This window comes from Lathyrus oleraceus, chromosome 5 (genome assembly GCF_024323335.1).
Source record: "Lathyrus oleraceus cultivar Zhongwan6 chromosome 5, CAAS_Psat_ZW6_1.0, whole genome shotgun sequence".
Classification (NCBI taxonomy): Eukaryota; Viridiplantae; Streptophyta; class Magnoliopsida; order Fabales; family Fabaceae; genus Lathyrus; species Lathyrus oleraceus.
The window spans coordinates 225,692,259-225,836,437 of record NC_066583.1 but is presented as its reverse complement, the minus strand read 5'-3'; the positions used below and the strand labels follow the sequence as shown (position 1 = coordinate 225,836,437).

The 144,179-nt window shown below is 32.5% G+C and overlaps 7 protein-coding genes and 5 pseudogenes across 7 annotated transcripts in view; 9 read left to right on the top strand and 3 right to left on the bottom strand.

The window, feature by feature from the left end:
* Positions 1-2,331, top strand: part of LOC127079877 (uncharacterized) — a 10,565-nt gene extending 8,234 nt beyond the window's left edge. Inside the window, exons 2-3 of the mRNA XM_051020231.1 lie at positions 1,957-2,039; positions 2,278-2,331. Coding sequence (XP_050876188.1) covers positions 1,957-2,039; positions 2,278-2,331 — 137 coding nt within the window. The remainder of the gene's footprint in view (positions 1-1,956; positions 2,040-2,277) is intronic.
* A 5,248-nt stretch (positions 2,332-7,579) lies between these two features.
* Positions 7,580-8,499, top strand: LOC127079876 (uncharacterized; annotated as a pseudogene).
* Positions 8,500-13,400: 4,901 nt separating this feature from the next.
* On the top strand, positions 13,401-14,772 carry LOC127087959 (F-box protein At5g49610-like). The gene has a single exon (XM_051028871.1). It carries the CDS (start codon positions 13,477-13,479, stop codon positions 14,641-14,643), a length of 1,167 nt encoding a protein of 388 aa, XP_050884828.1. The 5' UTR covers positions 13,401-13,476; the 3' UTR covers positions 14,644-14,772.
* Positions 14,773-45,645: 30,873 nt separating this feature from the next.
* LOC127079875 (uncharacterized) lies at positions 45,646-46,565 on the top strand (annotated as a pseudogene).
* Positions 46,566-51,473: 4,908 nt separating this feature from the next.
* Positions 51,474-52,845, top strand: LOC127087958 (F-box protein At5g49610-like). Its single transcript, XM_051028870.1, has one exon. The coding sequence runs from the start codon at positions 51,550-51,552 to the stop codon at positions 52,714-52,716; it is 1,167 nt and encodes a 388-aa protein (XP_050884827.1). The 5' UTR covers positions 51,474-51,549; the 3' UTR covers positions 52,717-52,845.
* A 21,128-nt stretch (positions 52,846-73,973) lies between these two features.
* On the top strand, positions 73,974-74,952 carry LOC127079873 (uncharacterized; annotated as a pseudogene).
* A 2,849-nt stretch (positions 74,953-77,801) lies between these two features.
* On the bottom strand, positions 77,802-80,600 carry LOC127079871 (uncharacterized). Its single transcript, XM_051020228.1, has 5 exons — positions 80,428-80,600; positions 80,152-80,278; positions 79,771-80,049; positions 79,563-79,664; positions 77,802-78,293 (listed from the first exon to the last, which is right to left on the bottom strand). Exons 1-5 carry the CDS (start codon positions 80,598-80,600, stop codon positions 77,802-77,804), a joined length of 1,173 nt encoding a protein of 390 aa, XP_050876185.1.
* An 11-nt stretch (positions 80,601-80,611) lies between these two features.
* On the bottom strand, positions 80,612-88,167 carry LOC127079870 (uncharacterized). The gene is made up of 4 exons (XM_051020227.1): positions 88,108-88,167; positions 87,968-88,019; positions 87,760-87,876; positions 80,612-81,115 (listed from the first exon to the last, which is right to left on the bottom strand). The coding sequence occupies exon 4, from the start codon at positions 81,113-81,115 to the stop codon at positions 80,612-80,614; it is 504 nt and encodes a 167-aa protein (XP_050876184.1). The 5' UTR covers positions 87,760-87,876; positions 87,968-88,019; positions 88,108-88,167.
* On the bottom strand, positions 81,780-85,285 carry LOC127079869 (uncharacterized). Its single transcript, XM_051020226.1, has 4 exons — positions 84,223-85,285; positions 82,989-83,976; positions 82,599-82,910; positions 81,780-82,512 (listed from the first exon to the last, which is right to left on the bottom strand). Exons 1-4 carry the CDS (start codon positions 85,283-85,285, stop codon positions 81,780-81,782), a joined length of 3,096 nt encoding a protein of 1,031 aa, XP_050876183.1.
* A 1,850-nt stretch (positions 88,168-90,017) lies between the features above and the next one.
* On the top strand, positions 90,018-92,740 carry LOC127079868 (F-box protein At5g49610-like). The gene is made up of 2 exons (XM_051020225.1): positions 90,018-90,057; positions 91,446-92,740. The coding sequence occupies exons 1-2, from the start codon at positions 90,018-90,020 to the stop codon at positions 92,609-92,611; spliced, it is 1,206 nt and encodes a 401-aa protein (XP_050876182.1). The 3' UTR covers positions 92,612-92,740.
* Positions 92,741-110,283: 17,543 nt separating this feature from the next.
* Positions 110,284-111,572, top strand: LOC127083159 (F-box protein At5g49610-like; annotated as a pseudogene).
* Positions 111,573-142,073: 30,501 nt separating this feature from the next.
* Positions 142,074-143,362, top strand: LOC127083157 (F-box protein At5g49610-like; annotated as a pseudogene).
* Positions 143,363-144,179: the final 817 nt, after the last annotated feature.

The window sequence follows — 144,179 nt, the reverse complement described above, 5'->3', positions numbered from 1 at the left end:
TCTCTCTCTCTCTCCCCCCTCCCCTTCTTATAACCACTTTCATAATAAACTTTGACTTAGGTCATTGTTTTCCCTTTTATTTCTTAATTAAATGATTCAAAACACTTAAGCATATTCAAAGATCTTTTCATAAGAACTAAAAAACATAAACTTAATTCAAACCCTTTTGCCACTTTGGCTTTTCCATGTTTAAAACCTTTTCATAAAAGGATTAGACATGAGTCAAACCTAGTTGAGATTTAAATCTCCTATCCCATAACATTGTTGAGATTGATATTGATTTTTTTTCCATTTGGAAGAGGTATGTAGCATACTTGTTGATTTTATATCCAAGTGAGAGCCCTTCTTTCAATTTGATGCAAAGATCTATCTTCCACATGTTTTTGGTGGTTTAAAAGTGAGTTTTCTCCTTAAGATGACAATTTGTATCTTTCTTATAAAATCAACCCCAACAAACCCCTTCTTACTTTTGAACCCGAACTACGAGGTTTTGATCCTTCACGGGTACATAAGCATAAGACTCAATGTCTTTCTAAATCATCAAACAATAAAAATATGTTCTTTTTATCATCTCCCCAATCAAATAGAAAACAATTTTAAACCAAACACATATATTTAAAAGGTTCCTGTAGAGTATTACATATGATTAGGGTTTAGGGAAGGTAACATTCTGAGGTTGTTTTGCTTTCTGGCTCTGAAACTTGAAGCATTCTGAAGTAAGGAAGTTTTCATGAATCAAAAAAGTTATGATTATAAGCAATCTTATCGATTTTTATTCCTGATTCTGAATAGTTTCTGCATTTAATGGTTGTCTTGTCGTTTGATTTCGTGTGGTTCTTAGTGGAGACAATTGTCCCACTTTCTGAGCATGCATGATTAAAGCGTGACACATTGGGTTTAAAAAATCTTGGAATTAGGTCTAAAACTTTACACTTCCCCCCATGACTGCACACACCTTTTTGTCATCATTGCAAAAATTATCTATTTAAACTCACATCACTCACATTTTCACACTACACGCACATTTATCCTACACTTTCAAGTTTTTCAAACCTCAAACTCTCTCTCTCCCTCTCAAATGTTATTAATCTTCATCCTCTCTCACTCAAATGGATGAATAAAAATCTTCAATGTCTTAACAATCTTCAAAGGCTTCAAAGAAAACTGAACAACAACTCTCTCAAAGTAGATCAAAGACTGCTCAACAACAACTGATTCAACAACAGTTTCAACAACTGCAACTATATCATAATAGATCTCATCCTAGATTTGTATCTATTAAAGGAACTCCCTAAGTCAAGGAAGAAATAAACGGAAGTACTACTTAGGTGGAGAACTATCATATCTTCACAAAGATTGATCCTCCTGAAGTTTTGGCATACTACATGAACATCTGTCATGAAGATGGTGTTGATCCTTTGGTAGATCCCCTAAATCTCCCAAATAACTACCCAGTTGTTCTGCCGCCTACTCCTTCTTCCCCAAAGCCTTGTTTTTTCTAAAAAATGTCTTAGCACTTGTATTTATATATAAGTGTGTATGTATGTCTTTTATGTTTTTCTTGTTGTATTTCGTTTGTAGTTCTTGTTAAGTTCTTTGTTATTCTATTTTGATGTTTTTAAATTGTACTTTGCACTACCTTTTTGGCATGTTCTTAAATCAATGAAGTTGTTTTATTTATGTTGTCTTCTATCTTTTTGATTGATGACAAAGGGGGAGAAAACATAACATTCTAAAGGGGAAGAATTAAGAGTTTATTTTGATGTCTAAATTCCAAAATAAAAAACCCAAACATTTTTTAAATGTTTCTGTTAACAAATACTTCGAGAAAAGTTTGTTAAGTGTTTTTGCAGGGTTAACTCTTAAGATTCAGAATGGTGTGTTAAGCTTATTTCTCAAGAATCAAAATGATTCTCAAAGAAGTTCTAGAAGAAAGTTTGTTAAGTGTTTTTGCAGGGTTAACTCTCAAGATTCAGAATGGTGTGTTAAGCTTCTTTCTCAAGAATCAGAATGATTCTCAAAGAAGTTTCGGAAAAAAGGTACTCAAAGAAGTTTTTGAAGAAAGGTCCTCAAAGAAGTTTTTGAAGAAAGGTCCTCAAAGAAGTTTCTGAAAAAAGTTTTTATGAAGGTCTATCAAAAGGATGATGTTATCAACCAGTGTTCTGGACAACATCAATCAACTTTTGAAGTTAAACTAGATTTTGACTAATTATTCATTCTGGTACTTCTAAAGGTAAATCAGGAAAGTGTTCTTTAATTCTGAGTTTATCTTTATAGGACTATACATCTCAAGGGGAGCTTTTTGCTTCTATAAGACGTATTCTTCTGTGATTACCTTGTACAAAACTGTTCATCAAAATACATGTTTTGTCATCATCAAAAAGGGGGAGATTGTTAGAATAAGATTTGGTTCTACATCTATACCTTGAGTTTTGATGATAACAATGTTGTATTTGTGTGTGAACAATTTTGTTACCCTAATGGTTTGTTATTGTGTAGCTTTAACAAACAGTTTTGATTCTATTCATATGATGTGCAACATCATTAGTTTCTGAACTTTGCGTTCCAAATTCGCTTATGCGTTGCAATTAGAAGTTCTGAAAGACGTCAATATTGTAGTTGCAATGTTCTTTATGCTTTTGTGTTACCTCACCCATCAGAGCTTCTGAGGAAACTTTATATTGTTGTTGCAATGTTCTCTCAATTTCTGCTTCTGGACGTGACTCTGACCAATAAGCTTATGAAGAATGGCAAGCTTCTAAAGTTGTGTTATGTAACTGAAGATTCTGAAGATCTCAAGACAGATGATTGAAGTTATCAAGGTTCTGACTGAAGATTCTGAAGATCTCAAGACAGATGATTGAAGTTATCAAGGTTCTGACTGAAGATTCTGAAGACATTGAAGAACTCAAGCCAGACTACTGATGATGTCAAGTTTCTGACCCAAGGTTATAAAGTTTCTGAATCCAGCTCTCTACTTCTTCACTTCATGCTTCAATCATCTTTTATCATAAGCCAATGAGTCTGAAGATAAGATCAAATGAGAATGTGATCAAATAGTACATATTACAAATCGAACAACCATTCCATTACTTGATTTCGTGGGCAAGGACTGTAATATTCATCACACCTGCCATTGAATATTTGGGCTAAAGCACAATACGTGGTACCATTCCTTTCTCATCCAACAGTGGACAAGTGCTTAAGGAGCTTTCCCCATTTTTCCCTCCAACGATCACATGCTTAGACTATATAAGCATGCATTGGAGACTTGAAGAAATTATTGATATACACAAGTATTTTGATAAGATAATTTTCTTTGTGAAAAGCTATCATCTTTTGTATACATTGTGCTCTTTAAGTATTTATTATTCATTTTGTGTAAATCTGATTTTGAAGAAGCATCTTGTAACACAAAAACTTTTATTCAAACTATTTGTTTGATTCCTTAAGGAGGTTATCCTTGAGAAGACAAAGAAGGTTGTTCTTTGTGAGTCCTTAAGGAGACTTAGGTTAGTTGGATCCTTAAGAAGACAAAGAAAAATATTCTTTGTGTTTATTATAATTTGTTGATTATAGTGGATTAAGTCCTTCTGTATAAGGAAAATCACCTTGGCGGGTGGATTGAATTAACTTTGAGTTTCAAGCGAACCAGGATAAAAATATTTGTGTTTTTATCTCTTCATTATTTAACTTGTTAGTGATATTTTTTTTTGGAAAAAGCTTTTGCTTGTAAAACCCAATTCACCCTACTTCTTGTGTTTTTCACACCTTCATTACTCTGTTGCATGTTTGTGGTTATTACTTTGATGCACTACTGCAAAATAAATTTGTTTGCCGCTTTTTTTTTGTATTTATTAAAAAGTATTTCACAACGGTCATAGGTACCAACCATGATGAAAAGTGGCGTTTGATCATGCTTTCGAATCTTAGCACCTAAAATTTTGTTTTTCATTTATTTTTATGCCAATTTTCACCACGGTTGGAAAAGTGGCGCCTGGTCATGAGTTCGAATCCTAGCACCTGAAGTTTTATTTTTATTTATTTATTAAAAAACATACAACAACGATTGTTTAAAGTAACTGTTATGATATGTTGAGACATACAACAACAACTGTTTAAAGTACCAATTGTGATAGGTTAGATTCTACAATTTTGTTTTAATTTATTTTTAAGCTACTTTTCGCCGCGGTTGGAGCTTCCACCGTGGTGAAAAGTCACTCAGGGTCATGGGGAAATATAAACCTGTTTATTGAGTTTCTTCACCATTCTTAAACAAATATTTGTCGTCTATTTAGTAAGTATCAACGCTTAAGCCACTACCATTAGTGATCCCCGTGAAACCTAAAACTTAGATGAACTTCTAACTTAGACGGACTTCATCTTCTACGTCCAAATATCTTCTTCAATTTACGAAACTCTATTTCTTCACTAAGCCAAGCTTGAAAACATGATTTCTTCAATAAATAAAACTCGAAAACATCATTTCTTTCATTAACAAATTTCATAACTCCATCACCTCTTCTCCAACTTGAATGAGACAAAGAAAACATGGATTCAAGTTAGCAATGTTAGTTGTTGTTGTTGTTGTTGTTCTTGTTCTTGTTGTGATTCTTGTTGTTCTTTTTATTGTTGTTGTTCTTTTTGTTGTTGTTGATCTTGTTGTTATTCTTGTTGTTCTTTTTGTTGCTCTTATTGTTGTTCTTGTTGTTCTTCTTCTTGTTTATTGTTGTTATTTTTGTTGTCATTCCTGTTCCTGTTGTTCTTGTTGTTCTTGTTTTTGCTCTCTTTGTTGTTGTTATTGTTGTTCTACTACTGCATTTTCTATATTTTATTAAAAGACATACAACAATAGTTGTTTAAAACAACTGTTGTGATAGGTTGAGACATACAATAACGGTTATTTAAAGTAACCATTGTGGTAGGTAGCGCGCTACTTGACTTATAATCATGTTCGCACGAACGTAGTGGAAAGCATCATACATAGAATCACACCTTACCTCATAATGGTTGGTCCATCATGGTGGTATCCCTTTTCCAACCGTTATGATAGGTGTTTTTCGTAGTAGTGATGAAGGGTGCACGTGTAACACCTATATTTTAGAAATTATATATGTATCTTTTATATATAAAGAGTCGGGGTTTTAGGGTGTTACAACAAGCGATGTACAATGATATTTATAAAGGGTTAGATGACTAGTTCACGTGAGGTGAAAGGCTTTGTCTATAAGCATGATGCTTTTTGGTAAGAATATCTAATGTGTGATCTTTCTGAGTTAAGATCTATCCATTCATCCTGTTTGACGAGAAGTATTTATAGAGGCCTTAGAATCAATGTTTTCTTGGGAAAGGTCACCGCCCACTCAGTCATTGATGGACCTCTTTGTTGATCAATATTTCTCAAAAACATTCCCTCTAGGAATTTATCTTATATACTATGTTCTAATTAATGTACTTTCTCCGTCCTAAAATAAGTGTCATACTTGACACTTTTACACGTATTAAGAAAATGTAATAAATGAAAGAGAAAATAATGATTTTATCAAATTATCCTTATTAGCTATTGGTGTATTCGAATTAACATTAATGTAAAATTAGAAAATAATAAATTAAGAGTATTAATTAGATTGTACAATTAGAAGATAAAAATTAAATTTGCTAAATGACAAATATTTTGGAATAAATAATTTTTTTAAATACGACATTTATTTTGGAACGCATGAAGCAATCTATATTACTTTAACATAATTGATATTGTATTATTTTAAAAAAAATGGCACTTTACTTAAATAAAATATCTAATCACTTTCTCAAATATCCTTCACACAATTTTGGTTTAACGAAAAAAGAGAGAAAAATAATTAACTTAGAGGAGAGATAATCTACTCGGATAAATTGTTACATATTCTAAAAGAGATTAATTATTATGCACCGTCAGTGTAAAAAAATTTACACGGTCAATACATCACAATCATCCGTTTGTGTTACTTTACATGTGATTATAATAAAAGTCAAACTTCTTTAACAAATCAATGGTTGTAATTAACTGATAGTGTAAAATATCTTTACACTGTCAGTGCATTTCAATTAAATCCATTCTAAAATATATGTATATTTACATAAATGAGACATTGCCTCTGGTAATTATATAGGAAAAAGATTATGGTCACATGAATTTTTTATATTAATTGTTGGTCTAGTATCAACAGGAAATTGTTGCCTCAATCCTCTATGATTTTTGTATCATCTCTTAAAAAAAATTAAAATTGTTCATCAAAATATGATTGTTTTCCATAATAAAAAAACTGAGAAATTGTTAAACTAAAGATAATTTAAAGAATGCTTAAACAATCAATTGGTCCCTGTAAGTTGTCGTGTTTTTTTATTTGGTCCCTGGATCTTTTTTGTTTGGATTGCATCCTGATATGTTCCAATCTTGTTGTTTTAAGTCCCTGACATCAAACTGGTGTTAGAAAAATACTTATGTGTCTAACGGAGCTAAGCTGGATTTATGTTTTTAATTTTATGTTAATTCTCAATAATATCACGTGGAATATATATTGGATAATATATAGAAGGAGGGGGCAAAATAGAAATTACAAATATTGTATCTTCTTCTTCCCTTCTGGTAGTCCATTATGTGTTGTTTTCTTTTTCATCTTCACATTAACCCATGGCTACATCCTCCGTTGGTAACATAACCTCGTCTCAAATCCCGGTATGTGATTGCAATAGATCTATGAAGATGTTCGTTTCAAATTCAGCTCAAAAACCTAAAAGGAGATATTAGAAATTTCAAAATTCAGGAGTTACGTCTAGTTGCAAGCTGTTCATATGGGATGATGAACTTGAATGTAACATATCTATTGAATTCATACATTCAAGTGGTTGCAATTCCTCAGAGGTTGTGAATAATTCAGGTTGTATTATTAAAGTCATTGAGGCTAGGAGAAAAGAAAAAATGAAGATGAAGTTGGAAAACGAAAGGAAAAAAAGTCAATTTGTATAAGATGTTGTTGATTTTGTCTACGTGTTTGTTCATTGCCTGCAATAAATGGTTGTGATTATAGTGAATTGTGTGTGTAACTCTTTATTAATGAATGCAGTTTTGAATATATGACAATTTTCATCGCTATATGTTTATGAGTTTTTTGATTTTAGTCCCTTTAAGTTTCTGTGTTTTTGATAGTTGTCCCTATATGTTTTTGTGGTTTTGATAGTCGTCCCTAGCTATTTAATATATTTCATCCATGTTTATGAATGACCTATATTGCATTTGAATATTGTCAATAGGAAAAAAAGTTTGCACAAACAGATAATGTATTATATATATTCTTAAAGGTCTTGGCCAAATTAAATAAAGCCAGAATCTAAGAAACACATAAAGCCACAATGGTATAACGGTCTTGAAATATAGGTATTAAAATACATGATAAAATAGAAACACGTCTTGGACATAAAGGTCTTAAAATGCATCATAAAACATAAATATGTCTTGGCCATAAACGTCTCAAAATACATGATAAATACATGCATCACAATACATCATAAAGGTTTCAAATATCATAACACAAAAAATATGTCTTGGCAATCACTTCCTTATTCTATAACTTCTCCTCAGTTTTGGACTAAGTGCCTCAACAACAGATTCAGTAATTGTTTGCTTCTTTGTTATACCATTAATGATGATCCTGTTGAATTGTTTATTCGCAATCCAATTACAAAGTCTTTCTTTTTCATTTCTAGTTTGGAGTCACTTAGAAAAAACCATATATTTTCTAATATAAATCTCATTTAATCTCATGGCTCTTCAGATGACTATTTGATATTTCATTTTGAAAACACAGCGGATTGGTCACCAAGTAGTTATATATGCAATATTTATCATGGAAAACAAGGTGTGTGGAAAACCATGGAAAACAATTTTTTATGTGGTGGTAGAAATATGAAATTTGAGATGATGTTTCACAATTGAGCACTTCATTTCATTTCAAATTGCTCTAATTACTTTACGGGATTGAGTCCTTTTTATAAGCCATACATAATGGCTTATGATTTTGTTAAAGGAACTTCAACTATTATTAAGTTGCCAAGGGAAGCTATAAAAGGTTTTCACACGGATGTAACATGGACATATTTGATTGGGGCAAAGTGACAAGTTCCAACCGTTCTAATTGCTTAGTGAAATCAAGAAAGTCTGTTTTTACTATTTGGTTTTTAAAAGATTACAAGTCATGTTTATGGCAAAAGATTTTGAAGGTGAGAGTGAATGCATTGGGGTTAGAAGAGAAAGATACTTATGTTACCGGATTTGTTGTCTTGAACGACAATATTTTAGTTTTTTCTACGGATCAAATGATTTATAATTGTGGTTTCGATGGAGAAACATTTATGATGGTGGAAGAAATAGGCTCACACCGTTGTGGATCAAAACCTCAATTTATTTCCTACTCAAACACTCTTCGTTCGTGTGGGACTAATGTTCAAACAATACCTTGATAGAATCAAATGATGTATGAAGGCAAGTTTAATAGATTATTAGGGTTTTTGATAAGTTGTAATATCTATATTTAATTTAATATAATTGAAGGGATTATTTATTAATTTGAATTTATTAAAGTTGATACCAATTCTCTTGATAATGATTATACAACTTGTGAATGCAAGAGAGTACACTGTTCAAATAAAAAATATTGATATGAGTAAGCATTTCTAAAAGGATAGTGAGGAGTGTGCTCTTTGGGGTCACACTATTATAAATAATATAACCAAACTTTCACCTCACCCTATCAAAAATCGAGATAAAAGGTTAAGGCGCGTCATATTTTATATTATTTTTTAAATTGATGCCTTTCTTTTTATTTTATTTTTAACTTTTAAGTTAATGATCTATTCCTTTGGTTATATTTAATAATCAGGGGATTAAATTATCATATTTTACTATAAAAATACTCGTTAATCATATTTTACTATAAACCTAACTTATATATAGTCGCTCCAAAGTCTTACGCATCATTCTCTTAGATGGATTGCAAGACATAAAAATCTTCAATGTTCTTCAATATTGAACAAAACAACTTTCCTACCATTACAATCTATATCACATAATGATGTTGATGTTGTTGTTGTTGTATTTTTCTAATAACACTCCTATGTTGTCAATCAAAGAAAACATTGAGAAATTTATTGTTTTTCTCGGTAGACAATATTGAGAAATTTATTCATTAAAATAATCATTCATTTATCTTTCACGTTCTCTTTCATGTGAAAAATTTTATTTGCCATGATAACATTTGCTCAATATAATGAAATCTCTCTGACATGGATTGCAAGTACAAAAAAAATTATCTTATTTGGAAAAAATAACTTATCAGAAATTTAAAAAGATATGTTGTTCTCCAAGAATCCATTGTCAAACTTTTTATTTGTTTAAACAATTTATTTTAATATTATGTGAAAACAATGTAAATATATAAAAAAAAGTTTTCCCTCGATTTTTAACATAGACAGAGATGTATATGGCATTTGGGTTGAAAAATATAAGTGTGTTTATTCACACTACTAGAAAATAAATATTTCTTCACACTAAACTACAACAGTTTCACTGTTAACTGTGATAATACCTCATTTTTGGACGCACTTTGTTTATTTATATTTACGAAAATACATTGCACTATGGTCAAACTAATAAACCACGATTATACATTTATGGAGTGACAGAGTTCGAATCTCAACTCCAACAATTTTCTACTTTTTCGTTACAATTAATGTTATCCTGATAATTATAATATATAAATTAAAATTAAAAGACCTATCACCACGATTATTAATGTGAACCGTTGTGAAAGTCATTAAATTTCTCATGATTTTTTTATAAAACCGTGGTGAAATTGTTTACTCATATATAATATAAACGAATTAGTTCTTCCTTCTTGACAGTATCGCCGTATCTATCACAGCAAAATCCGAATACACATTTTCCCGCTTCTTCTTCCTCATTAGCTGTAGCTTCATACATAAATGTTTTTTTCTTCTTCTTCTTTGTTCTTTCTTTTTCTTGTATGTTGTTTTTATGTTTCACATGATTTTCACATGATTTTTTTCACATGATTTGTTGTATGTTGTTGTTTGATGTTGTTGTTTTCTTATTCCGATTTCAGATCCTTCTCTTAATATTAATAGTGGGAGCAACAAACTTATCCACGAGATTTAGGTTACAAATGAGGTTATTGATATGGTGGAGTTATGATTTAACAAAGCCAAAGAAGCTGAATTTGTTAGGGATCCCATTACAGTTGTTAAGCCGTCTGATGGAACAAAAGAAGATTATTTTCAAGAATCTTAACACTAAAAAGATGAAGAAGGTATAAGCTATAATGACTGACCTAATAAATCTGGATGTAACTGATTATGAATAAAATGAAGACCTTGAGAGCTCCACGAATTCAACTAGGTATGAAGATTAAAGGTCTTTGTTACGTTTTACATGATATTTTATTGGTTGTTGTTGTTGTTGCATGTCATGTTAACAATGTATTGCTGGTTGTTGTTGGTTGTTATGTTACAATGTTAATACTAGTTATGTTGTGGTTGTTGTTGCTTGTTATGTTACAGTGTACTGCTTATTTATGTTATAATGTACTGGTATTTGGGTTAACAATATATTGCTGGTTGTTATTGCTTGTTATGTTACAATGTTAAATCTAGTTTATATTTTCAAAACAGATTAACATTCTGAAAGTTGTTTATATTTTGAAATTTGGTTCAAGAGAATTCATATTATGGGTGTAGTTCATAAATGGTTTGTTTTTCTATGGAGAAACAATACAAGAAGTAATAAGAAATTTTGGAAGCTTCATTCGCCTTGTACTTTTTCTTCATGGCAACAGAAAGTAGATCAACTTCATATCATTTCACGAATCTTTTCAATAAAAGGTATGTTTTTGTCATTTTATTGATGTATGTTGTTGTTGAGTTTATTATAAGGTATATAGATGGTTTGGTTCACTCATCCTTCATTGAACATGTATTCATTTAAAGTGATTTAGAAAATAATAATTCAAAAATTAAGTTATATTTGAAATGCAACTTAGATCAAACATATTTTTCAAATTGCATTCATCTCGTAATTCATCTATGTCGCTCTTTAACACGTAAAAATTGGTTTATTGCCCCAGGTTCTTCAAAGCAATGATTCGTTCCCTATTAATTTATATTGCAAAACATCAAATTTGTTGAGAAATTGGATCATCTTCACCATTGTCATCATAATAATCTTCATTATTGATTAAAATAATAATGATGATAGCGGTGATAATGATCATAAATTAGTCAACATATCGATGCTTTGAAAAATAAAATAGGAATGAACTGTTGCTTTGAAGAAATTGGGACATTGAATCAAATACTACGTGTTAAGAAGCAAGAGATGAATTACGGTATGAACGCAATTTGAAAAACAGTGGTTCGTTTAAGTTTTTCAAGAATAATTAAAATTTTCAAATTACTATCTTCTACATCAATTTTAATGGTTGTATATGTTTAGTGAGGTGTTAGGAAAAACAAGCGATTTACATATTTTATAATAACCTCAGGTACTTTTCACCACGATTATCTTCTATAACTGTGGCAAAATGTTAATTATATTTCAAATAAATATGTTGCTGCTGCTGGGTTTCGAACACATGACCTACATATATATATATATATATATATATATATATATATATATATATATATATATATATATATATATATATATATATATATATATATATATATATATATATATATATATATATATATATATATATATATATATATATATCACAACCGTTGTTTAATTTAACCGTTATGATAGGTAGTGCCTTACCTAGCTTATAACCATGGTCACACACCCGTTGTGGAAACCACCATGCATACAATCACACGCTACCTAACAACAGACGTTCAACTGTCATTAACTGTGTTTCACAACCATCATTATATGTGTTTTTCGTAGTAATGTTAGTTTCTTCACCATCCTTAAACAAATCTTTGTTGTCCATTAATGAGTATCAATGCTCAAGATATTGTCACTAGTGATCCCCGTGAAACCTAAAATCTTCATTATAAAAACATTATGAATATTAAAGTTTGATAGTAGTGAATCCACAAGAAACTCAAATATTATTGTGAAACCCTCTATGTTTAATCGGAGCGTCATGAGATTTTACAAAGTAAAAGTATCAATGTGATAGATTACAAGAGAAGAAAAAATTTAGATTATTTAATACGTGGTTGGTGAGAGTTTATTTACTTTGCTAAAGATTTATGTGATGGATTGCAAGTGCATAAAAAAATTGATTCAAGATTTATATTCTAAAAGAATCTCTTAACTGAATATTTCTTTTTATCTAATCTTTTTTTTAATGACAATTTCAAAAGTAACAAATTTTTAAGAATAATTGAATATTACCGTAGACAAAAATAAAATGTAAATATAAATAAATTGATATTGAAAATATAGATTATAAAGAACTCAAATTTAGCAATATTGTAAGGGATTTTATTTGGCATTATAATTTTAATAATTTGAATTTGATGATTTTTTTCTTTATGCATTTATTATACATTCAAGAGTGTTTTCATAAAAATAGTTCACATCTCTACCTGGATTAGAAACTATGAATTTAAATTTAGCTTTATATATTCAAAAGTATTAAAAAATTTGAAGAAGAATTTTAACATCAGTTGTATTTTAAATTTTAATCAAACATAGATGATATCTAGTTGATAAAGAAATGTATTTAACCTATTCCAAATAGAATTTAATTATGAAAAAATATTTAATCAATTAGTAATGTAAGTCTTCAACCAACAATAAATTTTATATTTCTACTTATAATATTTTATTAACTTTTTTCTATTTACAGTTAGTATATTACATTTCTTTTTATAATTATTTTTCAATAAACATTTAACAATAACATATATAAATTCAATTATATTCTTATAAGAAAAAGGATACATGTGACGTTGTCACTTTAATCTTAATTGAATATAAATATAGAAAAAAATACATTATTAACATACAAATCTAATTCCTATCATTATATAAAATGAAATATGATTAACATATATTAAGTAAATCAATCACATATCATATTCATCACCCTAACACACGTTTTTCAACAAATCAAGAAAATTATTCAATCAATAAATCAGAAGAATTAAAAGCTATTTAATTTAATTTACTTACTTTCCAAGTTTGTTGCCATTAATACTTTTGAATATAAACAACCAAATCTTTGGCCCCAAGACACTCATACCTCTCTTAATATCTGTATTTTCAGTAGCACTATTATATATATGTCAATTAACACAACTCTTACTATCATACACATCTTGCATTTGTTTGTTTGTCCTATGTTACTTTTTCTATTTTTCTAATCTTCATCAATTTTTCATCCTTCAATTTTTGCATTCTTATTTAAAATGGAAGTGTCTCAAGAAGACATTGCTTATGAGATATTTTCTTGGTTACCTGCAAAAACCATTTTTAAATTTAAGTTAACTTGTAGTTCATTCTCCAAATTTCAAGAAGAATCTCATTTCAAAACAAAACAGTTTTGTAATATGTTAGTGAAGAGTGATACATGTTTCTTCCTCCAACATGATCAAATAAGTCAAAGGTATCAAAAAAGGATCGAGTTGCACCATTTACCTAAAGAGCAACAATTTTCTTGTGTTCCTAACAATATTCTGACATTTCTATCTAATTCAGCTATTGTTGTAGCTTCTAGTAATGGTTTGCTTCTTTGTTATACTATTAATGATGATCCTGTTGAATTGTTTATTTGCAATCCAATTACAAAGTCTTTCTTTTCTATTCCTAGTCCGGAGTCACTTAGAAAAAATCACAGGTTTTCTAACATAAATCTCATGTTAAATTGCTCGGATGACTCTTCAGATGATTACTTGATATTTCTTTTTGAAAACACACTGGATTGGTCGCCAAATAGTTATGTATGCAATATTTATCATGGAAAAGAAGGTGTGTGGAGAACCATGGAAAACAACTTTTTATGTGGTGGTAGAAATATGAAATTTGAGATGTCGGTGTTTCACAATGGAGCACTTCATTTCATTTCAGATTGCTCTAATTACTTTACTAGATTTAGTCCTTTTTATAAGCCATACATAATGGCTTATGATTTTGTGAAAGGAACTTCAACTATTATTAAGTTGCCAAGGGAAGCTATAAAAGGTTTTCACGCGGAGTGTAACATGGGCATATTTAATTGGGGCAAAGTGACAAGTTCCAACCGTTCTATTTGCTTAGTGAAATCAACAAGGTCTGTTTTCACTATTTGGTTTTTAAAAGATTACAAGTCATGTTTATGGCAAAAGATTTTGAAGGTGAGAGTGAATGCATTGGGGTTAAAAGAGAAAGATGCTCATGTTACCGGATTTACTATCATGAATGGCAAGGATTTGGTTTTTTCTACGGAACAAAAAATTTACAGTTGTGGTTTAGATGGAGAAACATTTATGATGGCGGAAGAAATAGGCTCACACAGTTGTGGATCTAATCCTTACTTTATGTCCTACTCAAACACTCTTCGTCCATGTGGGACTAATGTTCAAACAATGCCTTGCTAGGAGATGTAAGCTGCCAAGTTTAATAGATTCTTAGAGTTTTGAGAAATTGTAATATTTATATTTGATATTATTCAAGGCTTTAGTTATTAATTTTGAATAAATTATATATAGCTACTGTGTTTGAATTTATTATAGTTATTAATTTTAGAAGCATCGCTAATAGAGAATCTATAAGTGAACCTAGTAACAAATATTTATGTTTCGTCCTATCTGCTGCTAATATTCCACACCTAAATATTTCCATGCCTCTTTGATAATTTGGTTCCATGCCCATTTGTTAGACCAAAACGCAATTAATATTGTCTGCAAACGAATCTTTGTTCAAAGCAGAATTATAGAATCACCTTTCCTACCCTATAAGCCTCCATTACTCATCATAGATAAATCGGGATTATGATACCTAGATTTATGATTGCTGCCCAAATAGAATTCTTTTCCTGCATCCAATTTTCCCATTCCTCCTCAAACATCAACCTATCAAATAGATATTGATAGATACCTCGGCTAACTCCAACTCACACAATCCTAAGCAATTTCAAAATCTATTTTCATAACAATGCAATCCTTCTTTGATCTTTTAGCAAAATCTAAAATATCATAAACCTTCAAAACCCCATAAAAAATACTTCTTCACGACACAAAAGCTACTCGGCGGAAATAATCTTACCAATGAACCTCTTCAATCTACCAGCCAAGACTTTTGCTAAGCTCTTCTTAAATAATGTGACAAGACAAATCGTTAACCAATTAGGTTTCCAATAATTGAATTCAATTATTTTTTTAGCTATTGATAACAGCAAAATAATTAATAGTAAAGTAAATGCATAATTTTATATATAATAACAGCAACCGATGCACACTTTTAGGCATAAGATGTGCATATATTTTATTAGCTCAATATCCTCCCTCAAGCTGAAGCATTATAGATGTCTATCATGCCAAGTTTGGATATAAATGAGTTGAAATTTGGAGGGGCAAAGCCTTTGTGAGAAAATCTGCCAACTGCTCTTGTGATGAAATTGATAAAAGTCTAAGAGTACCATCTTGAACCTTTTTCCTTTGCTAGATGACAATCTATTTCAAGATGCTTTGTTCTCTCATGAAACACGGGATTGAAAGTAATATGAAGAGCATTTTGGCTATCACAATATAGCACAGGTAGTCGTGTGGAGATAACATGTAAATCTTTGAATAAGTGAAGCAACCATTGTAGTTCACATGTTGCTGCAGAAAGAGCTTTGTATTCAGCTTTAGAAGAAGACCTAGATACAATTTGCTGTTTCTTAGCACACCAAGATATCAAGGAAGAACCAATAAAAAATAATATCCTGAAATTGATTTTCTAGAATCAATGCAACCAGCTCAATCAGAGTCTGAGTACCCCAAAATCTGCACCTCAGAATTTCTAGGAAATAAAAGGCCTCTTCCAGGATTATGCTTCAAGTACCTCACAACTCTACAAGCAGCATTATAATGTGTCATGGTTGGAGCATGAAGAAATTGACTTAGTTGTTGAGTTGAAAATGTGATATTTGGCCGAGTAGTATTCAAATATAACAATCTACCAATTAATCTCCTATATGCAACAATATCCTCATAAGGCTTGCCATCATCTTGATGTAATTTAATGGAAGGATTAAGAGGGCTACCGGCTGATTTGGATCCCAATAAACCTGAATCATTCAATAAATCCAAACACTATTTCCTTTGTGAAATAGTGATCCCAATTTTGGAATGAGCCACTTCGAGGCCTAGGAAATATTTAAGAATTCCTAGGTCCTTTATCTTGAAGTTACAATCGAGAATATGTTTGATCCTTTTAAATTCATCGAGTGAAGTTCCTTCTAAGATCACATCATCAACATAAACCAGCAAGGCAGTAAATTCATGACCATTTTTCAACGTGAAAAGTGAGTAATCAGATGTAGATTGTTGATATCCTTCATTCACTAACAAATATGTCAATTTTTCATACCATTTCCTGCTTGCTTGTTTGAGACAATAGAGAATTTTAAGAAGTTTACACACTTGATTAGGTTTGGTACATGAAACACCGTCTGGAATAGTCATATAATCCACCATTACTCATCATAGATAAATCGGGATTATGATACCTAGATTTATGATTCCTGCCCAAATAGAAATCTTTTCTTGCATCCAATTTTCCCATTCCTCCTCAAACATCAACCTATCAAATAGATATTGATAGATACCTCGGGTAACTCCAACTCACACAATCCTAAGCAATTTCAAAATCTATTTTCATAACAATGCAATCCTTCTTTGATCTTTTTGCAAAATCTAAAATATCATAAACCTTCAAAACCCCATAAAAAATACTTCTTCACGACACAAAAGCTACTCGGCGGAAATAATCTTACCAATGAACCTCTTCAATCTACCAGCCAAGACTTTTGCTAAGCTCTTCTTAAATAATGTGACAAGACAAATCGTTTTGTACTCGTTCAAAGTATGAAAATAAATAAAAGATGAAAAAGGATAACCAATTAGGTTTCCAATAATTGAATTCAATTATTATTTTTAGCTACTAATAACAGCAAAATAATTAGTAGTAAAGTCAATGCATAATTTTAGGCATAATAACAGCAATCGATGCACACTTTTAGGCATAAGATGTGCATATATTTTATTAGCTCAATATCCTCCCTCAAACTGAAGCATTATAGATGTCTATCATGCCAAGTTTAGATATAAATGAGTTGAAACAAGTTCAGTTGTTTGAGCATTGAGAACAAGTGTGCTTTGGCCAATAGGATTAGGTTCATTTTGAGTACTAGGGATGTAACATTATTGATATTTGACCGAGATTGTGTTGCCTCAGAGGCTGCTGCAAAATTTGCTGCAAGCATTTCAAATTCAGGATCATCATCAAAGTGAGATTCCATTTCTTGTGGATTTTCCTGAGCTGCATGTCCAACATCAATGTTGCGAGATTTTTTTTTGGTTTTTCTTGCACATGACATAAACATCTCTCTCTCTCATTCAATACTGACCATGTAGTAAAGGCTTCTTTAAATTCTTCAAGTGATCCAAATTCCAATCTCACATTGAACATGTAATTCTTGTTCAATTCATCCATCTTAAACCTTGGATATTTTGGTTCATTTTTATTATCAAAAGCATTAGGGTTTTCACACAGAGTGTATCATGGGCATATTTAGTTGGGGCAAAGTGACAAGTTCCAACCGTTTTATTTTCTTAGTGAAATCAAGAAAGTCTGTTTTTACCATTTGGTTTTTAAAAGATTACAAGTCATGTTTATGGCAAAAGATTTGAAGGTGAGAGTGAATGCATTGGGGTTAGAAGAGAAAGATGCTCATGTTACCGGATTTACTGTCATGAACGACAATGTTTTAGTTTTTTCTACGGAACAAAAGATTTATAGTTGTGGTTTGGATGGAGAAACATTTACGATGGTGGAAGAAATAGGCTCACGCCATTGTGGATCCAATCCTTAATTTATGTCCTACTCAAACACTTTTCGTTCGTGTGGGACTAATGTTCAAACAATGCCTTGCTAGAAACAAATGATATATGAAGACAAATTTAGTAAATTATTAGGGTTTTTGAGAAGTTGTAATATCTATATTTAATTTAATATAATTGAAGGCATTTGTTATTAATTTGAATTTATTAAAGTTGATACAAGAGATAATAATTATACAACTTGTGAATGCAAGAGAGTACACAGGTCAAATAAAAAATATTGATATGGGTAAGCATTTCTAAAAGTGAGGAGTGCAATTGGAAGAATATTATCATAACTCCGTAGTTATCTGACTCTGCAAGTGTATGTACATTTATAGTTTGGTCATTATTTCCAATAATCATGTCATCCCCTTCTAGCATAGAAGTTCAACAGAGAATTTATACAAAATAAATAACCGAAAAATAATTATATAGTGCAATATATTTCATGCAGCTATGCTATCGCTCTCCATCAATTTATTTTTATCACTACAACAAATAGTAGCTTAGGAATTTAATTTGCAACCATTTACAATGTATTTTTGTATTCATCTTATAAATATTTGATTCATGTTGTATCTTTTACGGTACTTTTTGGTCTAATTCATTATTTTGATACACCTAGCTTTCTATCTGTTAAATTATTTTTATTCATATATAGCTTAATGATGGATTGACTTTCGCTCTCATAAATCAAATTTTTCATTTTCTCCGAGGGAACTATGAGTTGATCATAGATGTTGGCACGAATAAAATATCTACTTTGCATGATTTCAGACACAACAATACTACTCAACATTAGGTAATCGGTCGAGTATTGTTTAACCACTATTATATTATATTAGTGATATTGATGTATATATATTATTGCAGGGGCTGTTGGAGCTTTATATGGGAGGTGACTAAAATTTGGTAATAAAGTTTTATAGCTCTTTTATTTATTGAATTTCTCTTTGGGGTCACACTACTACAAATAACACTACGCCAAAAACTGGAATAGACAGCGCACCTTAGAGGGCGCTTTCTTAAAGAAGCGCACTCTAAAGTGAAGAGAAAAATAAGGAGGAATAGACAGCGCACTTTAGAGGGCGCTTTTGCAACAAAGCGCCCTCTAAAGTGAAACGAAAAAATAATGAGGAAATGGAGGGACACCAATAGAGGGCGCGTTTATGAAAGCGCCCTCTAAGGGTACCCTTAGAGGGCGCTTTTAAAAAAGCGCTCTCTAAGTCCATGTACATTTCAGTTTATAAGGCGCTTTTGGAAAGCCTTAGAGAGCGCTTTTTTAAATAAGCGCACTCTAAAGTGAAGAGAAAAATAAGGAGGAATAGACAGCGCACTTTAGAGGGCGCTTTTGTAACAAAGTGCCCTCTAAAGTGAAGCGAAAAAATAATGAGGAAATGGAGGGACACCAATAGAGGGCGCGTTTATGAAAGCGCCCTCTAAGGGTACCCTTAGAGGGCGCTTTTAAAAAAGCGCTCTCTAAGTCCATGTACAATTTCCAGTTTATAAGGCGCTTTTGGAAAGCCTTAGAGAGCGCTTTTAGAAGCGCCCTCTTAGGCCCCCTTTAGAGGGCGCTTTTTTGACACAAGCGCCCTCTAAGGTCAAACATTAAAATTATAACATATACTGCATGTCTCTTTATTTTCCCTCTCTATATGCTATTTCGTTTACGTAACTGGGTTTTCTCTCTACTGCGATTACTCTCTACTACGATTACTCTCGTCCTCCGTTCGTTCTCCCTCCCTCACCGTCGTCGTCGCCGTCGCCTGTTTCTGCTGCTGCGTTCACGTTCACTGAGTTATCTGCGTCTACCGTCGCTGTTCACTTTCTTCTCCATCGTTACCGTCACCTTGAAGGTATTTCTCTTCTCCATCGTTACCGTTCACTTTCTTCAGATATTTGATTAGGGCATTTTCTAAACTGAGTTTTACATTTTGTGCATTATGTTGATTAATGTTGTTTAGGGCAAATGAGCACTATATGGTGTTCATGAGCACCTTGTTGTAAGGTTTTTTATTTCTGATTGAAAACTGATGTCATTTGGAGTGTGTTTGAGCTTGTGCTTGGAAGTTTGATGATTATGGATGCAAGTTTGTTCATGTTCCAAACACCATAAGTTTGCATTGGTCTTTTGTATGCAGTAGGTGTGTGTGAGTTTGTATTCAATAATGATGAAAAAAAAAGAGAGTTTAGATTGTTGTAACATGAGAGAAATGGAAGGTATATGAATGTGTTTTTTGTGTAGCTTCACGAATATGGTCATTGTCTTACTTGGGTCTTATTGAATCATTTCTATATTACAGATAAAATGGCTAACCAAGACGATACCCATGACGCGAGTGGATCACGTAACAATGTTGAAAAAGAAATCAAACGAGGATTGACTGTTATGAAGTCAATCATTCGTGCAAGAGACAAGGGTGAAAAATTCGAAGTACATTGGAGTGCTGAAGACCAACTAATTGAGCCTAACGGTTCAATGTTGGCAAGTTACATTGGTTCCCTTGTTCGATAACATATTCCGATTACATGTGATAATTGGAGAAGTCCGGAATTGAAGGTTGACAAAGAAAAAATATGGTCCGAGATACAGGTACTTACCATATATTATTATATGTTTTTTTTGTTGACTATTTGTTGACCATATATTGTTATAATATTACTTATAATAACATACTCCATTTGTATGTTTTTTAGAGATCCTTTTACATCGATGAAAGCCGGCAAAAATATTGTATTCAATTGGCCGGAAAAAGACTCCGAGGATTTCGATCCTTTTTGTCCAACAAATTTCTCAAGGATGAGGAAGGAAACTTTGTTGAAGCAGAATGGCCAATGAAGTATGCGGAGATTATTTCAGCCGAAGAATGGGATAACTTTGTCGCCAAACGAAGAAACGAAAAATTCCATGTAATGTCTATTAATTATGGTATTATACAATTGTTAAGTTACTTGGTTCTAATATGCCTTAAACTTTTTTATCCAGGAAGTAAGCGACAAAAATCGGAAAAGGGCATCAAAACCCGTGTATCCGTACAAAAAAGGGCGTACGGGATATGCACGGTTACAACAAAGAATTGTGAGTATATTCAAATGTTATGAGCTTATACATTGTCACAATATGTTATAATTGATGATCTTATAATCTGATTCAATTTTTTGTAGCGAACCGAGGAGAAAAGTGACGCAACATCTCTTCCGGAGCACGTATTGTGGAAGGCTGCTCGGGTTGGGAAGGATGGGGCTGTCGTTGAAGCGGTTCAAAATGTTTATGACGAATGTGTAAGTATATGAAACATTATTTCTTTAATTATATCGAAAATTTTGTTAGACATATAATTCATTTTTAATCTCCTCTAATAATAATTCAGGAGACTTTATCCCAAACCTTACCTTCAACCGAGGTCCAGGATTGCAGGAGCGTACTTAGTCGAGTACTAAATGTTCCTGAGTATTCCGGTCGTGTGAGGGGTAAGGGTTTTGGTGTGACTCCGTCGTCATTTTATAAAAAACAAAAAACAAAAAATCCTACCAACAAAGAGGTGATGGACACCTTGGCGGAGTTAAGGGCACAAGTACTCGAACTGCAAAAGGAGAATGCAAGGTATAGAGAGGAAAGGTGCGGCTCCGAGGCAAAAGATACTAGTGACCGAGCTAGTATCAATTGTCAACCGAAATTTCCCGAGGTAATTATATATGTTATTATGAAATTAAAATAGCACTTTTTTACTTGACACATATATACGTTAACAATAACATTTATTATTGGTTTAGGGCATTACACCTTGTCAGCTGTATCTATCGTCACCAACTTATCGCATGGTTGGCAAGGGAAAAGTGCACAACACTTCGGGTGAATTACTTCACCATAATCCCCTCCCGGTGGGATATATGAAAGTTTCGGTTGACCTTGTATTAGATACCGACGCGCTTCTACCATTACCTGACGTTGTTTCAGAGACAACGTTGATGCGAGAAGCAGTCGGATCCTTTGTTGGATGGCCGTCAGATCTAATTTTCCCAGATGCCGAGGTATATATGTTCTAAATGATTATGAATATTTAGTATTCACATTTCAATTCAGCTACAATTATGATATTTAATCAATCCTTATTACATGATAATGTTAGACTCCTACAAGACCCACACATAAATATTCTATGAAAATAATGCAAATATATAAAAAAAAAACATTTTCCCTCAATTTTTAACATACACAAAAAGATATGTGGCGTTTGGGTTGTAATATATTTTATTGTTTTTATTTTATTTTAAAAGAAAACCATTTTACCTTAGTTTTGAGTAATATTGAGGTAAAATATAAGTGAGTTTATTCACATTACTAGAAAATAGACTTTTCTTCGCACTAAACTACAGCGGTGTGACTGTTAACCGTGATAATACCTCATTTTTGGACGCATTTTGTTTAATTATATTTACAAAAATACATTTCACTGCGGTCAAAATAATAAACCACGATTATACATTTATGGAGTGACAGGGTTCAAATCTCAACTCCAACAATTTTCTATTTTTTCGTTACAATTAATGTTGTCCTTATAATTATAATATATAAATTAAAATTAAAATACCTATCACCACGATTATTAATGTGAGCCGTTGTGAAAGTCATTACATTTCTCATGGTTTTTTGATAAAACCGTGGTGAAATTGTTTACTCATATATAATATAAACGAATTAGCTCTTCCTTCTTGACAGTATCGCCGTATCTATCACAGCAAAATCCTAATACACATTTTCCCGCTTCTTCTTCGTCATTAGCTGTAGCTTCATACATAAATGTTTTCTTCTTCTTCCTCGTTCTTTTTTTCTTGTATGTTGTTTTCATGTTTCACATGATTTTCTTCATGTTTGAGAGTTTATGGTTTTTTGTTGTTGTATGTTGTTGTTGTTGTTTTATGTTTTTATATGTTGTCGTTTTCTTGTCTCGATTTCAGATCTTTCTATCAATATTAATAGTGGGAGCAAGATTCAGGTTACAAAGGAGGTTATTGATATGGTGGAGTTATGGTTTAACAAGGCCAAGGAAGTTGAATCTGTTATGGATCACATTACAGTTGTTGAACCGTCTGATGGAACAAGTTATAAGAAGATTTTTTTCAAGAATCTTAACATTGAAAAGATGAAGAAGGTAAAAGCTATATTGAATGACCTAATGAATCTAGATGTAACAGATTATGAATCAGATGAAGACCTTGAGAACTAAGAAGACCTTGAGACCTCCACGAATTCAACTAAGTATGAAGATGAAAGACCTTTGTTATGTTTTACATGATATTTTATTGGCTATTGTTGTTGTTGTTGTTGTTGCTGCTTGTCATGTTAACAATGTAGTGTTGGTTGTTGAAGGTTATTATGTTACAATGTTAATACTAGTTATGTTGTGGTTGTTGTTGCTTGTTATGTTACAGTGTACTGATATTTGGGTTAACAATATACTGATTGTTGTTGTTTCTTGTTATGTTACAATGTTAATTCTAGTTTATATTTTTAATACAGATTAACAATCTGAAAGTTGTTTATATTTTAAAATTTGGTTCAAGAGAACTCATATTATCGATGTAGTTTATAAATGGTTTGTTTTTCTATGGAGAAACACGGCAAGAAGTAAGAAACAATTTTGGAAGTTTCATTCTCCTTGTACTTTTTCTTCATGGCAACACAAAGTAGATCAACTTCATATCATTCCACAAATCTTTTCAATAAAAGGTATGTTATTGTCGTTTTGTTGATGTATGTTATTGTTGAGTTTATTATAGGGTATATAGATTGTTTGTTTCACTCACCCTTCATTGAACATGCATTCATTTAAAGTGATTTAGAAAATAATAATTCAAAAATTAAGTTATATTTGAAATGTAACTTAGATCAAACATGTTTTTCGAATTGCATTCATCTCGTAATTCATATATATCGATCTTTAACACATAGACCTTGGTTTATTGCCCCAGATTCTTCAAAGCAACGATTCGTTATCTAATTAATTTATATTACAAAACATCAAATTTATTGAAAAATTGGATCATCTTCATCGCTGTCATCATAATAATATTCATAATTGATTAAAATGATAATGATGATAGCGTTGATGATGATCCTAAATTAGTCAACATATCGATGCTTTGTAAAATAAAATAGGAATGAACCGTTGCTTTGAAGAAATTGGGACATTGAATCAAATAATAAATATGTTTTTTTTTCTATTTATTAAAACGAATTTCACAACGGTCATAGGTACCAACCGTGATGAAAAGTGGCGTATGATCATGCTTTCGAATCTTAGCACCTAAAATTTTGTTTTTCATTTATTTTTATATCAGTTTTCACCACGGTTGGAACTCCCAACTGTGGTGAAAAGTGGCGCCTGATCATGAGTTCGAATCCTAGCACCTGAAGTTTTGTTTTTATTTATTTATTAAAAGACATATAACAACGATTGTTTAAAGTAACTATTATAATATGTTGAAACATACAACAACAGTTGTTTAAAGTACCCGTTGTGATAGGTTAGAATCTACAGTTTTGTTTTAATTTATTTTTAAGCTACTTTTCACCGCGGTTGAAACTTCCAACCGTGGTGAAAAGCCACTCAGGGTCATGGGGAAATATAAACCTGTTTATTGAGTTTCTTCACCATTCTTAAACAAATATTTGTCGTCTATTTAGTAAGTATCAACGCTCAAGACACTACCATTAGTGATTCCCGTGAAACCTAAAACTTAGATGAACTTCTAACTTAGACGAACTTCATCTTCTACATCCAAACATCTTCTTCCATTTACGAAACTCTATTTCTTCACTAAACCAAGCTTGAAAACATGATTTATTCAATAAATAAAACTCGAAAACATCATTTCTTTCATTAACAAATTTCATAACTCCATCACCTCTTCTCCAACTTGAATGAGACAAAGAAAACATGGATTCAAGTTAGCAATGTTAGTTGTTGTTGTTCTTGTTATTGTTCTTGCTGTGATTCTTGTTGTTTTTTTGTTGTTGTTGTTCTTTTTGTTGTTGTTGGGAAAGGTCACCGCCCACTCAGTCATTGATGGACCGTTGAATCCCTATTTTTAAGGCAGCACGAATTAGTTACTGACCCTGACTTCTCTCTGCCCCAAAAACGTCTCATCTCACATTTCTCATGACTGGGCGATAGGAGAGCATTAGGGCGAGACAGTACCTCCATGAGGGAGACATATGGTCGTCACCCTCCCTAAGGGCGGCATAGCTCCCGCCCTCACCATATCTTTTAAAAATATAACACAATATATATATATATATATATATATATATATATATATATATATATATATATATATATATATATATATAACTTAATAATCTCAAATGTTGAAAAACTTATTTGGAAACTATATTATATGTTTTGTTGGAGACATAACCTTCATCATCGAATATAAGCACCTTTAATTAAGTACGTGAAGTAAAAACATATAATTGGTCGTGTGAAAATATAGATTCTGGAAGATATATACCAACATTTATAAGACATTGGCCTTGACACTTATCTATACTGATTGCAAATGAGACAACAATCCGAAATTGTTTACATTGAAATACTGTATAAAATTTTAGGGTCAAATGGATCGAAAAACAATTTTGGGATTTAACCCTTTTATCCGATACTAATTTGTGATATGACATTTTCCTAAAACATATAATTTTTTATTTGTGTAATTATAATCCAACTATCATTACATAAACCTCTTTGTTGATCAATATTTCTCAAAAACATTCCCTCTAGGAATTTATCTTATATACTATGTTCTAATTAATGTACTTTCTCCGTCCTAAAATAAGTGTCATACTTGACACTTTTACACGTATTAAGAAAATGTAATAAATGAAAGAGAAAATAATGATTTTATCAAATTATCCTTATTAGCTATTGGTGTATTCGAATTAACATTAATGTAAAATTAGAAAATAATAAATTAAGAGTATTAATTAGATTGTACAATTAGAAGATAAAAATTAAATTTGCTAAATGACAAATATTTTGGAATAAATAATTTTTTTAAATACGACATTTATTTTGGAACGCATGAAGTAATTTATATTAGTTTAACATAATTGATATTGTATTATTTTAAAAAAAATGGCACTTTACTTAAATAAAATATCTAATCAATTTCTCAAATATCCTTCACACATTTTTGGTTTAACGACAAAAGAGAGAAAAATAATTACTTAGAGGAGAGATAATCTACTCGGATAAATTGTTACATATTCTAAAAGAGATTAATTGTTATGTACTGTCAGTGTAAAAAAATTTACACTGTCAATATATCACAATCATCCGTTTGTGTTACTTTACATGTGATTATAATAAAAGTCAAACTCATTTAACAAATCAATGGTTGTAATTAATTGATAGTGTAAAACATCTTTACACTGCCAGTGCATTTCAATTAAATCCATTCTAAAATATATGTATATTTACATAAATGAGACATTGCCTCTGGTAATTATATGGGAAAAAGATTATGGTCACATGATTTTTTTATATTAATTGTTGGTCTAGTATCAACATGAACTTGTTGCCTCAATCCTCTATGATTTTTGTATCATCTCTTAAAAAAAATTAAAATTGTTCATCAAAATATGATTGTTTTCCATAATAAAAAAACTGAGAAATTGTTAAACTAAAGATAATTTAAAGAATGCTTAAACAATCAATTGGTCCCTGTAAGTTGTCGTGTTTTTTTATTTGGTCCCTGGATCTTTTTTGTTTGGATTGCATCCTGATATGTTCCAATCTTGTTGTTTTAAGTCCCTGACATTAAACTGGTGTTAAAAAAATACTTATGTGTCTAACGGAGCTAAGCTGGATTTATGTTTTTAATTTTATGTTAATTCTCAATAATATCACGTGGAATATATATTGGATAATATATAGAAGGAGGGAGCAAAATAGAAGTTACAAATATTGTATCTTCTTCTTCCCTTCTTGTAGTCCATTATGTGTTGTTTTCTTTTTCATCTTCACATTAACCCATGGCTACATCCTCCGTTGGTAACATAACCTCGTCTCAAATCCCGGTATGTGATTGCAATAGATCTATGAAGATGTTCGTTTCAAATTCAGCTCAAAAACCTAAAAGGAGATATTAGAAATTTCAAAATTCAGGAGTTACGTCTAGTTGCAAGCTGTTCAGATGGGATGATGAACTTGAATGTAACATATCTATTGAATTCATACATTCAAGTGGTTGCAATTCCTCAGAGGTTGTGAATAATTAAGGTTGTATTATTAAAGTCATTGAGGCTAGGAGAAAAGAAAAGATGAAGATGAAGTTGGAAAACGAAAGGAAAAAAAGTCAATTTGTATAAGATGTTGTTGATTTTGTCTAGGTGTTTGTTCATTGTCTGCAATAAATGGTTGTGATTATAGTGAATTGTGTCTGTAACTCTTTATTAATGAATGCAGTTTTGAATATATGACAATTTTCATCGCTATATGTTTATGAGTTTTTTGATTTTAGTCCCTTTAATTATTTGTGTTTTTGATAGTTGTCCCTGTATGTTTTTGTGGTTTTCATAGTCGTCCCTAGCTATTTAATATATTTCATCCATGTTTATGAATGACCTATAATGCATTTGAATATTGTCAACAGGAAAAAAAGTTTGCACAAACTGATAATGTATTATATATATTCTTAAAGGTCTTTGCCAAATTAAATAAAGTCAGAATCTAAGAAATACATAAAGCCACAATGGCATAACTGTCTTGAAATATAGGTATTAAAATACATGATAAAATAGAAACACGTCTTGGCCATAAAGGTCTTAAAATGAATCATAAAACATAAATATATCTTGGCCATAAACGTCTCAAAATACATGATAAATACATACATCACAATACATCGTAAAGGTTTCAATAAAAATATCATAACAGAGAAAATATGTCTTGGCTATCACCTCCTTATTCTATAACTTCTTCTCAGTTTTGGACTAAGTGCCTCAGCAACAGATTCAGTAATTGGAATAGCTGGTGCAAACAAAATATAATTAGTTTGAGACTTAGTTATAATAGGTTCAGTTGTTTGAGCATTGAGAACAAGTGTGCTTTGGCCAATAGGATTAGGTGCATTTTGAGTACTTGGGATGTAACATCATTGATATTTGGCTGAGGTTGTGTTGCCTAGAGATTGCTGTAAGATTTGTTGCAAGCATTTCAAATTAAGGATCATCATCAAAGTGAGATTCCATTTCTTGTGGATTTTCTTGAGCAACATCAGTGTTACAAGCTTTTTTTTTTGGTTTTTTCTGCACATGACATAAACATCTCTCTCTCATTCAATACTGACCATGCAGTAATGGTTTCTTTAAATTCTTCAAGTGATCCAAATTACAATCCCACCTGGAACTTGTAATTCTTGTTCAACTCATCCATCTTAAACATTGAATACTTTGGTTCATTTTCATTATCAAAAGCATTAGGGTCACTGCTAGCAAGCTCATCACTGCAACAGTTAGTTTCTATTTCATGGTCTACACCACAAGATTATGTTATCAACATCAAACGTTAGTTTTCTTGGAGTATCCTTGTGTTTCCTAACCATACTTTTTGACCGCCCTCTTTTACCATCAATCTTGCCTTGTTCATTAAAACCATCACCCAACCTAAGAATCCTTTCATCCTCACTATCATCAAATGATAAATTATAACCCTCAAAGTCACTACCATCATCATTCCAAGTTCATCTTTAGTTTTGATGATATTGTAATGATTATTTTATTGTTTAACATTTTTTTATTTGTGTAAAAAAATTAAATAGACTTATGGAAATTTATCATCGAAAAAAGTAAGAAAGTTCTACAACACAATCCTTTAGGCTTAAGATGAACTTGGAATATATAACCTGACACAATAATCATGAATCATCTACAAATATATGAAACTTGGCCATTAGTTGTGACTTCGTATAAATATTTGCATTTTTTAAGAACTACTAAATTAATGAAAATATAAGAAAGATTATAGTTACTCGTATTTGTTCACTAGTTTTGACATATGAGAAAGATTCGATCCACTTGAATTTGAATTTCACTAATTCAACTAACCATTTATTAACTTTAATTTGGCCTTTTTGAGTAACAAGTTAAAGTAATTTTAGGTGCAAACATAATAATAATAATTATAATAATAATAATAATAATAATAATAATAATAATAATAATAATAAAAATAATAATAATAATAATAATAATAATAATAATAATAATAATAATAATAATAATAAGGATGGTAAATTATGATTTTGATTTTGATTTTCTTAAAAAGTACTTCCAAATTTAGAATTTAGTATTTAAATTTTTTTGGTAAATATAAAACTAAGGAGTGAATGATAATTTCAAAAGTAACAAATGTTTTAGAGTAATTGTATATTACAGTAGACATAAATAAAATATAAATATAAATAAATTGATATTGAAAATTTAGATTGTCAAGAACTCAAATTTAGCAATATTTTAAGGGCATTTTATTTGGCTTTATAATTTTAATTATTTAAATTTTATGGTTTTTGCTTTATGCATTTAATATACATTTAAGAGTGTTTTCATAAAAATAGCTCACATCTCTGTCTGGACTAGAAACTATAAATTTAAATTTAGCTTCACATGTTGAAAAGTATTAAAAAATTTGAAGAAGAATTTTAACATCAATTGTATTTTAAATTTTAATCAAACATAGAGGATATCTAGTTGATAAAAAAATGTATATAACCTAGTACAAATAGAAGTTAATAATGAAGAAATATTTAATCAACTAGTAAGGTAAGTCTTCAGCCAACAATAAATTTTATATTTCTACTTTGATTACCTTTTTTGTATTTACAGTTAGTATATACATTTCTTTTCATGATGATTGCAAATAATCTTATAAAAAAAGATACGTGTTAATTGAATGTAAATATAGAAAAATTACATTATTAACATCTAAATTTAATTCCTATTATTATATTGACCTAATTACAACATGGCGGAATACGAAGCCCGCGTCATGGGTCTAGAAGAAGCCATTGACCTTAGAATAAAAAATCTCGATGTTTATGGAGACTCAGCTCTAGTTGTCAATCAAATTAAAGGAGAATGGGAAACTCGTCAACCCGACCTAATCCCATACAAAGACTATGTAAGGAGGTTATCTACTTTCTTTAACAAGATTGAATTTCATCACATCCCTCGTAAGGAAAATCAAATGGCAGATGCCTTGGCAACTTTGGCTTCCATGATCATTGTGAATCATTGGAATGATATGCCTAAGATTTATGTTATGCATCTTGATAGACCCGCTCATGTATTTGCAATGGAAGAAGTCTCTGATTATAAGCCATGGTACCGCGACATCAAGTGTTATCTCCAGAGTCAAGAATACCCACCTGTGGCATCAAACAAAGATAAGAAGACCTTGAGAAGACTGGATAGTAACTTCTTTATAAATGAAGACGTGTTATACAAGAAAAACTTTGACATGGTTCTGCTCAGATGCGTGGATAGACATGAAGCAGGCATGTTGATGCAAGAAGTTCACGAAGGTTCTTTTGGTACTCATTCTAACAGACATGCAATGGCTACAAAAATGTTAAGAGCGGGTTACTATTGGCTGACAATGGAAGTTGACTGTTGCAAGTATGTGAAGAAGTGTCACAAATGCCAGATTTATTCTGACAAGATACATGTACCTCCGACTCTTCTCAACGTTCTCTCCTCTCCATGGCCTTTCTCTTTGTGGGGCATCGACATGATTGGTATGATTGAGCCCAAAGCTTCCAACAAATATCATTTTATTTTGGTGGCTATTGATTATTTCACAAAGTGGGTTGAAGCGCCTCATACGCCAATGTGACCAAGCAGGTGGTAGTCAGATTTATCAAGAATCAACTTATTTGCCGTTATGGTGTGCCAAGTAGAACCATCACTGATAATGGTTCAAACCTTAATAATAAAATGATGAAGGAAATTGTGAAGAGTTCAAGATTGAACATCATAATTCCTCTCCCTACATACCTAAGATGAACGGTGTTGTTCAAGTTGCCAACAAGATCATCAAGAAGATCATTCATAAGATGGTAGTGACTTATAAGGACTGACATGAGATGCTCCCTTTTGCTCTGTATTGATATCGTACATCCGTCCGCACTTCAACAGGGGCAACCCCCTTTTCTCTTGTCTATGACATGAAAGCAATGCTCCCAATAGAAGTAGAGATCCCGTCAATGCGTGTCTTGATGGAAGCTAAGTTATCCGAAGCTGAATGGTGTCAAAGCAGGTATGACCAACTGAATTTGATTGAAGAAAAGAGGATGACGACTTTATGTAGCGGCCAATTATATCAGCAAAGAATGAAGAAAGCATTCGACAAGAAGGTTCGACCTCGCGTATTCAGAGAAGGTGACCTTGTGCTTAAAAATATTCAATCTTTCATATCATATTCTAGGGGCAAGTGGACTCCTAATTATGATGGCCCATATGTTGTCAAGAAAGCCTTCTTCGTGGGGGCCTTACTTCTTACAAATATGGATGGTGAGGAGCTCCCACGTCCTGTGAATACTAACACAGTCAAGAAACACTCCGCCTAGAAAAATAAAAGAACAACTCGCTAAGTCAAAAACCCGAAAAGACAGCTTAGGAAAAAATGAGCGTTTGATACACTGAAAACCCGAAAGGGAAGTCCAGGACAAAAATTAGGGACATAAACAAAAAATGATATCCTGGTAGATTGAAAACCTGAAAAGGCAATCTAGGCAAAAACAAAGGATTATGGCAAGTAACTACATCAGATCAGATTGGGTCCCTTGAAGCCATGCCTGCCTGTCAAAGCTCTCAACTGGCTCTTATTAGAAGCCCAAATACATCTGGAATTCAAATTTGTTAGGGAGAATAGTTTCATTGTATTTTAATGTAGCCTTTTCCCATATTACCATTTTTCTAACTTATTAAAAATCCATGGGATCACGCCATTTACGGAACACCATTCTATCAATAAAATTCGAGACTTATCCATTTGTTGGTAATCCTTATTTTATTTCTGCTCCGCAAAAAATATCATTTTTACTTTGATAACGATTCTTGAAACAAATATTTGAAAAAATTGTTTTCTTTTGATTTGTGAATGCAAAAAAGAACGTCCACAGTTAAATCCCCAAGCGCGCGGGTAAGCTATGAAGTGTTGGATGTTGGAACTCCATGTTCCCCAACAAAGTGCTAAAACTGTATTTTCTATCAAGCTTTAAAATAAACAATCAAGCTTTTTCAACGATCTTAATTATCCCCGATGGAAGCTGTAAATTTTGATGATGTCCCCGGAAGAATCATTTTGAAGGTTTTTCTGACCAATCTACACTCATCCTTGGTAGAGTCTACATGTTTTTTGATTTCCTAAGTGAAGTCTTCTTCTCCAGAGAAATTGGAACCCTGCAACAAGATCTTTTCTCCATCAAAGATTCACATTTCCTCCCCAGACGAAGCATCTTCCTCTCCCCGGAGAGAATTGGACCTCGTGATGAGACTTTTCTCCTTTGGTGACCTTTAACTCATCTCTAGTGATGTTTTCCACCTTCATGAGACTAGCCAAACTCTTGTTGAGCTATGAAACATATTATGTCCCCAACGTGTCTGTTTTTGTCAGCATAAACATAACGTGCATACATGCATATGCACATACATGCATATATATGATGAATAACCAAATTCACATCCATTTTGCATTCCTTGATGAAATTTGCCTCAATTTCTTTGACTATGTTCATCCTTGGGTGTTATGTTTGCTTCCCCATAGGAGTCGTCAACCTTAAGGAGAGAGTTTATATCCTTTCTAATTCCCCACTGAGTTTATTCCTCGTGGAAGATGGTTGCTTTAGTTGTCCTTTTCCATCTTTGGATAGGATAAAATCCCAATTGAGCTCCATTCTCCATTGGGAGAGTCTTGCTTGATTGTTTTCTCTCCAGTTGTTCCTGGAGTGAGCCAAATATTTGTAAGTTAATGGTGAATCTCTCTAGGTTCTTAAACCTAGATCGAGAGTGCATTTATTTTGCACTGTTTCCCTAGGAGAATCATCTTTATTATCTCCAGTAAAGACATATCCTTTTCCCCAGTATGGACACAAGTGGTTATCTCTTTTGAGAAGCTTGTTTATCCCGAAGGAATTATCAACATAGAAGTTTTCTTCCATCAGATGGTTTTCTCTCCAGAGAAGTTTGATGAAGACTTCCAACAGGTAGTTGTCTCTTTATTTGAGAAGCCTGTTTCATGATCTCTGATCCCTAATAAGTAGTTGTCTTTTCCCGAGAAACTTATTCTATTTCTGGATGCCCACTTTGGATAGCAGATGGAAATCTCTTTTTGAGAAGTTTATTTATCCCCAAAGAAGTTATCAACATATCAAACGTTCTTTCCAACAAATGGTCATCCCCCAAGAAAATTTCGTCAGAGAAGTTTATTGAAGACTACTACAAGCACCTTTCTTTTATCACAGGACTTTATATCCCCGGTGAGGTGTTCCGTTACAAGAACTTATATCACCAGTGAGGTGTTAATCACAACCAATGGTACTTTTCCCTGTAAATCACAGTGGAAGTCTGTTGAAGATCCTTACGGTGATTTTCTCTTTATTTGAGAATTCTAGTTTTTTATAAGATTAACTGACCCGCATCCTTCGAAGATCCTCGGTGAAGTTACTTCTCTTTCCCTAACAAGTGGTCACCTTTTTAGGAGCTTGTTCATTGATCCTTTCCGAGAGAAAAACTTGTTTAAAGAAGAAACCAAGGCCGTTCGCTGACTTATGACCCGAATTGTGGATAAGTTTATTTTGCCTTTTCTAAGTGGAATACTTAAGTAAAGAAGAAGCTGGATTATGTTTTGATCATGTAAGCTTATTTGGACTCGTTATTTGAACATGCGGTCATCTCTACCTTTGAGAAACCTGTTGCGAAATCCATAACTCGTCATTTGAACAGGCGGTCATCTCTACCTTTGAGAAACCCGTTGCGAAGATATTTCCTCAGTGAAGCGTACTTTTGTTTGGACTCGTTATTTGAACAGGCGGTCATCTATACCTTTGAGAAACCTATTTCGATCCAATATATTTATAATAAGATGATTACCTTTGCTTAGGCTACCACATGTTTGGTAGTAGGTAATATACCTCCCTTCTTGAGCTACCCTATTGTTTAAGTTTCCCCATGATTGGTAGTCGGTAGTCTCATTCCCTAGTAGGGTTGAGAATCTCATCCCCTCGAAGAAATCACCCCTTTCTCAATTGAAGTCATGATCCTTTGGAATGATCTATTCCCTAGGAAGCCCTGATCCATTGGAATTTGCAAATCTTCTTCCTTAGTTGAAGTTATAATCTTTTCCTTAGTGGAATTTCCTTTTGTCTGTCCCCATAGTGTTGTTCCTTTATCCCTATGTGTTTTCTCAACTAATATTACTCCCTTGTGACATTGCTTATCACAAAATTCTAGAGTCCCGCATGCATATCATATCATAAACACTTGGTGGCCTCTTAGGGCCAAAAATTGTGCATGTTTGTATTTAAGTCTCTCCAATCACGTCGAGATGAAAATTCCAATATTCATATCTCTGGATTGAAGAAACTTAAATAGGGGTATCTGTCATACCCTAATATTCAATCCTAACATGCCATCATTATTTGTATCATTTTCATGACATCTAGCATCTTTGCATTACTAACCTATTGAAAATACAAAAAGATTTTCTACTTTGTTTGTCTTAAGCTAGGATTTTACACCAAGAGCTTTCAAAGATTGATCAATCAAGACTTGGCATGAGTTTCAACATTTAAACCTCCTCATCCTTTCTAAGTGATCAAGTGACTTCCATCAACAAGAATCAATTTCAAGATCATTCTATCTCATATTCATCAAGGCCAGAGTTCATTTGATACCCTAAACTAGGGTTTTGACCCAAAGTCAAATGGTTGACTTTTTATCCATGACATGATCCCAAAGCTTGAAGTATGGTTCAAATACTTCAAATAGATCATAAGTAATCCATTCACATCATCGAATGTACCCAAGAGATCCCATTCATTAAAGATTGCAAGAATTTGATCCATTTGATACAAAGTCAACTAAGGCAAAGTCAAACTTTGACTTTTGACATTTTTGGTCAACCATGGACTTCTCAACCCAAGGATCATTAAAATATGGTTTATGGATGCATTTGATCAAGAGAAAACAATAAATTGGAGGTTACTTGCAAAAAGGGCAAGATCTGGTTTTGTAAATTTTTCAAAGTGATGAAAAAATACATGTTCAAGTACCCATCTTTCCAAGGCCATAACTTGTGATCCAGGTCACCATTTTCTTTGATCCAATGATAATATTAAAGGTATTACTTCATAATTCAACTTTGTCCTTGATGATTGATTCCCAAAAAATGCAAGGATTTCAAGTTATGAAGCCATGAAGTTGGTACCATAAAATTGAAACACTTAGAAACAGTTTCAACCAAATCTGCCTTCAAAAAGTGGCTTACTTGATCATCATTTTTAACCATGATCCATATTGATTAAAGGAACACTCCCAACATCAAAGTTGTAGAGGATGGTCTTAGATTTCCAAAAATTCCAAGAGCATGAAATTATCATATTTGATTTAGAGGAGTTTCGAAGAGACGAAGTTGACTCTCCAAATCTAAAATTTGGGTTATTTTCATGATAAGTTCATCATGCAACCTTGAGTTAAAGCTATATAATCTTAATTTGCAGACTATCTTGCTTCTAAATCTCACCTTAATCATAAGATTACACAAACCCTTGGTGCATTATACAAGGGATTGAGCCATTGACCAAGTCTTAATGCCATTTTTGGAAGGTTTTGCAAAAAGCTTCATATCCATTTTGATAAAGGCCAACTTTTCCAACCACTCTTGCATTGAGCTTCCAACTTGTTTCTTCTGATCACACTTAACCTCTAAACTAGAAATCAACATCCTAAACCTCAAGAAAAGTACCTCTAAACTCCTCCTTTCACTCCACCTTTTCATCATGATCCATTATGCATTTTTGTGCAAAATGAAACCAAGTCACCAAACTAGCATTCCAATTGAACCAAGATTGGTTTCTGCAAGTTACATGAACCATATGGAGCCTCTATAAATAGAGAGATAAGCCTCATAACTCAACACACCAGAATTGGCACAAAAACTCCATTGTATCAAATTCTCCAAACCTCAAACTTCCAAATTCCATTGGGCTTGTGTTTTCTCTAAACCAACACTTCGAACAACTTCTAAACATCCATTAGAAGGTGTCTAAACACTTGAACAACTTTTATAACAGGCCTACCATCATCTTCTAAATCACATTTTCATAGCTTGCAACTTGATTTAGAAAGGAAAAACCACGCACTCTCAACTAAATCCAGGCATTTAAACACCTTCCTTGAGGTGTAAGGAAGTTGTTCAGATCATAAAATCACATATGGAACACCCCTATTTGAAAACACGATTTTCATTTTTGAGGTATGTATTCATTTATGAAATTTATGATTTAAGGCACCATTTTGCATCATTCTTTTTATCATTTCACTTGCCAAGATGTGAGGAACAAAACCCCCATGACAATTGGTCTTAATAGGTGATGCTTCGAATTTATTTTTAAATTCAATTTTTAGGGTTCATATGCATTTTTTATTTATTTCTGGAGATTTATGAAAAATAAATGAAATTGGTTAATACCATTAGATTCCTTGCGAAATTTTAAGTAATTTTGGTCTTTACAACTTTTGATTTCGTTAAGAATTGAGAGAGTTGGAGTTTTGAGAAGTTGTGAAAATGGTGGAAATAATGGATTACGGGATGAATGAGGAAGATGAAGTTTAGAGCCATTTTTAAATTTTAAAAGTGACTTTAATATATATTTTAATTGATGTAACTTAATATATGAATTGACATTGCGCACCAGTGGTAAAACACTGGTTTGTTAAGAATCTTGATGTGGTTTCAAACCTGGTTAGTGTAATGTTTATTTTTTTTCTCACTTGTTAAATGTTCTTTTTTATTCATAACTTCAAATATCCATAACTTCATAATCCCTTAGCATTTTTGACCCATTCTTTTTGCCATGTGTTCATGAGAATGTCTATTTTATGATGACATAAAAAAATCCCAAAAATGTTATTTATTTCACCACTTTTGATTGGATGGAAAACATGTGCTTTAAGTGTTTTTTTTAGGCTCCTAATTAATTCTTTTGGCTTATGTCTTGTTTGTTCTTGATGTTGAAAGCTTGTATGATTAAAGCGCACTCTTTTAAATGTTGATTGTTATACTTAACATGTTTGAACTAGATTATCTTCATACAATGTATCAATTGATTCACCTTGAAAACATTTTTGAATGAATGGTTAGGAGGTGATTAAGTTTACCACTTAAGCTTGGTCTTATCATGAACTTTGATTTACGTTTAATTTTTATTTTGTGAAGACTTATAATGTGATGCATGTTTGACCTAAATTAATTCATGTTGTGTTTACCATGTACCAATGAATTCTTTTACCATGTCAAATATGATTTTGTCGTCGCCATCAATGTGTTGTGTCTTGTGATATTATGTGAAACTTCGTCATGTCTTGTTTATGTTTATCTCAATGCCTAAAAACCATGATAAATATTGTAATTCACACCTCACTCACCTTGCTATTACCATTGTATTTATCCATATTTTGTGCCTTAATGTTAATGCATGTTCAACCTTGTTATTATTTATATCCAAGGGAAATGAATCATGACATTTTTGTCATTTAGCATGTGTGTGTTCATCTGTATTCTATACAACTTTACTTCCCCTTAATCCAAAAGTTTTAGATACAATCTTAGGTTCCCCTGAATGTAAAACTTAGGATTCTCTCTCTCTCTCTCTCTCTCTCTCTCTCTCCCCCCTCCCCTTCTTATAACCACTTTCATAATAAACTTTGACTTAGGTCATTGTTTTCCCTTTTATTTCTTAATTAAATGATTCAAAACACTTAAGCATATTCAAAGATCTTTTCATAAGAACTAAAAAACATAAACTTAATTCAAACCCTTTTGCCACTTTGGCTTTTCCATGTTTAAAACCTTTTCATAAAAGGATTAGACATGAGTCAAACCTAGTTGAGATTTAAATCTCCTATCCCATAACATTGTTGAGATTGATATTGATTTTTTTTCCATTTGGAAGAGGTATGTAGCATACTTGTTGATTTTATATCCAAGTGAGAGCCCTTCTTTCAATTTGATGCAAAGATCTATCTTCCACATGTTTTTGGTGGTTTAAAAGTGAGTTTTCTCCTTAAGATGACAATTTGTATCTTTCTTATAAAATCAACCCCAACAAACCCCTTCTTACTTTTGAACCCGAACTACGAGGTTTTGATCCTTCACGGGTACATAAGCATAAGACTCAATGTCTTTCTAAATCATCAAACAATAAAAATATGTTCTTTTTATCATCTCCCCAATCAAATAGAAAACAATTTTAAACCAAACACATATATTTAAAAGGTTCCTGTAGAGTATTACATATGATTAGGGTTTAGGGAAGGTAACATTCTGAGGTTGTTTTGCTTTCTGGCTCTGAAACTTGAAGCATTCTGAAGTAAGGAAGTTTTCATGAATCAAAAAAGTTATGATTATAAGCAATCTTATCGATTTTTATTCCTGATTCTGAATAGTTTCTGCATTTAATGGTTGTCTTGTCGTTTGATTTCGTGTGGTTCTTAGTGGAGACAATTGTCCCACTTTCTGAGCATGCATGATTAAAGCGTGACACATTGGGTTTAAAAAATCTTGGAATTAGGTCTAAAACTTTACACTTCCCCCCATGACTGCACACACCTTTTTGTCATCATTGCAAAAATTATCTATTTAAACTCACATCACTCACATTTTCACACTACACGCACATTTATCCTACACTTTCAAGTTTTTCAAACCTCAAACTCTCTCTCTCCCTCTCAAATGTTATTAATCTTCATCCTCTCTCACTCAAATGGATGAATAAAAATCTTCAATGTCTTAACAATCTTCAAAGGCTTCAAAGAAAACTGAACAACAACTCTCTCAAAGTAGATCAAAGACTGCTCAACAACAACTGATTCAACACAGTTTCAACAACTGCAACTATATCATAATAGATCTCATCCTAGATTTGTATCTATTAAAGGAACTCCCTAAGTCAAGGAAGAAATAAACGGAAGTACTACTTAGGTGGAGAACTATCATATCTTCACAAAGATTGATCCTCCTGAAGTTTTGGCATACTACATGAACATCTGTCATGAAGATGGTGTTGATCCTTTGGTAGATCCCCTAAATCTCCCAAATAACTACCCAGTTGTTCTGCCGCCTACTCCTTCTTCCCCAAAGCCTTGTTTTTTCTAAAAAATGTCTTAGCACTTGTATTTATATATAAGTGTGTATGTATGTCTTTTATGTTTTTCTTGTTGTATTTCGTTTGTAGTTCTTGTTAAGTTCTTTGTTATTCTATTTTGATGTTTTTAAATTGTACTTTGCACTACCTTTTTGGCATGTTCTTAAATCAATGAAGTTGTTTTATTTATGTTGTCTTCTATCTTTTTGATTGATGACAAAGGGGGAGAAAACATAACATTCTAAAGGGGAAGAATTAAGAGTTTATTTTGATGTCTAAATTCCAAAATAAAAAACCCAAACATTTTTTAAATGTTTCTGTTAACAAATACTTCGAGAAAAGTTTGTTAAGTGTTTTTGCAGGGTTAACTCTTAAGATTCAGAATGGTGTGTTAAGCTTATTTCTCAAGAATCAAAATGATTCTCAAAGAAGTTCTAGAAGAAAGTTTGTTAAGTGTTTTTGCAGGGTTAACTCTCAAGATTCAGAATGGTGTGTTAAGCTTCTTTCTCAAGAATCAGAATGATTCTCAAAGAAGTTTCGGAAAAAAGGTACTCAAAGAAGTTTTTGAAGAAAGGTCCTCAAAGAAGTTTTTGAAGAAAGGTCCTCAAAGAAGTTTCTGAAAAAAGTTTTTATGAAGGTCTATCAAAAGGATGATGTTATCAACCAGTGTTCTGGACAACATCAATCAACTTTTGAAGTTAAACTAGATTTTGACTAATTATTCATTCTGGTACTTCTAAAGGTAAATCAGGAAAGTGTTCTTTAATTCTGAGTTTATCTTTATAGGACTATACATCTCAAGGGGAGCTTTTTGCTTCTATAAGACGTATTCTTCTGTGATTACCTTGTACAAAACTGTTCATCAAAATACATGTTTTGTCATCATCAAAAAGGGGGAGATTGTTAGAATAAGATTTGGTTCTACATCTATACCTTGAGTTTTGATGATAACAATGTTGTATTTGTGTGTGAACAATTTTGTTACCCTAATGGTTTGTTATTGTGTAGCTTTAACAAACAGTTTTGATTCTATTCATATGATGTGCAACATCATTAGTTTCTGAACTTTGCGTTCCAAATTCGCTTATGCGTTGCAATTAGAAGTTCTGAAAGACGTCAATATTGTAGTTGCAATGTTCTTTATGCTTCTGTGTTACCTCACCCATCAGAGCTTCTGAGGAAACTTTATATTGTTGTTGCAATGTTCTCTCAATTTCTGCTTCTGGACGTGACTCTGACCAATAAGCTTATGAAGAATGGCAAGCTTCTAAAGTTGTGTTATGTAACTGAAGATTCTGAAGATCTCAAGACAGATGATTGAAGTTATCAAGGTTCTGACTGAAGATTCTGAAGATCTCAAGACAGATGATTGAAGTTATCAAGGTTCTGACTGAAGATTCTGAAGACATTGAAGAACTCAAGCCAGACTACTGATGATGTCAAGTTTCTGACCCAAGGTTATAAAGTTTCTGAATCCAGCTCTCTACTTCTTCACTTCATGCTTCAATCATCTTTTATCATAAGCCAATGAGTCTGAAGATAAGATCAAATGAGAATGTGATCAAATAGTACATATTACAAATCGAACAACCATTCCATTACTTGATTTCGTGGGCAAGGACTGTAATATTCATCACACCTGCCATTGAATATTTGGGCTAAAGCACAATACGTGGTACCATTCCTTTCTCATCCAACAGTGGACAAGTGCTTAAGGAGCTTTCCCCATTTTTCCCTCCAACGATCACATGCTTAGACTATATAAGCATGCATTGGAGACTTGAAGAAATTATTGATATACACAAGTATTTTGATAAGATAATTTTCTTTGTGAAAAGCTATCATCTTTTGTATACATTGTGCTCTTTAAGTATTTATTATTCATTTTGTGTAAATCTGATTTTGAAGAAGCATCTTGTAACACAAAAACTTTTATTCAAACTATTTGTTTGATTCCTTAAGGAGGTTATCCTTGAGAAGACAAAGAAGGTTGTTCTTTGTGAGTCCTTAAGGAGACTTAGGTTAGTTGGATCCTTAAGAAGACAAAGAAAAATATTCTTTGTGTTTATTATAATTTGTTGATTATAGTGGATTAAGTCCTTCTGTATAAGGAAAATCACCTTGGCGGGTGGATTGAATTAACTTTGAGTTTCAAGCGAACCAGGATAAAAATATTTGTGTTTTTATCTCTTCATTATTTAACTTGTTAGTGATATTTTTTTTTGGAAAAAGCTTTTGCTTGTAAAACCCAATTCACCCTACTTCTTGTGTTTTTCACACCTTCATTACTCTGTTGCATGTTTGTGGTTATTACTTTGATGCACTACTGCAAAATAAATTTGTTTGCCGCTTTTTTTTTGTATTTATTAAAAAGTATTTCACAACGGTCATAGGTACCAACCATGATGAAAAGTGGCGTTTGATCATGCTTTCGAATCTTAGCACCTAAAATTTTGTTTTTCATTTATTTTTATGCCAATTTTCACCACGGTTGGAAAAGTGGCGCCTGGTCATGAGTTCGAATCCTAGCACCTGAAGTTTTATTTTTATTTATTTATTAAAAAACATACAACAACGATTGTTTAAAGTAACTGTTATGATATGTTGAGACATACAACAACAACTGTTTAAAGTACCAATTGTGATAGGTTAGATTCTACAATTTTGTTTTAATTTATTTTTAAGCTACTTTTCGCCGCGGTTGGAGCTTCCACCGTGGTGAAAAGTCACTCAGGGTCATGGGGAAATATAAACCTGTTTATTGAGTTTCTTCACCATTCTTAAACAAATATTTGTCGTCTATTTAGTAAGTATCAACGCTTAAGCCACTACCATTAGTGATCCCCGTGAAACCTAAAACTTAGATGAACTTCTAACTTAGACGGACTTCATCTTCTACGTCCAAATATCTTCTTCAATTTACGAAACTCTATTTCTTCACTAAGCCAAGCTTGAAAACATGATTTCTTCAATAAATAAAACTCGAAAACATCATTTCTTTCATTAACAAATTTCATAACTCCATCACCTCTTCTCCAACTTGAATGAGACAAAGAAAACATGGATTCAAGTTAGCAATGTTAGTTGTTGTTGTTGTTGTTGTTCTTGTTCTTGTTGTGATTCTTGTTGTTCTTTTTATTGTTGTTGTTCTTTTTGTTGTTGTTGATCTTGTTGTTATTCTTGTTGTTCTTTTTGTTGCTCTTATTGTTGTTCTTGTTGTTCTTCTTCTTGTTTATTGTTGTTATTTTTGTTGTCATTCCTGTTCCTGTTGTTCTTGTTGTTCTTGTTTTTGCTCTCTTTGTTGTTGTTATTGTTGTTCTACTACTGCATTTTCTATATTTTATTAAAAGACATACAACAATAGTTGTTTAAAACAACTGTTGTGATAGGTTGAGACATACAATAACGGTTATTTAAAGTAACCATTGTGGTAGGTAGCGCGCTACTTGACTTATAATCATGTTCGCACGAACGTAGTGGAAAGCATCATACATAGAATCACACCTTACCTCATAATGGTTGGTCCATCATGGTGGTATCCCTTTTCCAACCGTTATGATAGGTGTTTTTCGTAGTAGTGATGAAGGGTGCACGTGTAACACCTATATTTTAGAAATTATATATGTATCTTTTATATATAAAGAGTCGGGGTTTTAGGGTGTTACAACAAGCGATGTACAATGATATTTATAAAGGGTTAGATGACTAGTTCACGTGAGGTGAAAGGCTTTGTCTATAAGCATGATGCTTTTTGGTAAGAATATCTAATGTGTGATCTTTCTGAGTTAAGATCTATCCATTCATCCTGTTTGACGAGAAGTATTTATAGAGGCCTTAGAATCAATGTTTTCTTGGGAAAGGTCACCGCCCACTCAGTCATTGATGGACCTCTTTGTTGATCAATATTTCTCAAAAACATTCCCTCTAGGAATTTATCTTATATACTATGTTCTAATTAATGTACTTTCTCCGTCCTAAAATAAGTGTCATACTTGACACTTTTACACGTATTAAGAAAATGTAATAAATGAAAGAGAAAATAATGATTTTATCAAATTATCCTTATTAGCTATTGGTGTATTCGAATTAACATTAATGTAAAATTAGAAAATAATAAATTAAGAGTATTAATTAGATTGTACAATTAGAAGATAAAAATTAAATTTGCTAAATGACAAATATTTTGGAATAAATAATTTTTTTAAATACGACATTTATTTTGGAACGCATGAAGCAATCTATATTACTTTAACATAATTGATATTGTATTATTTTAAAAAAAATGGCACTTTACTTAAATAAAATATCTAATCACTTTCTCAAATATCCTTCACACAATTTTGGTTTAACGAAAAAAGAGAGAAAAATAATTAACTTAGAGGAGAGATAATCTACTCGGATAAATTGTTACATATTCTAAAAGAGATTAATTATTATGCACCGTCAGTGTAAAAAAATTTACACGGTCAATACATCACAATCATCCGTTTGTGTTACTTTACATGTGATTATAATAAAAGTCAAACTTCTTTAACAAATCAATGGTTGTAATTAACTGATAGTGTAAAATATCTTTACACTGTCAGTGCATTTCAATTAAATCCATTCTAAAATATATGTATATTTACATAAATGAGACATTGCCTCTGGTAATTATATAGGAAAAAGATTATGGTCACATGAATTTTTTATATTAATTGTTGGTCTAGTATCAACAGGAAATTGTTGCCTCAATCCTCTATGATTTTTGTATCATCTCTTAAAAAAAATTAAAATTGTTCATCAAAATATGATTGTTTTCCATAATAAAAAAACTGAGAAATTGTTAAACTAAAGATAATTTAAAGAATGCTTAAACAATCAATTGGTCCCTGTAAGTTGTCGTGTTTTTTTATTTGGTCCCTGGATCTTTTTTGTTTGGATTGCATCCTGATATGTTCCAATCTTGTTGTTTTAAGTCCCTGACATCAAACTGGTGTTAAAAAATACTTATGTGTCTAACGGAGCTAAGCTGGATTTATGTTTTTAATTTTATGTTAATTCTCAATAATATCACGTGGAATATATATTGGATAATATATAGAAGGAGGGGGCAAAATAGAAATTACAAATATTGTATCTTCTTCTTCCCTTCTGGTAGTCCATTATGTGTTGTTTTCTTTTTCATCTTCACATTAACCCATGGCTACATCCTCCGTTGGTAACATAACCTCGTCTCAAATCCCGGTATGTGATTGCAATAGATCTATGAAGATGTTCGTTTCAAATTCAGCTCAAAAACCTAAAAGGAGATATTAGAAATTTCAAAATTCAGGAGTTACGTCTAGTTGCAAGCTGTTCATATGGGATGATGAACTTGAATGTAACATATCTATTGAATTCATACATTCAAGTGGTTGCAATTCCTCAGAGGTTGTGAATAATTCAGGTTGTATTATTAAAGTCATTGAGGCTAGGAGAAAAGAAAAAATGAAGATGAAGTTGGAAAACGAAAGGAAAAAAAGTCAATTTGTATAAGATGTTGTTGATTTTGTCTACGTGTTTGTTCATTGCCTGCAATAAATGGTTGTGATTATAGTGAATTGTGTGTGTAACTCTTTATTAATGAATGCAGTTTTGAATATATGACAATTTTCATCGCTATATGTTTATGAGTTTTTTGATTTTAGTCCCTTTAAGTTTCTGTGTTTTTGATAGTTGTCCCTATATGTTTTTGTGGTTTTGATAGTCGTCCCTAGCTATTTAATATATTTCATCCATGTTTATGAATGACCTATATTGCATTTGAATATTGTCAATAGGAAAAAAAGTTTGCACAAACAGATAATGTATTATATATATTCTTAAAGGTCTTGGCCAAATTAAATAAAGCCAGAATCTAAGAAACACATAAAGCCACAATGGTATAACGGTCTTGAAATATAGGTATTAAAATACATGATAAAATAGAAACACGTCTTGGACATAAAGGTCTTAAAATGCATCATAAAACATAAATATGTCTTGGCCATAAACGTCTCAAAATACATGATAAATACATGCATCACAATACATCATAAAGGTTTCAAATATCATAACACAAAAAATATGTCTTGGCAATCACTTCCTTATTCTATAACTTCTCCTCAGTTTTGGACTAAGTGCCTCAACAACAGATTCAGTAATTGTTTGCTTCTTTGTTATACCATTAATGATGATCCTGTTGAATTGTTTATTCGCAATCCAATTACAAAGTCTTTCTATTTCATTTCTAGTTTGGAGTCACTTAGAAAAAACCATATATTTTCTAATATAAATCTCATTTAATCTCATGGCTCTTCAGATGACTATTTGATATTTCATTTTGAAAACACAGCGGATTGGTCACCAAGTAGTTATATATGCAATATTTATCATGGAAAACAAGGTGTGTGGAAAACCATGGAAAACAATTTTTTATGTGGTGGTAGAAATATGAAATTTGAGATGATGTTTCACAATTGAGCACTTCATTTCATTTCAAATTGCTCTAATTACTTTACGGGATTGAGTCCTTTTTATAAGCCATACATAATGGCTTATGATTTTGTTAAAGGAACTTCAACTATTATTAAGTTGCCAAGGGAAGCTATAAAAGGTTTTCACACGGATGTAACATGGACATATTTGATTGGGGCAAAGTGACAAGTTCCAACCGTTCTAATTGCTTAGTGAAATCAAGAAAGTCTGTTTTTACTATTTGGTTTTTAAAAGATTACAAGTCATGTTTATGGCAAAAGATTTTGAAGGTGAGAGTGAATGCATTGGGGTTAGAAGAGAAAGATACTTATGTTACCGGATTTGTTGTCTTGAACGACAATATTTTAGTTTTTTCTACGGATCAAATGATTTATAATTGTGGTTTCGATGGAGAAACATTTATGATGGTGGAAGAAATAGGCTCACACCGTTGTGGATCAAAACCTCAATTTATTTCCTACTCAAACACTCTTCGTTCGTGTGGGACTAATGTTCAAACAATACCTTGATAGAATCAAATGATGTATGAAGGCAAGTTTAATAGATTATTAGGGTTTTTGATAAGTTGTAATATCTATATTTAATTTAATATAATTGAAGGGATTATTTATTAATTTGAATTTATTAAAGTTGATACCAATTCTCTTGATAATGATTATACAACTTGTGAATGCAAGAGAGTACACTGTTCAAATAAAAAATATTGATATGAGTAAGCATTTCTAAAAGGATAGTGAGGAGTGTGCTCTTTGGGGTCACACTATTATAAATAATATAACCAAACTTTCACCTCACCCTATCAAAAATCGAGATAAAAGGTTAAGGCGCGTCATATTTTATATTATTTTTTAAAATTGATGCCTTTCTTTTTATTTTATTTTTAACTTTTAAGTTAATGATCTATTCCTTTGGTTATATTTAATAATCAGGGGATTAAATTATCATATTTTACTATAAAAATACTCGTTAATCATATTTTACTATAAACCTAACTTATATATAGTCGCTCCAAAGTCTTACGCATCATTCTCTTAGATGGATTGCAAGACATAAAAATCTTCAATGTTCTTCAATATTGAACAAAACAACTTTCCTACCATTACAATCTATATCACATAATGATGTTGATGTTGTTGTTGTTGTATTTTTCTAATAACACTCCTATGTTGTCAATCAAAGAAAACATTGAGAAATTTATTGTTTTTCTCGGTAGACAATATTGAGAAATTTATTCATTAAAATAATCATTCATTTATCTTTCACGTTCTCTTTCATGTGAAAAATTTTATTTGCCATGATAACATTTGCTCAATATAATGAAATCTCTCTGACATGGATTGCAAGTACAAAAAAAATTATCTTATTTGGAAAAAATAACTTATCAGAAATTTAAAAAGATATGTTGTTCTCCAAGAATCCATTGTCAAACTTTTTATTTGTTTAAACAATTTATTTTAATATTATGTGAAAACAATGTAAATATATAAAAAAAAGTTTTCCCTCGATTTTTAACATAGACAGAGATGTATATGGCATTTGGGTTGAAAAATATAAGTGTGTTTATTGACACTACTAGAAAATAAATATTTCTTCACACTAAACTACAACAGTTTCACTGTTAACTGTGATAATACCTCATTTTTGGACGCACTTTGTTTATTTATATTTACGAAAATACATTGCACTATGGTCAAACTAATAAACCACGATTATACATTTATGGAGTGACAGAGTTCGAATCTCAACTCCAACAATTTTCTACTTTTTCGTTACAATTAATGTTATCCTGATAATTATAATATATAAATTAAAATTAAAAGACCTATCACCACGATTATTAATGTGAACCGTTGTGAAAGTCATTAAATTTCTCATGATTTTTTTATAAAACCGTGGTGAAATTGTTTACTCATATATAATATAAACGAATTAGTTCTTCCTTCTTGACAGTATCGCCGTATCTATCACAGCAAAATCCGAATACACATTTTCCCGCTTCTTCTTCCTCATTAGCTGTAGCTTCATACATAAATGTTTTTTTCTTCTTCTTCTTTGTTCTTTCTTTTTCTTGTATGTTGTTTTTATGTTTCACATGATTTTCACATGATTTTTTTCACATGATTTGTTGTATGTTGTTGTTTGATGTTGTTGTTTTCTTATTCCGATTTCAGATCCTTCTCTTAATATTAATAGTGGGAGCAACAAACTTATCCACGAGATTTAGGTTACAAATGAGGTTATTGATATGGTGGAGTTATGATTTAACAAAGCCAAAGAAGCTGAATTTGTTAGGGATCCCATTACAGTTGTTAAGCCGTCTGATGGAACAAAAGAAGATTATTTTCAAGAATCTTAACACTAAAAAGATGAAGAAGGTATAAGCTATAATGACTGACCTAATAAATCTGGATGTAACTGATTATGAATAAAATGAAGACCTTGAGAGCTCCACGAATTCAACTAGGTATGAAGATTAAAGGTCTTTGTTACGTTTTACATGATATTTTATTGGTTGTTGTTGTTGTTGCATGTCATGTTAACAATGTATTGCTGGTTGTTGTTGGTTGTTATGTTACAATGTTAATACTAGTTATGTTGTGGTTGTTGTTGCTTGTTATGTTACAGTGTACTGCTTATTTATGTTATAATGTACTGGTATTTGGGTTAACAATATATTGCTGGTTGTTATTGCTTGTTATGTTACAATGTTAAATCTAGTTTATATTTTCAAAACAGATTAACATTCTGAAAGTTGTTTATATTTTGAAATTTGGTTCAAGAGAATTCATATTATGGGTGTAGTTCATAAATGGTTTGTTTTTCTATGGAGAAACAATACAAGAAGTAATAAGAAATTTTGGAAGCTTCATTCGCCTTGTACTTTTTCTTCATGGCAACAGAAAGTAGATCAACTTCATATCATTTCACGAATCTTTTCAATAAAAGGTATGTTTTTGTCATTTTATTGATGTATGTTGTTGTTGAGTTTATTATAAGGTATATAGATGGTTTGGTTCACTCATCCTTCATTGAACATGTATTCATTTAAAGTGATTTAGAAAATAATAATTCAAAAATTAAGTTATATTTGAAATGCAACTTAGATCAAACATATTTTTCAAATTGCATTCATCTCGTAATTCATCTATGTCGCTCTTTAACACGTAAAAATTGGTTTATTGCCCCAGGTTCTTCAAAGCAATGATTCGTTCCCTATTAATTTATATTGCAAAACATCAAATTTGTTGAGAAATTGGATCATCTTCACCATTGTCATCATAATAATCTTCATTATTGATTAAAATAATAATGATGATAGCGGTGATAATGATCATAAATTAGTCAACATATCGATGCTTTGAAAAATAAAATAGGAATGAACTGTTGCTTTGAAGAAATTGGGACATTGAATCAAATACTACGTGTTAAGAAGCAAGAGATGAATTACGGTATGAACGCAATTTGAAAAACAGTGGTTCGTTTAAGTTTTTCAAGAATAATTAAAATTTTCAAATTACTATCTTCTACATCAATTTTAATGGTTGTATATGTTTAGTGAGGTGTTAGGAAAAACAAGCGATTTACATATTTTATAATAACCTCAGGTACTTTTCACCACGATTATCTTCTATAACTGTGGCAAAATGTTAATTATATTTCAAATAAATATGTTGCTGCTGCTGGGTTTCGAACACATGACCTACATATATATATATATATATATATATATATATATATATATATATATATATATATATATATATATATATATATATATATATATATATATATATATATATATATATATATATATATATATATATATATATATATATATATATATCACAACCGTTGTTTAATTTAACCGTTATGATAGGTAGTGCCTTACCTAGCTTATAACCATGGTCACACACCCGTTGTGGAAACCACCATGCATACAATCACACGCTACCTAACAACAGACGTTCAACTGTCATTAACTGTGTTTCACAACCATCATTATATGTGTTTTTCGTAGTAATGTTAGTTTCTTCACCATCCTTAAACAAATCTTTGTTGTCCATTAATGAGTATCAATGCTCAAGATATTGTCACTAGTGATCCCCGTGAAACCTAAAATCTTCATTATAAAAACATTATGAATATTAAAGTTTGATAGTAGTGAATCCACAAGAAACTCAAATATTATTGTGAAACCCTCTATGTTTAATCGGAGCGTCATGAGATTTTACAAAGTAAAAGTATCAATGTGATAGATTACAAGAGAAGAAAAAATTTAGATTATTTAATACGTGGTTGGTGAGAGTTTATTTACTTTGCTAAAGATTTATGTGATGGATTGCAAGTGCATAAAAAAATTGATTCAAGATTTATATTCTAAAAGAATCTCTTAACTGAATATTTCTTTTTATCTAATCTTTTTTTTAATGACAATTTCAAAAGTAACAAATTTTTAAGAATAATTGAATATTACCGTAGACAAAAATAAAATGTAAATATAAATAAATTGATATTGAAAATATAGATTATAAAGAACTCAAATTTAGCAATATTGTAAGGGATTTTATTTGGCATTATAATTTTAATAATTTGAATTTGATGATTTTTTTCTTTATGCATTTATTATACATTCAAGAGTGTTTTCATAAAAATAGTTCACATCTCTACCTGGATTAGAAACTATGAATTTAAATTTAGCTTTATATATTCAAAAGTATTAAAAAATTTGAAGAAGAATTTTAACATCAGTTGTATTTTAAATTTTAATCAAACATAGATGATATCTAGTTGATAAAGAAATGTATTTAACCTATTCCAAATAGAATTTAATTATGAAAAAATATTTAATCAATTAGTAATGTAAGTCTTCAACCAACAATAAATTTTATATTTCTACTTATAATATTTTATTAACTTTTTTCTATTTACAGTTAGTATATTACATTTCTTTTTATAATTATTTTTCAATAAACATTTAACAATAACATATATAAATTCAATTATATTCTTATAAGAAAAAGGATACATGTGACGTTGTCACTTTAATCTTAATTGAATATAAATATAGAAAAAAATACATTATTAACATACAAATCTAATTCCTATCATTATATAAAATGAAATATGATTAACATATATTAAGTAAATCAATCACATATCATATTCATCACCCTAACACACGTTTTTCAACAAATCAAGAAAATTATTCAATCAATAAATCAGAAGAATTAAAAGCTATTTAATTTAATTTACTTACTTTCCAAGTTTGTTGCCATTAATACTTTTGAATATAAACAACCAAATCTTTGGCCCCAAGACACTCATACCTCTCTTAATATCTGTATTTTCAGTAGCACTATTATATATATGTCAATTAACACAACTCTTACTATCATACACATCTTGCATTTGTTTGTTTGTCCTATGTTACTTTTTCTATTTTTCTAATCTTCATCAATTTTTCATCCTTCAATTTTTGCATTCTTATTTAAAATGGAAGTGTCTCAAGAAGACATTGCTTATGAGATATTTTCTTGGTTACCTGCAAAAACCATTTTTAAATTTAAGTTAACTTGTAGTTCATTCTCCAAATTTCAAGAAGAATCTCATTTCAAAACAAAACAGTTTTGTAATATGTTAGTGAAGAGTGATACATGTTTCTTCCTCCAACATGATCAAATAAGTCAAAGGTATCAAAAAAGGATCGAGTTGCACCATTTACCTAAAGAGCAACAATTTTCTTGTGTTCCTAACAATATTCTGACATTTCTATCTAATTCAGCTATTGTTGTAGCTTCTAGTAATGGTTTGCTTCTTTGTTATACTATTAATGATGATCCTGTTGAATTGTTTATTTGCAATCCAATTACAAAGTCTTTCTTTTCTATTCCTAGTCCGGAGTCACTTAGAAAAAATCACAGGTTTTCTAACATAAATCTCATGTTAAATTGCTCGGATGACTCTTCAGATGATTACTTGATATTTCTTTTTGAAAACACACTGGATTGGTCGCCAAATAGTTATGTATGCAATATTTATCATGGAAAAGAAGGTGTGTGGAGAACCATGGAAAACAACTTTTTATGTGGTGGTAGAAATATGAAATTTGAGATGTCGGTGTTTCACAATGGAGCACTTCATTTCATTTCAGATTGCTCTAATTACTTTACTAGATTTAGTCCTTTTTATAAGCCATACATAATGGCTTATGATTTTGTGAAAGGAACTTCAACTATTATTAAGTTGCCAAGGGAAGCTATAAAAGGTTTTCACGCGGAGTGTAACATGGGCATATTTAATTGGGGCAAAGTGACAAGTTCCAACCGTTCTATTTGCTTAGTGAAATCAACAAGGTCTGTTTTCACTATTTGGTTTTTAAAAGATTACAAGTCATGTTTATGGCAAAAGATTTTGAAGGTGAGAGTGAATGCATTGGGGTTAAAAGAGAAAGATGCTCATGTTACCGGATTTACTATCATGAATGGCAAGGATTTGGTTTTTTCTACGGAACAAAAAATTTACAGTTGTGGTTTAGATGGAGAAACATTTATGATGGCGGAAGAAATAGGCTCACACAGTTGTGGATCTAATCCTTACTTTATGTCCTACTCAAACACTCTTCGTCCATGTGGGACTAATGTTCAAACAATGCCTTGCTAGGAGATGTAAGCTGCCAAGTTTAATAGATTCTTAGAGTTTTGAGAAATTGTAATATTTATATTTGATATTATTCAAGGCTTTAGTTATTAATTTTGAATAAATTATATATAGCTACTGTGTTTGAATTTATTATAGTTATTAATTTTAGAAGCATCGCTAATAGAGAATCTATAAGTGAACCTAGTAACAAATATTTATGTTTCGTCCTATCTGCTGCTAATATTCCACACCTAAATATTTCCATGCCTCTTTGATAATTTGGTTCCATGCCCATTTGTTAGACCAAAACGCAATTAATATTGTCTGCAAACGAATCTTTGTTCAAAGCAGAATTATAGAATCACCTTTCCTACCCTATAAGCCTCCATTACTCATCATAGATAAATCGGGATTATGATACCTAGATTTATGATTGCTGCCCAAATAGAATTCTTTTCCTGCATCCAATTTTCCCATTCCTCCTCAAACATCAACCTATCAAATAGATATTGATAGATACCTCGGGTAACTCCAACTCACACAATCCTAAGCAATTTCAAAATCTATTTTCATAACAATGCAATCCTTCTTTGATCTTTTAGCAAAATCTAAAATATCATAAACCTTCAAAACCCCATAAAAAATACTTCTTCACGACACAAAAGCTACTCGGTGGAAATAATCTTACCAATGAACCTCTTCAATCTACCAGCCAAGACTTTTGCTAAGCTCTTCTTAAAGAATGTTACAAGACAAATCGTTTTGTACTCGTTCAAAGTATGAAAATAAATAAAAGTTTTCTTCCAGTAAAGACATATCCTTTTCCCCAGTATGGACACAAGTGGTTATCTCTTTTGAGAAGCTTGTTTATCTCGAAGGAATTATCAACATAGAAGTTTTCTTCCATCAGATGGTTTTCTCTCCAGAGAAGTTTGATGAAGACTTCCAACAGGTAGTTGTGTCTTTATTTGAGAAGCCTGTTTCATGATCTCTGATCCCTAATAAGTAGTTGTCTTTTCCCGAGAAGCTTATTCTATTTCTGGATGCCCACTTTGGATAGCAGATGGAAATCTCTTTTTGAGAAGTTTATTTATCCCCAAAGAAGTTATCAACATATCAAACGTTCTTTCCAACAAATGGTCATCCCCCAAGAAAATTTCGTCAGAGAAGTTTGTTGAAGACTACTACAAGCACCTTTCTTTTATCACAGGACTTTATATCCCCGGTGAGGTGTTCCGTTACAAGAACTTATATCACCAGTGAGGTGTTAATCACAACCAATGGTACTTTCCCCTGTAAATCACAGTGGAAGTCTGTTGAAGATCCTTACGGTGATTTTCTCTTTATTTGAGAATTCTAGTTTTTTATAAGATTAACTGACCCGCATCCTTCGAAGATCCCGGGTGAAGTTACTTCTCTTTCCCTAACAAGTGGTCACCTTTTTAGGAGCTTGTTCGTTGATCCTTTCCGAGAGAAAAACTTGTTTAAAGAAGAAACCAAGGCCGTTCGCTGACTTATGACCCGAATTGTGGATAAGTTTATTTTGCCTTTTCTAAGTGGAATACTTAAGTAAAGAAGAAGCTGGATTATGTTTTGATCATGTAAGCTTATTTGGACTCGTTATTTGAACATGCGGTCATCTCTACCTTTGAGAAACCTGTTGTGAAATCCATAACTCGTCATTTACACAGGCAATCATCTCTACCTTTGAGAAACCCGTTGCGAAGATATTTCCTCAGTGAAGCGTACTTTTGTTTGGACTCGTTATTTGAACAGGCGGTCATCTATACCTTTGAGAAACCTATTTCGATCCAATATATTTATAATAAGATGATTACCTTTGCTTAGGCTACCACATGTTTGGCAGTAGGTAATATACCTCCCTTCTTGAGCTACCCTATTGTTTAAGTTTCCCCATGATTGGTAGTCGGTAGTCTCATTCCCTAGTAGGGTTGAGAATCTCATCCCCTCGGAGAAATCACCCCTTCCTCAATTGAAGTCATGATCCTTTGGAATGATCTATTCCCTAGGAAGCCCTGATCCATTAGAATTTGCAAATCTTCTTCCTTAGTTGAAGTTATAATCTTTTCCTTATTGGAATTTCCTTTTGTCTGTCCCCATAGTGTTGTTCCTTTATCCCTATGTGTTTTCTCAACTAATATTACTCCCTTGTGACATTGCTTATCACAAAATTCCAGAGTCCCGCATGCATATCATATCATAAACACTTGGTGGCCTCTTAGGGCCAAAAATTGTGCATGTTTGTATTTAAGTCTCTCCAATCACGTCGAGATGAAAATTCCAATATTCATATCTCTGGATTGAAGAAACTTAAATAGGAGTATCTGTCATACCCTAATATTCAATCCTAACATGCCATCATTATTTGTATCATTTTCATGACATCTAGCATCTTTGCATTACTAACCTATTGAAAATACAAAAAGATTTTCTACTTTGTTTGTCTTAAGCTAGGATTTTACACCAAGAGCTTTCAAAGATTGATCAATCAAGACTTGGCATGAGTTTCAACATTTAAACCTCCTCATCCTTTCTAAGTGATTAAGTGACTTCCATCAACAAGAATCAATTTCAAGATCATTCCATCTCATATTCATCAAGGCCAGAGTTCATTTGATACCCTAAACTAGGGTTTTGATCCAAAGTCAAATGGTTGACTTTTTATCCATGACATGATCCCAAAGCTTGAAGTATGGTTCAAATACTTCAAATACATCATAAGTAATCCATTCACATCATCGAATGTACCCAAGAGATCCCATTCATTAAAGATTGCAAGAATTTGATCCATCTGATACAAAGTCAACTAAGGCAAAGTTAAACTTTGACTTTTGACATTTTTGGTCAACCATGGACTTCTCAACCCAAGGATCATTAAAATATGGTTTATGGATGCATTTGATCAAGAGAAAACAATATATTGGAGGTTACTTGCAAAAAGGGCAAGATCTGGTTTTGTAAATTTTTCAAAGTTATGAAAAAATACATGTTCAAGTACCCATCTTTCCAAGGCCATAACTTGTGATCCAGGTCACCATTTTCTTTGATCCAATGATAATATTAAAGGTATTACTTCATAATTCAACTTTGTCCTTGATGATTGATTCCCAAAAAATGCAAGGATTTCAAGTTATGAAGCCATGAAGTTGGTACCATAAAATTGAAACACTTAGAAACAGTTTCAACCAAATCTGCCTTCAAAAAGTGGCTTACTTGATCATCATTTTTAACCATGATCCATATTGATTAAAGGAACACTCCCAACATCAAATTTGTAGAGGATGGTCTTAGATTTCCAAAAATTCCAAGAGCATGAAATTATCATATTTGAGTTAGAGGAGTTTCGAAGAGACGAAGTTGACTCTCCAAATCTAAAATTTGGGTTATTTTCATGATAAGTTCATCATGCAACCTTGAGTCAAAGCTATATAATCTTAATTTGCAGACTATCTTGATTCTAAATCTCACCTTAATCATAAGATTACACAAACCCTTGGTGCATTATATAAGGGATTGAGCCATTGACCAAGTCTTCATGCCATTTTTGGAAGGTTTTGCAAAAAGCTTCATATCCATTTTGATAAAGGCCAACTTTTCCAACCACTCTTGCATTGAGCTTCCAACTTGTTTCTTCTGATCACACTTAACCTCTAAACTAGAAATCAACATCCTAAACCTCAAGAAAAGTACCTTTAAACTCCTCCTTTCACTCCACCTTTTCATCATGATCCATTATGCATTTTTGTGCAAAATGAAACCAAGTCACCAAACTAGCATTCCAATTGAACCAAGATTGGTTTCTGCAAGTTACATGAACCATATGGAGCCTCTATAAATAGAGAGATAAGCCTCATAACTCAACACACCAGAATTGGCACAAAAACTCCATTGTATCAAATTCTCCAAACCTCAAACTTCCAAATTCCATTGGGCTTGTGTTTTCTCTAAACCAACACTTCGAACAACTTCTAAACATCCATTAGAAGGTGTCTAAACACTTGAACAACTTTTATAACAGGCCTACCATCATCTTCTAAATCACATTTTCATAGCTTGCAACTTAATTTAGAAAGGAAAAACCACGCACTCTCAACTAAATCCAGGCATTTAAACACCTTCCTTGAGGTGTAAGGAAGTTGTTCAGATCATAAAATCACATATGGAACACCCCTATTTGAAAACACGATTTTCATTTTTGAGGTATGTATTCATTTATGAAATTTATGATTTAAGGCACCATTTTGCATCATTCTTTTTACCATTTCACTTGCCAAGATGTGAGGAACAAAACCCCCATGACAATTGGTCTTAATAGGTGATGCTTCGAATTTATTTTTAAATTCAATTTTTAGGGTTCATATGCATTTTTTATTTATTTCTGGAGATTTATGAAAAATAAATGAAATTGGTTAATACCATTAGATTCCTTGCGAAATTTTAAGTAATTTTGGTCTTTACAACTTTTGATTTCGTTAAGAATTGAGAGAGTTGGAGTTTTGAGAAGTTGTGAAAATGGTGGAAATAATGGATTACGGGATGAATGAGGAAGATGAAGTTTAGAGCCATTTTTAAATTTTAAAAGTGACTTTAATATATATTTTAATTGATGTAACTTAATATATGAATTGACATTGCGCACCAGTGGTAAAACACTGGTTTGTTAAGAATCTTGATGTGGTTTCAAACCTGGTTAGTGTAATGTTTATTTTTTTTCTCACTTGTTAAATGTTCTTTTTTATTCATAACTTCAAATATCCATAACTTCATAATCCCTTAAATTTTTTGACCCAATCTTTTTGCCATGTGTTCATGAGAATGTCTATTTTATGATGACACAAAAAAATCCCAAAAATGTTATTTATTTTACCACTTTTGATTAGATAGAAAACATGTGCTTTAAGTGTTTTTTTTAAGGCTCCTAATTAATTCTTTTGGCTTATGTCTTGTTTGTTCTTGATGTTGAAAGCTTGTATGATTAAAGCGCACTCTTTTAAATGTTGATTGTTATCCTTAACATGTTTGAACTTGATTATCTTCATACAATGTATCAATTGATTCACCTTGAAAACATTTTTGAATGAATGGTTAGGAGGTGATTAAGTTTACCACTTAAGCTTGGTCTTATCATGAACTTTGATTTACGTTTAATGTTTATTTTGTGAAGACTTATAATGTGATGCATGTTTGACCTAAATTAATTCATGTTGTGTTTACCATGTACCAATGAATTCTTTTACCATGTCAAATATGATTTTGTCGTCACCATCAATGTGTTGTGTCTTGTGATATTATGTGAAACTTCGTCATGTCTTGTTTATGTTTATCTCAATGCCTAAAAACCATGATAAATATTGTAATTCACACCTCACTCACCTTGCTATTACCATTGTATTTATCCATATTTTGTGCCTTAATGTTAATGCATGTTCAACCTTGTTATTATTTATATCCAAGGGAAATGAATCATGACATTTTTGTCATTTAGCATGTGTGTGTTCATCTGTATTCTATACAACTTTACTTCCCCTTAATCCAAAAGTTTTAGATACAATCTTAGGTTCCCCTGAATGTAAAACTTAGGATTCTCTCTCTCTCTCTCTCTCTCTCTCTCTCTCTCTCTCTCTCTCTCTCTCTCCCCCTCCCCTTCTTATAACCACTTTCATAATAAACTTTGACTTAGGTCATTGTTTTCCCTTTTATTTCTTAATTAAATGATTCAAAACACTTAAGCATATTCAAAGATCTTTTCATAAGAACTAAAAAACATAAACTTAATTCAAACCCTTTTGCCACTTTGGCTTTTCCATGTTTAAAACCTTTTCATAAAAGGATTAGACATGAGTCACACCTAGTTGAGATTTAAATCTCCTATCCCATAACATTGTTGAGATTGATATTGATTTTTTTTCCATTTGGAAGAGGTATGTAGCATACTTGTTGATTTTATATCCAAGTGAGAGCCCTTCTTTCAATTTGATGCAAAGATCTATCTTCCACATGTTTTTGGTGGTTTAAAAGTGAGTTTTCTCCTTAAGATGACAATTTGTATCTTTCTTATAAAATCAACCCCAACAAACCCCTTCTTACTTTTGAACCCGAACTACGAGGTTTTGATAACGGGTACGTAGGCATAAGACTCAATGTCTTTCTAAATCATCAAACAATAAAAATATGTTCTTTTTATCATCTCCCCAATCAAATAGAAAACAATTTTAAACCAAACACATATATTTAAAAGGTTCCTGTAGAGTACTACATATGATTAGGGTTTAGGGAAGGTAACATTCTGAGATTGTTTTGCTTTCTGACTCTGAAACTTGAAGCATTCTGAAGTAAGGAAGTTTTCATGAATCAAAAAGGTTATGATTATAAGCAATCTTATCGATTTTTATTCCTGATTCTGAATAGTTTCTGCATTTAATGGTTGTCTTGTCGTTTGATTTCGTGTGGTTCTTAGTGGAGACAATTGTCCCACTTTCTGAGCATGCATGATTAAAGCGTGACACATTGGGTTTAAAAAATCTTGGAATTAGGTCTAGTATGATGCCTCGAGACATCTAGTATGATGCCTCGAGATCTTCCTTGGACCACCCTTCGCATTACTGTGATGCCTCTTCGAATTTCTTCTTCCGCGGATACTTTACTAACTTCCTCATGTTGGTTATCAGCCATGTCTAACCTGTAATAAACCAAGGAAACCATCAAATATCAAATATAACTTATAATCAAAGCAATTGAAAACAAAAAAATAAAGAAATCATGCATTATCAGATATAACTTATAATCAAAGCAATTGAAAACAAAAATATAATGAAATCATGCATTATCACATATAACTTATAATCAAAGCAAATGAAAAAAATAAATAAAGAAACCATGGATAATTTACCTAAGTCACTAACATCTCTTTCTTTTCTTTGTTGGAATATTAATCACTTGTTTCTTAGCAATGCGTACGGATGAATTGATCCAAATTCCCTCATTATGATCGTTTCTTATATATGACTCATCCGGTATAAGATCCTCAACTTCATCATTTCTATTCAACTCATTCCGTCTAATGCATGACTCATTCTCAACATCAATATCACATTGATCGACACCGCTATCATCAGTCACTTTGTTAGAGAAAAGCACTATAGACCATTTTGTACTCTTCGGGTCATTCACATAGAACACTTGTTTAGCTTGAGATGCTAGAATAAAAGGTTCATCTTTGTACCCCACCCTAGTAAGATCAACTTGCAAAAATCCAGACTTATCCATTCGTATGCCACTACTATTCACCCACTTGCAACCAAAGATGGGAATCTGAAACTTCTCGTAATCAAACACCCAAATGTGCTCAATAACTCCAAAATATGACAAATTTGCATATTTGGGGTTTAAGTCCTTCATACTTGATATATGCATTGCTTCAGCTAGCACGGTGACACCACTATTTTGCATAGTACTCTTATCATCTTGTTCTTTGGTATAAAATGTGTATCCATTAATTGAATATGCGCTATGAGAAAACACATGCAAACTTGGACCATATGCCAAACATCTCAACCTTTCTGTTACCGAAGAAGGATCTGAAGAGCGCTTCAAATAAATATGATCCTTCAACCATTGTATGAAACTTTGATTGTGCTCTATAACTATCCAATTTTCATTTCTGTTCGGATTTAACCTTCGGAGTACATCCTTGTGCATTTCAACATATGGCTCAACCTCATTATTATTGTGCAGAACATACAAATGAACTTGATCCCGTTCATCCCTTGATATTGTCACAATTTTATTCCCAATTAATTTTTTACCTTCCATTTTGTCGAAAATCTGAGCTCTGGGGAGTCCAATCGATTGAACGTTAGACAAATATTCAGTACAAAACTCAACAGCTTCTTCAACAATGTATCGTTCAACAATACAACCCTCTGGTCGACTTCGGGATTTCACGTACCCTTTTAATATTTTCATATACCGTTCAGCAGGGTACATCCATCTCATATAAGCTGGTCCACACAACTGTGTCTCTTTCACAAGATGAACAACTAAATGAACCATTATGTCAAAAAAAGACGGAGGAAAATACATTTCAAGCTCACACAAGGTAATTACAATCTCTTTTTGTAGTGTTGGTAAGATCTCGGGATCGATCACCTTACTACAAATTGACCTAAAGAAAAAACACAATTTAGTTATGGCACTTCTTACTTTTTCTGGCAAAATAGAACGTATACCTATCGGTAGAAAATGTTCCATTATAACATGGCAATCATGTGTCTTCAAATTCTTCAACTTGAGGTCTTTCATAGAAACAAGTCTTCTGATATCAGATGAGTATCCTTCTGGAACCTTAACTTCACTCAGAGACTTACACAAAAAAATTTTCTCCTTTCTAGATAAAGTAAAAGCAGCAGGTGGTAGATATGTTCGTCTTCCTTTCTTCACGGGTGCTAATTCAGTTCTCATTCCCATTTTTAACATGTCCTCCCTTGCTTTAAGACCATCCTTAGACTTGCCTTTTATATTGAGTAATGTACCGATAACACTTTCAAATACGTTTTTTTCAATATGCATAACATCGAGAAAATGTCTCACGTACAAAGACTTCCAATATGGCAATTCAAAAAATATCGACCTTTTCTTCCACCCACCTTTCACAATCTTATGTGCAAAAGGCTTGCCAAACTCAGTACGCACATCTTTCACCTTTTCAAAAACTTGTTCACCTGACAATGCGGGTGGAGCTCTACGATGTTCGGTGTCTCCATTGAATGCTTTTCTCCACCCACGGTAGTGATGTTTAGAATGTAAGAATCTACGATGACCGAGAAACACATTTTTCTGGCAAAGTTCCAATCGAATCGTATCGGTTCCGTCTTCACAAACAGGACACGCACGTTGACCTTTAATGCTATACCCAGATAGATTCCCGTATGCTGGAAAATCATTAATTGTGCCAAACAACATCGCCCTCAAATTGAAACTTTCTTTCCTATATCCATCATAAACCTCCACACCGTTCTCCCACAAAATCTTTAAATCTTCGATCAGAGGTGTCAAGTATACGTCTATGTCATTCCCTGGTTGTTTAGGCCCAGAGATTAACATAGATAACATCATGTACTTACGCTTCATACATAGCCACGGAGGTAGGTTATAAATCATAAGAATCACAGGCCATGTGGTATGTGAGATACTTTGAAGACCATGTGGGTTCATTCCATCAGTAGATAATGCCAATCGAAGGTTTCTTGCTTCTGATCCAAACTCAGGATAATCATTATCAATCTTCGACCACTGTGGTGAATCAGCCGGATACCGATACATTCCATCAATAATTCTTTCATCTGCATGCCAAGTAAGATGTCTTGCATCGGTTTCACTACGAAACATGCGCCTAAATCTCGGAATTATCGGAAAATACCATAAGACTTTTGCGGGAGATAATCTTTTCTTATATCGAGACAAACCGCATTTAGGGCACTCAGTTAACATTGCATATTCGTTACGAAACAAAATGCAATCGTTAGGACAAGCATGTATCTTATCATAGCTCATGCCAATAGAGCACAACATTTTTTTTGCCTCATAGGTTCGATTAGGAAGAACATTATCATCCGGTAGCATTTCTCTCATAAGGGCGAACAACTCTGTGAAACTTTTATCCGACCATCCATTGCCCGCCTTTAAGTTGTACAACTTTAATACCGCAGAAAGTCTTGAGAATTTAGTGCAACCTTTGTACAACGGTTTCTCAACATCGCTTACCATCCTCTCAAACATTTCAGGACAATCATGAAGATCTTCTTCCAGTGCTTCTACAATCTCTTCAACTCGATCACAATCGTTTGTTTCCGTGTCTTTGTCGTATGAAGCATAGGTCGTACTACTTTTTCCACTCGATTCAACATTCTCGTTAATTTTCTCACCATGAAATATCCAACACTGATAACTTTGATCAATTCCATGCCTCAGCAAATGCGATTTCAATCCATGTGCGTCAACCTTACCAATATAACAACAACGCAAGCAAGGACAATGCATTCGTCTGGGGTTTTCAGCGTGTTGAACAGCATACTTAACGAATTCCAAAACCCCACTCTCGTACTCTTTGGTCATTCGATCGGCACAGATCCATGTTTTATCCATGGTTTTCCTACTTATTTAAGTAAACAATTAATCCAGATGAAAATACATAACTAAGGTAGTATCTTTGAACATTCAACTGGTCAAAACTATTATTCCATAGTAGTTTCAATGAACATTCAAATTGATTTCAAAATACATTCACCAAAATCCATTTAACATCCTAACTAGTATTCACCTGTCACCAAACTTTGTAGCTTGTTCTTTTCAGACTAGCATGAGTTACTAAATTGATACACTAACTACTACTTTAACTCCTATTAGCATTTCAATAACTGATTTCAAAATACACTAATAAACCTTGTCCATTCAATATTAACTAACTTACTAACTTTATTTGCCAATTCAAACATGACTAACCAACTTTCCTAAATAACTAACTGAATCACATTTCAAATTTCATAACAGTCCTACTAACAAAAATGTTCTAATTAATCTCTAACAGTCTCTGACACATAATTAACAGTTTCATAGCTAACTATCGAATCAACTCAACTAACAATCATATTATCAATAACCAACTAACTACTTTTCACTAACTTACTAACTTAACTAACATTTCAAACTAACACTTTAATTCCCTAAACACTAACTGATTCAACTTCAAAACCAACATTCAACCCTAAGGCAACAGAATAAACTTCAAAATCTCAAAATTTGGGTCATTTTATATGACTGAGTTTTCACACATAATACAGAACCAACATTGGTGATACAGAAAAATATGACTGAGTTTTCAACAGAACCAACATTGGTGATACAGAAAAATACAGAAAAATATAAAATGGGGCAAGAGTTTTCACACATAATGTTCAACATGCATGTGGTACCAAAGTTATTTAGGGTTTGAGAAAGAGACTTACCAAGGTGTGGTTATGGTGAGAAGTACGTGAGCACCGCCGGTACAGTGAGAAGGAAGGGTTTGTTTCGCTGCCGGTATAGTGAGAAGAAATACGCGCCGCCGGTACCAAAGAAATACGCGCCGCCGGTTTGTTTCCAGAGAGAAATACGTGAGCACGGCCGCCGAGAGTGAGAAGGTAGGGCTTTTGTGGAAATGGCGTAAGTTTTTGAGGTGAGTGAAGAAGAGGGAAAACAAAAGAACAGAACACGAAAGCGCTTTTGTGGTCTGAAATTTTATTTTAATAAGACCTTAGACAGCGCTTTTGTGTAAAGCGCTTTCTAAGGTATGCCTTAGACAGCGCTTTCCAAAAGCGCTTTCTAAACCCCCCCTTAGACAGCGCTTTTAGTATTTTCTTGGAACATTTTCAGCGCTTTATTTTAATTTTAACCTTAGACAGCGCTTTCTGTTAAAAGCCCTGTCTAAGATGCGCTGTTAAAAGCGCTTTTTGGCGTAGTGAAAACTTTACACTTCCCCCCATGACTGCACACACCTTTTTGTCATTATTGCAAAAATTATCTATTTAAACTCACATCACTCACATTTTCACACTACACGCACATTTATCCTACACTTTCAAGTTTTTCAAACCTCAAACTCTCTCTCTCCCTCTCAAATGTTATTAATCTTCATCCTCTCTCACTCAAATGGATGAATAAAAATCTTCAATGTCTTAACAATCTTCAAAGGCTTCAAAGAAAACTGAACAACAACTCTCTCAAAGTAGATCAAAGACTGCTCAACAACAACTGATTCAACAACAGTTTCAACAACTGCAACTATATCATAATAGATCTCATCCTAGATTTGTATCTATTAAAGGAACTCCCTAAGTCAAGGAAGAAATAAACGGAAGTACTACTTAGGTGGAGAACTATCATATCTTCACAAAGATTGATCCTCCTGAAGTTTTGGCATACTACATGAACATTTGTCATAAAGATGGTGTTGATCCTTTGGTAGATCCCCTAAATCTCCCAAATAACTACCCAGTTGTTCTGCCGCCTACTCCTTCTTCCCCAAACCCTTGTTTTTTCTAAAAAATGTCTTAGCACTTGTATTTATATATAAGTGTGTATGTATGTCTTTTATGTTTTTCTTGTTGTATTTCGTTTGTAGTTCTTGTTAAGTTCTTTGTTATTCTATTTTGATGTTTTTAAATTGTACTTTGCACTACCTTTTTGGCATGTTCTTAAATCAATGAAGTTGTTTTATTTATGTTGTCTTCTATCTTTTTGATTGATGACAAAGGGGGAGAAAACATAACATTCTAAAGGGGAAGAATTAAGAGTTTATTTTGATGTCTAAATTCCTAAATAAAAAACCCAAACATTTTTTAAATGTTTCTGTTAACAAATACTTCGAGAAAAGTTTGTTAAGTGTTTTTGCAGGGTTAACTCTTAAGATTCAGAATGGTGTGTTAAGCTTATTTCTCAAGAATCAAAATGATTCTCAAAGAAGTTCTAGAAGAAAGTTTGTTAAGTGTTTTTGCAGGGTTAACTCTCAAGATTCAGAATGGTGTGTTAAGCTTCTTTCTCAAGAATCAGAATGATTCTCAAAGAAGTTTCGGAAAAAAGGTACTCAAAGAAGTTTTTGAAGAAAGGTCCTCAAAGAAGTTTTTGAAGAAAGGTCCTCAAAGAAGTTTCTGAAAAAAGTTTTTCTGAAGGTCTATCAAAAGGATGATGTTATCAACCAGTGTTCTGGACAACATCAATCAACTTTTGAAGTTAAACCAAATTTTGACTAATTATTCATTCTGGTACTTCCAAAGGTAAATCAGGAAAGTGTTCTTTCATTCTGAGTTTATCTTTATAGGACTATACATCTCAGGGGGATCTTTGTGCTTCTATAAGATGTATTCTTCTGTGATTACCCTGTACAAAACTATTCATCAAAATACATCTTTTGTCATCATAAAAAAGGGGGAGATTGTTAGAATAAGATTTGGTTCTACATCTATACCTTGAGTTTTGATGATAACAATGTTGTATTTGTGTGAGAACAATTTTGTTACCCTAATGGTTTGTTATTGTGTAGCTTTAACGAACATTTTTTATTATATTCATATGATGTGCAACATCATTAGTTTCTGAACTTTGCATTCCAAATTTGCTTATGCGTTGCAATTAGAAGTTCTGAAAGACGTCAATATTGTAGCTACAATGTTCTTTATGCTTCTGTGTTACCTCACCCATCAGAGCTTCTGAGGAGACTTTATATTGTTGTTGCAATGTTCTCTCAATTTCTGCTTCTGGACGTGACTCTGATCAATAAGCTTCTGAAGAATGGAAAGCTTCTAAAGTTGTGTTATGTAACTGAAGATTCTGAAGATCTCAAGACAGATGATTGAAGTTATCAAGGTTCTGACTGAAGATTCTGAAGCCATTGAAGAACTCAAGCCAGACTACTGATGATGTCAAGTTTCTGACCCAAGGTTATGAAGTTTCTGAATCCAGCTCTCTACTTCTTCACTTCATGCTTCAATCATCTTTTATCATAAGCCAATGAATCTGAAGATAAGATCAAATGAGAATGTGATCAAATAGTACATAGTACAAATCGAACAACCATTCCATTACTTGATTTCGTGGGCAAGGACTGTAATATTCATCACACCTGCCATTGAATATTTGGGCTAAAGCACAATACGTGGTACCATTCCTTTCTCATCCAACAGTGGACAAGTGCTTAAGGAGCTTTCCCCATTTTCCCTCCAACGATCACATGCTTAGACTATATAAGCATGCATTGGAGACTTGAAGAAATTATTGATCTACACAAGTATTTTGATAAGATAATTTTCTTTGTGAAAAGCTATCATCTTTTGTATACAGTGTGCTCTTTAAGTATTTATTATTCATTTTGTGTAAATCTGATTTTGAAGAAGCATCTTGTAACACAAAAACTTTTATTCAAACTATTTGTTTGATTCCTTAAGGAGGTTATCCTTGAGAAGACAAAGAAGGTTGTTCTTTGTGAGTCCTTAAGGAGACTTAGGTTAGTTGGATCCTTAAGAAGACAAAGAAAAATATTCTTTGTGTTTATTATAATTTGTTGATTATAGTGGATTAAGTCCTTCTGTATAAGGAAAATCACCTTGGCGGGTGGACTGGATTAACTTTGAGTTTCAAGCGAACCAGGATAAAAATATTTGTGTTTTTATCTCTTCATTATTTAACTTGTTAGTGATGTTTTTTTTTTTGGAAAAAGTTTTTGCTTGTAAAACCCAATTCACCCCACTTCTTGTGTTTTTCACACCTTCATTACTCTGTTGCATGTTTGTGGTTATTACATTGATGCACTACTGCAAAATAAATTTGTTTGCCGCTTTTTTTTTGTATTTATTAAAAAGCATTTCACAACAGTCATAGGTACCAACCATGATGAAAAGTGGCGTTTGATCATGCTTTCGAATCTTAGCACCTAAAATTTTGTTTTTCATTTATTTTTATGGCAATTTTCACCACGGTTGGAAAAGTGGCGCCTGGTCATGAGTTCGAATCCTAGCACCTGAAGTTTTATTTTTATTTATTTATTAAAAAACATACAACAACGATTGTTTAAAGTAACTGTTATGATATGTTGAGACATACAACAACAACTGTTTAAAGTACCAATTGTGATAGGTTAGAATCTATAATTTTGTTTTAATTTATTTTTAAGCTAATTTTCGCCGCGGTTGGAGCTTCCAACCGTGGTGAAAAGTCACTCAGGGTCATGGGGAAATATAAACCTGTTTATTGAGTTTCTTCACCATTCTTAAACAAATATTTGTCGTCTATTTAGTAAGTATCAACGCTCAAGCCACTACCATTAGTGATCCCCGTGAAACCTAAAACTTAGATGAACTTCTAACTTAGACGGACTTCATCTTCTACGTCCAAATATCTTCTTCCATTTACGAAACTCTATTTCTTCACTAAGCCAAGCTTGAAAACATGATTTCTTCAATAAACAAAACTCGAAAACATCATTTCTTTCATTAACAAATTTCATAACTCCATCACCTCTTCTCCAACTTGAATGGGACAAAGAAAACATGGATTCAAGTTAGCAATGTTAGTTGTTGTCCTTGTTATTGTTCTTGTTGTGATTCTTGTTGTTCTTTTTATTGTTGTTGTTCTTTTTGTTGTTGTTGATCTTGTTGTTATTCTTGTTGTTCTTGTTGTTGCTCTTATTGTTGTTCTTGTTGTTCTTCTTCTTGTTTATTGTTGTTATTTTTGTTGTCATTCCTATTCCTGTTGTTCTTGTTTTTGCTCTTTTTGTTGTTGTTGTTGTTTTTGTTTTTCTACTACTGCATTTTCTATATTTTATTAAAAGACATACAGTAATAGTTGTTTAAAACAACTATTGTGATAGGTTGAGACATACAACGACGGTTCTTTAAAGTAACCATTGTGGTAGGTAGCGTGCTACTTGACTTATAATCATGGTCGCACGACCGTAGTGGAAAGCATCATACATAGAATCACACCTTACCTCATAATGGTTGGTCCATCATGGTTGTATCCCTTTTCCAACCGTTATGATAGGTGTTTTCTGTAGTAGTGATAAAGGGTGCACGTGTAACACCTGTATTTGAGAAATTATATATGTATCTTTTATATATAAAGAGTTAGGGTTTTAGGGTGTTACAACAAGTGATGTACAATGATATTTATGAAGGGTTAGATGACTAGTTCACGTGAGATGAAAGGCTTTGTCTATAAGCATGATGCTTTTTTGGTAAGAATGCCTAATGTGTGATCTTTCTGAGTTAAGATCTATCCCTTCATCCTGTTTGACGAGAAGTATTCATAGAGGCCTTAGAATCAATGTTTTCTTGGGAAAGGTCACCGCCCACTCAGTCATTGATGGACCGTTGAATCCCTATTTTTAAGGGAGCATGAATTAGTTACTGACCCTGACTTCTCTCTGCCCCAGAAATGTCTCATCTCACATTTCTCATGACTGGGCAATATGAGAGCATTAGGGCGAGACAATACCTCCATGAGGGAGACATATGGTCGTCACCCTCCCTAAGGGCGACATATCTCCCTCCCTCACCATATCTTCTAAAAATATAACACAATCTCTCTCTCTCTCTCTCTCTCTCTCTCTCTCTCTCTTTCTTTCTTTCTCTCCCCTCTCTCTCTCTCTCTCTCTCTCTCTCTCTCTCTCTCTCTATATATATATATATATATATATATATATATATATATATATATATATATATATAAAACTTAATAATCTCAAATGTTGAAAAATTTATTTGGAAACTATATTATATGTTTTGTTGGAGACATAACCTTCATCATCGAATATAAACACCTTTAACTAAGTACGTGAAGTAAAAACATATAATTGGTCGTGTGAAAATATAGATTCTGGAAGATATATACCAACATTTATAAGACATTGGCCTTGACACTTATCTATACTCATTGCAAATGAGACAACAATCCGAAATTGTTTACATTGAAATACCTTATAAAATTTTAGGGTCAAATGGATCCAAAAACAATTTTGGGATTTAAACCTTTTATCCGATAGTAATTTGTGATATGACATTTTCCTAAAACATATAATTTTTTATTTATATAATTATAATCCAACTATCATTACATAAACCTCTTTGTTGATCAATATTTCTCAAAAACATTCCCTCTAGGAATTTATCTTATATACTATGTTTTAATTAATGTACTTTCTCCGTCCTAAAATAAGTGTCATACTTGACACTTTTACACATATTAAGAAAATGTAATAAATGAAAGAGAGAATAATGATTTTATCAAATTATCCTTATTAGCTATTGGTGTATTCGAATTAACATTAATGTAAAGTTAGAAAATAATAAATTAAGAGTATTAATTAGCTTGTACAATTAGAAGATAAAAATTAAATTTACTAAAAGACAAATATTTTGGAATAATTTTTTTTTTTAAATACGACATTTATTTTGGAATGCATGAAGTAATTTATATTAGTTTAACATAATTGATATTGTATTATTTTAAAAAAATTGGCACTTTACTTAAATAAAATATCTAATCAATTTCTCAAATATCCTTCACACATTTTTGGTTTAACGACAAAAGAGAGAAAAATAATTAACTTAGAGGAGAGATAATCTACTCGAATAAATTGTTACATATTCTAAAAGAGATTAATTGTTATGCACTGTCAGTGTAAAAAAATTTACACTGTCAATATATCACAATCATCCGTTTGTGTTACTTTACATGTGATTATAATAAAAGTCAAACTCATTTAAGAAATCAATGGTTGTAATTAATTGATAGTGTAAAACATCTTTACACTGTCAATGCATTTCAATTAAATCCATTCTAAAATATATGTATATTTACATAAATGAGACATTGCCTCTAGTAATTATATGGGAAAAAGATTATGGTCACATGATTTTTTTATATTAATTGTTGGTCTAGTATCAACATGAACTTGTTGCCTCAATCCTCTATGATTTTTGTATCATCTCTTAAAAAAAATTAAAATTGTTCATCAAAATATGATTGTTTTCCATAATAAAAAAACTGAGAAATTGTTAAACTAAAGATAATTTAAAGAATGCTTAAACAATCAATTGGTCCTTGTAAGTTGTCGTGTTTTTTTATTTGGTCCCTGGATCTTTTGTTTGGATTGCATCCTGATATGTTTCAATCTTGTTGTTTTAAGTCCCTGACATTAAACTGGTTTTAAAAAAAATACTTATGTGTCTAACAGAGCTAAGTTGGATTTATGTTTTTAATTTTATGTTAATTCTCAATAAAATCACATGGAATATATATTGGATAATATATAGAAGGAGGAAGCAAAATAGAAATTACAAATATTATATCTTCTTCTTCCCTTCTAGTAGTCCATTATGTGTTGTTTTCTTTTTCATCTTCACATTAACCCATAGCTACATCCTCCGTTGGTAACATAACCTCGTCTCAAATCCCGGTATGTGGTTGCAATTCCCTGTATGAAGATGTTCGTTTCAAATTCAGCTCAAAAACCTAAAAGGAGATATTAGAAATGTCAAAATTCAGGAGTTATGTCTAGTTGCAAGTTGTTCATATGGGATGATGAACTTGAATGTAACATATCTATTGAATCCATACATTCAGGTGGTTGCAATTGCTCAGAGGTTTTGAATAATTCAGGTTGTATTATTAAAGACATTGAGGCTAGGAGAAAAGAAAAGATGAAGATGAAGTCGGAAAACGAAAGGAAAAAAAGTCAATTTGTATAAGATGTTGTTGATTTTGTCTAGGTGTTTGTTCATTGTCTGCAATAAATGGTTGTGATTATAGTGAATTGTGTCTGTAACTCTTTATTAATGAATGCAGTTTTGAATATATGACAATTTTCATCGCTATATGTTTATGAGTTTTTTGATTTTAGTCCCTTTAATTTTTTGTGTTTTTGATAGTTGTCCCTGTATGTTTTTGTGGTTTTGATAGTCGTCCCTAGCTATTTAATATATTTCATCCATGTTTATGAATGACCTATAATGCATTTGAATATTGTCAACAGGAAAAAAAGTTTGCACAAACTGATAATGTATTATATATATTCTTAAAGGTCTTTGCCAAATTAAATAAAGTCAGAATCTAAGAAATACATAAAGCCACAATGGCATAACTGTCTTGAAATATAGGTATTAAAATACATGATAAAATAGAAACACGTCTTGGCCATAAAGGTCTTAAAATGAATCATAAAACATAAATATATCTTGGCCATAAACGTCTCAAAATACATGATAAATACATACATCACAATACATCGTAAAGGTTTCAATAAAAATATCATAACACAGAAAATATGTCTTGGCTATCACTTCCTTATTCTATAACTTCTTCTCAGTTTTGGACTAAGTGCCTCAGCAACAGATTCAATAATTGGAATAGCTGGTGCAGACAAAATATAATTAGTTTGAGACTTAGTTATAATAGGTTCAGTTGTTTGAGCATTGAGAACAAGTGTGCTTTGGCCAATAGGATTAGGTGCATTTTGAGTACTTGGGATGTAACATCATTGATATTTGGCTGAGGTTGTGTTGCCTCAGAGATTGCTGTAAGATTTGTTGCAAGCATTTCAAATTAAGGATCATCATCAAAGTGAGATTCCATTTCTTGTGGATTTTCTTGAGCTGCAGTTCCAACATCAGTGTTACAAGCTTTTTTTTTTGGTTTTTTCTGCACATGACATAAACATCTCTCTCTCATTCAATACTGACCATGCTGTAATGGTTTCTTTAAATTCTTCAAGTGATCCAAATTACAATCCCACATGGAACTTGTAATTCTTGTTCAACTCATCCATCTTAAACATTGAATACTTTGGTTCATTTTCATTATCAAAAGCATTAGGGTCACTGCTAGCAAGCTCATCACTGCAACAGTTAATTTCTATTTCATGGTCTACACCACAAGATTATGTTATCAACATCAAACGTTAGTTTTCTTGGAGTATCCTTGTGTTTCCAAACCATACTTTTTGACCGCCCTCTTTTATCATCAATCTTGCCTTGTTCATTAAAACCATCACCCAACCTAAGAATCCTTTCATCCTCACTATCATCAAATGATAAATTATAACCCTCAAAGTCACTATCATCATTATTCCAAGTTCATCTTTAGTTTTGATGATATTGTAATGATTATTTTATTGTTTAACATTTTTTTTATTTGTGTAAAAAAATTAAATAGACTTAGGGAAATTTATCATCGAAAAAAGTAAGAAAGTTCTACAACACAATCCTTTAGGCTTAAGATGAACTTGGAATATATAACCTGACACAATAATCATGAATCATCTACAAATATATGAAACTTGCCCATCAGTTGTGACTTATAAATATTTGCATTTTTTAAGAACTACTAAATTAATGAAAATATAAGAAAGATTCTAGTTATTCGTATTTGTTCACTAGTTTTGACATATGAGAAAGATTCGATCCACTTGAATTTGAATTTGAATTTCACTAATTCAACTAACCATTTATTAACTTTAATTTGGCCTTTTTGAGTAACAAGTTAAAGTAATTTTAGGTGCAAACATAATAATAATAATAATAATAATAATAATAATAATAATAATAATAATAATAATAATAATAATAATAATAATAATAATAATAATAATAATGATGATGGTTAATTTTGATTTTGATTTTCTTAAAAAGTACTTCCAAATTTAGAATTTAGTATTTAAATTTTTTGGTAAATATAAAACTAAGGAGTGAATGATAATTTCAAAAGTAACAAATGTTTTAGAGTAATTGTATATTACAGTAGACATAAATAAAATATAAATATAAATAAATTGATATTGAAAATTTAGATTGTCAAGAACTCAAATTTAGCAATATTTTAAGGGCATTTTATTTGGCTTTATAATTTTAATTATTTTAATTTTATGGTTTTTGCTTTATGCATTTAATATACATTTAAGAGTGTTTTCATAAAAATAGCTCACATCTCTGTCTGGACTAGAAACTATGAATTTAAATTTAGCTTCACATGTTGAAAAGTATTAAAAAATTTGAAGAAGAATTTTAACATCAATTGTATTTTAAATTTTAATCAAACATAGAGGATATCTAGTTGATAAAAAAAATGTATATAACCTAGTACAAATAGAAGTTAATAATGAAGAAATATTTAATCAACTAGTAAGGTAAGTCTTCAGCCAACAATAAATTTTATATTTCTACTTTGATTACCTTTTTTGTATTTACAGTTAGTATATACATTTCTTTTCATGATGATTGCAAATAATCTTATAAAAAAAGATACGTGTTAATTGAATGTAAATATAGAAAAATTACATTATTAACATCTAAATTTAATTCCTATTATTATATTGACCTAATTATAAAATGAAATATGATTAACATAAATTAAATAGATAAATCACAGATCATATTCATCACCCTAACACACGTTTTCCAAAAAATCAAGAAAATTATTCAATCAATAAATCAGGAGAATTAAAAGTTATTTATTTTGATTTACTTCCTTTCCAAGTTTGTTACCATTAATAGTTTTGAATATAAACAACCAAATCTTTGGCCCCAAGACACTCATATCTCTCTTAATATCTTTATTATAAAGATTTTATTTAAAAAAAGAAAACGTGTGTTTGTCTTGAGTGCTCTTTTCCTTTTTCTATTCTTTCTATATCAATTTTTCATCCTTCAATTTTTGCATTCTAATTTAAAATAATGGAAGTGTCTCAAGAAGATTGGTTACCTGCAAAAATCATTTTTAAATTTAAGTTGATTTGTAGTTCATTCTCCAAATTTCAAGAAGAATCTCATTTCAAAACAAAACAGTTTTGTAATTTGTTAGTGAAGAGTGATACATGTTTCTTCCTCCAATATGATCAAATAAGTCAAAGATATCAAAAAAAGGAAGAGTTGCACCATTGAGCTAAAGAGCAACAATTTTCTGGTGTTCCTAACAATGTTCTAACATTTCTATCTAATTCAGTTATTGTTGTAGCTTCTAGTAATTGTTTGCTTCTTTGTTATACCATTAATGATGATCCTGTTGAATTGTTTATTCGCAATCTAATTACAAAGTCTTTCTTTTTCATTTCTAGTTTGGAGTCACTTAGAAAAAACCATATATTTTCTAATATAAATCTCATTTAATCTCATGGCTCTTCAGATGACTATTTGATTTTCATTTTGAAAACACAGCGGATTGGTCACCAACTAGTTATATATGCAATATTTATCATGGAAAACAAGGTGTGTGGAAAACCATGGAAGCTATTATTAAGTTGCCAAGGGAAGCTATAAAAGGTTTTCACACGGATGTAACATGGACATATTTAATTGGGGCAAAGTGACAAGTTCCAACCGTTCTATTTGCTTAGTGAAATCAAGAAAGTCTGTTTTCACTATTTGGTTTTTAAAAGATTACAAGTCATGTTTATGGCAAAAGATTTTGAAGGTGAGAGTGAATGCATTGGGGTTAGAAGAGAAAGATACTCATGTTACCGGATTTGCTGTCTTGAACGACAATATTTTAGTTTTTTCTACGGAACAAATGATTTATAATTGTGGTTTCGATGGAGAAACATTTATGATGGTGGAAGAAATAGGCTCACACCGTTGTGGATCAAAACCTCAATTTATTTCCTACTCAAACACTCTTCGTTCGTGTGGGACTAATGTTCAAACAATACCTTGCTAGAATCAAATGATGTATGAAGGCAAGTTTAATAGATTATTAGGGTTTTTGATAAGTTGTAATATCTATATTTAATTTAATATAATTGAAGGGATTATTTATTAATTTGAATTTATTAAAGTTGATACCATCTCTCTTGATAATGATTATACAACTTATGAATGCAAGAGTGTACACTGTTCAAATAAAAAATATTGATATGAGTAAGCATTTCTAAAAGGATAGTGAGGAGTGTGCTCTTTGGGGTCACACTATTATAAATAATATAACCAAACTTTCACCTTACCCTATCAAAAACCAAGATAAAAGGTTAAGGCGCGTCATATTTTATATTATTTTTTAAAATTGATGTCTTTCTTTTTATTTTATTTTTAACTTTTAAGTTAATGATCTATTCCTTTGGTTATATTTAATAATCAGGGGATTAGATTATCATATTTTACTATAAAAATACTCGTTAATCATATTTTACTATAAACCTAACTTATATATAGTCGCTCCAAAGTCTTACGCATCATTCTCTTAGATGGATTGCAAGACATAAAAATCTTCAATGTTCTTCAATATTGAACAAAACAACTTTCCTACCATTACAATCTATATCACATAATGATGTTGATGTTGTTGTTGTATTTTTCTAATAACACTCCTATGTTGTCAATCAAAGAAAACATTGAGAAATTTATTGTTTTTCTCGGTAGACAATATTGAGAAATTTATTCATTAAAATAATCATCCATTTATCTTTCACGTTCTCTTTCATGTGAAAAATTTTATTTGTCATGATAACATTTGCTCAATATAATGAAATCTCTCTGACATGGATTGCAAGTACAAAAAAAATTATCTTATTTGGAAAAAATAACTTATCAGAAATTTAAAAAGATACGTTGTTCTCCAAGAATCCATTGTCAAACTTTTTATTTGTTTAAACAATTTATTTTAATATTATGTGAATACAATGTAAATATATAAAAAAACGTTTTCCCTCGATTTTTAACATAGACAGAGATGTATATGGCATTTGGGTTGAAAAATATAAGTGTGTTTATTCACACTACTAGAAAATAAATATTTCTTCACACTAAACTACAACAGTTTCACTGTTAACTGTGATAATACCTCATTTTTGGACGCACTTTGTTTATTTATATTTACGAAAATACATTGCACTATGGTCAAACTAATAAACCACGATTATACATTTATGGAGTGACAGAGTTCGAATCTCAACTCCAACAATTTTCTACTTTTTCGTTACAATTAATGTTATCCTGATAATTATAATATATAAATTAAAATTAAAAGACCTATCACCACGATTATTAATGTGAACCGTTGTGAAAGTCATTAAATTTCTCATGATTTTTTTTATAAAACCGTGGTGAAATTGTTTACTCATATATAATATAAACGAATTAGTTCTTCCTTCTTGACAGTATCGCCGTATCTATCACAGCAAAATCCGAATACACATTTTCCCGCTTCTTCTTCGTCATTAGCTGTAGCTTCATACATAAATGTTTTTTTCTTCTTCTTCTTTGTTCTTTCTTTTTCTTGTATGTTGTTTTTATGTTTCACATGATTTTTTTCACATGATTTTTTTCACATGATTTGTTGTATGTTGTTGTTGTTTGATGTTGTTGTTTTCTTATTCCGATATCAGATCCTTCTCTCAATATTAATAGTGGGAGCAACAAACTTATCCACGAGATTTAGGTTATAAAGGAGGTTATTGATATGGTGGAGTTATGATTTAACAAAGCCAAAGAAGCTGAATTTGTTAGGGATCCCATTACAGTTGTTGAGCCGTCTGATGGAACAAGCCATAAGAAGATTATTTTCAAGAATCTTAACACTAAAAAGATGAAGAAGGTATAAGCTAGCTATAATGACTGACCTAATAAATTTGGATGTAACTGATTATGAATAAAATGAAGACCTTGAGATCTCCACGAATTCAACTAGGTATGAAGATTAAAGACCTTTGTTACATTTTACATGATATTTTATTGGTTGTTGTTGTTGTTGTTGTTGCATGTCATATTAACAATGTATTGCTGGTTGTTGTTGGTTGTTATGTTACAATGTTAATACTAGTTATGTTGTGGGTGTTATTGCTTGTTATGTTACAGTGTACTGCTTATTTATGTTATAATGTACTGGTATTTGGGTTAACACTACTAGAAAAACAGTTATTAGCGTCGGCCACTTTCAGACGCTAACGGTGAAAAAACAGACACTAATATGTGGTTAGCGTCGGTTTAGCGTCGGTGTCGGGCCTTGAATAAAAGTTGCGAAGCTACTGTGTAACGTCGGCTAAAGATACACCGAGGCTACGTAGCCTCGGTGAAACGGAGGCTAACGCGGACACTAATGGGACCGACGCTATATTGTTTCAAAACCATGAAAAGTCAATATTATGTTTAGCGTTGGCCTGTCCGACTCTAAAGTCAACAAAAAAACTCAACTTTTTTTATGCATCGATCGGCTGGCATTGAGGTCAATTTATAAAACTCAAGAAAAAACAGATAGCGTCCGTAGCACCGACTCTAAAGTCAACATAGAAAAGTCTATAATAATATTTAGCCTTGCATAGACCGACTCTAAAGTCAACAAAAAAGGACAATAAAGATGTTTATAGTCGGGTTGCAACATGACAACCTCACTCGAACAAATTTTTTCAATCCACTCCATCAACCGAACAATATCATATTTATGGTAAAACATTTGGAAACAATTTTAAACATTCGTGAAAGAAACTACAAAAGTTCTACCCACATTAACTTTCAAAAAACATACACAAAAAGTAATCACATCCGAGATTAATTCGTTCTACTAAAAGTACAAGATCAATCTTCATCTAATGATTGATCATCCAAATCGTCATCATAATGATGAGAATGTGATACAAAAGTTGAAGTGTCAAATTTCTTCATCATAAATTCCTTCCAAGCATTCATCTCCCTCTCCATCCTTTGTGCAGTCTCGGTAGCAGCTTTTGCAGCCTCGGTAGCAGCTCGCATTGCTTCGTTAGCCTCTTGTAATTGGGTCGTTGCAGCCTCGGCAATTTGTTCAGCTCTAATTCTAGCTGCTCTTTCAGCTTCTAATGACATCCCAAACATAGAGTGTTGAGGAGTTTGAGATTGTTGGGTAAAACTTTTTGATCCACGTTTTAGATTAATAGCTAAATCTGCAGCGCCATAAACCCGACCACGGTTACGGCCCCCAGCAGCCTCTGTCCATAGCTGATTTACACGCTCTCCATCTAACACTTGAACAACCTCTTCATTCCCTTCTTCAGTTAGCTGAAGTTCTGCATCAAACTTCTCTTTAAAAGTCTTCTGCATAACACAACATTATAATGCTAAGTTAGTGCTCTGTTAAGAATTTAGAGATGATATGTTGGTTAGAAGTTAGTGCTCTGTTAAGAATTGTTAGAATTTGTTAAATGTTGTTAAAAGGTTGAATCAGTTAACTATTTATAATGCTAAGTTTGTTTGAGTTACATAGTTAGTAATAGTTAGTTTCCTAATTGATTTTTCAACCTGCGTTTCAATTTCATAAAAAACTGCAGCAACAACAACTTAACCAAATTTGTTCAATCACATTCATTTCCTAATTGATTCAATAACTTCGTAATTCAATAAAATGCCAACAGTAATAACCATCCTATTTAATATTCAAATAAGTGTGACAATAATGCATAATCAATTAACAGTAGGTTTTCATAAATCATGAATCAAATCAATTTGCACCACAAGATTGCTAGCATTTTCATGTGACTGAACCAATTAAGCTAGTTTCCATTTGATCAAAATCGACTTAGTAAACTCATGCATCTAGAAGGTAATATATGTGACAGAATTTCATTTTCAATGGAATCGATTCCCTAGCACAATTCAACTTGTCCAAACATCTAACAAATTAACTCTAACCGAATTAACATTCCAACTGTCATCTAACAGAAGTTATAATTAATTGCATTTTAACAACTCTTTCCTAACTTCACTCACAGTGTAACAACCAAACAAAAAAACTAATAAAAAATATTACTAACTATGCTCCTTGTTGATTAATAGAACGAATTATCACAAAAGTTAGAGTTAGTTTACATGGATAGAGTTAGCAGTTTTGAAACTCTATTAGAATTATATACCAACCTTAATTGGACTGCAAGTAAAAAAAATAGTTCGAATTAGTGGTTAGCATGGTTAATTGAATGTTTGATTTCTGTTAGTGTTAGGAGTCGGATTAGTGAGTAATGTTGAGTTGTTAGCACGTCACTGTCAGTAGGTTGAAAAAGTAAGGAATATTTAACAGCAAGATAACACAAGCAGGAATTTCAAACTGATTGCAGGAATTTCAAACTGATATCAAACAGCACAGCAAATATTGATGCAGGAATTTCAAACAAATATCAAACAGCACAGCAAACTGATTGCAGGAATTTCAAACTGATAGTTAAACATAGGACTTGTGCTATTATATCTAACTTACATTAGACTATAAAAATGGATAACTAGATCCTTTTTGGAGAGTTTAATTTGAATAAGTCTGCTTCTGAAAGCATGGATGCAAATATTGATGCAGTAAAATTTACGAGAACTTACATAAGTAGATGCAGCACGACTGTCAACCCATTCACCATTTTTCCTCTTGTGTGTTTTTAAAAATAACTCATCGGGACGCAGATCCCTTTGAAGTTCACGTGACTACAAAAATCAAATAATCCAATAATCAATACAAAATACGAGTAAAACTGTCAAGATATAAAGAATCTTCATAATAATAATAATTTGTTAGGATTTTATTACTTACAAGTTGAAGTGCAACATCAATATGAGCCTTACGGCCTGTGGTGTGGAATGCTCTGCCTCTTGCGGAAGCTCGATTGGTCTTGTTTTGAGAAGACATAGCCAAAAACTCGGTCTTTTTCCAATAAGTTTGAAGTTCAACCCAAGCATCATCACCAATCCATGAAGGTCGAGTCCCTTTTCTCCTCGCCTTCCCCAACATGTCGTTTAATCGTTTTCTTCCTTTTTTTTCAAATGCGCTATAGACAAATGCATGATCGAAAGGATCCCACGAAACCTTCTCCTAAAAATAATTAAAATCACATAATTAATATTAATAACCAATTAGTTACTTTTTTAAATATAATTTGATCAACTTAAGTGACAAAAGTCAATAAATACTTACTCCAAACAACTTAAACCAATCAGCTTTCGTATCAGGATCGAGTGCAGACCAATGATGTATAGGTTTATAAAATTGTTTGCGTATCGCATAATTAATGGCACCAGCAACTTCTTTGGCAGGAACTAGCCTACAAAATACAATAATAAAACTACTAAATTATTAAGAATCATATGGATAGTAATATTCTCAACTTTCTTAACAGGTTATATATATTTTAGACAAAATACAATAATAAAACTACTAAATTATTAAATTATGAGAATATATATGACTTACCCAGTACCAGATGGTTTTATAATAACTTTCCCATTCTCATCTATTGTTGGCACAAGAGGGGTAATAGTTTCTTGACCCACCGCCTCATCCTCATCAGCATCCACATCTTCCTCCTCTGCCAAATTTGAAGGGCTAGCCATTGTTTGAAGGTTTATACTTTGAGGGCCAGCCATTGTTTGATGGCTTAAAGTTGGATTAGCATAAAACTGAATTTCTCAGAGGTAGTGGCATGAACAGGTACTACAGTTGGAGCTGGTGTTGGCATCGACGATGCAGCCTGCACAGACGATGCTGCCTGAGCTGGTGTTGGCATCGACGATGCAGCCTGCACGGACGATGCTGCCTGAGCTGGTGTTGGCATCAACGATGCAGCCTGCACACATGATTTTTTAGAAGCTGATGTTGGCATTGATGATGCAACCTGCACGGACGATGCTTCCTGAGCTGGTGTTGGCATCGACGATGCAGCCTGCACAGATGATTTTTTCGAAGCTGATGTCGGCATCGACGATGCAACCTGCACGGACGGTGCTGCCTGAGCTGGTGTTGGTGCCGATGATGCATCCTGCATAGACAATGTTGTTTGAGCAGGTTTCCTAACGATATGCTTCTTGTTAATTATGCGATTTTGTTCTTCTTGAAGTTTTCCTGGTGCTAATACCTTAGCTTTTCCACCTCTTTTAGTCATCTGTTGTCATAAAAATAAAAGGATTAGTCAGTCTCACACTCTTAACATTATCATAACATTACCCTAGTTTCAACAGAGAAGATGTGGATTTTTTAATGGAGAATCCAAAATGCCCCCTAGTTTCAACAGAGAAGATGTGGATTTTTTATTATATGCCAGAAGACAGATAAAGGGAGGCGGCTGCTTGCTAAATAAAAAAATTTCATAAAACATATAAAGTGAATTCTAGTTCTACTAGAAAACAAAACATTCATTGTTGTTGTACGATATTCTCATACATCTCCAAACTTTATAAAAACAGGACTCATATTAATCAATCAATAAAAAAAGTTAAGAGAAAGATATGCATACTCTATTGTGGTCCTAAAGTAATAATAACTAAAAGATTAACAACAACTTCATGATAAAGCATGCAACGATCTAATGCAAAAACATGTAAAATGATATTGCAAGGTGTAGAAAACTGTATTTGACCTTTAGAAAGTATTATACTGCATGATAGCACAGGGAAGAACTATAGTGATTCACTACATAGCCAAATTATTGGATATTAGAAATGGAGCCATTTCAAATACAAAGGAATGTTGCTAACAAAGGAGGGGTAAACAAAGAAAAAGTTCTCTACAGGGAAAAGATAAATGCACAGCGACTTAATTTATCTTCATCAATGCCCTCTATCTGCTTCACTAGTAGAGCAATCAAAAATCTCTTCAAACACATCTAATTGTGACATGTCACGCAAACAAGATATTGCTTCAATTTCTACATTGGGTAGCGCCGGTAACATCCCATCAGATTGATAAGGTACTTCATCCTCTATGTTGTCAATCTCTACGCGACCCCTTGGTTTTGTGGTGATTGCCGCACACCATCCACGCATATCTCTACACATTTCTGGATATGGGACATAATACACTTGTCTTGCATTTTGCGCAAGGATGAAAGGATCATAAGGACGATAACGTTTATCCATCTTAATATCCACAGTTTTATATTGTGGGTGAACCTTTGTGCCCGTATTCCTTGTTGGATCAAACCATTCACAATAAAAAACTGGAATCTTATGCTTCAGACCAAAGTAATCTAGCTCAAAGATATGTTTGATTATTCCATAAAAATCAGTATTTCCTCCTTCTGCAAGACCTTTCACGTGCACACCACAATTGCTAGTTTTTCTACCTTTGCTCCATTCTTCAGTATGAAACTTGTACCCATTGATAAAATACATGTTCCATGATATGGCCATTGATGCAGGACTGCGAGACAAGGCAATTATATCTTGGTTAGTAACTCCATTTGTCTCCTCATTTACATATTTCTTCAGCCATATGGGAAACTCTATATGTATGCGCCCAGATGAATCTTCTATATCTAGAGAGTGGTTCTCTAAGAATATGCTGAAATAAATCACACGATTCATAAGTAAATATCTATTATGATATGCATCAATAATTTGATTGAATATATTATGATGCACACTTACTCAAGATATGGTTTAACCTCATCACAATTTATCAAGACATGCACATGTGAAGACTTCCATTCCTTATCAGATAGAAAATATTTTCGTGACTTCCCACTTGGTCGACCGCCACTTTGTAGAATGGACATTGTAGGTAGAATGTCATCATTGTCTAAATGAGGTTTGTTACTAAGATTTATGGTTGGCAACAAACGGAAAGAGTTGAAATAATGAGAGCAAAAGTAATTTGTCTCGCGATGTATATAATCACTGCATATGGAACCTTCAACTCTAGCCTTATTTGTCACTGCCCTCTTTGAGACTCCCATAAATCTGCACATTCAATCATTCCACGTTTATTAATTTATGATAAACATGCAATAACTTAATAAAATCAACCACAACAATTACCTTTCGAATGGATACATCCATCGGTACTGTACTGGACCACCTAGAATTGCTTCTTTGGCAAGATGGATTGGAAGATGCTCCATTGAGTCAAAGAAACCTGGTGGAAAAATCCTTTCCAACTTGCATATGATAATTGGAATATTCTCATCCAACTTAATTAAGTCGTCCATCCTCAATGTATTGCAACAAAGATCTTTAAAGAATCGACTTAGCTCAGTTAATGGTTTCCAAACCAAATCTGGCAATGAATGGAATGCAATTGGGAGTAAACATTCCATGAAAACATGACAATCATGGCTCTTCATCCCATGCACCGTACCCTTTTCTACATTAGCACACCTACTGAGGTTTGAAGCATAGCCATCTGGCATTCTCAATTCCTTAAGCCATTTACAAACCAACTTGGCTTCAGATTTGGTTAGAGTGTAACTAGCCTTTGGTTTACCATTCTTTCCGTTTTCTAAGGGTTGGAGCTCCAAGTCCCCGCGAAAGCATAATTTAGCCAAGTCTTCTCTTGCCTTTTCATTATCCTTTGTTTTATCCTTAACATTCATGACAGTATTAAATATATTATCGAACACGTTTTTTTCTATGTGCATCACATCGAGGTTATGCCTTAACAAGTTATCCTTCCAATATGGGAGATCCCAAAAAATACTTCGCTTTTTCCAATTGTGATCCACTCCATACCCTTCGAATTCTTTCCATTTCGCCTCCCATCCAATTTCAGTAACTTTTGGAAAATTACTTATTACCGCCAATATATCTTTCCTTGTGGAAATGGGAGGTGGCTCATTGGTCACAACCCTATTTTTTAGGAAACTTCTTTTACTCCTTCTGAAGGAGTGATTAGATGGCAAGAAACGACGATGACAGTCAAACCAGGAATTCTTATGGCCACTTTTCAAGGTGAAAGCATCAGTGTGTTCCATACAATGAGGGCATGCCAATTTACCTTGTGTTCCCCATCCAGATAACATACCATAGGCTGGAAAATCATTAATTGTCCACATCAAGCAGGCTTTCATGATGAAGTTTTATTTTGTAGATATATCATAGGTCAATATTCCATTGGACCACAATCGTTGTAGATCATCAATCAATGGTTGCAAGTAGACATCTATCTTTAATTTAGGGTTTTTAGGTCCGGGTATGAGGCATGCCAAAAACAAGTATGGTTTGGTCATGCACATTTCAGGGGGGAGATTATACGGAGTAACTATTATTGGCCAACATGAGTATGGAGAAGCAGACGCTTGAATGTAAGGAGTAAAACCATCTGAACACAGACCCAACCTTACATTTCTGGGTTCCCTAGAAAAGTCAGGATATACACTATCAAAATGTTTCCATGCTTTTCCATCTGACGGGTGGCGAAGGATGTTGGAACTATTTTTGTTCATGTGATGCCATCTCATTTCACTTGCCGACTCAGTTGATGCATACAATCTTTGTAATCTGGGAATGATTGGGAAGTAGAACATTCTCTTCACTGGGATATCTTTGTACTTTCCCATGCCAGTCTTGCGAGGAATGAACCTAGGAGCATTACAAAATTTGCACTCTGATAGATTGCTATCATCCTTGTAATATAACATACAACCATTCTTACAACAATCAATCTTCTCAACCTTTAGCCCTAACTTAGATACCAACTGTGTTGCTTGGTAATAGTTCTCGGGCAAGCATTTTTGAACTGGACATACACTTTTAAGCATTTGTGCAACAAAATCTAAACCTTTTTGTGGTACATGCCAATTAGACCTAATTTCAAGAAGTTGAGTAGATATTGATAATATTGATTGGGTAGCTCCCTCATAAATGGGCTTGTTGAAAGATATCAACTTGTCATAAAATCGTTTGGCATCTTCGTTGGGAAACTCATCCTCCGTATATTCCTCAACTTCTATGTTATCATTCACGTGAGAGAATACTCCATAAGGCCTAAAAGCATCATACACCATCTGATTCATTGCCTCAATTTGGTCATCATGATGCACATGCTCACTACTATTTGAATCATTCCTTGTATTAACATTGAGCTCTACTTCTCCATGTTGAGTCCAAATCCAATAGTCTGGTTGAAATCCATCTCGATACAAGTGAAGTCTAACATTAGTTGGTGTTCTTATCTTGAGACACTTGCAATTTATACACGGACACCTTATCCCTCCCTCAGATTTACAAATAGGTTGTTTCAAAGCCCTCTTTACGAAGTCTTTAACCCCGCGAACATACTCTTCTTTCAATCCGTGTCTATTGGAATATACTCTATCGTACATCCAAGTACGATCCATTTTCTATAAGGCAAACAATTAACTCGTCAACCACTGAAAATTAAAACATATATTAGACAAAAATGAATGGCTGATAAGTTCCTAATGGGTATTAGGAGAAAATCAGATAACTTCCTAATGGGTATTAGGAGAGAATAGAATACATGCATTCCAAGGGATTTTTATTTTATTTTCAGTGGTTCAAAAATTAAACATGACGAACATACCAAATTTTAATACTATTGTACATTATTATTTCAGACCGTAAACAAAATTGCTGCACAGATTTATAAATCTATTAAACTGCTGTATATTTTAACAAATCCAATAAGCTATTGTACTCACTTCCTGAAATCTAACTAAAACAATGTAAGCCTTAATTCTTAGTTTATTTTTTAATGTAAACCGAACCAAAACTACATGTTAATGGAAATAACTAACAACTTGCAGTATGTAGTCACTATATAGACTGTCATGTACAGTAGTACCAAATTATTACCATGCCAACACAAATCAACATACAAACCAAAACAAAACTTCTACCTACAAACATACGCAACCAAAACGCATAAGGTAGCCGATACACAAAGCAACCGCCTCGAAACCAGAAAAAAAACACAACACTGGGACAGTGATCACAACAACAGAATAGAACTTAATTCGAAATATAAACAAAATCTATGCGAATCAAATGCCACAAAGGTGAAAGGTTATATCCCGATGCTAGAATTTCATTTACAACATAACCAATTCGCAATCCAAGGGAAACCGAAAAGAGAAAAACACAACATAGCCAATGCGTGTTCGAAATCAAAATAAAGTTCAAAAATTTGTAGGGTTCACAATTCCACGAATTCGCGATATAGGGTTCGAAGAGGTTAGAATGGTGATTTATGTTAGAACGTTCGAAGAAGCCGCAAAGTTATGAGAGAGTGAGGTTATAGTCATTTTTCAATTCTGTTTTCCTAACTAATTAACTCTCACAATTTTCACTTAACCGAAATTTAACAAACATTAACAGTCATAACAGAATTCAAAACAACCTACTAACTGATAGCAGACTTAACTCAAGTAAGAAATCTAACAGAAACTTAACTCCATCCTAACAGAAATTCAGTAATCACCAAACAGTTCGCTAATAGCAGTCCACAATAAAAGCATATCATGGTTTCATTTAAGTCATAACAACTCAACATTAACATTAACAGAAGCAAACTATTAGACTTTCAACAATAGTTCACAGCTGACATTACTAATAAGTAATAACACATTCAACTAATTAATTTCCTAACACTTAATTAGCTAAGAAGTTCATAACAGAATTCCACTTTCACTAATAACTAACTTTGTTAATAGAAACTGAACCTCACTAACCAACTTCTAACTTCCAGGTTTCTTCAACAACCGCTCCGAAAATAACAAACTTCAAAACTCCTCTTCCCAACCTATAACAGAACTGAACCTTCACTCTTCACAACTAACAGAACCAACTAACAGAACCATCATTCTCTCATGACCAAAATCAACTAACCGAATTTCACAACAAATTCTAAACCGTTACCTAACAACTTTTCCCAACAAACTTCTCAAGCAAATCACCTGCAAACAGAATTGAAAAATGACTATAACCTCACTCTCTCATAACTTTGCGGCTTCTTCGAACGTTCTAACATAAATCACCATTCTAACCTCTTCGAACCCTATATCGCGAATTCGTGGAATGCACAACAGGACAACAACACAAGACAGAACAAAGGAACACTTCTCAATTGCAGTCACTAGAAGCAAGCAAAGCACTAACTAAGACACATCAACAACAGTTAGAAAACAAGCACTAATAATCAGGTCACAAATATATAGCAGACACACAGATTGTTACAAATGGCTGATACTGGCACTGCAACTCACATCAGAAATCAGTTATGGAATGCAGGCACAACAGATAATTCAAGAAGCACAACAACCAAATCAGGTGGCACAATGAAAACATCACCTTCAGCCTGAAGCAAGGAAGGCTCAACAGCAAATATCTCATCAAGAACAGGACAATCTAGAGCATTAGAGGACATACATCAAGCAACAAAAGGGAAACTAAACTACAGATATGAGTTCATCTATAAAGCACTCAAGCAGCCGCATCATCAATACACAATGCAACAACTGGAAATTACTCGGAGGCAACATCATCAAGAGAACCACATGAAGGACATTCAAGATAAGAGGAAGGATGAAAACATGCATCAATATCATCAACATACCAGAAACCTTGGTTCCACAAAAACAAATCTAAACCAGCACAAACTTTTTCAGCTCTTTTAGTTTGACCCCATAAGAAATAATTAAGCAGAACTTAGGAAATTCCATAGCCTCCTCATAACCACAAAATCAATTCATAAATAATTCTCAACCTTGAGAAATACTAACTGATGCAAACACTAACTATTGCAAACACTAACAGTTCAGTCTGGTTCCAAATTAACATAGGGATGACTAACCTTGAGAAAGAGTTGTCTTTGCAAAATCCCGGATGATATAGTGCTTCGGTTCCAAATTAACTTGCATTCAACAACTGCTTACTGCCTCCACTAAGTAAGATGAGCATTCTTGAAAACCTACATTCAGAAAACCAATTAGCAAATAATTTGATTTTTGTAGTTTCAGACTTAAAGGAGACTTTAAACATATTTGGAAACAATACTAAACTTGCAAAGAAAAGTTGATTCCAGCATCCACAAAGCCGATAGTTCTGGAAAACCTACATTCAGAAAACATAAAGCATATGACTATCTCATACTCATTAAACCAAAACTCCATGCAAATCACTTGAGATGAATATGCATTACCTTTGATGATTCAGAAACCCTTTAACGAGGGATTTTGAATTAGGGATTCTTCAATGGATTCACGAATTAGGGATTCACGAATCGGTTCACGAAATTGGGAAAAAACGGATTCACGATTTAGCATGGAATTAGGGTTTTCGTTTTGTGAAATGAAATGGAGGGAGAATGAAAAATGACGAGGGAAAAGGAAAGAGGGAAATAAGCTGTCGCGCAATTTTTGGTCCGAAATAGAAAATTCCATAGAGTCCGCCAAGCGGACTCTAATTAATAAATAAAATACTTAAACCTTAAATATATATATATATTATAGATAAATAAATGGAAAATGTATAGGTTATAAGAATAGCGTCGGCTAAACGGACTCTAAGTAAATAAATACTAATTAAAAAATAATGCTACTAGATAGAGTCGGTCTCACCGACTCTAAATAAATTAATCAAACATTCTTCAAAGGTAACATAACAAGTAGTGTCGGTTTTGCCGACACTGATAAAAAAAATAACTTGTCTTAAAAGATGTACCTAGATAGAGTCCGTTAGTGTAGGCTTAGCCGACACTAATAGTGTCCGTGTCGGTGGCCGACTCTAAACTAGGAGGCTAAAATGACTTATTCTAGTAGTGTAACAATATACTGCTGGTTGTTATTGCTTGTTATGTTACAATGTTAATTCTAGTTTATATTTTCAAAATAGATTAACATTCTGAAAGTTGTTTATATTTTGAAATTTGATTCAAGAGAACTCATATTATGGGTGTAGTTCATAAATGGTTTGCTTTTCTATGGAGAAACAATACAAGAAGTAATAAGAAATTTTGGAAGCTTTATTCGCCTTGTACTTTTTCTTCATGGCAACAGAAAGTAGATCAACTTCATACCATTTCACGAATCTTTTCAATAAAAGGTATGTTTTTGTCATTTTGTTGATGAATGTTGTTGTTGAGTTTATTATAAGGTATATAGATTGTTTGCTTCACTAACCCTTCATTGAACATGTATTCATTTAAAGTGATTTAGAAAATAATAATTAAAAAATTAAGTTATATTTGAAATGCAACTTAGATCAAACATATTTTTCAAATTGCATCCATCTCGTAATTCATCTATATCGCTCTTTAACACGTAAAAATTGGTTTATTGCCCCAGGTTCTTCAAAGAAATGATTCGTTCCCTATTAATTTATATTGTAAAACATCAAATTTGTTGAGAAATTGGATCATCTTCACCGTTGTCATCATAATAATCTTCATTATTGACTAAAATAATAATGATGATAGCGGTGATGATGATCATAAATTAGTCAACATATCGATGCTTTGAAAAATAAAATAGGAATGAACTGTTGCTTTGAAGAAATTGGGACATTGAATCAAATACTACGTGTTAAGAAGCAAGAGATGAATTACGGTATGAACGCAATTTGAAAAACAGTGGTTCGTTTAAGTTTTTCAAGAATAATTAAAATTTTCAAATTACTATCTTCTACATCAATTTTAATGGTTGTATATGTTTAGTGAGGTGTTAGGAAAAACAAGCGATTTACATATTTTATAATAACCTCAGGTACTTTTCACCATGATTATCTTCTATAACTGTGGCAAAATGTTAATTATATTTCAAATAAATATGTTGCTGCTGCTGGGTTTCAAACACATGACCTACATATATATATATATATATATATATATATCATAACCGTTGTTTAATTTAACCGTTATGATAGGTAGTGCGTTACCTAGCTTATAACCATGGTCACACACCCGTTGTGGAAACCACCATGCATACAATCACACGCTACCTAACAACAGACGTTCAACTGTCATTAACTGTGTTTCACAACCATCATTATATGTGTTTTTCGTAGTAATGTTAGTTTCTTCACCATCCTTAAACAAATCTTTGTTGTCCATTAATGAGTATCAATGCTCAAGATATTGTCACTAGTGATCCCCGTGAAACCTAAAATCTTCATTATAAAAACATTATGAATATTAAAGTTTGATAGTAGTGAATCCACAAGAAACTCAAATATTATTGTGAAACCCTCTATGTTTAATCGGAGCGTCATGAGATTTTACAAAGTAAAAGTATCAATGTGATAGATTACAAGAGAAGAAAAAATTTAGATTCATTTAATACGTGGTTGGTGAGAGTTTATTTACTTTGCTAAAGATTTATGTGATGGATTGCAAGTGCATAAAAAAATTGATTCAAGTTTATATTCTAAAAGAATCTCTTAACTGAATATTTCTTTTTATCTAATCTTTTTTTTAATGACAATTTCAAAAGTAACAAATTTTTAAGAATAATTGAATATTACCGTAGACAAAAATAAAATGTAAATATAAATAAATTGATATTGAAAATATAGATTATAAAGAACTCAAATTTAGCAATATTGTAAGGGATTTTATTTGGCATTATAATTTTAATAATTTGAATTTGATGATTTTTTTCTTTATGCATTTATTATACATTCAAGAGTGTTTTCATAAAAATAGTTCACATCTCTACCTGGATTAGAAACTATGAATTTAAATTTAGCTTTATATATTCAAAAGTATTAAAAAATTTGAAGAAGAATTTTAACATCAGTTGTATTTTAAATTTTAATCAAACATAGATGATATCTAGTTGATAAAGAAATGTATTTAACCTATTCCAAATAGAATTTAATTATGAAAAAATATTTAATCAATTAGTAATGTAAGTCTTCAACCAACAATAAATTTTATATTTCTACTTATAATATTTTATTAACTTTTTTCTATTTACAGTTAGTATATTACATTTCTTTTTATAATTATTTTTCAATAAACATTTAACAATAACATATATAAATTCAATTATATTCTTATAAGAAAAAGGATACATGTGACGTTGTCACTTTAATCTTAATTGAATATAAATATAGAAAAAAATACATTATTAACATACAAATCTAATTCCTATCATTATATAAAATGAAATATGATTAACATATATTAAGTAAATCAATCACATATCATATTCATCACCCTAACACACGTTTTTCAACAAATCAAGAAAATTATTCAATCAATAAATCAGAAGAATTAAAAGCTATTTAATTTAATTTACTTACTTTCCAAGTTTGTTGCCATTAATACTTTTGAATATAAACAACCAAATCTTTGGCCCCAAGACACTCATACCTCTCTTAATATCTGTATTTTCAGTAGCACTATTATATATATGTCAATTAACACAACTCTTACTATCATACACATCTTGCATTCGTTTGTTTGTCCTATGTTACTTTTTCTATTTTTCTAATCTTCATCAATTTTTCATCCTTCAATTTTTGCATTCTTATTTAAAGTGGAAGTGTCTCAAGAAGACATTGCTTATGAGATATTTTCTTGGTTACCTGCAAAAACCATTTTTAAATTTAAGTTAACTTGTAGTTCATTCTCCAAATTTCAAGAAGAATCTCATTTCAAAACAAAACAGTTTTGTAATATGTTAGTGAAGAGTGATACATGTTTCTTCCTCCAACATGATCAAATAAGTCAAAGGTATCAAAAAAGGATCGAGTTGCACCATTTACCTAAAGAGCAACAATTTTCTTGTGTTCCTAACAATATTCTGACATTTCTATCTAATTCAGCTATTGTTGTAGCTTCTAGTAATGGTTTGCTTCTTTGTTATACTATTAATGATGATCCTGTTGAATTGTTTATTTGCAATCCAATTACAAAGTCTTTCTTTTCTATTCCTAGTCCGGAGTCACTTAGAAAAAATCACAGGTTTTCTAACATAAATCTCATGTTAAATTGCTCGGATGACTCTTCAGATGATTACTTGATATTTCTTTTTGAAAACACACTGGATTGGTCGCCAAATAGTTATGTATGCAATATTTATCATGGAAAAGAAGGTGTGTGGAGAACCATGGAAAACAACTTTTTATGTGGTGGTAGAAATATGAAATTTGAGATGTCGGTGTTTCACAATGGAGCACTTCATTTCATTTCAGATTGCTCTAATTACTTTACTAGATTTAGTCCTTTTTATAAGCCATACATAATGGCTTATGATTTTGTGAAAGGAACTTCAACTATTATTAAGTTGCCAAGGGAAGCTATAAAAGGTTTTCACGCGGAGTGTAACATGGGCATATTTAATTGGGGCAAAGTGACAAGTTCCAACCGTTCTATTTGCTTAGTGAAATCAACAAGGTCTGTTTTCACTATTTGGTTTTTAAAAGATTACAAGTCATGTTTATGGCAAAAGATTTTGAAGGTGAGAGTGAATGCATTGGGGTTAAAAGAGAAAGATGCTCATGTTACCGGATTTACTATCATGAATGGCAAGGATTTGGTTTTTTCTACGGAACAAAAAATTTACAGTTGTGGTTTAGATGGAGAAACATTTATGATGGCGGAAGAAATAGGCTCACACAGTTGTGGATCTAATCCTTACTTTATGTCCTACTCAAACACTCTTCGTCCATGTGGGACTAATGTTCAAACAATGCCTTGCTAGGAGATGTAAGCTGCCAAGTTTAATAGATTCTTAGAGTTTTGAGAAATTGTAATATTTATATTTGATATTATTCAAGGCTTTAGTTATTAATTTTGAATAAATTATATATAGCTACTGTGTTTGAATTTATTATAGTTATTAATTTTAGAAGCATCGCTAATAGAGAATCTATAAGTGAACCTAGTAACAAATATTTATGTTTCGTCCTATCTGCTGCTAATATTCCACACCTAAATATTTCCATGCCTCTTTGATAATTTGGTTCCATGCCCATTTGTTAGACCAAAACGCAATTAATATTGTCTGCAAACGAATCTTTGTTCAAAGCAGAATTATAGAATCACCTTTCCTACCCTATAAGCCTCCATTACTCATCATAGATAAATCGGGATTATGATACCTAGATTTATGATTGCTGCCCAAATAGAATTCTTTTCCTGCATCCTATTAGATTTAATTATTAGATTTAATTCATATTTAAGTTTGTTAGATATTAGATTTAAATATTAGATTTGATTCATATTTAAGTTTGTTAGATATTAGATTTAAATATTAGATTTGATTCATATTTAAGTTTGTTAGAGGCTTATAAATAGGGTGTCAATCATTGTAACTTTCAATCCTTTTTGTAGCCATCATTCTCTGAATAAGAATATTTCCATTCATCATATATTCTACCTTTGCACCAACAATTGGTATCTAGAGCTCTGGTTCGGATTCATTGGGAAACACGGGAAACACGAGTGAACGTGAGGTCTTGTGTGTTTGGTTTTGATTCTTAGATTCGTGTTGAATCTTGAACAAAATCTGATCAGAATTTTAATTCTGTGGGTTGGGAAACACTGTGTGAGAAATCTGAGTGTACTGTGCAAGGTAGAAAGATGAACGGAAACGGCAACATGAACACCAAACTTCCAGTATTTGACGGTAAAAACTGGAATCGTTGGATGATCCAAATGCGTGTACTGTTCGGTGCTCAAGATGTTCTAGATCTTGTCACTGATGGTTATGTTCCGGTAGCAGCAGATGCGACGGATGAACAGAAAAACGCGCAGAAGGAAGTAAGGAAGAAGGATCAGAAAGCATTGTTCTTCATTCATCAATGTGTTGATGTAAATGTGTTTGAGAAGATTGCAGATTCAACGACAGCAAAGGCTGCGTGGGACACACTGGTTAGATGTTATGGTGGTGACGCATCAGTGAAGAAGGTGAAGCTTCAGTCCTTGAGAAAGCAATATGAGAATCTCAACATGAAGAATAATGAGAAAGTTTCTGAATACATCTCCAGAGTGATTCTGATCACTAATGAGATGAAAGCGTGTGGAGAAACTCTTTCTGAAGAAACAATCATGGAGAAGGTATTGAGATCCCTTACCTGTCAATTTGATTACATTGTGGTAGCAATAGAACATTCCAAAGATCTGAGCACCATGAGAATTGAAGAGCTGCAGAGCAGTCTAGAAGCGCAAGAGTTGCGTTTGACTGAGAGAACTTCTGAAAGGGAAGTAGAGCAGCAGACTCTGAAAGCAACTTCTGATAGGAGGTATCAGAAGCAGTCAGAAGCCAGGAGAAGATCTGATGGTAGTCAGAAGTCAGAAAGCTCAACCCTTGATAGACAAAAGAATGCTCAGAAGGGAAAAGAGAAGTATGACAAGAAGAAAATCCAATGTTACTGCTGTAAGAAGTTTGGTCACTTTGCTAGAGACTGTTGGTCAAACAAGGAGAGAAAATCAGAAGAAGCAAATATAGCCAGAAGTTCTGATGACGATATAGCCAGAAGTTCTGATGACGAATCTGTGCTATTGATGGCCTCTGAATCTGATGAATGAATTCGAAATGACTGATTTAGGCAAAATGACATACTTTCTAGGAATGGAGTTCAGATACTCTGAGAAAGGTATTATTTTGCATCAGCTCAAGTATGAATTAGAACTTCTGAAGAGATTTGATCTGAAGAATTGTAAGATTGCTGTTACTGCATGCCAAGCTGTGTGGATTCTGAATCTATTGCAGGATCTGAAGATTAAAGTAAACAAACCTCTGAAGCTGATGATTGACAACAAGTCTGCAATCAATCTTGCCAGAAACCCAGTGTTGCATGGGAGAAGCAAGCACATTGAGACCAAGTATCATTTTCTGAGACATCAAGTTCAGAGGGGAGTGTTAGAAGTTGTACACTGCAGCACTCAGAAGCAGTTGGCAGATGTTCTGACGAAAGCTATCAAGACTGATCAATTTCTCAGATTAAGGGATGAAATTGGTGTTACAAGTTTTGATGGAATATGAATTAAGGGATGATATTAGATTTAATTATTAGATTTAATTCATATTTAAGTTTGTTAGATATTAGATTTAAATATTAGATTTGATTCATATTTAAGTTTGTTAGATATTAGATTTAAATATTAGATTTGATTCATATTTAAGTTTGTTAGAGGCTTATAAATAAGGTGTCAATCATTGTAACTTTCAATCCTTTTTGTAGCCATCATTCTCTGAATAAGAATATTTCCATTCATCATATATTCTACCTTTGCACCAACACATCCAATTTTCCCATTCCTCCTCAAACATCAACCTATCAAATAGATATTGATAGATACCTCGGCTAACTCCAACTCACACAATCCTAAGCAATTTCAAAATCTATTTTCATAACAATGCAATCCTTCTTTGATCTTTTAGCAAAATCTAAAATATCATAAACCTTCAAAACCCCATAAAAAATACTTCTTCACGACACAAAAGCTACTCGGCGGAAATAATCTTACCAATGAACCTCTTCAATCTACCAGCCAAGACTTTTGCTAAGCTCTTCTTAAATAATGTGACAAGACAAATCGTTTTGTACTCGTTCAAAGTATGAAAATAAATAAAAGATGAAAAAGGATAACCAATTAGGTTTCTAATAATTGAATTCAATTATTATTTTTAGCTACTAATAACAGCAAAATAATTAGTAGTAAAGTCAATGCATAATTTTAGGCATAATAACAGCAATCGATGCACACTTTTAGGCATAAGATGTGCATATATTTTATTACCTTAATATCCTCCCTCAAACTGAAGCATTATAGATGTCTATCATGCCAAGTTTAGATATAAATGAGTTGAAACAAGTTTAGTTGTTTGAGCATTGAGAACAAGTGTGCTTTGGCCAATAGGATTAGGTTCATTTTGAGTACTAGGGATGTAACATTATTGACATTTTGCCGAGATTGTGTTGCCTTCAGAGGCTGCTGCAAAATTTGCTGCAAGCATTTCAAATTCAGGATCATCATCAAAGTGAGATTCCATTTCTTGTGGATTTTCCTGAGCTGCATGTCCAACATCAATGTTGCGAGATTTTTTTTTGGTTTTTCTTGCACATGACATAAACATCTCTCTCTCTCTCATTCAATACTGACCATGTAGTAAAGGCTTCTTTAAATTCTTCAAGTGATTCAAATTCCAATCTCACATTGAACATGTAATTCTTGTTCAATTCATCCATCTTAAACCTTGGATATTTTGGTTCATTTTTATTATCAAAAGCATTAGGGTTTTCACACAGAGTGTATCATGGGCATATTTAGTTGGGGCAAAGTGACAAGTTCCAACCGTTTTATTTGCTTAGTGAAATCAAGAAAGTCTGTTTTTACTATTTGGTTTTTAAAAGATTACAAGTCATGTTTATGACAAAAGATTTGAAGGTGAGAGTGAATGCATTGGGGTTAGAAGAGAAAGATGCTCATGTTACCGGATTTACTGTCATGAACGACAATGTTTTAGTTTTTTCTACGGAACAAAAGATTTATAGTTGTTGTTTGGATGAAGAAACATTTACGATGGTGGAAGAAATAGGCTCACGCCATTGTGGATCCAATCCTTAATTTATTTCCTACTCAAATACTCTTCGTTCGTGTGAGACTAATGTTCAAACAATGCCTTGTTAGAAACAAATGATATATGAAGACAAATTTAGTAAATTATTAGGGTTTTTGAGAAGTTGTAATATCTATATTTAATTTAATATAATTGAAGGCATTTGTTATTAATTTGAATTTATTAAAGTTGATACAAGATCTAATAATTATACAACTTGTGAATGCAAGAGAGTACACAGGCCAAATAAAAAATATTGATATGGGTAAGCATTTCTAAAAGGATAGTGAGGAGTGCAATTGGAAGAATATTATCATAACTTCGTAGTTATCTGACTCTGCAAGTGTATGTACATTTATAGTTTGGTCATTATTTCCAATAATCATGTCATCCCCTTCTAGCATAGAAGTTCAACAGAGAATTTATACAAAATAAATAACCGAAAAATAATTATATAGTGCAATATATTTCATGCAGCTATGCTATCGCTCTCCATCAATTTATTTTTATCACTACAACAAATAGTAGCTTAGGAATTTAATTTGCAACCATTTACAATGTATTTTTGTATTCATCTTATAAATATTTGATTCATGTTGTATCTTTTACGGTACTTTTTGGTCTAATTCATTATTTTGATACGCCTAGCTTTCTATCTGTTAAATTATTTTTATTCATATATAGCTTAATGATGGATTGACTTTCGCTCTCATAAATCAAATTTTTCATTTTCTCCGAGGGAACTATGAGTTGATCATAGATGTTGGCACGAATAAAATATCTACTTTGCATGATTTCAGACACAACAATACTACTCAACATTAGGTAATCGGTCGAGTATTGTTTAACCACTATTATATTATATTAGTGATATTGATGTATATATATTATTGCAGGGGCTGTTGGAGCTTTATATGGGAGGTGACTAAAATTTGGTAATAAAGTTTTATAGCTCTTTTATTTATTGAATTTCTCTTTGGGGTCACACTACTACAAATAATCTGACAAAAGTTTCACCCCAACCTATTAAAAATCAAGATAAAAGGTTAACTTTCACCCCACCCTACTAAAAATCGAGATAAAAGGTTAAGACGTGTCATGTTTTAGATTATTTTTTAATAAATACCACATATTTCCTCATTTTCTAAATAAAATCGAGAAAAAAAATATTTCAGGACATGATTTGAATCTCAACATCAACATTTTATATTATTTTTTAAAAGTGATGTCTTTATTTTTATTTTATTTTTTATTTTTAAATTAATCATTTATTCCTTTAGTTATATTTAATAACGGAGGGATTAGATTATCATATTTTACTATAAAATGATAGTTAATCAGATTTTACTATAAACCTAGCTTATATGTAGCCGCTTCAAAGTCTTACGCATCATTCTTTGAGATGGATTGTAAGACATACAAATCTTCAATGTTCTTCAATATTGAACAAAATATTTTTTCTGCCATTGCAATATATATCACATAATGATGTTGATGTTTTGTTATAATTTTGTAATAACCTTCCTATGTTGTCAATCAAAGAAAACATTGAAAAATTTATTATTTTTCTCGGTTGACAACATTGAGAAATTTATTCTTAAAAACAGTCATCCATTTATCTTTCACGTTCTCTTTCATGTTCTCTTTCATGTGAAAGCATTTGCCATGAAAATATTTGCTCAATATAATGAAATCTCTCTAACATGGATTGCAAGTACAAAAAAAAAATTATTTTATTTGAAAAAGATAATTTATCAGAAATTTGAAAAGATAGCTTGTTCTCCAAGAATCCATTGCCAAACTTTTTATTTGTTTAAACAATTCATTTAAATATTCTATGAAAATAATGCAAATATATAAAAAAAACATTTTTCCTCAATTTTTAACATACACAAAGATATGTGGCGTTTGGGTTGTAATATATTTTATTGTTTTTATTTTATTTTAAAAGAAAACCATTTTACCTTAGTTTTGAGTAATATTGAGGTAAAATATAAGTGAGTTTATTCACATTACTAGAAAATGGACTTTTCTTCGCACTAAACTACAGCGGTGTGACTGTTAACCGTGATAATACCTCATTTTTGGACGCATTTTGTTTAATTATATTTACAAAAATACATTTCACTACGGTCAAAATAATAAACCACGATTATACATTTATGGAGTGACAGGGTTCAAATCTCAACTCCAACAATTTTCTATTTTTTTCGTTACAATTAATGTTGTCCTTATAATTATAATATATAAATTAAAATTAAAATACCTATCACCACGATTATTAATGTGAGCCGTTGTGAAAGTCATTACATTTCTCATGGTTTTTTGATAAAACCGTGGTGAAATTGTTTACTCATATATAATATAAACGAATTAGCTCTTTCTTCTTGACAGTATCGCCGTATCTATCACAGCAAAATCCTAATACACATTTTCCCGCTTCTTCTTCGTCATTAGCTGTAGCTTCATACATAAATGTTTTCTTCTTCTTCCTCGTTCTTTTTTTCTTGTATGTTGTTTTCATGTTTCACATGATTTTCACATGATTTTCTTCATGTTTGAGAGTTTATGGTTTTTTGTTGTTGTATGTTGTTGTTGTTGTTGTTTTATGTTTTTATATGTTGTCGTTTTCTTGTCTCGATTTCAGATCTTTCTATCAATATTAATAGTGGGAGCAAGATTCAGGTTACAAAGGAGGTTATTGATATGGTGGAGTTATGGTTTAACAAGGCCAAGGAAGTTGAATCTGTTATGGATCACATTACAGTTGTTGAACCGTCTGATGGAACAAGTTATAAGAAGATTATTTTCAAGAATCTTAACATTGAAAAGATGAAGAAGGTAAAAGCTATATTGAATGACCTAATGAATCTGGATGTAACTGATTATGAATCAGATGAAGACCTTGAGAACTAAGAAGACCTTGAGACCTCCACGAATTCAACTAAGTATGAAGATGAAAGACCTTTGTTATGTTTTACATGATATTTTATTGGTTGTTGTTGTTGTTGTTGTTGTTGCTTGTCATGTTAACAATGTAGTGTTGGTTGTTGTTGGTTATTATGTTACAATGTTAATACTAGTTATGTTGTGGTTGTTGTTGCTTGTTATGTTACAGTGTACTGATATTTGGGTTAACAATATACTGATTGTTGTTGTTTCTTGTTATGTTACAATGTTAATTCTAGTTTATATTTTTAATACAGATTAACAATCTGAAAGTTGTTTATATTTTGAAATTTGGTTCAAGAGAACTCATATTATCGATGTAGTTTATAAATGGTTTGTTTTTCTATGGAGAAACACTGCAAGAAGTAAGAAACAATTTTGGAAGTTTCATTCTCCTTGTACTTTTTCTTCATGGCAACACAAAGTAGATCAACTTCATATCATTCCACGAATCTTTTCAATAAAAGGTATGTTATTGTCGTTTTGTTGATGTATGTTATTGTTGAGTTTATTATAGGGTATATAGATTGTTTGTTTCACTCACCCTTCATTGAACATGCATTCATTTAAAGTGATTTAGAAAATAATAATTCAAAAATTAAGTTATATTTGAAATGTAACTTAGATCAAACATGTTTTTCGAATTGCATTCATCTCGTAATTCATATATATCGATCTTTAACACATAGACCTTGGTTTATTGCCCCAGATTCTTCAAAGCAACGATTCGTTATCTAATTAATTTATATTACAAAACATCAAATTTATTGAAAAATTGGATCATCTTCATCGTTGTCATCATAATAATATTCATAATTAATTAAAATGATAATGATGATAGCGATGATGATGATCCTAAATTAGTCAACATAACGATGCTTTGTAAAATAAAGTAGGAATGAACCGTTGCTTTGAAGAAATTGGGACATTGAATCAAATAATAAATATGTTTTTTTTTGTATTTATTAAAAGGAATTTCACAACGGTCATAGGTACCAACCGTGATGAAAAGTGGCGTATGATCATGCTTTCGAATCTTAGCACCTAAAATTTTGTTTTTCATTTATTTTTATGTCAGTTTTCACCACGGTTGGAACTTCCAACCGTGGTGAAAAGTGGCGCCTGATCATGAGTTCGAATCCTAGCACCTGAAGTTTTGTTTTTATTTATTTATTAAAAGACATATAACAACGATTGTTTAAAGTAACTATTATGATATGTTGAAACATACAACAACAGTTGTTTAAAGTACCCGTTGTGATAGGTTAGAATCTACAGTTTTGTTTTAATTTATTTTTAAGCTACTTTTCACCGCGGTTGAAACTTCCAACCGTGGTGAAAAGCCACTCAGGGTCATGGGGAAATATAAACCTGTTTATTGAGTTTCTTCACCATTCTTAAACAAATATTTGTCGTCTATTTAGTAAGTATCAACGCTCAAGACACTACCATTAGTGATTCCCGTGAAACCTAAAACTTAGATGAACTTCTAACTTAGACGGACTTCATCTTCTACATCCAAACATCTTCTTCCATTTACGAAACTCTATTTCTTCACTAAACCAAGCTTGAAAACATGATTTCTTCAATAAATAAAACTCGAAAACATCATTTCTTTCATTAACAAATTTCATAACTCCATCACCTCTTCTCCAACTTGAATGAGACAAAGAAAACATGGATTCAAGTTAGCAATGTTAGTTGTTGTTGTTCTTGTTATTGTTCTTGATGTGATTCTTGTTGTTCTTTTTGTTGTTGTTGTTCTTTTTGTTGTTGTTGTTCTTTTTGTTGTTGTTGGGAAAGGTCACCGCCCACTCAGTCATTGATGGACCGTTGAATCCCTATTTTTAAGGGAGCATGAATTAGTTACTGACCCTGACTTCTCTCTGCCCCAAAAACGTCTCATCTCACATTTCTCATGACTGGGCGATAGGAGAGCATTAGGGCGAGACAGTACCTCCATGAGGGAGACATATGGTCGTCACCCTCCCTAAGGGCGGCATAGCTCCCGCCCTCACCATATCTTTTAAAATATATAACACATATATATATATATATATATATATATATATATATATATATATATATATATATATATATATATATATATATATATATATATATATATATATATATATCTTAATAATCTCAAATGTTGAAAAACTTATTTGGAAACTATATTATATCTTTTGTTGGAGACATAACCTTCATCATCGAATATAAGCACCTTTAATTAAGTACGTGAAGTAAAAACATATAATTGGTCGTGTGAAAATATAGATTCTGGAAGATATATACCAACATTTATAAGACATTGGCCTTGACACTTATCTATACTCATTGCAAATGAGACAACAATCCGAAATTGTTTACATTGAAATACCGTATAAAATTTTAGGGTCAAATGGATCGAAAAACAATTTTGGGATTTAACCCTTTTATCCGATACTAATTTGTGATATGACATTTTCCTAAAACATATAATTTTTTATTTGTGTAATTATAATCCAACTATCATTACATAAACCTCTTTGTTGATCAATATTTCTCAAAAACATTCCCTCTAGGAATTTATCTTATATACTATGTTCTAATTAATGTACTTTCTCCGTCCTAAAATAAGTGTCATACTTGACACTTTTACACGTATTAAGAAAATGTAATAAATGAAAGAGAAAATAATGATTTTATCAAATTATCCTTATTAGCTATTGGTGTATTCGAATTAACATTAATGTAAAATTAGAAAATAATAAATTAAGAGTATTAATTAGATTGTACAATTAGAAGATAAAAATTAAATTTGCTAAATGACAAATATTTTGGAATAAATAATTTTTTTAAATACGACATTTATTTTGGAACGCATGAAGCAATCTATATTACTTTAACATAATTGATATTGTATTATTTTAAAAAAAATGGCACTTTACTTAAATAAAATATCTAATCACTTTCTAAAATATCCTTTACACAATTTTGGTTTAACGACAAAACAGAGAAAAATAATTAACTTAGAGGAGAGATAATCTACTCGGATAAATTGTTACATATTCTAAAAGAGATTAATTATTATGCACCGTCAGTGTAAAAAAAATTACACAGTCAATACATCACAATCACCCGTTTGTGTTACTTTACATGTGATTATAATAAAAGTCAAACTTCTTTAACAAATCAATGGTTGTAATTAACTGATAGTGTAAAATATCTTTACACTGTCAGTGCATTTCAATTAAATCCATTCTAAAATATATGTATATTTACATAAATGAGACATTGCCTCTGGTAATTATATGGGAAAAAGATTATGGTCACATGAATTTTTTATATTAATTGTTGGTCTAGTATCAACAGGAAATTGTTGCCTCAATCCTCTATGATTTTTGTATCATCTCTTAAAAAAAATTAAAATTGTTCATCAAAATATGATTGTTTTCCATAATAAAAAAACTGAGAAATTGTTAAACTAAAGATAATTTAAAGAATGCTTAAACAATCAATTGGTCCCTGTAAGTTGTCATGTTTTTTTATTTGGTCCCTGGATCTTTTTTGTTTGGATTGCATCCTGATATGTTCCAATCTTGTTGTTTTAAGTCCCTGACATCAAACTGGTGTTAAAAAAATACTTATGTGTCTAACGGAGCTAAGCTGGATTTATGTTTTTAATTTTATGTTAATTCTCAATAATATCACGTGGAATATATATTGGATAATATATAGAAGGAGGGAGCAAAATAGAAATTACAAATATTGTATCTTCTTCTTCCCTTCTGGTAGTCCATTATGTGTTGTTTTCTTTTTCATCTTCACATTAACCCATGGCTACATCCTCCGTTGGTAACATAACCTCGTCTCAAATCCCGGTATGTGATTGCAATAGATCTATGAAGATGTTCGTTTCAAATTCAGCTCAAAAACCTAAAAGGAGATATTAGAAATTTCAAAATTCAGGAGTTACGTCTAGTTCCAAGCTGTTCATATGGGATGATGAACTTGAATGTAACATATCTATTGAATTCATACATTCAAGTGGTTGCAATTCCTCAGAGGTTGTGAATAATTCAGGTTGTATTATTAAAGTCATTGAGGCTAGGAGAAAAGAAAAGATGAAGATGAAGTTGGAAAACGAAAGGAAAAAAAGTCAATTTGTATAAGATGTTGTTGATTTTGTCTAGGTGTTTGTTCATTGCCTGCAATAAATGGTTGTGATTATAGTGAATTGTGTCTGTAACTCTTTATTAATGAATGCAGTTTTGAATATATGACAATTTTCATCGCTATATGTTTATGAGTTTTTTGATTTTAGTCCCTTTAATTTTTTGTGTTTTTGATAGTTGTCCCTGTATGTTTTTGTGGTTTTGATAGTCGTCCCTAGCTATTTAATATATTTCATCCATGTTTATGAATGACCTATAATGCATTTGAATATTGTCAACAGGAAAAAAAGTTTGCACAAATTGATAATGTATTATATATATTCTTAAAGGTCTTTGCCAAATTAAATAAAGTCAGAATCTAAGAAATACATAAAGCCACAATGGCATAACTGTCTTGAAATATAGGTATTAAAATACATGATAAAATAGAAACACGTCTTGGCCATAAAGGTCTTAAAATGAATCATAAAACATAAATATATCTTGGCCATAAACGTCTCAAAATACATGATAAATACATACATCACAATACATCGTAAAGGTTTCAATAAAAATATCATAACACAGAAAATATGTCTTGGCTATCACTTCCTTATTCTATAACTTCTCCTTATTTTTTCGTTACAATTAATGTTGTCCTTATAATTATAATATATAAATTAAAATTAAAAGACCTATCACTTACGATTATTAATGTGAACCGTTGTGAAAGTCATTAAATTTCTCATGATTTTTTTATAAAACCGTGGTGAAATTGTTTACTCATATATAATATAAACGAATTAGTTCTTCCTTCTTGACAGTATCGCCGTATCTATCACAGCAAAATCCGAATACACATTTTCCCGCTTCTTCTTCGTCATTAGCTGTAGCTTCATACATAAATGTTTTTTTCTTCTTCTTCTTTGTTCTTTCTTTTTCTTGTATGTTGTTTTTATGTTTCACATGATTTTCACATGATTTTTTTCACATGATTTGTTGTATGTTGTTGTTGTTTGATGTTGTTGTTTTCTTATTCCGATTTCAGATCCTTCTCTCAATATTAATAGTGGGAGCAACAAACTTATCCCCGAGATTTAGGTTACAAAGGAGGTTATTGATATGGTGGAGTTATGATTTAACAAAGCCAAAGAAGCTGAATTTGTTAGGGATCCCATTACAGTTGTTGAGCCGTCTGATGGAACAAGCCATAAGAAGATTATTTTCAAGAATCTTAACACTAAAAAGATGAAGAAGGTATAAGCTATAATGACTGACCTAATAAATCTGGATGTAACTGATTATGAATAAAATGAAGACCTTGAGATCTCCACGAATTCAACTAGGTATGAAGATTAAAGACCTTTGTTACATTTTACATGATATTTTATTGGTTGTTGTTGTTGCATGTCATATTAACAATGTATTGCTGGTTGTTGTTGGTTGTTATGTTACAATGTTAATACTGGTTATGTTGTAGGTGTTGTTGCTTGTTATGTTACAGTGTACTGCTTATTTATGTTATAATGTACTGGTATTTGGGTTAACAATATACTGCTGGTTGTTATTGCTTGTTATGTTACAATGTTAATTCTAGTTTATATTTTCAAAATAGATTAACATTCTGAAAGTTGTTTATATTTTGAAATTTGGTTCAAGAGAACTCATATTATGGGTGTGGTTCATAAATGGTTTGCTTTTCTATGGAGAAACAATACAAGAAGTAATAAGAAATTTTGGAAGCTTTATTCGCCTTGTACTTTTTCTTCATGGCAACAGAAAGTAGATCAACTTCATACCATTTCACGAATCTTTTCAATAAAAGGTATGTTTTTGTCATTTTGTTGATGAATGTTGTTGTTGAGTTTATTATAAGGTATATAGATTGTTTGCTTCACTCGCCCTTCATTGAACATGTATTCATTTAAAGTGATTTAGAAAATAGTAATTCAAAAATTAAGTTATATTTGAAATGCAACTTAGATCAAACATATTTTTCAAATTGCATCCATCTCGTAATTAATCTATATCGCTCTTTAACACGTAAAAATTGGTTTATTGCCCCAGGTTCTTCAAAGCAATGATTCGGAGTCATTTATCATGTTTTGTTGGTTTGGTATCGCATTGCATTCGATTACAAGTTTATGTCAAGAAGATCTCGTTTATGCTTCGTTTGGTAGTGTCATTGTTACAGGCCATTGCACAGGTTTAAAAGCAATAATGGTGAAGATATGGATACTCAGAAAGGCAAAAATATGAAGAAACAACAGGTCAACACGGGCACCCGTGTGCCACAATACTGCCCGTGTTGTTGATCAGGCAGAGCAAAATGAGAAGAGAAAAACAGAGAACAACATGGGCGCCCGTGTGGTGACACACGGCCGTGTTGTTTAAAACAGTGCATTAACACGGGCACCCGTGTGGAGGAACACGGCCCGTGTTGTTGCCACTGTAGCTTGTGTTGAAAATAATTAATTATGGAGAACAACACGGCCACCCGTGTGATGACACACGACCGTGTTGATTGGACGCAGCTTGGAAACCCTACTTTTTGCTTTGTGAACCGATTATGCTCATTAAGGGTAGTTTGGACCTTTTGCTTGAAAGAGATTCATCTGAAGTTATAAGAAGGCTTGGAAGAGAAAGAAGAAGGCACTTTTTGACAGACGAAAGAAAACATTGCCTTGGAGAAGATAGCGAATACGAAGGATTCGAAGACGGCGAGATTCAAGGGCATCAACCATTGAAGATCGAAATCTCCTAATTCTTTGTAATGTCTAATCTTTACATTATGAGTTCTTTAAGTACTATGAGAGGCTAAACCCCTTGATGCTAGGGGGTGGTCCTGATGTTATTGCATGTTATGAATTTGAACAAATGCTTTCTTGATTACTATGTTACGTATTTCAATTCAATTGTGTGATGTTATTGTGCTTTTGTATCGGAAAAATACAAATTGATCTATGACTTTCAATAACAGGATTGTGATTGTTAGGGTTCTCACACAATTGGGTTTATGAATGCATCATCTAGGACTAGTAACTTTCGTAAATCACCGTAAACCTTGATATTTTGTATGATTAAAACCAATGATTAATTGAATGGACATTTGAGTAAGAATTGGTAGTTTAATAGTTTCTTCCTTAAGGACTTAAGTAAGAACATTCTGAGGTTAGGTGATTGAATGTTTCATATGTATTAAATAAATCTTGACTGAATTCATAACCGGTTAACTCAACCACTCACCCTAGCATCTTTTATCTTAATCAATTATTTTTACTATTTTTGCGTTTACTATTCGAAATTCCAAAACAACCAAACCATTATCTTTTTGTTCTGATAGAATCAAATTAAAATAAGTATTTCCTACGCAATCCTTGAGATCGATACTTGGAAATAAAACTCCTTATTACTACATCGGTAAAAATAGTACACTTGCTATTTTTCCGATCAGTAACATAACCTCGTCTCAAATCCCGGTATGTGATTGCAATAGATCTATGAAGATGTTCGTTTCAAATTCAGCTCAAAAACCTAAAAGGAGATATTAGAAATGTCAAAATTCAGGAGTTATGTCTAGTTGCAAGCTGTTCATATGGGATGATGAACTTGAATGTAACATATCTATTGAATCCATACATTCAGGTGGTTGCAATTCCTCAGAGGTTGTGAATAATTCAGGTTGTATTATTAAATACATTGAGGCTAGGAGAAAAGAAGAGATGAAGATGAAGTTGGAAAACAAAAGGAAAAAAAGTCAATTTGTATAAGATGTTGTTGATTTTGTCTAGGTGTTTGTTCATTGTCTGCAATAAATGGTTGTGATTATAGTGAATTGTGTCTGTAACTCTTTATTAATGAATGCAGTTTTGAATATATGACAATTTTCATCGCTATATGTTTATGAGTTTTTTGATTTTAGTCCCTTTAAGTTTCTGTGTTTTTGATAGTTGTCCCTATATGTTTTTGTAGTTTTGATAGTCGTCCCTAGCTATTTAATATATTTCATCCATGTTTATGAATGACCTATAATGCATTTGAATATTGTCAATAGTAATTTTTTTTTGCACAAACTGGTAATGTATTATATATATTCTTAAAGGTCTTGTCCAAATTAAATAAAGCCAGAATCTAAGAAACACATAAAGCCACAATGGCATAACGGTCTTGAAATATAGGTATTAAAATACATGATAAAATAGAAACACGTCTTGGCCATAAAGGTCTTAAAATGCATCATAAAACATAAATATGTCTTGGCCATAAACGTCTCAAAATACATGATAAATACATGCATCACAATACATCATAAAGTTTTCAATAAAAATATCATAACACAGAAAATATGTCTTGGCTATCACTTCTTTATTCTATAACTTCTCCTCAGTTTTGGACTAAGTGCCTCAGCAACAGATTCAGTAATTGGAATAGCTGGTGCAAGCAAAATATAATTAGTTTGAGACTGAGTTATAATAGGTTCAGTTGTTTGAGCATTGAGAATAAGTGTGCTTTGGCCAATAAGATTAGGTGCATTTTGAGTACTTGGGATGTAACATCATTGATATTTGGCTAAGGTTGTCTTGCCTCAGAGGTTGCCGTAAGATTTGCTGCAAGCATTTCAAATTAAGGATCATCATCAAAGTGAGATTCCATTTCTTGTCGATTTTCTTGAGCTGCATGTCCAACATCAGCGTTACAAGCTTCTTTTTTTGGTTTTATCTGCACATGACATAAACATCTCTCTCCCATTCAATACTGACCATGCAATAATGGTTTCTTTAAATTCTTCAAGTGATCCAAATTACAATCCCACCTGGAACTTGTAATTCTTGTTCAACCCATCCATCTTAAACATTGAATACTTTGGTTCATTTTCATTATCAAAAGCATTAGGGTCACTGCTATCAAGCTCATCACTGCAACAGTTAGTTTCTATTTCATGGTCTACACCACAAGATTATGTTATCAACATCAAACATTAGTTTTCTTGGAGTATCCTTGTGTTTCCTAACCATACTTTCTGACCGCCCTCTTTTACCATCAATCTTGCCTTGTTCATTAAAACCATCACCCAACCTAAGAATCCTTTCATCCTCACTATCATCAAATGATAAATTATAACCCTCAAAGTCACTACCATCATTATTCCAAGTTCATCTTTAGTTTTGATGATATTGTAATGATTATTTTATTGTTTAACATTTTTTTATTTGTGTAAAAAAATTAAATAGACTTATGGAAATTTATCATTGAAAAAAGTAAGAAAGTTCTACACCACAATCCTTTAGCCTTAAGATGAACTTGGAATATATAACCTGACACAATAATCATGAATCATCTACAAATATATGAAACTTGCCCATCAGTTGTGACTTCTTATAAATATTTACATTTTTTAAGAACTACTAAATTAATGAAAATATAAGAAAGATTCTAGTTACTCGTATTTGTTCACTAGTTTTGACATATGAGAAAGATTCAATCCACTTGAATTTGAATTTCACTAGAATTTCACTAATTCAACTAACCATTCATTAATTTTAATTTCGCCTTTTTGAGTAACAACTTAAATTAATTTTAGGTGCAAACATAATAATAATAATAATAATAATAATAATAATAATAATAATAATAATAATAATAATAATAATAATGATAATGACGATGATGGTTAATTTTGATTTTTTTTAAAAGTATTTCTAAATTTAGAATTTAGTATTTTAATTTTTTGGTAAATATAAAACTAAGGAGTGAATGATAATTTCAAAAGTAACAAATGTTTTAGAGTAATTATATATTACAGTAGACATAAATAAAATATAAATATAAATAAATTGATATTGAAAATTTAGATTGTCAAGAACCCAAATTTAGCAATATTTTAAGGGGATTTTATTTGGCTTTATAATTTTAATTATTTTAATTTTATGGTTTTTGCTTTATGCATTTAATATACATTCAAGAGTGTTTTCATAAAAATAGCTCACATCTCTGTCTGGACTAGAAACTATGAATTTAAATTTAGCTTCATATGTTGAAAAGTATTAAAAAATTTGAAGAAGAATTTTAACATCAATTGTATTTTAAATTTTAATCAAACAGGATATCTAGTTGATAAAAAAATGTATTTAACCTAGTCCAAATAGAAGTTAATAATGAAGAAATATTTAATCAACTAGTAAGGTAAGTCTTCATTCAACAATAAATTTTATATTTCTACTTTGATTAACTTTTTTATATTTAGAGTTAGTATATACATTTCTTTTTATGATGATTGCAAATAATCTTATAAAAAAAGATACATCTTAATTGAATGTAAATATAGAAAAATTACATTAGTAACATATAAATTTAATTCCTATTATTATATTGACCTAATTATAAATAAAAAATGATTAATATAAAGTAAATAAATAAATCACAGAACATATTCATTACCCTGGCACACGTTTTCCAACAAATCAAGAAAATTATTCGATCAATAAATCAGGAGAATTAAAAGTTTGTTACCACTAATCCTTTTGAATATAAACAATCAAATCTTTGGCCCCATGTTACTCGTACTTCTCTTGATATCTTCACTATTATATATATGCCAATTAACATCACTCTTACTATCATACACATCTTATATTCGTTTGTTTGTCCTCTGTGCTCTTTTTCCATTCTTTCTAATCTTCATCAATTTTTCATCCTTCAATTTTTGTATTCTTATTTAAAATGGAAGTGTCTCAAGAAGACATTGCTTATGAGATATTTTCTTGGTTACCTGCAAAAACAATATTTAAGTTTAAGTTAACTTGTAGTTCATTCTCCAAATTTCAAGAAGAATCTCATTTCAAAACAAAACAGTTTTGTAATATGTTAGTGAAGAGTGATACATGTTTCTTCCTCCAACATGATCAAATAAGTCAAAGGTATCAAAAAAGGATCGAGTTGCACCATTTACCTAAAGAGCAACAATTTTCTTGTGTTCCTAACAATATTCTGACATTTCTATCTAATTCAGCTATTGTTGTAGCTTCTAGTAATGGTTTGCTTCTTTGTTATACTATTAATGATGATCCTGTTGAATTGTTTATTTGCAATCCAATTACAAAGTCTTTCTTTTCTATTCCTAGTCCGGAGTCACTTAGAAAAAATCACAGGTTTTCTAACATAAATCTCATGTTAAATTGCTCGGATGACTCTTCAGATGATTACTTGATATTTCTTTTTGAAAACACACTGGATTGGTCGCCAAATAGTTATGTATGCAATATTTATCATGGAAAAGAAGGTGTGTGGAGAACCATGGAAAACAACTTTTTATGTGGTGGTAGAAATATGAAATTTGAGATGTCGGTGTTTCACAATGGAGCACTTCATTTCATTTCAGATTGCTCTAATTACTTTACTAGATTTAGTCCTTTTTATAAGCCATACATAATGGCTTATGATTTTGTGAAAGGAACTTCAACTATTATTAAGTTGCCAAGGGAAGCTATAAACACGCGGAGTGTAACATGGGCATATTTAATTGGGGCAAAGTGACAAGTTCCAACCGTTCTATTTGCTTAGTGAAATCAACAAGGTCTGTTTTCACTATTTGGTTTTTAAAAGATTACAAGTCATGTTTATGGCAAAAGATTTTGAAGGTGAGAGTGAATGCATTGGGGTTAAAAGAGAAAGATGCTCATGTTACCGGATTTACTATCATGAATGGCAAGGATTTGGTTTTTTCTACGGAACAAAAAATTTACAGTTGTGGTTTAGATGGAGAAACATTTATGATGGCGGAAGAAATAGGCTCACACAGTTGTGGATCTAATCCTTACTTTATGTCCTACTCAAACACTCTTCGTCCATGTGGGACTAATGTTCAAACAATGCCTTGCTAGGAGATGTAAGCTGCCAAGTTTAATAGATTCTTAGAGTTTTGAGAAATTGTAATATTTATATTTGATATTATTCAAGGCTTTAGTTATTAATTTTGAATAAATTATATATAGCTACTGTGTTTGAATTTATTATAGTTATTAATTTTAGAAGCATCGCTAATAGAGAATCTATAAGTGAACCTAGTAACAAATATTTATGTTTCGTCCTATCTGCTGCTAATATTCCACACCTAAATATTTCCATGCCTCTTTGATAATTTGGTTCCATGCCCATTTGTTAGACCAAAACGCAATTAATATTGTCTGCAAACGAATCTTTGTTCAAAGCAGAATTATAGAATCACCTTTCCTACCCTATAAGCCTCCATTACTCATCATAGATAAATCGGGATTATGATACCTAGATTTATGATTGCTGCCCAAATAGAATTCTTTTCCTGCATCCAATTTTCCCATTCCTCCTCAAACATCAACCTATCAAATAGATATTGATAGATACCTCGGCTAACTCCAACTCACACAATCCTAAGCAATTTCAAAATCTATTTTCATAACAATGCAATCCTTCTTTGATCTTTTAGCAAAATCTAAAATATCATAAACCTTCAAAACCCCATAAAAAATACTTCTTCACGACACAAAAGCTACTCGGCGGAAATAATCTTACCAATGAACCTCTTCAATCTACCAGCCAAGACTTTTGCTAAGCTCTTCTTAAATAATGTGACAAGACAAATCGTTAACCAATTAGGTTTCCAATAATTGAATTCAATTATTTTTTTTAGCTATTGATAACAGTAAAATAATTAATAGTAAAGTAAATGCATAATTTTATATATAATAACAGCAACCGATGCACACTTTTAAGCATAAGATGTGCATATATTTTATTAGCTCAATATCCTCCCTCAAGCTGAAGTATTATAGATGTCTATCATGCCAAGTTTAGATATAAATGAGTTGAAACAAGTTCAGTTGTTTGAGCATTGAGAACAAGTGTGCTTTGGCCAATAGGATTAGGTTCATTTTGAGTACTAGGGATGTAACATTATTGACATTTGGCCGAGGTTGTGTTGCCTCAAAGGCTGCTGCAAGATTTGCTGCAAGCATTTCAAATTCAAGATCTGTTAGAAAATTGGGTATGATAATCCTGGATAACTTCGAAGAATCATGTTCGTACACTTTCCGAACAAAGTATTTAGACCCTATTCTTGCCTGGGTTCACGAAATCTTTGTGGGGATAATTCTTGACGCATAATTGCATCGGCCTATAGTAAATCACATTACTACTAAAATACATTGATGATACTAAAATCACCAACAAATCCCCCCCCATTTTAGTGTAATCCTTGATTTACTCAGTATATACAATAATATATACAAGGGTATAACACACAGGTATAACGATCAAACAAATGCATAAATGAAAATGTCTTGCGATTAAATTTTCATCTTAGTACAAATACACATTCCAAATACTCGAAAATCGGGGTGTCATAGCGATTGAACCCGTCAATCCATTTGAGTGTCTGAAGATATAGTACACATATGTTTCTTACAATACTCTACTATTCATACTTGACACTTTACAAGCCATGTATCCTTATCCATTAATAAGCATATAGGAAGCCAAGTCCAAGCTTCTTGAAGCGGCAAAACTTCATGCTCAAATAGGTGATTCTTTTAATCTTGCACCTGCATTTGCAATTTTCCAAAAGAACCATTAAGAAGATATAATTCAACCTAGCCATCACTTGCAGGTCTGAGCACATACCTTGGGAAGATAAACACAATTGCTCCAATCTCTAACTATGATCTTTCCACATTGAATTATGCTTCTAATGTTGTATTAGAAGGGAATTGGGTATACCATAGCTAATAGATTTAAATGGACTTTAATCCCATCCCAATTACCGACTTCTTCACTAAGTCTCTAGCTAACCCCTTCGTCAAGTGGTCAGCTAAGTTTTGTTGCGACCGAACAAACTCAATAGATATCACCCCATTCATGATTAATTCCCTAATCATACTATGTCTAACACCCAAATGTCTAGACTTTCCATTGTATATTTGACTATAAGCTTTAGCCAATATGGCAGTACTATCACAACAGATAGAAATTGGTGATATCGGTTTAGGCCATATCGGAATCTCATATACCAAATTCCTTAGCCATTCCGCTTCTTTACCAGCAGCAGCTAATGCTACAAACTCAGAATCCATTGTGGAACCAGTTATACATGTTTGCTTCTTGGAAGCCCATGAGATGACACCTCCCCCAAGCAAGAACACCCATCCACTTGTAGAGGATGAATCTTCAGCATTATTTATTCAACTAGCATCCGAATAACCCTCTAACACCGAAGGAAATCCCATATATGACAATCCATAATTCATTGTACCCTTCAAGTACTTGAATACCCTAGTTATCGCATGCCAATGATGTCTACTAGGATTACTAGTAAATCTGCTCAACTTTCCAACCGCATAAGCAATATCCGGTCTAGTGCTAATCATAGCATACATCAAAGAGCCTATAGCTTTTGAATATTCGAGTTGATCCACAGGTTTACTTGTATTTGGCATAAGCTTTTCTCCCGGATCCATGGGAGTACTTACTGGAGAACAACTTTCATAATTGAACTTCTTGACTATTTTCTCAATGTAATGAGACTGCGTAATTACAATCCCCTTATTCTCCCGTTTAATCTTAATACCAAGAATAACGTTCGCTTCTCCCATATCCTTCATGGAGAACTTTGATGACAAGAAATTCTTCGTTTTATCAACTTGATTTTGGTTGGTGCCAAAGATCAACATGTCATCAACATATAAGCAAATGAAAACTCCTTTACCGGAAGTATAAAATTTGCTATATACACATTTGTCAACTTGGTTTAGAATGAAACCATTAGACAAAACAACCTCATCAAACTTTTGATGCCACTGCTTCGGAGCTTGTTTCAGCCCATACAACGACTTAATTAGCTTACACACTTTATGCTCATTACCAGGCATTACAAATCCTTCAGGTTGCTTCATATACACTTCTTCCTCCAAATCACCATTCAGAAATGCTGTTTTGACATCCATTTGATGAATCACTAGATTATGAATAGCTGCCAAGGCAATCAACAATCTAATAGTAGTGATACGGGCAACAGGAGCATAGGTATCGAAATAATCAATCCCTTCATTTTGTCTGAAGCCTTGGATAACTAATCTAGCTTTAAACTTGTCAATTGCACCATCGACTTTCATCTTCTTTTTGAAGATCCATTTGCAACCCAATGGTTTGCAACCTGGTGGTAAATCAAATAATACCCAAGTATTATTTTCCATGATAGAACCAATCTCTTCGTCAATTGCTTCTTTCCAAAAAGCAGAATCTCGAGATTTCACAGCTTCATCATACGTTCTTGGATCCTCCTCTATACTATAGCAATAATAGTATTGAGTGTCAATCTGATCCTTTGATCCCTCAACTAAATATAGTTAAAAATCAGACCCATAAGATCTAGATTTTCTAGCTCTTTTGCTCCTACGGGGTTCAAGTGTCTCACTTGGCACATCATTTGAATGATCATCCCTTAGAGATTCATCTGAATTAGGTATAGAGTCCTTTGGTCTAGGTATAGAAGAGAAACAATTCTCGTCAAATATGGCATCTCTCGATTCTATAATTATGTTAATAGAAATCGAGTCATTAGGTTCTATAACATAAAACCTATAGGCCTTGGAGTGCTCAGCATATCCAACAAAGATGCAAGTTACACCCTTTTCACCCAAAGTTTTCCTTTTTGGGTCCGGGAGTCTAACCACGGTCCTACAACCCCAAACACGTAGAAATGTTAAGTTGGGTCGTTTGTTATACCAAAGTTCATATGGGGTAGTCTTGTTCCTTTTATTAGGAACCCTATTTAACAAATAGCAAGCCGTTAACATAGCTTCTCCCCAAAACCCTTCACTCAAACCAGAGTAAGATAACATGGCATTCACCATTTCCTTAAGCACTCTATTTTTCCTTTCAGCCACACCATTTTGTTGAGGTGTATAAGGTGTCGTAGTCTCATGAATGATTCCTACGGATTGGAAAAATACAGGATCATAATATTCACCACCTCTATCTGTACGTAATGTTTTAATCAACACATTCTGTTGCACTTCAACTTCAGTTTTATAAATTTTGAATTTATCTAAGGATTCGTCCTTAGCGTGCAGCAAATAAACATAGCAGAATCTAGATGCATCATCTATGAAAGTGACAAAATATTTTTTATGTCCTAATGATGGAGTAGCATGCAAATCACATAAATCACTATGTATCAACTCAAGAATGACAGATTTCCTTGTTATACTTTTAAAAGGTTGCCTAGTGATCTTTGTTAACATGCAAGTTTTACAATTTTCTACATTTTTATCAAAAACAGGAATTAAATCATCTTTAGACATTTCATGCATTCTTTTATAATGTATGTGTCCTAGACGAGCATGACATAACAATGAATTGATAACATTCGAAGAGGACATAAATACAGGACCATAATCATTAGGAACTCCATTCAAATTCATCATAAACATACCATTATTATAATATCCAAATCCTACAAACTCCATTCAAATTCAGAATTTAGTGAAACCGAATGTTTAATCAAACTATTCAAATCACGAATTGATTTCTGACCTTGGTTTTCGGATTGGTCCTTAGACCCCTTTCCTGAACCACTTGCATTCGCGTTATCATGCTTTTTGCCGGAACGACAATCCTTCTTGAAGTGGCCTGTTTTGCCACACTTCCAGCATTCTAGTTTCGGTTTCTTGTTAGCACCGAAACTGCCCTTATTGTTCTTGAAAGCACGCTTCTTTCCTTTGTTTTTGTTGTTACCGTTCTTACCACCCTCTTCGACCATATTAACTGAGGGTCCAGCAATTTCTTTGCCTTTTCCTTTGTCATCCTTCTGCGCTCTTAGAGATTCTTCTATGCGCAAGTGACTTCCAAGTTGGATCAAAGACAGTTCGTCTTTTCCATGCTTCAAATTGTGTTTGAAATCCTTCCACGAAGGAGGCAACGTGTCTATGATGCTTGAGACAGATATTGTTTCATCCATCTTCAATCCGTGTTGTGTGAACTGTCCAAGGATTCAGAGGAGTTCATTGAATTGTTCCATGACAGACCTCGATTCAACCATTTTGTAATTGTTGAAATCGGTTACCAGGAACTTTTTACTCGATGAGTCCTCTGCCATGTACTTGGATTCGAGACAATCCCACAATTCCTTTGCAGATTCTATGTTTTGATAAATATCAAATAAGGGATCAGACATACCGTTAAGAATGTGCCCTCTGCATATGTAGTCGTCGTTCTCCCATTTTGATCTACGTCTCAGATTTTCAACCGTGTCTTCCTCCAGAAGTTCTGGAATCGGTGTAGACAGGACGTGCACCACCTTCAACGTTGTCAACATGAAATGCATCATCTTCTGCCAACGCCTGAAGTTTTGTCCTTGAAACTTGTCCAATTTTCCGAAGTTTGTAGTCATCTCCTTGACGGTGCTTCCTCCAGCCATGATTATCAGAAAATACTTTGTTCGTTTGTTAGAAAATTGGGTATGATAATCCTGGATAACTTCGAAGAATCGTGTTCGTACACTTTCCGAACAAAGTATTTCGACCCTATTCTTGCCTGGGTTCACGAAATCTTTGTGGGGATAATTCTTGAAGAACAATTTGTTTCTGGCAAAGAGAAATGTTCAGGAATCTAGAGAGAAAGTTTGGTTTCATTATGTCTTTTTAAACTGAGGCCAAATGACTCCTTATATAGGAGATCAATAACAGAAACCGAAAAGACGCAACTGTTCAGAAACGGTTACGTCGGTTGGGAAAGGATTCGAAATTCAAATGAAAATTTCGAACGTTGGAACCCCGTTTCAATTATTCGCATTCAATTATACGTTGGCTCGACGAGCGTGCACTCCGCACTACCCCTAACTCGTTTCCAAGCTTTAACGCATAATTGCATCGGCCTATAGTAAATCACATTACTACTAAAATACATTGATGATACTAAAATCACCAACAAGATCATCATCAAAGTGAGATTCCATTTCTTGTGGATTTTCCTGAGCTGGATGTCCAACATCAATGTTGCGAGTTTTTTTTTTTTGGTTTTTCTTGCACATGACATAAACATCTCTCTCTCTCATTCAATACTGACCATGTAGTAAAGGCTTCTTTAAATTCTTCAAGTGATCCAAATTCCAATCTCACATTGAAGATGTAATTCTTGTTCAATTCATCCATCTTAAACCTTGGATATTTTGGTTCATTTTTATTATCAAAAGCATTAGGGTTTTCACACAAAGTGTATCATGGTCATATTTAATTGGGGCAAAGTGACAAGTTCCAACCGTTCTATTTGCTTAGTGAAATCAAGAAAGTCTGTTTTTACTATTTGGTTTTTAAAAGATTACAAGTCATGTTTATGGCAAAAGATTTTGAAGGTGAGAGTGAATGCATTGGGGTTAGAAGAGAAAGATGCTCATGTTACCGGATTTACTGTCATGAAAGACAATGTTTTAGTTTTTTCTACGGAACCTAAGATTTATAGTTGTGGTTTGGATGGAGAAACATTTATGATGGTGGAAGAAATAGGCTCACGCCATTGTGGATCCAATCCTTAATTTATTTCCTACTCAAATACTCTTCCTTCGTGTGGGACTAATGTTCAAACAATGCCTTGCTAGAAACAAATGATATATGAAGACAAATTTAGTAAATTATTAGGGTTTTTGAGAAGTTGTAATATCTATATTTAATTTAATATAATTGAAGGCATTTGTTATTAATTTGAATTTATTAAAGTTGATACAAGAGATAATAATTATACAAGTGTATGTATGTACATTTATAGTTTGGTCATTATTTCCAATAATCATGTCATCCCCTTCTAGCATAGAAGTTCAACAGAGAATTTATACAAAATAAATAACCGAAAAATAATTATATAGTGCAATATACTTCATGCAGCTATGCTATCGCTCTCCATCAATTTATTTTTATCACTACAACAAATAGTAGCTTAGGAATTTAATTTGCAACCATTTACAGTGTATTTTTGTATTCATCTTATAAATATTTGATTCATGTTGTATCTTTTACGGTACTTTTTGGTCTAATTCATTATTTTGATACGCCAAGCTTTCTATTTGTTAAATTATTTTTATTCATATATAGCTTAATGATGGATTGAATTTCGCTCTCATAAATCAAATATTTCATTTTCTCCGAGGGAACTATGAGTTGATCGTAGATGTTGGCACAAATAAAATATCTACTTTGCATGATTTCAGACACAACAATCCTACTCAACATTAGGTAATCGGTCGAGTATTGTTTAACCACTATTATATTATATCAGTGATATTGATGTATATATGTTATTGCTCTTCCTTCTTGACAATATCGTCGTATCTATCACAGCAAAATCCTAGCACACATTTTCCCGCTTCTTCTTCGTCACTAGCTGTAGCTTCATACATAAATGTTTTCTTCTTCTTCCTCGTTCTTTCTTTTTCTTGTATGTTTTCATGTTTCACATGATTTTCTTCATGTTGGAGAGTTTATGTTGCCACTTTTGATTAGACGGAAAACATGTGCTTTAAGTGTTTTTTTAAGGCTCCTAATTGATTCTTTTGGCTTATGTCTTGTTTGTTCTTGACGTTGAAAGCTTGTATGATTAAAGCGCACTCTTTTAAATGTTGATTGTTATCCTTAACATGTTTGAACTTGATTATCTTCATACAATGTATCAATTGATTCACCTTGAAAACATGTTTGAATGAATGGTTAAGAGGTGATTAAGTTTACCACTTAAACTTGGTCTTATCATGAAGTTTGATTCAAGTTTAATGTTTATTTATTGAAGACTTATAATGTGATGCATGTTTGACCTAAATTAATTCATTTTGTGTTTACCATATACCAATGAATGCTTTTACCATGTAAAATATGATTTTGTCGTCACCATCAATGTGTTGTGTCTTGTGATATTATGTGAAACTTCATCATGTCTTGTTTATGTTTATCTCAATGTCTAAAAACCATGATAAATATTGTAATTCACACCTCACTCACCTTGTTATTACCATTGTATTTATCCATATTTTATGCCTTAATGCTAATGCATGTTTAACCTTGTTATTATTTATATCCAAGGGAAATGAATCATGACATTTTTGTCATTTAGCATGTGTCTGTTCATTTGTATTCTATACAACTTTGTTTCCCCTTAATCCAAAACTTTTAGATACAATCTTAGATTCCCATGAATGTAAACCTTAGGATTCTCTCTCTCTCTCTCTCTCTCTCTCTCTCTCTCTCTCTCTCTCTCTCTCTCTCTCTCTCTCTCTCTCTCTCTCCCCTTCTTATAACCACTTTCATAATAAACTTTGACTTAGGTCATTATTTTCCCTTTTATTTCTTAATTAAATGATTCAAAAAACTTAAGCATATTCAAAGATCTTTTCATAAGACCTAAAAAACATAAACTTAATTTAAACCCTTTTGCCACTTTGGCTTTTCCATGTTTAAAACCTTTTCATAAAAGGATTAGACACGAGTCACGTCTAGTTGAGATTTAAATCTCCTATCCCATAACATTGTTGAGATTGATATTGATTTTTTTCCATTTTGAAGAGGTATGTGGCATACTTGTTGATTTTATATCCAAGTGAGAGCCCTTCTTTCAATTTGATGCAAAGATCTATCTTCCACATGTTTTTGGTGGTTTAAAAGTGAGTTTTCTCCTTAAGATGAAAATTTGTCTCTTTCTTATCAAATCAACCCCAACAAACCCCTTCTTACTTTTGAACCCGAACTACGAGGTTTTGATCCTTCACGGGTACGTAGACATAAGACTCAATGTTTTTTCAAATCATCAAACAATAAAAAGATGTTCTTTTTATCATCTCCCCAATCAAATAGAAAACAATTTTAAACCAAACACATATATTTAAAAGGTTCCTATAGAGTACTACATATGATTAGGGTGTCAATACCTTCCCTTTTCATAACGCACCCCCGTGCCTTAGAACTCCCCCCCTTTTTTGCTTAGCTTAAGTTTAATCTTCTAGCTTTTCATATACATATTAGGTTATTTTTTAATCTTTTACCCTTCCCTTGAATAAATTAAAGATTGGTGGTGATATTTTGATTCATGAGTCAAGTCTAATCAATAGTTTGGTTCCTGATTCTTCGTCGCGACAGGTACTACTAATCTTGGTTTATTTTATAGAAAATCAAGTGAGTATAAATTAGCAGGCTACTGTGATGCTGACTATGCTGGAGATAGAATTGAAAGAAAAAGTACTTCTGGAAGTTGCCAATTTCTAGGAGACACCTTAATCTCATGGTCCAACAAGAGACAATCAACAATTGCGCTATCAACAGCTGAAGCCAAATATATCGTAGCTTCTAGATGCAACACTCAAATACTCTAGATGAAGAGTCAGATGGAAGATTATCAGATATCTGAGAGTAAAATTCCTATTCTCTGTGATAATACTTCTGATATCTGTTTGTCTAAGAATCATATCTTGCGTTCTATGGCTAAACATATTGAAATAAAACATCACCTTTTACGTGACTCTGTTCATAAGGGAATTTTTCAATTAAAATTTGTTGATACAGACCATCAATGGGATGATATTTTTACAAAACCCCTTGTTGAAGATAAATTCACATTCATTCTGGAAAAACTATTTATGAAACCATCTCTAGAATGAAAAGATGTTATTCAGAACGTAAAGTCTCTAGAACTCTAGGTAAGATTCTGAGATTGTTTTGCTTTCTGACTCTGAAACTTGAAGCTTTCTGAAGTAAGGAAGTTTTCATGAATCAGAAAGGTTATGATCATAAGAAATCTTATCGATTTTTATTCCTGATTCTGAACAGTTGCTGCATTTAATGGTTGTCTTGTCGTTTGATTTCGTGTGGTTCTTAGTGGAGACAATTGTCCCACTTTCTGAGCATGCATGATTAAAGCGTGACACATTGGGTTTAAAAATTCTTGGAATTAGGTCTAAAACTTTACACACCCCCCTCCCCCATGACTGCACACACCTTTTTGTCATCATTGCAAAAATTGTCTATTTAAACTCACGTCACTCACATTTTCACATTACACGCACATTTATCCTACACTTTCAACTTTTTCAAACCTCAAACTCTCTCTCTCCCTCTCAAATGTTCTTAATCTTCATCCTCTCTCACTCAAATGGATGAATAACAATCTTCAATGGCTTAACAATCTTCAAAGGCTTCAAAGAAAACTGAACAACAACTCTCTCAAAGTAGATCAAAGACTGCTCAATAACAACTGGTTCTACAACAGTTTCAACAACTGCAACTATATCATAATACAACTCCTTAAGTCAAGGAAGAAATAAACGGAACTACTACTCCGGTGGAGAACTATCATATCTTCACAAAGATTGATCCTCCTGAAGTTTTGGCATACTACATGAACATCTGTCATGAAGATGGTGTTGATCCTTTGGTAGATCCCCTAAATCTCCCAGATAACTACCCATATGTTCTGCCGCCTACTCCTTCTTCCCCAAACCCTTGTTTTTTCTAAAAAATGTCTTAGCACTTGTATTTATATCTAAGTGTGTATGTATGTCTTTTATGTTTTTCTTGTTGTACTTCGTTTGTAGTTCTTGTTAAGTTCTTTGTTATTCCGTTTTGATGTTTTTAAATTGTACTCTGCACTACCTTTTAGGCATGTTTTTAAATCAATGAAGTTGTTTTATTTATGTTGTCTTCTATCTTTTTGATTGATGACAAAGGGGGAGAAAACATAACATTCTAAAGGGGAAGAATTAAGAGTTTATTTTGATGTCTAAATTCCTAAGTAAAAAACCCAAACATTTTTTAAATATTTCTGTTAACAAATACTTCGAGAAAAGTTTCTTAAGTGTTTTTGCAGGGTTAACTCTTAAGATTCAGAATGGTGTGTTAAGCTTATTTCTCAAGAATCAGAATGATTCTCAAAGAAGTTCTAGAAGAAAGTTTGTTAAGTGTTTTTGCATGGTTAACTCTCAAGATTCAGAATGGTGTGTTAAGCTTCTTTCTCAAGAATCAGAATGATTCTCAAAGAAGTTTCGGAAAAAAGGTACTCAAAGAAGTTTTTGAAGAAAGGTCCTCAAAGAAGTTTTTGAAGAAAGGTCCTCAAAGAAGTTTCTGAAAAAAGTTTTTCTAAAGGTCTATCAAAAGGATGATGTTATCAACCAGTACTGTTCTAGACAACATCAATCAACTTTTGAAGTTAAACCAGATTTTGACTAATTATTCATTCTGGTACTTCTAAAGGTAAATCAGGAAAGTGTTCTTTCATTCTGAGTTTATCTTTATAGGACTATACATCTCAGGGGGAGCTTTTTGCTTCTATAAGACGTATTCTTCTATGATTACCTTGTACAAAACTGTTCATCAAAATACACGTTTTGTCATCATCAAAAAGGGGGAGATTGTTAGAATAAGATTTGGTTCTATATCTATACCTTGAGTTTTGATGATAACAATGTTGTATTTGTGTGTGAACAATTTTGTTACCCTAATGGTTTGTTATTGTGTAGCTTTAACAAACAGTTTTGATTCTATTCATATGATGTGCAACATCATTAGTTTCTGAACTTTGTGTTCCAAATTCGCTTATGCGTTGCAATTAGAAGTTCTGAAAGACGTCAATATTGTAGCTGCAATGTTCTTTATGCTTCTGTGTTATCTCACCCATTAGAGCTTCTGAGGAGACTTTATATTGTTGTTGCAATGTTCTCTCAATTTTTGCTTCTGAACGTGACTCTGACCAATAAGCTTATGAAGAATGGCAAGCTTCTAAAGTTGTGTTATGTAACTGAAGATTCTGAAGATCTCACGACAGATGATTGAAGTTATCAAGGTTCTGACTGAAGATTCTGAAGACATTGAAGAACTCAAGCCAGACTACTGATGCTGTCAAGTTTCTGACCCAAGGTTATGAAGTTTCTGAATCCAGCTATCTACTTCTTCACTTCATTCTTTAATCATCTTTTATCATAAGCCAATGAATCTGAAGATAAGATCAAATGAGAATGTGATCAAATAGTACATAGTTCAAATCGAACAACCATTCCATTACTTGATTTCATGGGCAAGGACTGTAATATCCATCACACCTGCCATTGAATATGTGGGCTAAAGCACAATACGTGGTACCTGTAAGACCCCAATTTTGGCCCTAATATCCCTCATGGCATCATAACATTGCATTTGCAAAGCCTCAAGGATCATGGGCATCTGGGTTCCCTTTGCCTTTGGGTGGGACCTCTTGTGAGTGGTTTGAGATCACCAAGCATGCTTGAATTGTATATCATTTCTTTTCTCATTTTTATTACTAACCAAAAGCACAAAAATATGTCACTAACATTTCTTGTTTGTAGCTTGAGCAATCACAAGGTCTAAAGAGCTTCTAGGAGATCCTTTGTACAATGATAAAGTCAAGAGGAGATGAAAGCAAGAATGGTAATGGTTCCCAAAGCTCTCATCCATCAAATATGCCTCCCTAGTATCTCAATTCATCATTTTGATCAAAGCAAGTCAAGGGGTTTGAGGTTTGTTTCCCAAGGAAACCCTAATTCATCTGTTCATCAACTGTGCCTTGCTCATGAAGCAAACTCAACCCATGGTCAAATAACATCAAGGGAAGTTCTTAAATTCATTATTCCATGCATATTTGAACTTATTTGAGTACCCTCAATCATCAATTCATCAAGATATGAGTGGTGGACTTGAGAAGTTGATCAGTCAATTCATCTGACTATTTTGAAATACACTAAGACCTAAATTTTTATGTGTTGGTCAAATGGAGATGATCCCAAGAGAAACAATGTTCTTAAATACAATATGAACAACTTTCATGTTCATAAAAATTGGATCTGAAGCTTGGAAGATCATCATCCACTCCAAGACATTATAGGTCATTTTGACTGAAACCCTAAATTTGGGTCAACTTCCCAAGAACATAACTCATTCATTTTTTATGATTTTGAGGTGGAACCAAATGAATTGGAAATCTTATTGTGTCTAATTAAAATGTTATGTTGAGTAAAATTTCAAAATCTCAAAATAAATACATGTGATAATGCAAAACATTATAGGTCACTTTGGGCCAAATGCATTGAAATGGAAAAAGGTCCAACTTCAAGTGCCTATAACTTCTTCATAAAAAATCCAAATGATGCAAACTTTAAGTTCAAATTGATTTCTCTGAAAATATCTACAACTTTCATGTTAAAGGTTTTATCATTTGGAGCTTGCATCATCAAAACAGAAGGGCTTAAAGTTGGTTCATTTTGACAAAATTCTCAAAGGCATATTTTGTGCATTGAACTTCATTGCCTGTTTTCATAAATTTCCACACTCCAAATGAGTTTTTGTTCAACATAACATTTGTTCCTTATGGCAAGACCTTTCCAACCATTACCCACATGCCTATTTTTGGATTTTGCAAAGGGGACTTTCGAAGACTTGAAGCTTTGTGACCAATTATGCATTTCATGTTAAATCTCCATGCACAAGCCATTGCAACTCAGAATACACGCCCATTTCAATTTAGTATGATATCAGCTTGCATTTGCACTTGATTTTGGGCCTCACATGCGCCTGTACAGGCCCATGCATGGAGGACCCAACTTCATGCACACACGAGTTCCTCACTTCCTTGCATCCATTTCAGCTATAAATACATGCCTTGCCTCATTCAAATATCATCCTTGAATCAACCTGAAACTCCGCAGAAATTATTCCAAGCCATATTTAAAGGAATTTTCACTTTCTTCTTAAATATTCAGATCTGAATTTTAACTACCTTGGTTGATTTCCAGACCTATAATTCCTTGGCCTCATCTCCTATCCACCTCCAGAGCAAGCAACAAGCAAGAGTGTTGAAGGATCGTGCTCCATATATCTGCATTTTGAAGGTTGATGCTCAAACTTTTTTCCATCGAAACTCCCTAATTATTGCTTGTTCCTTGTGTCTCTATGCTTGGCTGATGTCCTCTCAACAGAGGCAACTTGTTTGTGACCTTAATTTTACAAATCCATGAAGTTCAGTATGAACACCATGATTTTCTCACTCTGATTTCTCTCTCTATGAGGATCTAGAGGAGAAACCAATGGTACAGGGGTGATGTACATCACCCCAGCTTTCCAATGATATGAGGATCGTCCCTTTTGGTTGAGGTTTTATGACCTGCAACTTTGGCCGAAAAATGCAAGCTCACCGGAGAAGACGGTGGCACTGGCCACCGTCTCTTTGCCAGATCAATTGTGAGCCCTTGGATCTCTTTTCCAGTTCGAATCCTGGCGCATGGATGTTATGACTTTATTTAATGCATTGTACTTCTCAATTGACTAATGACTATGGTACGCGCGCACTCCTGATCCATTGGATGTTGCCACGTCAATTAATGAAGTCATCCAACGCTTCCTGATTTTTGCCATTTTCTAAATTTCTGTTTTATTTTCTTTAATTCCATTTTATTTCAAAAATTCATAACTCTCTCATTTTAATTCCAAAAAATATGGGACCAATTGCATTATTTCTATTTTAATTTCTAGTTTCTAAAAATGATTTTTAATATTTTTTATTTTGTCATTTGCTATTTTTTTTAATAATTTTCTCTTTTCTGTCCATTTTTAATTCATTTTAAATAGTTTTTGATATTCAAAAAATACAAAAATATTTTCTCAACCTCTTTGAATGATGATGGATCTATGAAAAATATTCTCATCAATTTATTAATTGATTTGATATTTATTTGAGATTTTAGTTCAATTAGGTTATTTTTCTTCATTTTTAATTGATTAAAAATAGTTTCTGACTTTTAAGAAATGCTGAAATTTTTTGTCAAACTTTGTTTGACCTTGTTGAACTTAGGATAATTCACTTGGACTTTTCAAAGTTGATTTGAAGTGAATTTGAAGTTTGACCTTTCTTTAATATTTTAATTCAAGTTTATATTCAAATATTAAAAATGCCAAAAATATTTTGTTTATTTCTTGACATCCAATCTTCATCTTACTTCTGTTTTTGATTGTTTGACCATGATCCTCAATGTCTTTGGTCAACCCTTGATTGATTGGTAAATTCCATTTCATTTTAATGCACTTTAATTTTCTCCATTTCCATTATCTACTTCTTCTTCTTTTCTTTTCTTTTTGATCAATGAGTTAAAGGTTGATAAGTTAGCATTGATTAGGGGGGATTTAATCTTCCTTGATTCAAATCTAATTCATCTTGATCAATGGATCAAGTGAATGGCTTTGCATTAAGGATAGATTGCTTTCTAAATCATGTAAAGGACTTAAACCAATACAAGGTCATTTCTCATTTTCCTTTTGGCATGGCAAGTTGTTGGAACTTGGTTCACTAATCAAGATTTCTAACTTGTGTTGTTGCCTACATTATTATTGACCGACCTCAGATAGTTGTGACTTCTACATAAGTTCAATTACGATTGCTTAACATAGCGCTAAATTTACCTTATGGCACACTAACCACTAACATTAACTATTAACCATTAACATTTACTTCTTGCATTTTACATTTATGCAATTTATTATCTTTGTACATATTATTCATTTGCTTTTCCCTTTGCTCACTTGAGCACATGTTTATGTTAATGCAATTTGCCTTTTGCTCACTTGAGCCCATAATTGTGTATATATCATTGTGCTTGTGTTTTGTTTTGATTATTGTGGACCAAATGCAAAGAAATGAATAATTGGACTTAGACTTTAGGACTTTCCCTATGCAAATTTGGAGTCAAAGAGCAACTAGGCATTGAGCCTTTAGAGTGCTATAAAAGTCAAAGAGCAACTAGGCATTGGGCCTTTAGAGTGCTATAAATGTTGAAAAGGACTTTGAAAGGACCAACTTCTAAACTCCTTCTTGTTCAGTCTTTATTTGTTAATAGGACCTTTTGATATGTGTGTTCTTGTGCTAGGGATTCCAACATTGAGCCAAATTAAAGAACCATTGCCATGTTCATCCAAAGTGAAAGATACAAGATGCATTGAGGATCTCTTAAGAGACTTGTTTGATTGTTGCTTGAGCTTACTATTATTTTGCTTGCATAATCCAAAGGATGGGAGCTACTTGGATCATCAATATGATCTCAATAGAGGAACTCCATTTGTGGTCTTGTTTCTTATCCCTCATCTCTTGTATGATTAGGACTTTAGCCATTCTTCTTCTTCCCTCCACTCTAACCCAAGCCAAAACTTTTTGTGCAAACATTTAACACTTATTTTCAAACATTAGAAACCTGAGCATTATGCTTTTGATTTTCCAACTTTCTTTTCATAACACTTATTTTGAATTGAATCTTTAAATCAACTTTGACCATATTTTGTAAATACTTTTCATTGGTAAATACCACTCATTCAAATACCTTTTTTGTGGTTTCAATGGCCACTCTCTTAATCAAAACACTTTTCATAACCTTTAGCTATTAGGTTTGAGTTATCCTTAAGGTAGATGTAATACTCACCTATATCCTTAGTGATGGACAATGAGTCTTCCATGCTTATTATAGGGTTAACCCCTCACTAGCATGTTGAAGCTATCCTCACATGGTGGATTTGTGGTTTTAGGTTGAGTTTTCTCCCTTGGATAACAAAAGACCTTAAGGCTTTTGGACCAATCAATTCACCAACTCATTTTGAGATTTTTACCCTGAACGACGAGGTTTTGATCCTAATCTTTTTTAAGATGGTACGTAGGCAATGGGTTTATCCATCCAAACACAAAATGTAAATAAACTTGTATATTCTCTTCTCATCTCTTCAATCATGTTTGCACAAACAAATTTTCACAAAATACCAACCTTACACCAAGTATGAAAAGGGCTCCCTAGGAGTACCTAGGATGTTTTGGGTTCTTAAAACCTTCCCATTGCATAACAAACCCCCTTACCCAGATCTCTGACATTTTTACTAGTTTTTTATTTGATAAAACTTTTAGGTTTTTGTTCGCTTTCTAACCATTCCTTTGGATAAATAAAAGTGCGGTGGCGACTCGACTTGTATGGTTTACCTTGGATTTAGTCAATATCCCTAATGGTAACGAATACCCCGTTACAGTACCATTCCTTTCTCATCCAACAGTGGAAAAGTGCTCAAGGAGCTTTCCCCATTTTTCCCTCCAACGATCACATGCTTAGACTATATAAGCATGCATTGGAGACTTGAAGAAATTGTTGATCTACACAATTATTTTGACAAGATAATTTTCTTTGTGAAAAGCTATCATCTTTTGTATACAGTGGTCTTTAAGTATTTATTATTCATTTTGTGTAAATCTGATTTTGAAGAAGCATCTTGTAACACAAAAACTTTTATTAAAACTATTTGTTTGATTCCTTAAGGAGGTTATCCTTGAGAAGACAAAGAAGGTTGTTCTTTGTGAGTCCTTAAGGAGACTTAGGTTAGTTGGATCCTTGAGAAGACAAAGAAAAGTACTCTTTGTGTTTATTATAATTTGTTGATTATAGTGGATTAAGTCCTTGTGTATAAGGCAAATCACCTTGGCGGGTGGGCTGGATTAACTTTGAGTTTCAAGCGAACCAGGATAAAAATATTTGTGTTTTTATCTCTTCATTATTTAACTTGTTAGTGATGTTTTTTTTTGGAAAAAGCTTTTGCTTGTAAAACCCAATTCACCCCACTTCTTGTGTTTTTCACACCTTCATTACTCTGTTGCATGTTTGTGGTTATTACATTGATGCACTACTGCAAAATAGACCTTTCGTAACACCCATTTTACAACGGTCTTCCTGTTAACCGTGATAATAAATTTGTTTGCCGCTTTTTTTGTATTTATTAATAGGCATTTCACAACGGTCATAGGTACCAACCGTGATGAAAAGTGGCGTCTGATCATGCTTTCGAATCTTAGCACCTAAAATTTTGTTTTTCATTTATTTTTATGTCAGTTTTCACCACGGTTGGAACTTCCAACCGTGGTGAAAAGTGGCGCCTGGTCATGAGTTCGAATACTAGCACCTGAAGTTTTATTTTTATTTATTTATTAAAAGACATACAACAACGATTCTTTAAAGTAACTATTATGATATGTTGAGACATACAACAACAATTGTTTAAAGTACCAGTTGTGATAGGTTAGAATCTACAGTTTTGTTTTAATTTTTTTCTAAGCTACTTTTCACCGCGGTTGGAACTTCCAATCGTGGTGAAAAGTCACTCAGGGTCATGGGGAAATATAAACCTGTTTATTGAATTTCTTCACCATTCTTAAACAAATATTTGTCGTCTATTTAGTAAGTATCAACGCTCAAGACACTACAATTAGTGATCCCCGTGAAACCTAAAACTTAGATGAACTTCTAAATTAGACGAACTTCATCTTCTACATCCAAACATCTTCTTCCATTTACGAAACTCTATTTCTTCACTAAACCAAGCTTGAAAACATGATTTCTTTAATAAAGAAAAATCGAAAACAATATTTCGTTCATTAACAAATTTCATAACTCCATCACCTCTTCTCCAACTTGAATGAGACAAAGAAAACATGGATTCAAGTTAGCAATGTTAGTTGTTGTTGTTCTTGTTATTGTTCTTTTTGTGATTCTTGTTGTTCTTTTTGTTGTTGTTGTTCTTTTTGTTGTTGTTGATCTTGTTGTTATTCTTTTTGTTCTTGTTGTTGCTCTTATTGTTGTTCTTGTTGTTCTTGTTGTTCTTCTTCTTGTTTATTGTTGTTATTTTTATTGTCATTCCTGTTCCTGTTTTTCTTGTTGTTCTTGTTTTTGCTCTTTTTGTTGTTGTTGTTGTTGTTCTACTACTGCATTTTCTATATTTTATTAAAAGACATACAACAATAGTTGTTTAAAACAATTGTTGTGATAGGTTGAGACATACAATAACGGTTGTTTAAAGTAACCATTGTGGTAGGTAGCGCGCTGCTTAACTTATAATCATGGTCGCACGACCGTAGTGGAAAACATCATACATAGAATCACACCTTACCTCATAACGGTTGGTCCATCATGGTGGTATCCCTTTTCCAACCGTTATGATAGGTGTTTTCCGTAGTAGTGATGAAGGGTGCACGTGTAACACCTATATTTGAGAAATTATATATGTATCTTTTATATATAAAGAGTCGGGGTTTTAGGGTGTTACAACAAGCGATGTACAATGATATTTATAAAGGGTTAGATGACTAGTTCACGTGAGGTGAAAGGCTTTGTCTATAAGCATGATGCTTTTTGGTAAGAATACATAATGTGTGATCTTTCTGAGTCAAGATCTATCCCTTCATCCTGTTTGACGAGAAGTATTTATAGAGGCCTTAGAATCAATGTTTTCTTGGGAAAGGTCACCGCCCACTCAGTCATTGATGGACCGTTGAATCCCTATTTTTAAGGGAGCGTGAATTAGTTACTGACCCTGACTTCTCTCTGCCCCAAAAACGTCTCATCTCACATTTCTCATGACTGGGCGATAGGAGAGCATTAGGGCGAGACAGTACCTCCATGAGGGAGACATATGGTCGTCGCCCTCCCTAATGGCGGCTTAGCTCCCGCCCTCACCATATCTTTTAAAAATATAACACAATATATATACATACATATATATAGTGTAAAATATCTTTACACTGTCAGTGGATTTCAATTAAATCCATTCTAAAATATATGTATATTTACATAAATGAGACATTGCCTCTAGTAATTATATGGGAAAAAGATTATGGTCACATGAATTTTTTATATTAATTGTTGGTCTAGTATCAACAGGAACTTGTTGCCTCAATCCTCTATGATTTTTGTATCATCTCTTAAAAAAAATTAAAATTGTTCATCTGAATATGATTGTTTTCCATAATAAAAAAACTGAGAAATTGTTAAACTAAAGATAATTTAAAGAATGCTTAAACAATCAATTGGTCCCTGTAAGTTGTCGTGTTTTTTTATTTGGTCCCGGGATCTTTTTTGTTTGGATTGCATCTTGATATGTTCCAATCTTGTTGTTTTAAGTCCCTGACATCAAACTGGTGTTAAAAAAATACTTATGTGTCTAACGGAGCTAAGTTGGATTTATGTTTTTAATTTTATGTTAATTCTCAATAAAATCACGTGGAATATATATTGGATAATATATAGAAGGAGAGAGCAAAATAGAAATTACAAATATTGTATCTTCTTCTTCCCTTCTAGTAGTCCATTATGTGTTGTTTTCTTTTTCATCTTCACATTAACCCATGGCTACATCCTCCGTTGGTAACTGATCGGTCACCATTTCCAGTGAATTCCCACCGTTAATCCGACGTATTTTCATCACTTTGGTAAGATTTATGTTTGTTTTTAGTTGCTTCGGAGTCATTTATCATGTTTTATTGGTTTGGTATCGCATTGCATTCGATTACAAGTTTATGTCAAGAAGATCTCGTTTATGCTTCGTTTGGTAGTGTCATTGTTACAGGCCATTGCACAGGTTTAAAAGCAATAATGGTGAAGCTATGGATACTCAGAAAGGCAAAAATATGAAGAAACAGCAGGTCAACACGGGCACCCGTGTGCCACAACACTGCCCGTGTTGTTGATCAGGCAGAGCAAAATGAGAGGAGAAAAACAGAGAACAACACGGGTGCCCGTGTGGTGACACACGACCGTGTTGTTTAAAACAGTGCATTAACACGGGCACCCGTGTGGAGGAACACGGCCCGTGTTGTTGCCACTGTTGCTTGTGTTGAAAATTATTAATTATGGAGAACAACACGTCCACCCGTGTGGTGACACACGGCCGTGTTGATTGGACGCAGCTTGGAAACCTTACTTTTTGCTTTGTGAACCGATTCTGCTCATTAAGGGTAGTTTGGACCTTTTGCTTGAAAGAGATTCATCTGAAGCTATAAGAAGGCTTGGAAGAGAAAGAAGAAGGCACTTTTTGACAGACAAAAGAAAACATTGCATTGGAGAAGATAGCAAATACGAAGGATTCGAAGACGGCGAGATTCAAGGGCATCAACCATTGAATATCGAAATCTCCTAATTCTTTGTAATGTCTAATCTTTACATTATGAGTTCTTTAAGTACTGTGAGAGGCTAAACCCCCTGATGCTAGGGGGTGGTCCTGATGTTATTGCATGTTATGAATTTGATCAAATACTTTCTTGATTACTATGTTACGTATTTCAATTCAATTGTGTGATGTTATTATGCTTTTGTATCGGACAAATACAAATTGATCTATGACTTTCAATAACAGGATTGTGATTGTTAGGGTTCTCACACAATTGGGTTTATGAATGCATCATCTAGGACTAGTAACTTTCGTAAATCACCGTAAACCTTGATATTTTGTATGATTAAAACCAATGATTAATTGAATGGACATTTGAGTAAGACTTGGTAGTTTAATAGTTTCTTCCTTAAGGACTTAAGTAAGAACATTCTGAGGTTAGGTGATTGAATGTTTCATATGTATTAAAGAAATCTTGACTGAATTCATAACCGGTTAACTCAACCACTCACCCTAGCATCTTTTATCTTAATCAATTATTTTTACTATTTTTGCGTTTACTATTCGAAATTCCAAAACAACCAAACCATTATCTTTTTGTTCTGATAGAATCAAATTAAAATAAGTATTTCCTACGCAATCCTTGAGATCGATACTTGGAAATAAAACTCCTTATTACTACATCGGTAAAAATAGTACACTTGCTATTTTTCCGATCAAGTTTTTGGCGCCGTTGTCGGGGATTGCCAAAATACCTATTTTAATTTTTATTCTATTGAAATTTTGTTGCTCGTCAACCAAAATTTTATCTGTGACAATCTTGTTAGTCAATTCTAATATTTGTTTAACTTGTGTATGCGAGGTAAGGCCTAAGCAGATTTTTCTTTTGACGCAGATCCCGAAAGAACTCTTCGCGCTAGACTAAGACAAGCTAAGCGAGAAAAACTGGAAATAGCAGAAAAAGCAGAGAAGGAAGTTGTTGCAGTGCACTCAGAGAATTCAGATTCAGAAGCAGAGACAACTCCCGAGGTCATGGCTGCAGAACCACCACCACCAGAGAGACTTCTCGGTGACTATGGTGGAAACAACACTGCGGGTGGTCGTATGACAATTGTCAACCAACCGGTTAATGTGGAACAATTTCCGCTGCATCCCAGCACAACTAATCAACTCAAAAGGCGGTCCTTTTCTGGAAGAGTTAATGAAGATGCCAACAAGCATCTCCAAAGGTTTTTAACTATGAGCACAACGCTGAAAATGCCTGGACATAACGAAGAAGCAATAAGGCTTCGTATGTTCCCATTCACTTTAGCAGATGAAGCCGAAGAATGGTTCTATTCCTTACCTGCTGGCAGTATCACTACATGGGAGCAGATTGAAACAACATTCTTGCAGGAATATTTTCCCGCATCTGTGTCACTAAGAAAAAGATACGAGATCCTTAACTTCAAGCAGAAGGAGGGTGAGTCACTAGGAGATGCCTATAAAAGATTCAAGAGAATCCTAGTGGCTTGTCCTACTCACAACATGGATGAAACTGAGCAGATGCAAATGTTTGTTAATGGTCTTCGAATTCAAACGAGACAAATCCTTGACTCAGCAGCTGGTGGCTCAGCTAACTTTGCAACAGCCACCGGTATGAAGAAGATAATTGAAGCAATTGCCTCAAATGGGCATCTGAAGTTGTATGATAGGGTGTCAAGCAAATCTACGGTAATTGATTTGAAGCTTGAAACAAACAAACAGGTAAAAATTGAAGAAGCAGTTGCTCCAGAGGTGGAGAAAACGTTGAAGGCACTAAACATAGGTGCTCAGAAAGTGGCTCAAGTACAACAGGCACCAAACGATGTGTGTGGCATTTGTAATGGACCACACAATACTGTTCATTGCTTTGCAACACCATAGCAGATAGAAGATATCAAGTTTTTAAAGCAAAACAATCTCTACTCCAACACCTACAATCCGGGGTGGAAGAATCACCCCAACTTTTCTTGGAAAGATCAGAAGGGGAATGTGCAACAGCAGGTACAAGGCCAATATCAAAACCAATATCTGCAACAGCAACAACAAGTCCCAAAGAAGGAAGATTGGGAGATTGCAATTGAAAAGATGGCAGCTCAAAATATGCAATTTGAAGAAGAGACTAGAAATAATCAGAAGAATACCACCGCCTCCCTAAGGAATCTCGAAGTTCAGTTGGGACAGATAGCACAGCAACTGGCAAGTTCTCGAACACCAGGTTCCCTACCAAGTGAAACAATTCAAAATCCGAGAGGTCAGGAGAATGTTATTACTGTCACGACGACAGAGAAAAAGGTTGCTAAAAATAAAAAAAATGATATCACCGAGCGAGCCGACTAAAGAAGAAACTACAAAAGAAACTAAACCGGTGATTAAGTTGCCCTATCCTCAGAGAATGACAAAGAAGGAACCTAGTGAGTCGGACTTGGAGAAATTCATGACAATGTTTAAAAGGATTGAGGGTCATATGGCTTTGTTTGAAGCACTTGAAAGGATGCCCATGTACAAGACATTTGTGGAAGAGGTAATGGTTGAAAAGAAACCAACCACTGAAGAACATGTATCTGGTAAGGAACAATATAATGCAAACTCCCTGGAGCAGAACATTCCTAACAAATAGAAGGATCCAGGAACCGTCACAGTACCATGCACAATCAAAGAAAGAAACTTCAAAAAGGTACTAATAGATTCGGGAGCTAGTGTGAATCTGATGCCATTATCGGTCTATCACAGGCTGGGTATTAAAAACATCAGTGATATAAAGACCAATCTGAAGTTTGCGGATCACTCAAGAAAAGATGCATATGGTATAGCTGAAGATGTGCTGGTAACAATAGCGGACTTGACTTTCCCAGTCGATTTTGTAATCCTAGACATACCTGAAGACAATGAGGCACCCATCATTCTGGGTCGACCTTTCATGAAGACGAGTCGATGCAAGCTCGACATGGATGAGCGCACGTTAACCTTGAAAGTTCACAACAAGGAAATAACATTGAATGCTATTGAAAACCAGGAGATGGAGGAAGATACAAAATCTCAGTATCAAGTAGGCTTAATCAGGACATTGAATATTATCAAAGGCTCACCACTGCCAGTAGCCACCCGAAATGGAAAGATTCCGAACAATGAAAGGATATTTAAAAAGGAATCATGGCACAAAGGAGTCCACACTGATAAAAGAGACAACGTCCGTGTTGTAGACAAGAGGTGCAACAAGGTTTAAAACCTGAAATACCCCCCATGATAAGGGAAATGAACCGTCGAGCCATGCGACGTTAAACGAAGCGCTTCGTGGGAGGCAACCCACGCGTTTGATTTCTAATTTATTGCGTTTTTATTTTTCTTTGTGTGTGCTAAAATTTTGTGTAGGGGACGAGGAGAATTAAAAAGGCAAAGTCACAAACACCTCCAAATGGAAGGAAACCACACAAGTGCAGTAAACCAACAGTAGTCGCTGTGAGTCCCCTTTGTATCTGGATTTAAACATTGAGGTCAATGTTTAGTTCAGGTGTGGGGGGGTTTTTCCTTTCATGTTTTATTTCCATCGCTTTTGTTTTGTTGTCGTCGTATTGTTTTTGTTTGTTTTCGTTGTTTACTTGTGTGTACAGAGTGATGAGAAATGGTTGGACGAATCCGGGATCAATGGTAGTGGATGAAAGACACCCCTCATACTTATTCTGATAAGGCACCCCAGAAGTTGATGCAACCATGAGAAAATAAGTCGGACACAATTTGGGGACACCGGACCAAGAGAGCGGTAGGGAAAAACCAAGTCAGAAAAGAACCACATAACACGAGGAGGCTTCAGAGCTTGCAAGCTAACCAACATGGTGAGATCACAAAAAGCCAAACACTAAATATCAGCATGAGAGTTCAGCCAGGTATGACTTTATCACTCTGATTTTGTGTATGTCCTGTTGACACGTCACAGCATGACAACACACACTGAGGCAAGTTGTTTGTTTAGCCAGGGCCTTTCTAACCATCTCTATCTGTATGTTTCCCTTCGTAAACCCCGTTGAGCCTTAGCCATTTTATTCATCATAAACCCCCTGTTAACTTTTAATCATTCATTTCCTTTTGTTTCATAACTCGGTATGATTGTGTGAATTGCAAGATGTGCAATAAAACTAAGTTTGGGGTGGAAATCTTGAAAGAGAAGGCAAGTGCATAATAAGAGATCATACAAAAAGAAAAATAGTATGTATTTTCTTTAAAAAAAAAGAAAAAAAAAGAGAAAAGAAAAACAAAAGAGAAAAATGCACTTGCCGAGACTTAAGACTCTAACACATATAAAATGCTCAGAAAATTTGAGTAGAAAAAGAGTCAATAGAGTGAAATTAACCCCCAGAGTATACGTGATGCAAGAGAAAAAGAGAAAGAAAAATCACACAACATGACTACCGAGTTCAAAACCCTTTGTTATCCAACTTTTTTTTGTTTATCCCACCGTACCCAAGCCCCGTTACAACCCAAAAAGACCTCTAAAAGTGTGTGGAATCTGCTGTGGTAAGGACATTAGAATGTATTCAAAGTTAAGAGTTGGTATTGCACACTGTGCTGTGAGTGTACACATCTAACCCTGAGAGATATTGTGAGTGTGTGAAAAGCTTGCAGGTGAAGAGGTTTCTGATGTGAAAATGTGGTAAACTGCCTGAATTAGAGAGACCTGAAACTCGATTGGAAAGGAAGAACACAAATGGTGAAAGACTAGGTTGCATTGTGGAAAATGAATTCGGGGGTGACCTTTGTTTGGACTCAATACATCACTTGAGGACAAGCAATGAGACAAGTTTGGGGTTGTGATTGGTCACCATTTCCAGTGAATTCCCACCGTTAATCCAACGTATTTTCATCACTTTGGTAAGATTTATGTTTGTTTTTAGTTGCTTCGGAGTCATTTATCATGTTTTGTTGGTTTGGTATCACATTGCATTCGATTACAAGTTTAGGTCAAGAAGATCTCGTTTATGCTTCGTTTGGTAGTGTCATTGTTACAGGCCATTGCACAGGTTTAAAAGCAATAATGGTGAAGATATGGATACTCAGAAAGGCAAAAATATGAAGAAACAACAGGTCAACACGGGCACCCGTGTGCCACAATACTGCCCGTGTTGTTGATCAGGCAGAGCAAAATGAGAGGAGAAAAACAGAGAACAACATGGGCGCCCGTGTGGTGACACACGGCCGTGTTGTTTAAAACAGTGCATTAACACGGGCACCCGTGTGGAGGAACACGGCCCGTGTTGTTGCCACTGTAGCTTGTGTTGAAAATAATTAATTATGGAGAACAACACGGCCACCCGTGTGATGACACACGGCCGTGTTGATTGGACGCAGCTTGGAAACCCTACTTTTTGCTTTGTGAACCGATTCTGCTCATTAAGGGTAGTTTGGACCTTTTGCTTGAAAGAGATTCATCTGAAGCTATAAGAAGGCTTGGAAGAGAAAGAAGAAGGCACTTTTTGACAGACGAAAGAAAACATTGCCTTGGAGAAGATAGCGAATACGAAGGATTCGAAGACGGCGAGATTCAAGGGCATCAACCATTGAAGATCGAAATCTCCTAATTCTTTGTAATGTCTAATCTTTACATTATGAGTTCTTTAAGTACTATGAGAGGCTAAACCCCTTGATGCTAGGGGGTGGTCCTGATGTTATTGCATGTTATGAATTTGAACAAATGCTTTCTTGATTACTATGTTACGTATTTCAATTCAATTGTGTGATGTTATTGTGCTTTTGTATCGGACAAATACAAATTGATCTATGACTTTCAATAACAGGATTGTGATTGTTAGGGTTCTCACACAATTGGGTTTATGAATGCATCATCTAGGACTAGTAACTTTCGTAAATCACCGTAAACCTTGATATTTTGTATGATTAAAACCAATGATTAGTTGAATGGACATTTGAGTAAGAATTGGTAGTTTAATGGTTTCTTCCTTAAGGACTTAAGTAAGAACATTCTGAGGTTAGGTGATTGAATGTTTCATATGTATTAAAGAAATCTTGACTGAATTCATAACCGGTTAACTCAACCACTCACCCTAGCATCTTTTATCTTAATCAATTATTTTTACTATTTTTGCGTTTACTATTCGAAATTCCAAAACAACCAAACCATTATCTTTTTGTTCTGATAGAATCAAATTAAAATAAGTATTTCCTACGCAATCCTTGAGATCGATACTTGGAAATAAAACTCCTTATTACTACATCGGTAAAAATAGTACACTTGCTATTTTTCCGATCAGTAACATAACCTCGTCTCAAATCCCGGTATGTGATTGCAATAGATCTATGAAGATGTTCGTTTCAAATTCAGCTCAAAAACCTAAAAGGAGATATTAGAAATGTCAAAATTCAGGAGTTATGTCTAGTTGCAAGCTGTTCATATGGGATGATGAACTTGAATGTAACATATCTATTGAATCCATACATTCAGGTGGTTGAAATTCCTCAGAGGTTGTGAATAATTCAGGTTGTATTATTAAAGACATTGAGGCTAGGAGAAAAGAAGAGATGAAGATGAAGTTGGAAAACAAAAGGAAAAAAAGTCAATTTGTATAAGATGTTGTTGATTTTGTCTAGGTGTTTGTTCATTGTCTTCAATAAATGGTTGTGATTATAGTGAATTGTGTCTGTAACTCTTTATTAATGAATGCAGTTTTGAATATATGACAATTTTCATCGCTACATGTTTATGAGTTTTTTGATTTTAGTCCCTTTAAGTTTCTGTGTTTTTGATAGTTGTCCCTGTATGTTTTTGTAGTTTTGATAGTCGTCCCTAGCTATTTAATATATTTCATCCATGTTTATGAATGACCTATAATGCATTTGAATATTGTCAATAGTAATTTATTTTTGCACAAACTGGTAATGTATTATATATATTCTTAAAGGTCTTGTCCAAATTAAATAAAGCCAGAATCTAAGAAACACATAAAGCCACAATGGCATAACGGTCTTGAAATATAGGTATTAAAATACATGATAAAATAGAAACACGTCTTGGCCATAAAGGTCTTAAAATGCATCATAAAACATAACTATGTCTTGGCCATAAACGTCTCAAAATACATGATAAATACATGCATCACAATACATCATAAAGGTTTCAATAAAAATATCATAACACAGAAAATATGTCTTGGCTATCACTTCTTTATTCTATAACTTCTCCTCAGTTTTGGACTAAGTGCCTCAGCAACAGATTCAGTAATTGGAATAGCTGGTGCAAGCAAAATATAATTAGTTTGAGACTGAGTTATAATAGGTTCAGTTGTTTGAGCATTGAGAATAAGTGTGCTTTGGCCAATAAGATTAGGTGCATTTTGAGTACTTGGGATGTAACATCATTGATATTTGGCTAAGGTTGTCTTGCCTCAGAGGTTGCTGTAAGATTTGCTGCAAGCATTTCAAATTAAGGATCATCATCAAAGTGAGATTCCATTTCTTGTCGATTTTCTTGAGCTGCATGTCCAACATCAGCGTTACAAGCTTCTTTTTTTGGTTTTTTCTGCACATGACATAAACATCTCTCTCCCATTCAATACTGACCATGCAGTAATGGTTTCTTTAAATTCTTCAAGTGATCCAAATTACAATCCCACCTGGAACTTGTAATTCTTGTTCAACCCATCCATCTTAAACATTGAATACTTTGGTTCATTTTCATTATCAAAAGCATTAGGGTCACTGCTATCAAGCTCATCACTGCAACAGTTAGTTTCTATTTCATGGTCTACACCACAAGATTATGTTATCAACATCAAACATTAGTTTTCTTGGAGTATCCTTGTGTTTCCTAACCATACTTTCTGACCGCCCTCTTTTACCATCAATCTTGCCTTGTTCATTAAAACCATCACCCAACCTAAGAATCCTTTCATCCTCACTATCATCAAATGATAAATTATAACCCTCAAAGTCACTACCATCATTATTCCAAGTTCATCTTTAGTTTTGATGATATTGTAATGATTATTTTATTGTTTAACATTTTTTTTATTTGTGTAAAAAAATTAAATAGACTTATGGAAATTTATCATCGAAAAAAGTAAGAAAGTTCTACACCACAATCCTTTAGCCTTAAGATGAACTTGGAATATATAACCTGACACAATAATCATGAATCATCTACAAATATATGAAACTTGCCCATCAGTTGTGACTTCTTATAAATATTTACATTTTTTAAGAACTACTAAATTAATGAAAATATAAGAAAGATTCTAGTTACTCGTATTTGTTCACTAGTTTTGACATATGAGAAAGATTCAATCCACTTGAATTTGAATTTCACTAGAATTTCACTAATTCAACTAACCATTCATTAATTTTAATTTCGCCTTTTTGAGTAACAACTTAAATTAATTTTAGGTGCAAACATAATAATAATAATAATAATAATAATAATAATAATAATAATAATAATAATAATAATAATGATAATGACGATGATGGTTAATTTTGATTTTTTTTTAAAAGTATTTCTAAATTTAGAATTTAGTATTTTAATTTTTTGGTAAATATAAAACTAAGGAGTGAATGATAATTTCAAAAGTAACAAATGTTTTAGAGTAATTATATATTACAGTAGACATAAATAAAATATAAATATAAATAAATTGATATTGAAAATTTAGATTGTCAAGAACCCAAATTTAGCAATATTTTAAGGGGACTTTATTTGGCTTTATAATTTTAATTATTTTAATTTTATGGTTTTTGCTTTATGCATTTAATATACATTCAAGAGTGTTTTCATAAAAATAGCTCACATCTCTGTCTGGACTAGAAACTATGAATTTAAATTTAGCTTCATATGTTGAAAAGTATTAAAAAATTTGAAGAAGAATTTTAACATCAATTGTATTTTAAATTTTAATCAAACAGGATATCTAGTTGATAAAAAAATGTATTTAACCTAGTCCAAATAGAAGTTAATAATGAAGAAATATTTAATCAACTAGTAAGGTAAGTCTTCATTCAACAATAAATTTTATATTTCTACTTTGATTAACTTTTTTATATTTAGAGTTAGTATATACATTTCTTTTTATGATGATTGCAAATAATCTTATAAAAAAAGATACATCTTAATTGAATGTAAATATAGAAAAATTACATTAGTAACATATAAATTTAATTCCTATTATTATATTGACCTAATTATAAATAAAAAATGATTAATATAAAGTAAATAAATAAATCACAGAACATATTCATTACCCTGGCACACGTTTTCCAACAAATCAAGAAAATTATTCGATCAATAAATCAGGAGAATTAAAAGTTTGTTACCACTAATCCTTTTGAATATAAACAATCAAATCTTTGGCCCCATGTTACTCGTACTTCTCTTGATATCTTCACTATTATATATATGCCAATTAACATCACTCTTACTATCATACACATCTTATATTCGTTTGTTTGTCCTCTGTGCTCTTTTTCCATTCTTTCTAATCTTCATCAATTTTTCATCCTTCAATTTTTGTATTCTTATTTAAAATGGAAGTGTCTCAAGAAGACATTGCTTATGAGATATTTTCTTGGTTACCTGCAAAAACAATATTTAAGTTTAAGTTAACTTGTAGTTCATTCTCCAAATTTCAAGAAGAATCTCATTTCAAAACAAAACAGTTTTGTAATATGTTAGTGAAGAGTGATACATGTTTCTTCCTCCAACATGATCAAATAAGTCAAAGGTATCAAAAAAGGATCGAGTTGCACCATTTACCTAAAGAGCAACAATTTTCTTGTGTTCCTAACAATATTCTGACATTTCTATCTAATTCAGCTATTGTTGTAGCTTCTAGTAATGGTTTGCTTCTTTGTTATACTATTAATGATGATCCTGTTGAATTGTTTATTTGCAATCCAATTACAAAGTCTTTCTTTTCTATTCCTAGTCCGGAGTCACTTAGAAAAAATCACAGGTTTTCTAACATAAATCTCATGTTAAATTGCTCGGATGACTCTTCAGATGATTACTTGATATTTCTTTTTGAAAACACACTGGATTGGTCGCCAAATAGTTATGTATGCAATATTTATCATGGAAAAGAAGGTGTGTGGAGAACCATGGAAAACAACTTTTTATGTGGTGGTAGAAATATGAAATTTGAGATGTCGGTGTTTCACAATGGAGCACTTCATTTCATTTCAGATTGCTCTAATTACTTTACTAGATTTAGTCCTTTTTATAAGCCATACATAATGGCTTATGATTTTGTGAAAGGAACTTCAACTATTATTAAGTTGCCAAGGGAAGCTATAAACACGCGGAGTGTAACATGGGCATATTTAATTGGGGCAAAGTGACAAGTTCCAACCGTTCTATTTGCTTAGTGAAATCAACAAGGTCTGTTTTCACTATTTGGTTTTTAAAAGATTACAAGTCATGTTTATGGCAAAAGATTTTGAAGGTGAGAGTGAATGCATTGGGGTTAAAAGAGAAAGATGCTCATGTTACCGGATTTACTATCATGAATGGCAAGGATTTGGTTTTTTCTACGGAACAAAAAATTTACAGTTGTGGTTTAGATGGAGAAACATTTATGATGGCGGAAGAAATAGGCTCACACAGTTGTGGATCTAATCCTTACTTTATGTCCTACTCAAACACTCTTCGTCCATGTGGGACTAATGTTCAAACAATGCCTTGCTAGGAGATGTAAGCTGCCAAGTTTAATAGATTCTTAGAGTTTTGAGAAATTGTAATATTTATATTTGATATTATTCAAGGCTTTAGTTATTAATTTTGAATAAATTATATATAGCTACTGTGTTTGAATTTATTATAGTTATTAATTTTAGAAGCATCGCTAATAGAGAATCTATAAGTGAACCTAGTAACAAATATTTATGTTTCGTCCTATCTGCTGCTAATATTCCACACCTAAATATTTCCATGCCTCTTTGATAATTTGGTTCCATGCCCATTTGTTAGACCAAAACGCAATTAATATTGTCTGCAAACGAATCTTTGTTCAAAGCAGAATTATAGAATCACCTTTCCTACCCTATAAGCCTCCATTACTCATCATAGATAAATCGGGATTATGATACCTAGATTTATGATTGCTGCCCAAATAGAATTCTTTTCCTGCATCCAATTTTCCCATTCCTCCTCAAACATCAACCTATCAAATAGATATTGATAGATACCTCGGGTAACTCCAACTCACACAATCCTAAGCAATTTCAAAATCTATTTTCATAACAATGCAATCCTTCTTTGATCTTTTAGCAAAATCTAAAATATCATAAACCTTCAAAACCCCATAAAAAATACTTCTTCACGACACAAAAGCTACTCGGTGGAAATAATCTTACCAATGAACCTCTTCAATCTACCAGCCAAGACTTTTGCTAAGCTCTTCTTAAAGAATGTTACAAGACAAATCGTTTTGTACTCGTTCAAAGTATGAAAATAAATAAAAGTTTTCTTCCAGTAAAGACATATCCTTTTCCCCAGTATGGACACAAGTGGTTATCTCTTTTGAGAAGCTTGTTTATCTCGAAGGAATTATCAACATAGAAGTTTTCTTCCATCAGATGGTTTTCTCTCCAGAGAAGTTTGATGAAGACTTCCAACAGGTAGTTGTGTCTTTA

Coding starts and splice junctions, on each gene's coding strand:
- LOC127087959 (XM_051028871.1), top strand. CDS start 13,477: ATGGAAGTGTCTCAAGAAGACATTGCTTATGAGATATTTTCTTGGTTA.
- LOC127087958 (XM_051028870.1), top strand. CDS start 51,550: ATGGAAGTGTCTCAAGAAGACATTGCTTATGAGATATTTTCTTGGTTA.
- LOC127079871 (XM_051020228.1), bottom strand. CDS start 80,600: ATGGCTGGCCCTCAAAGTATAAACCTTCAAACAATGGCTAGCCCTTCA. Junction 80,279..80,427: donor ATAAAACCATCTGGTACTGG/GTAAGTCATATA, acceptor TGTATTTTGTAG/GCTAGTTCCTGCCAAAGAAG. Junction 79,665..79,770: donor TTGATGTTGCACTTCAACTT/GTAAGTAATAAA, acceptor TGATTTTTGTAG/TCACGTGAACTTCAAAGGGA.
- LOC127079870 (XM_051020227.1), bottom strand. CDS start 81,115: ATGACTAAAAGAGGTGGAAAAGCTAAGGTATTAGCACCAGGAAAACTT.
- LOC127079869 (XM_051020226.1), bottom strand. CDS start 85,285: ATGGATCGTACTTGGATGTACGATAGAGTATATTCCAATAGACACGGA. Junction 83,977..84,222: donor GTCTGCTTCTCCATACTCAT/GTTGGCCAATAA, acceptor ATGATTTTCCAG/CCTATGGTATGTTATCTGGA. Junction 82,513..82,598: donor GAGGTTAAACCATATCTTGA/GTAAGTGTGCAT, acceptor GATTTATTTCAG/CATATTCTTAGAGAACCACT.
- LOC127079868 (XM_051020225.1), top strand. CDS start 90,018: ATGAGTATCAATGCTCAAGATATTGTCACTAGTGATCCCC. Junction 90,058..91,445: donor TATTGTCACTAGTGATCCCC/GTGAAACCTAAA, acceptor TCTTATTTAAAG/TGGAAGTGTCTCAAGAAGAC.